Genomic DNA, 118,908 nt, shown 5'->3' with positions numbered 1-118,908 from the left:
AATACGTGTAAAAATATTTATATTTAATTTAATTTAATTGAATTAATATTCAAATTCTGTTATCCAAGCAGATTTGAAACGATTTTAAAAAAGACGAGGGGGAACGTTGTGAGTTGCTGCGGACACCGCAACTCTACAGTTATACCCGATACTTAGTCAGTATGGCTCTCCTCCGGCAGACGCCGCTAATATTAAACGACACGACAAAGGGTGCGTGCGAGAGAGACAGAAAATCAGTCTGAGCGTGACGTCGGGCGCTGCGTAGCCACTGCAAATTGATTTGTTCCTATTGGCTATAAAAATGATCTGATCTGATCCAGATTCAGCAATCTGATAGATATGGTCATTATCTATGATTCTGCGTTTTTAGTTTTCTCGAATGTGCAATATTGTGGATGCAACAGATTTTCGTCTTTTGTGTGGGCGGAAGGGGGTGGGGCGAAATTTTGAGATACACGTTTTATAGTAAGATCTAACAGGAGTGCGGATACCAAATTTGGTTACTCTAGCCTTAATAGTCTCTGAGATTTTTGAATATCCCCAGATTTTCGTCCTTTGCGGGGGCGGAAGGGGGTGTGGCGAAATTTTGAAACAAACTCGTCTCGGTCCGATATATTAGGAGTGTGGATACCAAATTTGGTTGCTCTAGCTTTTGTAGTCTCTGAGATCTAGGCGCTAATGTTTTACTCTAAGCAAAGCCGCCTATGCTACGTGTGTGTTAGAGAGAGACAGGGCGAGAAAAAATGAAATTGTTTTCTTGATGCTGGCTATAATAATAATACGATCCAATTCAGATTCCGCAGTCTTAAAGATATGGTCATTCTCTACAACTCTACGTTTTTGGTTTTCTCATATCTTTAAAATTGTGGATGCCACAGATTTTCGTCCTTTGTGGGGGCGGAAGTGGGCGGGGCGAAGTTTTGAAATATTTTTGTAGCAGTGACATATCACAGAAGTCTGGATCCAAAACATCGTTGCTCTAGCTCTTATAGTCTTTGAGCACTAGGCGCTGAAGGGGACGGACAGACGGACAGACGGACGGACGGACAGACAGACAGGGCTCAATCGACTCGGCTATTGATGCTGATCAAGAATATATATACTTTATGGGGTCGGAAACGATTCCTTCTGGACGTTACACACATCCACTTTTACCACAAATCTAATATACCCCAATACTCATTTTGAGTATCGGGTATAAAAATCGCGATGGGAAAGCTCTTCAAAGAGCGAGTGAGTCGCTAAAAGAGTGTGTCTCAATTACAAGAGGCACGAGATAAACGAAATCAACAAAGACAATTGGAACGGACACAGGCGCGCTGGTTTGTAATAGACACTCACAGAGAAAATGGCAGAAAACGCCAACAAGTACATCGAGCATTTACATAGCTTTACAAAGTGGGCTCAGTGCAACTATTTTACACCTATGTATACTTCATGGGTGGTGAGGACATCAAGTGTGTAGACCTCGAACGCACACGCGCCAATCACGTATATCACCGCAGCGCGCACACTACAATAACCTTTATTGGCGAGTTGGATGACCTATTGAAAGAGCACTGATTGAGATGGCAAGATTTTTTGACAATTTCTTTTCAAATTAACATTCAGGCAAGCTACGAATTGTAGTCGTATTTCTGGATTGAGAGAAGAAGATTTTAATTTCCACGGATTTACATGTGGTTCTAAACAACTCAGAGCGAAGACTGACTATTTCCAGTGGTCAGCCTGTTTTCTATTTTTCTCCATGGTAAGGCGCTAGTCTCTGACTTTTAGTTTCGGTCTTCGGTTGTTTCTCCCCTGATTGTATTGGGACCATATACAACCCAATTCGTCTGTATTTTCTTCCGCTGTGGATTATAATATAGTGAGAAGCAGTCAATCTGTCACTTCGTAATTGGATGTAACTTCTTATTGGTAAATTTCATTCAACCGATTCTTCTATCATATTTTGTTCTATTAAACTTTAGGGTCACGCAGATTTTTAAATCAGCCCGAAGTCTTGGATCGTTACCAAATATGGCAACTGCCTGCATTCCGAAGCAATATGCCATTAAAAACATTGGAATAAGTTCATCCCAATTTGTTTAATTTGTGTCGACTATCTTCCTAAGATTCGCCTCCAAGGTTCTGCCAAAGCGCTCCACAATACCATCACCATCGTGTTATCCGAATTCCTAATGAGACTCTAAATTGCGAATCTGGGCAGAGTGTAATTCCATTATAACTCAGAATCCGGTTACCCAATTACTGGTGAACACGCTCGCCACTGGTGACGCCTCCTGATTTAGGATCTGATATACCTCGGTCCACTTGCCCGAAAATAGTCAAATACCACGGGCACGAATGGACGCTGGACTGGGAAACGGTGTTCCTGAATTGAACTAACGCATTTTTCCGTGGCTTCTAGTAGATGGTCCACCATAGCACAACGGTCGTATAGGCGGATCCATTCAGTTGCTGACTCCTGGCAACCAATCCAATTGAATTGTTTTTAATCCTCGTGATTGGTCTTTTGATGACCTTGGCATTCGCCACTACATTCATTTTGGTACTCTTCAATGAGTGCTTTAACTCGTTTCTGTGGTATAGTCGGTATGGTTTTCGAATCCTCGCTTTCCATGATTGTTCTAGACTTCGCTTTTGAGGTAAAAATTTTGCCACTGAGTCCAGTTTAACTTCCGATAATCTTCGCACTACTGGAGAACTCCATGGGCTAATGGACGGTTATATTATTCCATTACGTTCTGTGTCCGATATTAATTTTCTTGCTTCTTCCTTCATGGACAGTGGAATCCTACGTGTTGACCTGTGTCACTTATATACCTAACCAAAGCTGTTCTTCCTGTTACTTTATACAATGCCAAAACTTTTCTAACAAGGAAGAAGCTTTTATCTTTTGATCGTAGATGAACCCAATTTTGTAACTGTAATCTTTCCAAAGGCTCAGGTTCCACACGCTGATTACTCATTTGTGATTCATTTCACTCGCAGTTTACAACCATAGAATCCTCTTGAAACTGTCCAATTTGTTCGAATAATTTTATTCGTTAAAGTGGGGTTTAGGAACATTACTGGTATCTGTCCATCTTCAGTAGCATGTACAAGAGTCTTTCCCAACAAAACGTTTTTAAATTTCTTTCCAACGGACTCGACAACCAATAACTTTTCATCTCCATCCTTTCGACATAACTTTATCCACACACATGCGTGAAAATTTCCCACATAGCCGTCGTCTCTACTTGCACTTATAGGCAGTTCTACACTTCCATAGCTCAGAATTTTTTTTGGTAAATTTAGTTTAAAGCCATTACTGATCATGAAATCTTCTGCAATAATATTATTGTCTACGAAATCAGAAACTATGTTTTAATCGCAAATCATTTGCAATTCCATGATTTTGTTAAATCAAGCCTATTAGAGGCGCGTCTTCACCTGCATCCGTTCGCAGTCGTATCCCACTCAAAGGTTCCCCATTTCCATTACCATTTCCACACTTCCATCCAAAGTCATTACCAACTCGGTTCCATCCATTATGTCTCTGATAGTAAGGTTCTTCGAGTTTTACACAAACTGGGAAACGAGAATTGTGACAGTCCAAAGTATGAGTCAGCCTAAATTTTGGATCTGTTACAGTAAAAAGACCGATATCTGCTCCGTTCAGTGCGTATTGGGCGAGCGATTCGATGTAATGAGAAAGCCGAGACGAAGCGAATACCGAGTCCCAACAAATCGATTCGTTGCTTGTTCATGCAGAGCTCTAGTACTATGTACCCTCCCTTTCGCATTCTAAGCCCGATACTCATATACTTTTCAATTGGTGCATACATAATGTATATATGCAACGCGGTAAGATCATAGACTTTTTTCTACATTTCAACCAGGAATTACTCATAAACGAGGGGGAATGTTGTGAGTTGCTGCGGACACCGCAACTCTACTGTTATACCCGATACTAAGTCAGTATGGCTCTCCTCCGGCAGACGCCGCTAATATTAAACGACACGACAAGGAGTGCGTGCGAGAGAGACAGAAAATCAGTCTGAGCGTGACGTCGGGTGCTGCGTAGCCAGTGCAAATTGATTTGTTCCTTTTGGCTATAAAAATGATCTGATCTGATCCAGATTCAGCAATCTGATATATATGATCATTATCTATGATTCTGCGTTTTTAGTTTTCTCGTATCCTCAATATTGTGGATGCAACAGATTTTCGTCCTTTGTGGGGGCGGAAGGGGGTGGGGCGAAATTTTGAGATATACGTTTTATAGTGAGATCTAACAGGAGTGCGGATACCAAATTTGGTTACTCTAGCCTTAATAGTCTCTGAGATTTGTGAATATCCCCAGATTTTCATCATTTGCGGGGGCGGAAGGGGGTGTGGCGAAATTTAGAAACAAACTCGTCTCGGTCCGATATATTAGGAGTGTGGATACCAAATTTGGTTGCTCTAGCTTTTATAGTCTCTGAGATCTAGGCGCTAATGTTTTACTCTAAGCAAAGCCGGCTATGCTACGTGTGTGTTAGAGAGAGACAGGGCGAGAAAAAATGAAATTGTTTTCTTGATTCTGGCTATAATAATTTGCACTCTAGAAGATATAGTCATCTTCTACGATTCTGCGTTTTTAGTTTTCTCGTATCGTCGAAATTGTGGATGCCACAGATTTTCGCCCTTTGTGGTGGCGGAAGTGGGCGGGGCAAAGTTTTGAAATATTCTTGTAGCAGTGACATATCACAGAAGTCTGGATCCAAAACATCGTTGCTCTCGCTCTTATAGTCTTTGAGCACTAGGCGCTGAAGGGGACGGACAGACGGACGGACGGACAGACGGACAGACAGACATGGCTCAATCGACTCGGCTATTGATGCTGATCAAGAATATATATACTTTATGGGGTCGGAAACGATTCCTTTTGGACGTTACACACATCCACTTTTACCACAAATCTAATATACCCCAATACTCATTTTGAGTATCGGGTATAAAAAGCTTTCCGTAAAACAAATAGGAAATATTTTTCCCATTCAGATATCAAAACAGGATACGAATGAAAGTTATTTTATATTTATTCTTGCATAAACATTTGAGCTATAAAGGATGTCATAGAACATCTACGAAAACTTTGTCATAACCATTGCATTCAATCCAAGAAAATTTTAAAATAGAATCATTTGTCCCCATTGTAAGTCAACTTTACTGCAGATACTTGGCAGTAATTAAACCAAGACGGAATGTATTTTATGAACAAAAACAAATATATTACATGCGCATACTGTATATATAGGGTGTTTTGTGGAAAGATTACAACATATTATTCAAATTATACTTCAATGACATCACGTAAGGGAATATTATACAATTAAAATAAAGGGTTTAACAAATATCTTCAACTGAACATTTCAATACTTTTCTTTTAGTGCAAGCTTTGATGAATACACCAGTACATTATATATTGACAACTGAGTACGAGAAGCAGTTGGAAATCTAAAATTGAAATATTTAATTAGCAGTTACTCTGCTGTTCATGTAGAATTGTTGTGCAGAAAGCAACAATGTCAAAACATAAATGCATGCTGCGATCCAGCAGTTGTAGGCGTTCTGAAAAAAAAACCAATAACTGTTACAACAACAAAAACATTACTGGTTGAACTCAAATATGCGTTACGTACATATGATATATATGTACATAGAAATCGTTAAATTCCATGTAAATATATATTTATGTGTGCATATAACGCTCTGGTCATGTACATAGTATGTACATACATATGTATGTAAATGTCAAGCATACCGATTTATCCCGTGATATAAACTAACCTGATTGTACGCTCTATTCGCAGCTGCATAAAAATCTTCCAGAGAATGGTACTCCTCATCTAGGGGCAAATCCTCAATAAGGGCAACACTATTAATGTAGAAAAACAGCCCCATCAGCACCTAAAACAAAAGTAATTTAAATTTGTAGATTAACTCATGACTATAAACTGAAACCTTGTGACTCTCAAGTGTGACCACAAACACAGACATTCGGCTGAAAGAAGCAACGTACTCACCAGTTGAACAATTCCCCAAACGGAGATAATCAAACCACAAAGGGATAATTTTGGACCACAGATTTTCATTTTGCCGACTTTTGGTTTAGTTGTACGTAAATTTTTGGCAAAACTCAGAAAATTCTCATCAAACACAGAAAAACTCGTCAGGTGAATATCATGTGACCTAATTTGAGTGTCACCGTACATAGAAAAATGTAAAATACTGCTGGTTATAGTTTTGGTATATTTTTTACGGATTCATTTTTTTAGGTTGTTTCCAGGGGTCAAAGATCATAAAATTTCTGGAGTTTTCAATTTCACCTTAAATATAGATATCACAGAAAGTTTCCAGAAAACTCAAGAATATGCATAAGAAGATAAATTGCAGATATACGTATATGTACAGATAATACATATAATACATATTACATGATTTAATTACATATTACATAAATAATTCAGGGAGTCGGTTGAATACCGATTATTTAAAATATGGAGATACAAAATGTTGAAGTGATGCAAATTTAAATGAAAACATCGATGTCGATGTCCATCAAGTTCAAAACTTTCCCATTTGATTATATTATTATTATTGCGTTATTATTATACAAAAAAATCTTAAAAATTAAAAATTAAACTTGAGCTTTCATAACAGTCTTTTACATTTAATAAGACTAAGCTAAAAAATATTTAACATAAAAGAAATAGCTTTCATTGCAGTCTTTTCCCTTCATTGTAGATCAAACTAAAATTTTAAAAAAGTATTTTTTTGTCTATGCTTTGCAAAAATTAATTAAATTAATTCTATTACTTTTTTGAGATAATAATTAGCAGCCGCTGACCTGTTCAGAGGGAACGGAAGAACGGCAAAAATTGCATAGCAATTTTGTATAGATTAGGATCGAACTGCACAGCAAATATACCGGAAATACGCAATGATATGAATTTAAACTACCGTTGTTTTCCAAAACATCGATGCATCGCTCAACATCGGTAGCAGCAAAAACATCGGAAAACATCGGCATCGGGACCGGGGTGATTGTTTACGGTATTTTTAATACTTTTCGGTATTTTTTGAGGTCAAAATTGAACCGACGGTATATTTACGGTATATCGGTATATAATGGTATTTTTCCCAGTTTCATCAATCTATTAAATTTCATTTTCAACGTTATATAGAAATCCAATAAAAGCTATTATTTAAATTAAGTCAATCAAGTAGAAAATTGATTCATCAATCATATAAAGTTATGATGGCATGGCCAAATGTTCTATATAGCTAGTAATATTCGACGGAATATCAAAAACGAGGAATATGTAAAATAGAACTTGAATTCGTCAGTATATTTACGGTATATTTTGAAAATTAGGCGGTATGTTTCGGTATATTTCTGAGGGTCGGACGGTATATTTTATCGATAAATCCGCGGTCACACTGATCGGAACATCATTAATTAAGACAACCATGCCAACAACTTTGAAGATTTATCATGAGAAGCAAACAAGGCAGTTATGTGCGCTCCACGCTCTTAACAATCTATTTCAAGGTATGATAGTTACCTTTTACTGTATTACGCTTTTAAAGGCATTCTGATACATGCAATTTTATTGCCAGAAAATATTTACCAAAAGGCAGAACTGGATAATATCTGCAGTAACTTAAGTCCGAACGCGTGGATAAATCCTCATCGATCTCTTCTGGGACTCGGAAATTATGATATCAATGTTATTATGACTGCCTTAGAGATAAGACATTGCGAAGCCTTTTGGTTTGATAAACGAAAAGACCCGTCTTGCATTGACTTGGATAAAATTGTGGGTTTCATACTTAATATTCCATTAGATTACAAAATCGGCGCAATAACATTACCATTACGAAAGAGACACTGGATAGCTGTACGTCGCATAGGTCAGCACTACTATAATCTGGATTCCAAACTACGACAGCCTGAATTGTTGGGCACTGAATCCGACGTGCTCCATTTTTTGCGGGAACAGCTTAAGGAAAAGGAACAGCAGCGTGAACTTTTTCTTGTAAGTTATCGCAGCGACTGTAATGAATCACCACAGCGATGGATAGAAGAATCGCACGACATAAATAAAACAACAGATTGAACATGATCTTTAACATCTAAGTTTTCTAGTCGACGAAGTGAACTTGGGCAGCCCCACATAATGCGTCGTGTTTAAATTGTAAAAAGATTAAGTTGTTGTTAGGCATGGACAGGAAACAATAGTACTTTAGTATAAATTAATTGTATAAGAAACATCTCTGTAAGTTTTTTTAAAGCTGCATCATAGTACTTGAGATTAAAATAAAACTTTAAGTTTGAAATGTTTGTATAATTTATTTCAAGTTCTGTTCTTAAAATATTTGTAGTAAAATTTGAAAAAGTAAGCATTAATGGACGGATATGTTTCAATAATGTATGATTACATCTAGCGACAATATAATTGCTGGAATTAATCGAGCTAATATTATTAATCGAGACACGGTACTAAAAATGTATTGATATGTTTAGATTAGTTGAGTCCTCTTTAACAGTTATATATCTGTTTGGATTCCTCCCTGTGGCTGGGTGTTTGGTGTACGTCCAGGCTGAGGACGACGTGGGCGGCTTGGCTCTGGTGCAAAGTAAGATTGAGACGGTGATGGAGCAGTGGGGGTTGTCGCGACGTTTGCCTGGTGCTGATAGTAGTCATCTCCATATTCGCTAACTTCTCGGTTACTTATTTCGTTGAGGCGCTTGTAGCGCTCGCGTCGAGCTTCAATCATGTAAAGTATTCCTCCAGGTAGCAACAACACAGCGCCAACCACGCCCAACGCGAAAGACCAGCCCATGTCATTGTTCTGCCATCCAGGCATCCAGTCACGAGAGTCTCCCTTGGCACCGAAAATGACCACGGCAATAAATCCGAAAATTGAGCCCAACACTTGGCAAGTTCCAATGGTCAGTAGCAGCACAACATATCTATCATCGTCGCGAGAAGTCCGTAAAAAGGCCAGTGTAAGGGGAAGGCCAATAAGGCACATGACGAAGCACAGCGTTGCAAATAGCTGCACCGCTATATAGAATCCCGGTAGTAGAAAATCATGAATGATGTAGTATTCCTCTTCAAAGACCCACATGCATCCATTGAAAGGGTTGTCGTAGAAACGGTGAATATCCTGAAAATCGTTGAAGCACACTTCCCATAGCCCTAGATTGGTAAAGCGTGGCTTTTCTAAACGACCATCTGTAACCAACCAATAGGGGGTTGAAAACGCAATAATAAAAAGCAGAAATGAAATCGCGGAAATGCAAAGAGCCACTTGCGTACTACGGTTTGACGCCCCCATTTTGGAACGCGGGATTTGTTTGACTATACAAACGAAAAACACCCAACCCAAGAAACCTTTGCGTCATAAAAAACAACACACGCCCTTTAGTGTAACCGTTCCAAAAAAAAAAAAATACCGCTTATCAAATCTTAAAATACTAATTAAATTACAATTAAAAAAAAATATTTTTAATGATTTTCCTTAACAGTATTTTTTATACATACTTTCTAAAATTAATTTTTATTTAATTTTCTCCCTTAGAATTCATTAAGATAAATTTTTGAACACAATATTAATCAAGTGCTGATAGTAGTCATCTCCGTATTCGCTAACTTCTCGGTTACTTATTTCGTTGAGGCGAAACCAACGGTATGTTTCCATTTCTTGATACCAGACGTCCAGGGAATTTTCGTTGTATAAACTGAATTGTGTGCTTTATAGTGGTGTATTGCGCATCTTCTTGTTGAAGCTTCATATGCCTATTGACTTAACACAACTGAACGATTATTTTCAATGCACAGCGCATTGTTTCGGTGTAAAGCGCATGAAGCAGACTCTGTTCTCGGACACAACACTACCATCGGAGGATTCGCTGTGTCCCATCTGCTGGGCCAAGCACGGCAGTATTCACGCCCTGCAGGCATTAGTTGTGCGACTTCATCGACTGCATCATGCAGCAGATGCTGAACTCCGAGGTGTGTTTCTATTGCAAGACCCCCATTCAGACGATTGAAACTTTGATGGCACACTCATATATTCCAACAACGAGGGCTTTCATTCGCCACTAACCGAGACAGCTTAAGACCCAGGCCCCAAACCCCACCGATGTCAAACCAAAGACACTCCTTTCGAAAACACCAACTAAGTCTAGACACTGTTATAGGACAACCTGTGGCGCTTAAACTGTAGATAGTTATACTATTTGTATATATGTATAGTCCCTAAATATATTCGTTCAGTAAACTATTATTTGGCTTGTATGCCGTCGAAAAATTAGTTAAGTGATATACCAAAGAGGCAATGTAAGAAGAAAATAAATAAACTAAGTAGCACAAAATATTACATTATAATCTCCGTTTTCCTGATTCCTTAGGCCATATAAAATACGTATATCTATACGTATTTCCAACTGGCAGATCTGCATTTTTAACAGAGAATATCCTTGGTCAAAGACTATTTAAAAATAATATTTAATGTCTATGCATATAAATAGAAAATATTTAATGACCTCACAATTTAAAAACGAAATCTATACAAAAAAAAATCTAACAAATTTATAAATGTTTAATGTGCAAAAGTAATCTATGCATTTCAAAATAAAATGTTCTTAATGTAAAAAATTAAATTTTACTTAATTGGCGTCTCCAAAGGGATCTACTCATGTCAATCGTATCACAAATGTCAAAGTCATTCGAAAAGTTTACATAGCGCAGTAAAAGATGGTGCACCGTGTTTAATTTCAATATCATATTAAATTAAATTTGCATTCATTTACTCTCATAAACTGATGACGAACCCGATTTTTAAGCATATTACGGGCCTCCCCATATTATTGTTGTTACTTGAAGTCGCGGTATTTATTTCGTTTAAATACCAAATTCGTAAGAAATCCGAATACCAAAAACGTATTGTTGCCACTTCGGGAAAATATTAATTTGTTTGTGTGTGTTCGTTCTGCGTCCCGTCCCTTTGTTTTGTACTTTAAAAAGTTGTTTGTACATACGAATACAATTGGGAAAAATGCGTGGTTTTTGCATTTAAATCAAACCAATTTTTTTAATGATTGCCGAAAGTTTGAGATAAATTATTTCATTTAATTCGCGATACTTAGTTTCTTTCTACTGGTCGAAGGCTCGCACGCCGACATCAACCGCATCAATATGGCTTCCGCTTCGGAAATTGAAAAAACATTGGTCGTAAACATTGGAAACTTTGAGAGAATCCAAAACTTTCTGAACGACAAGGAAAGGTATAAGGAGATACTAGAAAATAGCGAGAACTTCAACACGCGACTTTGTATCGAAAGACGTCTTCGAATGCCATTTCTTGACCCCCAGACCGGTGTTGCGCAGACACACTGTGCCCTCTTCATGAAAAAGAAACAGCGTATGCCAGGATTCCGCCATGGACAGATTTATACGTACCCATCAACTCGTTGGCGTAAGCCGAAGCGACAGTATTTACTAAACCCAAATCATAGCTACCGTGCCTATCAGTACCGCGAGCACCACCTTTCCCACTCCCACCACCAACAGCATCAACAACATCACCACCACCATGTACCAACATGTACAGTCAGTGTACGTGACCATCATCAGACTGAAAGTGCTGGTAAGGGACTATCTAAAGTCGTTTCAAAAATCAATAAAAATTTAGTTGTTCACGTTGTAAATATCATTAGGATGGTCACTTTATTTTGGTGAAATTTGTAAAATATACAAATCCAAATGCTATATATTTGAGCATTTGGCGGTTTCACAGGTTAAAGTGAATCAATAAATAATGCACTTTGTGTGGGCATGATTTAAAACTACGCTCGACTATTATATTAATTTTTTCTTTCAGCTATTGCTGCTACGGACGGCAATTCTATGGGTGCTTCGGGAGACAATGATAGTAAAGATTCACATGCAAATGCCGAAAAGGAGTGGTTCCACGACGAGATAGACTCTTCCCACTATCATCATGGCGGCGACGAATATGAAGATGACTTTGATTCTGATAACGATTTCGATGAGTCTTACAGTAATAGGGGAAAACGCAAGCGGAGCTCACGGCCACGGCGGTCCAATGCAAATGTAGAAGGTACACCTAAGCGTGGTCGCAAAGGCGGTGGTAAGTAACTAATTTCATGACCTTGGACTTTACGATCTCTGAATGTGATTATTTTTGCAGGCAGTCGTCGCAAAAACACTGCTGATGGGGAAACCGATCGGAGACGTCGAGGCGGTGGAAATAGCGGAAACACATCTGCAGCTGCAGCGGCCGCTGCAGCAGCAGTTGCCCACGCAGCTAACACGGCAGCTGCTGCAGCCACAGGACTCTATACATCGCATTCAAACTCAGCATCGCCCATTCCCATTAACGATGAAACCTCCCAATCGGCTCTGGTAATGCCGACCAACATTGCTTCATCTTACGACAAGACTTTAAGTGATGCAGGAGCTTCCAATGACTCGATTCCTTTGGCAACCATGGCTGGAATTGCAGGGATGGGCATAGCCGCAACATCCAACGTCTCTGCTGGACCTCCTAATTATGCTGCGGCTAACCCAACAGTACCAGCGCCAGTGGTGGCGTCTGTCGCTAGTCCTAAAAAACTCAAACAACGTGTTGAACGAGAAGTGGCGCAACCATCTCCATACTGTGACTTTTGCTTGGGCGATCAGCGCGAAAACAAAAAAACTAATATGCCGGAGGAGCTTGTTTCCTGTTCCGACTGTGGTCGTTCTGGTCATCCATCGTGCCTACAGTTCACAGCAAATATGATAATATCAGTTAAACGGTATCGCTGGCAATGCATAGAATGCAAGTACTGCTCTATTTGTGGGACATCTGATAATGACGATCAGCTTTTATTCTGCGACGATTGTGATCGCGGATATCACATGTATTGCCTATCACCACCTCTTGTTACTCCACCAGAAGGATCTTGGAGCTGCAAGCTTTGCATGGAAGAATTTCACAAGAACAAATAAACAACGATAATTACAGATTCCAATCACGAATGGAATAATGCAAATGCTCATAGTTTCCGAAAAATGCAAAACTGCGAGTCCTCATTCATTTAGTCGCGTCATAAATATCTAAGCCAGGATTTTAATTTAATTATTAAGTTAGGTATTTGTTTTACTTACGTGTATCAATTTTTATTTGTACAACTAACTATGCCTAAGTGAAGTCCTCAAGTATTTTACTAAGTATTCTGCGCAGCTTTGAAAATTTGTTTGTAAGTAACTTGTGTCCATTCATTGTCTCTAGTTTCTTTTTATTTAAAATGTATGCATATTTACAAGAAATAGTATAGAGTTCCATTTTTTACATAATCAATAAATTATGCAATTCTTCAGGCATATACATAAAACATTGTTCCATAGTTCTTAACAGTAACACTATAGTTGAGAATTTCAAAAATTGAATTTCTATGCAAATCGAAGAACGGCATGGGTGATTGCACAAACTTTCATACATGAACAATACTTGAATATTTACCGTTCACGTTCAATCGGAAAATATGTATGTACATACATATGTATGTATTTTTGTGCGTTGTTGATTTTAAATCATTAAAACTGTGCGTTTCATGAATGTGTTCTTTCCGATCAGTTTGTACAGTTGTTCAATAAGCTAGATTCAATTCGTATGATTTTATTCATGTGAAGAGTCGGTGAACAGTTGCTGACAGAGATGAAAAAGAAGGCGAAATAAAATAGAATCCACATTTATTATTAATTAATTAATATTAATAATAAAAAAAATAAATTATTTAAAATATATACTAGCGGGCCCAGCCACGCTACGCACATTGTGTTAGAACGGATATGAAATGAACAAAACCCTAAACCTTTCAAATGCAATACCTGTGGGTATAAAATATTTTTTTTATTTGCCGATATTGAGTTTCCCAATATCCCGCTTCCGTTGCCGAATTCCCCTTCAAATCCAGTGGATCCCGCTATTTCTCTGTGTTTTAAGTTTACTTCTCTCGCGTACGGATTCCCGTTCTTCCTCGGTCACATTCGTACGCTGTCTTCTCAGTTCTTTTCTGTTACTACCTAAAGAAGTTTTTATTGCGAGTCATTAACTTTTTCTGACCGAATCTGATCTTAGACTGACTTTATTTTGGTATTCATCGGTTCATTTTTGAACTTGGATGCATATTTTTACCGATTTTTCAAAATAAATGCTGCCCCACTCATTTTATTTAAACCTTTTTCACGTTGTCTGATTCGTGCTTTGTGGGGGCGGAACGAAATTTTGAAATACATATATAGCATGTATGTAACAGTGTGATATCAAAGGAGTCTGGATACAAAATTTGGTTGCTCTAGCTCGGACGGTCTGACAGACATAGCCATATCGATGCTGACCAAGAATATGCATGTTTATTTTATATACCACCACAAAACTAATATATCCCTAAGTTCTCGAGTACCGGGTATAAAAATTGTTCCACGAACTGCCATTTGTCATAATTGTCGTCTTCTTTAAGATTTATTTAAAAACGTTTTGTTTCAGAAATGTTATGTTTGGATGGATTATTATAATGAAAAGTAATTTTTATACCCGATACTCAAAATGAGTATTGGGGTATATTAGATTTGTGGTAAAAGTGGATGTGTGTAACGTCCAAAAGGAATCGTTTCCGACCCCATAAAGTATATATATTCTTGATCAGCATCAATAGCCGAGTCGATTGAGCCATGTCTGTCTGTCCGTCTGTCCGTCCCCTTCAGCGCCTAGTGCTCAAAGACTATAAGAGCGAGAGCAACGATGTTTTGGATCCAGACTTCTGTGATATGTCACTGCTACAAGAATATTTCAAAACTTTGCCCCGCCCACTTCCGCCCCCACAAAGGGCGAAAATCTGTGGCATCCACAATTTCGACGATACGAGAAAACTAAAAACGCAGAATCGTAGAAGATGATTATATCTTCTAGAGTGCAAAATCTGAACCAGATCGTATAATTATTATAGCCAGCATCAAGAAAACAATTTCATTTTTTCTCGCCCTGTCTCTCTCTAACACACACGTAGCATAGGCGGCTTTGCTTAGAGTAAAACATTAGCGCCTAGATCTCAGAGACTACAAAAGCTAGAGCAACCAAATTTGGTATCCACACTCCTAATATATCGGACCGAGACGAGTTTGTTTCAAAATTTCGCCACACCCCCTTCCGCCCACACACAAAAGACGAAAATCTGGGGATATTCAAAAATCTCAGAGACTATTAAGGCTAGAGTAACCAAATTTAGTATCCGCACTCCTGTTAGATCTTACTATAAAACGTGTATCTCAAAATTTCGCCCCACCCCCTTCCGCCCACACAAAGGACGAAAATCTGTTGCATCCACAATATTGCACATTCGAGAAAACTAAAAACGCAGAATCATAGATAATGACCAATATCTATCAGATTGCTGAATCTGGATCAGATCAGATCATTTTTATAGCCAATAGGAACAAATCAATTTGCAGTGGCTATGCAGCGCCCGACGTCACGCTCAGACTGATTTTCTGTCTCTCTCGCACGCACTCTTTGTCGTGTCGTTTAATATTAGCGGCGTCTGCCGGAGGAGAGCCATACTGACTTAGTATCGGGTATAACTGTAGAGTTGCGGTGTCCGCAGCAACTCACAACGTTCCCCCTCGTTAGTCATACATTTAACATTTGGTTCGTATAGATTCATTATGATTTATTGATCCGATCGGCTCAAATTCGAAGTAAAAAATATTCAGATAGATTCTGAGCTGAGAATAGTTTTAATAGAAAATATGACGAAATGATTATATTCTCTTCTTTTTCCGATCAAGACTATTTTCTTACTCCTTCTGAACATTGAAAACTTCTTTCCAATATTACAATAAATTATTTAGCACCTACATTGACCAATTGAACCAAAACCCTTCCGTAGTGCGCAAATTTTCCATAACTTGTGGGAAAATGGCAACCCCATACTACCTATGCCTCCAAATAGCATTTTCCGTTTTTTATACCCGATACTCAAAATGAGTATTGGGGTATATTAGATTTGTGGTAAAAGTGGATGTGTGTAACGTCCAAAAGGAATCGTTTCCGACCCCATAAAGTATATATATTCTTGATCAGCATCAATAGCCGAGTCGATTGAGCCATGTCTGTCTGTCCGTCTGTCCGTCCGTCCGTCTGTCCGTCTGTCCGGTGTCCACACTCCTGTGATATCGGACCTTGACCGTTTCGTGTCAATCTGGGGCATCCACAAATCTCAGAGACTATTAACGCTAGAGTAACCAAACTTAGTATCCGCACTCCTGTTAGATCTCACTATAAAACGTATATCTCAAAATTTCGCCCCAACCCCTTCCGCCCACACAAAGGACGAAAATCTGTTGCATCCACAATATTGCAGATTCGAGAAAACTAAAAACGCAGAATCATAGATAACGACCATATCTATCAGATTGTTGAATCTGGATCAGATCAGATAATTTTTATAGCCAAAAGGAACAAATCAATTTGCAGTGGCTACGCAGCGCCCGACGTCACGCTCAGACTGATTTTCTGACTCTCTCGCACGCACTCTTTGTCGTGTCGTTTAATATTAGCGGCGTCTGCCGGAGGAGAGCCATACTGACTTAGTATCGGGTATAACTGTAGAGTTGCGGTGTCCGCAGCAACTCACAACGTTCCCCCTCGTCCGTTTTTTTTGTGTGGACGTTGACATGCAATGACTGCATCTTTCAAGAGGCGATGCAGTTACTGCACCGTCAAGTGGCCCGTGTGACACCAGCAGAAGGCTGTTACGCGCGGATCCCAGGCAAAACGCAGCCCTCCTCCCGCCCAACCGACCGAGGGGCGCTGCCGCATGACGCGCGGTGCGTAGCCGAACCAAACGCGAACATGCAAGAAAGATAGCTATTAGACTAACATTCGAGGAAAATTAGTACTAAACTTACTAAGAAACTAAGCATGCAATCAAAGTACAAATACCACTACAGTTACTAATTAATAGAAAGGTGTGTAAGGATTAATAATTTAATAAGAGGAAGAGAATTAGTGGTGGATATAATATGGTAGAGGGAATTATAATCCGAGCATAAGACCCTAAACGGTTCATGCAAGGAATAATTCGATCTACAAAGTGGAAGGAACAACGGTATAAAATTTCTAGTCAGTCTAATAGGAATCGTGAAGTTTATGTGGCTCAACAGATCAGGGCTGTCTATGTCACCCCTGATCAAGTTGTGCATAAATATCACACCAAGCATTTTTCTACGGTTAACTAAGGATGGGAGGTTTACTAATAGTAGTCTACTAGAGTAAGATGGGAGTCTTACACCCGCATCCCAGTTAAGGCCCCGCAGAGCAAAGAGTAAAAAGTTTTTTTGTACTGATTCTATACGGTCCTGGTGTACTTTGTACTGAGGGCACCATACACAGGAGCCGTATTCTAAGATCGGACGAACAAGCGAGGTATAGAGAGTCTTTGTTATATAGGGGTCGTCAAATTCCTTTGACCACCTCTTTATAAACCCAAGCACGCTCATGGCCTTATTTACCATGGTAGAAATGTGTTCGGAAAACTTTAACTTGGGGTCTAACATAACACCCAGATCATCCACCAGGGTAATTCTCTCAAGAGAACCACCAAATAGGGTGTAAGGAGCCAACAAAGGGCTAGAACGATGAAATGTCATAACTTTGCATTTCGAGGCATTAAGGTGTAACAAGTTTGCACAACACCATGACTGAAAGTTATTGAGATCGGATTGCAAGCGAGAATGAAATGAAATGTCCTTGTACTGGACACAGAGTTTAACATCATCCGCATTCATAAGTACTCGAGAGTATGTTAATACTGAAGGTAAGTCATTAATAAAGAGTGTGAAGAGTAAGGGGCCTAGATGGCTGCCTTGTGGTACTCCCGAAGAAACCTTTACTGGGAAAGAGAGGGAGTTTTTGAAGAGGACTCTTTGAGACCTAGAACAAAGATAGCTAGAAATCCATCTCAGGAGGTTGGGCGGAAACCCTAAAAGGTCAAGTTTATGCGCTAAAAGGGAATGGTTTACAGAGTCGAATGCTTTACTAAAGTCGGTGTAAATAACATCCGTCTGTAAGTTACATTGAAAGCCTTTAATAATGAAAGAGGTAAACTCTAACAAGTTCGTGGTGGTTGATCGCCGCCTTATAAATCCATGCTGAGTTGGAGATGCAAAACTGCGAGTCCTCATTCATTTAGTCGCGTCATAAATATCTAAGCCAGGATTTTAATTTAATTATTAAGTTAGGTATTTGTTTTACTTACGTGTATCAATTTTTATTTGTACAACTAACTATGCCTAAGTGAAGTCCTCAAGTATTTTACTAAGTATTCTGCGCAGCTTTGAAAATTTGTTTGTAAGTAACTTGTGTCCATTCATTGTCTCTAGTTTCTTTTTATTTAAAATGTATGCATATTTACAAGAAATAGTATAGAGTTCCATTTTTTACATAATCAATAAATTATGCAATTCTTCAGGCATATACATAAAACATTGTTCCATAGTTCTTAACAGTAACACTATAGTTGAGAATTTCAAAAATTGAATTTCTATGCAAATCGAAGAACGGCATGGGTGATTGCACAAACTTTCATACATGAACAATACTTGAATATTTACCGTTCACGTTCAATCGGAAAATATGTATGTACATACATATGTATGTATTTTTGTGCGTTGTTGATTTTAAATCATTAAAACTGTGCGTTTCATGAATGTGTTCTTTCCGATCAGTTTGTACAGTTGTTCAATAAGCTAGATTCAATTCGTATGATTTTATTCATGTGAAGAGTCGGTGAACAGTTGCTGACAGAGATGAAAAAGAAGGCGAAATAAAATAGAATCCACATTTATTATTAATTAATTAATATTAATAATAAAAAAAATAAATTATTTAAAATATATACTAGCGGGCCCAGCCACGCTACGCACATTGTGTTAGAACGGATATGAAATGAACAAAACCCTAAACCTTTCAAATGCAATACCTGTGGGTATAAAATATTTTTTGATTTGCCGATATTGAGTTTCCCAATATCCCGCTTCCGTTGCCGAATTCCCCTTCAAATCCAGTGGATCCCGCTATTTCTCTGTGTTTTAAGTTTACTTCTCTCGCGTACGGATTCCCGTTCTTCCTCGGTCACATTCGTACGCTGTCTTCTCAGTTCTTTTCTGTTACTACCTAAAAGAAGTTTTTATTGCGAGTCATTAACTTTTTCTGACCGAATCTGATCTTAGACTGACTTTATTTTGGTATTCATCGGTTCATTTTTGAACTTGGATGCATATTTTTACCGATTTTTCAAAATTAATGCTGCCCCACTCATTTTATTTAAACCTTTTTCACGTTGTCTGATTCGTGCTTTGTGGGGGCGGAACGAAATTTTGAAATACATATATAGCATGTATGTAACAGTGTGATATCAAAGGAGTCTGGATACAAAATTTGGTTGCTCTAGCTCGGACGGTCTGACAGACATAGCCATATCGATGCTGACCAAGAATATGCATGTTTATTTTATATACCACCACAAAACTAATATATCCCTAAGTTCTCGAGTACCGGGTATAAAAATTGTTCCACGAACTGCCATTTGGCATAATTGTCGTCTTCTTTAAGATTTATTTAAAAACGTTTTGTTTCAGAAATGTTATGTTTGGATGGATTATTATAATGAAAAGTAATTTTTATACCCGATACTCAAAATGAGTATTGGGGTATATTAGATTTGTGGTAAAAGTGGATGTGTGTAACGTCCAAAAGGAATCGTTTCCGACCCCATAAAGTATATATATTCTTGATCAGCATCAATAGCCGAGTCGATTGAGCCATGTCTGTCTGTCCGTCCCCTTCAGCGCCTAGTGCTCAAAGACTATAAGAGCGAGAGCAACTCACAACGTTCCCCCTCGTCCGTTTTATTTATATGTATGATGCACAAATATTCATTTGCACATACATATGCATAGCTCGTTTTAAACCCATAATGGGTTATGGGTACCGTCGATTAAAATGCTTTTTTTCGTGCTCAATTTCCTATATCCGTTATACGTAACCTCTGTAGATGTTATATGCAGTTTTTGAAGCTCCGCGATCGTATTTTTGTATCATTTTCTTACACCTATTTTCTTTGACCGATGTTTAAATTGCTTGGCATCCAACGCGAAAAAAGCTATTACGCGCGGATCCCAGGCAATAGCGCAGCCCTTCTGCCGCCCAACCGACCGAGATGCGCTGCAGCATGACGTGCGACGCGATAACCGAACCGATCACGAACATTTAGGAAAGATAGCTATTAGAACTTAGAACTAAACTTAGCAAAAGAACTAAGCATGCATTCAAAATACAAATATAATTACTAATTACAAGAAAGGTGTGTGAGTATTAGTAGTTTAATAAGAGGAAGGGGATCAGTGGTGGATATGGTAGAGGGAATTATAATCCAAGCATAAGATCCTAATCGATTCATCTAAGAAATAATTCAATCCACAAAATGGAAGGAACAACGCTTTCTAGTTTATAATGGATCTAATTGGAATCGTAAAGTTTATGCGGCTTAACAAACCAGGGCTATCTACGTCACCATTGATCAAGTTGTGCACAAAAATAACACTAACCTTTTTTCTGCTATTATGAAAGATGAAAGGTATATTAATAGCAATCTATTAGGATGAGATGTCAATATCAAACTTGAATCCCCAAACTTCTGGGCGGTCCTGGTGTACTTTGTACTGAGGGCGCCATACACAAGAGCCGTGTATAGCCGAAATATAAAGAGTCTTTGTTATATAGGGGTCGTCAAATTCCTTTGACCACCTCTTTATAAACTCAAGCACGACCATTTCCTTATTTACCATGTTAGAAATGTGTTCAGAAAACTTTAGCTTGGCGTCTAATATAACACCGCGATCATCCACCAGGGTAATTCTCTCAAGAGAACCACCGCATATAGGGGCACCGGGTATAGGGGCTAGAACGATGAAATGTGTTTACTAGGCTTGCGCTTATTTGTTTCGGCGAAAAAAAATGTGTCGGAATCAAAATTCTCAGGGTCTAAAAATGTTCCTTTTGTTATAAAACAATAAAATATAAAGTTTCAGACTGATTTGACAACGTTTAGAAGTGCCGACTTGAGGTCAAAGTTCAAAAACACGCTATTTGGCCAATGGTTCCTATGGCAGTTATCCTACATATCGCTCTGATCAGATTGAACTTTTTTTTTATTTTGATTTAATATTTAAGCTAACAACAAATAGTTAACACTCAACTTTTCAGATTAATGTGCAATTACAAGTTTAGAGTATTAAACGAGGGGGAACGTTGTGAGTTGCTGCGTAGACCGCAACTCTACATTTATACCCGATACTTAGTCAGTATGGCTCTCCTCCTGCAGACGCCGCTAATATTACACGACACGACAAAGAGTGCGTGCGAGAGAGACAGAAAATCAGTCTGAGCGTGACGTCGGGCGCTGCGTAGCCACTGCAAATTGATTTGTTCTTTTTATACCCGATACTCAAAATGAGTATTGGGGTATATTAGATTTGTGGTAAAAGTGGATGTGTGTAACGTCCAGAAGGAATCGTTTCCGACCCCATAAAGTATATATATTCTTGATCAGCATCAATAGCCGAGTCGATTGGGCCCTGTCTGTCTGTCCGTCTGTCCGTCCGTCCGTCTGTCCGTCCCCTTCAGCGCCTAGTGCTCAAAGACTATAAGAGCTAGAGCAACGTTGTTTTGGATCCAGACTTCTGTGATATGTCACTGCTACAAAAATATTTCAAAACTTCGCCCCGCCCACTTCCGCCCCCACAAAGGACGAAAATCTGTGGCATCCCCATTTTTAAAAAAAATGATAATACGATAAAACCAAAAACGCAGAATCGTAGAGGATGACTATATGTTCTAGAGTGTAAAATCTCAACCAGATCGTATAATTATTATAGCCAGAATCAAGAAAACAATTTCATTTTTTCTCGCTCTGTCTCTCTCTAACACACAGGTTTCATGGTCTGTTTTGCCAATTGCAAAATATGAGTTCAAGGATCTCAGAACCTATAAGAGCCATAGCAACCAAATTTGGTATCCACACTCCTGTGATATCGGACCTTGACCGTTTCGTGTCCAAATTTCGCCACACCCCCTTCCGCCCCCGCAAAGGACGAAAATCTGGGGCATCCACAAATCTCAGAGACTATTAAGGCTAGAGTAACCAAATTTGGTATCCGCACTTCTGTTAGATCTCACTATAAAACGTATATCTCAAAATTTCGCCCCACCCCCTTCCGCCCACACAAAGGACGAAAATCTGTTGCATCCTTCCACTTTTACCACAAATCTAATATACCCCAATACTCATTTTGAGTATCGGGTATAAAAAGAACAAATCAATATGCAGTGGCTACGCAGCGCCCGACGTCACGCTCAGACTGATTTTCTGTCTCTCTCGCACGCACTCTTTGTCGTGTCGTGTAATATTAGCGGCGTCTGCCGGAGGATAGCTAAACCTAATATACCCCAACACTCATTTTGAGTATCGGGTATAAAATATCGAATTGCCACCCTCGTCTACCCAAAATGCATGTGTGAATGGGAACGGAACTGGGACTAGTTGATCAAATTAAAAACGCCTGTTTTGATACAACTGTGTCCAATTCTGGACAACTACAGGGCGCTACCTTCCGCCTAGAGAAACTATTATAATAAAGACTCTTATACCTCCCATGCTGACATCACAGCAGTGAAATTTACGGGCAGCATTTGAGTCATGTGCCGAAGCTACATCAGGTACAAACGTTTCACTCTTTGCCAGATTTAAAGATTCCTGGAAAACTATTGAAAAAATCAAGTTTAAGTTTGGTGCGACTGATCAGTACTTCTGTCAAGTTGAATTGAGAAAACTCATGCGCGTGCTTACGTTAAATCGTTAGAGTTAACTCGAATTTGTTTACGATTGGTTCCGAAAGGTAATTTTTCCGACTCCCTGAACCAATGCACCATCCACGCTGGATGTATACGGCGATTTATACCTTTAAAATATATAGTTTTCGAGAGAAGTTTAAGTTGACAACTCAAGAAGAAAAATATTTGAGCGACGTTTCTATTTTTATAGAGCTTTTATAAACTTTCAATTTATGCGCAAAATGTACAACTATAAAGAATTTGATCCAAAAATGGCAAACGTCGATCAAAAAAAAAAAATACTTGCAGCCTTTTGTTGAAGAATGACCATCTCTAGCAATGCACGCATGTATTGACAGACATATGAATATGTAGACGTACAATTGCATCATGGAGTGAGAGACGTAACGAAACGACGTTCTCTTATCTCTCTTTTTGTTCTCCCTTTCGTTCGGTCTCTATCTGCCTGCGAGCAGAGCATTTTTTAGTCACAAATAAACCTTACATATGAATGGTTGCGTTTTTACTTTTCGGTACAAGAACTTCCCTTGCAACGGCAGCGAAATTCTGTCCGACAACTTTTGTGTTATTTATCGGATGAAAATATCGCACTTGCATTGTTTGACGATAAAGTTACTTTCATGGAGAAGCGAAAAATGGCGATGCAACTCTTGGCACTTTGTGTTGACCATGATGATGTCAGAACTTCTGCAAAACGCCAAATTTTTAAATAAAATAATTTTCCAATGTTTATTACAAAGAGAGGGGTGAGTCACTTTTCAGCTTCATCCTTAACTCAAATCTATTTATTTGTAATCGGGGCAACGACCCCACTTTTATAATTAAAAATCGACAGGAGGTTATTGACATCACCCTAGTGTCTTCCAACCTGTTAGACATAGTCAAGAGTTGGCAAGTCCTTGATGACCACTCTTTCTCTGACCATAGATACATCGAGACCACACTATCCCTCGAGTGTCCGAAACCTAAGGACTATATTAATCCCAGGAAAGCCAACTGGGAAAAATATAGCTCAGCCCTGGAGGACTTACTCCCCTCCAAAGCACCATCATGCCCTGACACAAAAGACGACCTAGATCGCCTAGTGAACAGGTTCACAGAGGCATGCAACAAAGCCTTCGCGGCAGCGTGCCCCTCTAGCAAACCTAGGGGGAAAAAGAAACCCCCCTGGTGGTCAAAACAAATAGACATCCTACGTAAAAGCTGCAGGACTCTCTTCAACAGGGCCAAAAGCGCGAACGAGGAGAGCCACTGGGCAGACTACAAAATCAGTCTGTCACTATATAAAAAGGAAACAAGGAAAGCAAAAAGGGCCTCTTGGCAAAAATTTTGCTCGGAAATTGAGGAAACGTCAGAGGCCGCAAGGCTTCGCAAGATTCTCTCAAAAACTAACCCCTCGGTAGGGTATCTTAAAAGGAATGACGGCACGTGGACTAACTCCAGTGAGGAGTCCCTGCACATTCTACTAGACACACATTTTCCAGGGTGCACAACCATCGAGACGGCACATCTTCCAGGAGAGGGACCGGTAACCTCGATGGATCACATCCTCACAAAACGTAACATAAGCTGGGCAATAAACAGCTTCAACCCGTTGAAATCGCCAGGCCCAGACCAGGTAATCCCGGCCCAACTTCAGAAGGCCGGGGATACGGCCATCAACTGGCTACAAGGTATCTTCAGGAAGATACTGGCTGTGGGTACAATCCCGCGAACATGGCTTAAGGCAAAGATAGTCTTCATTCCCAAAGCTGGGAAAGCCTCGCACTCAGCTGCAAAAGACTTTAGACCAATCAGCCTATCGTCCTTCCTCCTCAAAACCTTTGAGAGACTCGTCGGGCTGCAACTGAGGACAACTATACACCCTCAGTTGCTGTCAGGCGCACAGCATGCCTACCGGAAAGGAAAATCCACGGAAACGGCTCTTCATGAAGTGATCTCAGCGGTAGAGAAATCTCTGCATCACAAAGAGTACTCACTCATAGCCTTTCTCGATATTGAGGGAGCTTTCAACAACGTTGTACCGGGCGCCATTACAGAAGCCCTGACTGACCTGGGGGTGGACCGTCACTTGGTGATGCTCATTGATCAATTGCTCACATGCAGGACGGTGACATCATCGATGGGATCGTCCGCCCAGTCAAGGTATGTCAACAGAGGCACCCCGCAAGGTGATGTCCTGTCTCCTCTTCTGTGGAACATAGCAGTCAACAAGATTCTATGTGACCTAGAAGGGGGGGGCTGCAAAGTCGTGGCCTATGCGGACGACGTTGCGATTATCTTCTCGGGGAAATACCCCCAAACACTGTGCGACTTAATGTCCACAAAGCTAGCGCAACTGTCGGATTGGACAGAATCGCGCGGTCTGGGAATAAATCCCTCAAAAACGGAACTCGTACTATTCACAAATAAATACAAGGTCCCGCGCCTCAACCCTCCAATACTACAAGGATGCAGGCTCTCCTTTAGCGACAGTGCCAGTTACTTAGGGTTGGTAATTGACAAGAAGCTTAGCTGGAACCTGAATGTCAAAGACAGAGCGAAGAAGGCAATGACTGCACTCTACACATGCAAAAAAGCTATTGGGCTAAGATGGGGTATGATCCCAAGCATAGTCCAATGGATATATCAAGCTATAGTTAGACCAATACTACTCTACGGAGTTACGGTGTGGTGGCCGGCCCTATCAAAAAGGGCGATCACCAAGCAACTGGGCAAAGTCCAGCGGACTGCCGCCCTATGCATCAGCGGAGCTCTTCGCACCACCCCAAATGATGCGCTAAATGCCATCCTATGCCTACAGAGCCTTGACCTCGCAGGAAAGGAACTGGCAGAAGCAGCAGCAATACGTCTAAGAGACTCAGATCAATAGGTGACATAGTGTATAGGTCACTCAGCCATATTAAATAATAGCAGTACCGTCCCCTCAAAAACAGACTACCAAGTTCCAAGAGAGTACACAGACACTCCCTTCGACACAATCATCCCTCACAGAGACGAATGGCTCGAGGGACTCCCAGGCCCAGATGGGGCCATAAACATCTTCACAGATGGATCAAAGCTGGACGACAGAGTCGGAGGGGGAATCTACTCTGAACAGCTAAGCATAAGGCATTCCTTCAGACTCCCAGATCATTGCAGTGTCTTTCAAGCGGAAGTCATAGCAATCAGGGAGGCTCTAGACTGCCTACAAGCGGCTGCCGTCACGGCAACCAAGCTAAACATTTATAGCGACAGCCAGGCTGCGATCAAATCGCTAAGCGCGATTTCCTCGAACTCGGCCACCGTGGCAGACTGCCGCAAATCTCTGCACGAGATGGCTCAGCAATTCGCTATTAGCCTGATTTGGGTCCCGGGCCACCGGGACATCGAGGGCAACTGTATAGCGGACGAGCTGGCCAGATCTGGCACTACAATCCCCCTTCTCCAAGACAAGGAGGATATCTGTATGCCAATGGCCACCTGTAAGCTCATTATAAGGGAGCAATACAAGCGACTAAAAAACGATATGTGGCAAACAGTGCCACGATGTCGCACAACTCGGCAAACATGGCCGACCATGGACATGAAGCGCACCTCCGAGCTCCTCAAGTTAAGCAGGAAAAGGTGCAGCGTAGTCACACGTTCCCTCACGGGACACTGGCTAATAGGCACCCACGCTAACAGGCTGGGGGCCCCACATAACGATTTTTGTCGCAGTTGTAGAGACGAGGAAGAGGAGGAGACAGTGGAACATCTGTTCTGCTCCTGCCCAGCTCTCAGCAGAAGAAGACTACAGCACCTGGGCTCAGCCTTTCTACACGACATCTCAGAGATGTCCAAACTATGTCCCAGGAGGATAGCGAACTTTGTGAGAGCATCTGGATGGGATAATTGCTGACAGGAAGTCTCACAACGCAGGAAGGAAATGATCCTATGCGGTATCAAAACGGGCCGAAACCGGCCTAAGTGTGACGGGTTCCGAGCGAGCCCGGCAGCCGCCTCAACCTAACCTAACCTTACAAAGAGACTATCTGGTTTTGTGATACCTATTTCTGCTTAATATTTTATGTTTATGATTTCCAAACGTGTTTTAACTGAAGATTCTTCAGAATGGCATAGTAATGAAGATTTTCAAAATGCTTTAGATATATTAAAACATTTAAAAGTGGTTAATGATATAGCCGAACGTGATGTTAAACTTATGCAAACTATAACCAAATACTAGGCAAAAAACGAGGGGGAACGTTGTGAGTTGCTGCGGACACCGCAACTCTACAGTTATACCCGATACTTAGTCAGTATGGCTCTCCTCCGGCAGACGCCGCTAATATTGAACGACACGACAAAGAGTGCGTGCGAGAGAGACAGAAAATCAGTCTGAGCGTGACGTCGGGCGCTGCGTAGCCACTGCAAATTGATTTGTTCCTTTTGGCTATAAAAATTATCTGATCTGATCCAGATTCAACAATCTGATAGATATGGTCGTTATCTATGATTCTGCGTTTTTAGTTTTCCCGAATCTGCAATATTGTGGATGCAACAGATTTTCGTCTTTTGTGGGGGCGGAAGGGGTTGGGGCGAAATTTTGAGATATACGTTTTATAGTGAGATCTAACAGGAGTGCGGATACTAAATTTGGTTACTCTAGCGTTAATAGTCTCTGAGATTTGTGGATGCCCCAGATTGACACGAAACGGTCAAGGTCCGATATCACAGGAGTGTGGACACCGGACAGACGGACAGACGGACGGACGGACAGACGGACAGACAGACATGGCTCAATCGACTCGGCTATTGATGCTGATCAAGAATATATATACTTTATGGGGTCGGAAACGATTCCTTCTGGACGTTACACACATCCACTTTTACCACAAATCTAATATACCCCAATACTCATTTTGAGTATCGGGTATAATAAATGAGTTTCAGAATTTTCTAAACGTCATAAAAGAATAGTCAATATCACCTGAATAATAATAATGCCTTAATATAATAACAAAGCTGTCGGTTAACTATTTATTGTTAGCTTAAATTTTAACCAATCAAGCTGAAATTTGGGATGGACTATATTTTAATATTCTAGATCAATCAATTCTAAACTCAATCCGATCAGAGCGATATATAGATGGCTGCCCTGTGCTACTCTTCAGTAACCTTGACTGGTGAAGAGAGGGAGTTTTTGAAGAGGACTCTTTGAGGGGTGGACTCTAATAAATTTGTGGTGGTCGATCCTCGCTTTATAAGTCTAAACTGAGCTGGAGGTATAAGTGATTTGCATATTGCAGATAACTTTCTCAGCCGGAACTTCAACAATCTCCTACTCTGAGTTCCAGGTCAGTTTGATTTTGTTGAAGGGTGTGGGAGGATCCGCGTTCGAAGGTCTGCCGCATTACTTTGCAGGGCGAAATCTGTTATTTCCGCTCAGCTTATCGTCTCCAATCGCCGACACCCAGTGCCATTCCCTGGACGGCCTTCAGTTGATGATGTTTTCGGCTGTTATAGCGGAACTCGCCGTGCGCGCCTCAATAGCTCGCTCCTTAAAGCATAGAGTGCAGATGAAGATTGCAGTTGTGGCAATATGGACACGTCTGCGTATTTTTCGCTCGAATATCTCCCCAGCATGCACAAGGAGCGATTGTTCGATAAATCGTTGGCTTTTTTAAATGGCTTTAGAATGATTCCCAGCCTCTGTCAGATCCAAATGCACGTGATTTTTACATAGACCCATGATGCGTTGGTCTAAACAGAGACGATTAGATGGGCTGCGATAATGGTTTCTTGGGTGTGATTTGGCCCTCTATCAATGCCAAGTCCCTTCTCTGCCTTGATCTTCGAAATTACTTGGACACTTCTTTCGAGGACACTTGGACACTTCTTTCGTGGGCACTTGGACACTTCTTCGCAATTACTTGGACACTTCTTTCGTGTTGGTGAGGTTCTCGCCTTCGCGGCTGTGAGGCGAGTGGACGGTAGCTTTCACTGGGCTCGTTGGTATTTTCTTGTGCATTGCCTCCCATCTCGTACGCCAAAGGGTTCGGCATCGAGAGCGTCGCATAGCTCTAGGAATTATTTAGCCTTACTCCTCTTGATAGTTTTCTTTAGAGCCTTAAGCTTCGATCTGAAGTCCTCTTAGCTGAGTCCGTGATCGGGATCCTCTAGATCTCTGGCATCTTCGTCACGCGGCACAGCAGTCGGCCCTGGCGATACCCGCGTTCCACTACGATGCCCCGCATTCCATTATTACATAGGCTGCTAGGCTCTCCGCGCAGCTATTAGCATCGCCAGATATGTATATATGTATGTACATCTGAAAGAGCCACTAGAGTTACAAATACTTACGAATTCTGACGACTTGTATTAACAACTGCAATAATACTGTAGCCTGGTTATTTCTTCACAGTTTTGCAGTATGCTAATTGTTAAAAAAAGTATGTATATTGACTTGAAATATCTTTCTGAGGTCAGTTATAGTACTGTCAGCGAAATGAATAGGTGTGTTTGGTCTATAGTCTTAACAATATGTCTAATTTTAACGTTTCAAACCCAAAAAATTGATATGCATGTACGAGCTAAACGTTTCCTAATATTCCCAAGGCAAGCACCAACTAGACATCAGGTAATGTATGTTAAAGACTTCACTTTAAGAATAAATATTTTTATCAAAATTGTTTTAGTTCATTGCTGGAATAGGCATACCAGCTAATCTCGACTATGAATCGCTCACCGTCGGCTACGTATTAAAAGCCGAGTTTCATCTACCCTATAATGCTACGGTTTTTCGCCAGAACCCTTTTTTGCCCGAATATAACCACAATAAGTTTATAAATGCTGGAAAAGAAAGGAAAATGTACCAAAAGCCCACACAGCTACGCTGGAATATATACGCTTTTATTGAGTATTTACTTAACGGGTATGTTGTAATAATCGTATGTACATGTGCTAAATCCGGTTTTATTATTAAAGTTACGGCTACAATGGGCATGAGTGTCTTTTACAAGCCATCTGTGATGCCAACAGAATTGGATTTTCCAAGGACTTCAGTGTTGGAGCTGAGCTGATTCATTTAGTTTTAAGGTGCGTTTTAGTTACTAAATTGATTCTTTAATACTGAAAATTATATTTATACTTACAGTCCCACATCTACTTTGAACTCTAAAAATGATATAGCGCATGATTTCATATTTGCGGAGAAAGCAAACTGCCGACGGTACGACTGCAAAATAGATCTGATTAATTGGGTCTCGCATGTCGCAAACTTGAAAATCTAAGTTCGCATGAAATGTTAATAAACTAATGTAATTATCCGAAATATTCAAAAGTAAACCAGGAAAAGAACAAAGACGTTCACATATGCATATGTACATATGGTAATACCTCTCTCTCTTTTTGACATTGCTGTTCACAAAAGTGACAGATGGATTTAATGGTTAATGGAGGGAGGGGAATTGTTGGATCAGCAAAACAGTCTGCGCATTTCTCACAATTGTTGTTTGGCTAAGAGATGTGGCATATGTGCGCAAAGAATTTTTAATTGTATACCAATTTTTTAGGTCTTCATTTAAAGTCTGTGTGCAAATCTGCTTCATTTCCATAATCATCATCTTCTTCCTGTTTACCCTGTTCCACACTCTCCGCCTGCATGTGTTCCTCTCCTCTCTCCTAATTATTTGCTATCTTGTTTCTATTACTCTGGTCTTCGGTCTTTTTATACACGATACTCAAAATGAGTATCAACATGGCTCAATCGACTCGGCTATTGATGCTGATCAAGAATATATATACTTTATGGGGTCGGAAACGATTCCTTCTGGACGTTACACACATCCATTTTCACCACAAATCTAATATACCCCAACACTCATTTTGAGTATCGGGTATAAAATACCGAATTGCCACCCTCGTCTACCCAAAATGCATGTGTGAATGGGAATGAAATTGGGAGTAGTTGATCAAATTAAAAACGCCTGTTTTGATACAACTGTGTCCAATTCTGGACAACTACAGGGCGCTACCTTCCGCCTAGAGAAACTATTATAATAAAGACAGCAGTGAAATTTGCGGGCAGCATTTGAGTCATGTGCCGAAGCTATGTACATCAGGTACAAACGTTTCACTCTTTGCCAGATTTAAAGATTCCTGGAAAACTATTGAAAAAATCAAGTTTAAGTTTGGTGCGACTGATCAGTACTTCTGTCAAGTTGAATTGAGAAAACTCATGCGCGTGCTTACGTTAAATCGTTAACGTTAACTCGAATTTGTTTACGATTGGTTCCGAAAGGTAATTTTTCCGACTCCCTGGACCAATGCCCCATCCACGCTGGATGTATACGGCGATTTATACCTTTAAAATATATAGTTTTCGAGAGAAGTTTAAGTTGACAACTCAAGAAGAAAACGAGGGGGAACGTTGTGAGTTGCTGCGGAGACCGCAACTCTACATTTATACCCGATAATTAGTCAGTATGGCTCTTCTCCGGCAGACGCCGCTAATATTAAGCGACACGACAAAGAGAGCGTGCGAGAGAGACAGAAAATCAGTTTGAACGTGTTGTCGGGCGCTGCGTAGCCACTGCAAATTGATTTGTTCTTTTTGGCTATAAAAATGACCCGATCTGATCCAGATTCGGCAATCTGGTAGATGTGGTCATAGGGAAAATAGTAGATACTCATTAACATATGTACATTGTCGTGCTGTCTGTTCTAGTGCTTCCTGTTTGCCAGAAAAATGTTTAAGCTTGCACCGTTCAATATTTTTTTAGAAAATTGAACACATGAATGTAACTAGGTTTTCTTTGGGCTTTCATACGAAAATTGTATTTTTAAAATATTAATACATTTATTGGTACTTAAAACTAATTCCTGATCTAGGTTCGCGTCATAGGCATACATAGACGTTTTAATTTTTTAACTAATTTTCAGTTTATTTTGGAAGGAATTTATTGGTTAAGGTTAAGTCTTTTCCATCGTAGTTAATTCCTTCGTAGAAAAACTTTCGATTAGCTCTACAGGTAGGACCGCACCTGGTAGAACCACAGCTTGGACATTCGTACCAGCATCCATCACACTCTTCGCTCATGCAGTCGCAAATGTCTAATCCATTGTAGCGAATAATTCCATACTCATCATAAGCACTATTTTTCCCGTAATTTTGACCTCTTTTCTTTCCTTTTCGCTTGTTCTTCTCGGATTCAATAGCCACATTGTCATCATTGGATGTCTTTGTTTGTCTTTGCCGTAAGTTACGGCGAGTGGAATAATCAGGGTCAATATCTGAACTCATTTTTCAAGTTCCGAAACAAAAACAAATTACACTACAATGTTATATCAGCAGCTGTAATTGTGAGTACAGACTGTATTATTTGAAAAAAATACCAAATGAAATAATGGAAAAAAATGTATGGGTATTCCTGAAATCAATTTAGTCTTGCTTTGGCTGCTCAGATGAGTTTCAAATACAGATGTACAAATGACCAGATGTACTTACGTGCACTAAAAATCCACAAGAGTTTATTTCTATATAAATTATAAACACTTGGTATGGAACAAACAATAGCAAATCAATTTCATCGTGAAAAAAAAGGTAATTTTATGTCGGTTCCATGCGAATTTCATCTCTGTTTACGCTGTATTTTTTTATGCCCGATACTCAAAATGAGTACAGGGGTATATTAGATATATATATATTTTTTTGATCAGCAATAGCCGAGTCGATTGAGCCCTGTCTGTCTGTCCGTCTGTGCGTCGCTATGTGCGCCTAGTGCTCAGAGACTATAAGAGATAGAGCAACGACATTTTGTATCCAGACTTCTGTGATATGTCACTGTTACAAATATATTTCAAAACTTCCCCCCGCCGACTTTCGCCCCCACAAAGGGCGAAAATCAGTTGCATCAACAATTTCAAAGATACGAAAAGACAAAAAACGCAGAATGGTAGAGGATGACTATATCTTTTAGACTGCAGAATGTGAGACAAATCGTATCATTATTACAGCCAGAATGATGAAAATAATTTCATTCTTTCTCTCTCTGTCTCTCTCTAGCACACATGTTTCATGGTCGACTTTACCTATCTCAGAAAGTGAGCGCATAGATCTCAGAGACTATAAGAGCTAGAGCAAACAAATTTGGTATCCACACTCCTTTGATATCGATCTTGCACAAGTGTATTTCAAAAATTCGTCGCAACACCTTCCGCCCCCGCAAAGGACGAAAGCTATTGATGATACGAGTAAACTAAAAACGCACAATTATAAGGAACCATATCTGATCATTTTTATACCTAAAATGAACAAATCAATTTGCAGTGGCTACGCAGCGCCATAATAATAATAAATAAATAATAAATAAATAATAATAATAAAAAATAATCTTATTCTTTATGGCCTTTAAAAGAAAAAACCTTGTTCGGAAAATGCTTGAAGACCCGAAGGAGCTGCAGAATTTACAGGATGAGCACTTCAAATACTTCATCAAATTGCGGGCGCCATATCTATATACGTATTGTTTTATTATAGCCAATTAGTTAGTCAATTTAATAATATAAAATTGTGAAAATTGCACAATTCAGATCAAAACTTTGTAATTTTATGCTCATAAGTTGCTTTTTGATGGATGGTGACAGTGTGAATCGAGGTTTCATATCTTTCAAAAAATCCTACCATTCCCTCCGGGATGTGCTAAGTGTGCTGAGCCGAAGTTGTAAATATAATCGGCTCAGAAAAAAATCTATATTGGAACAAGCAGCCTTTTGCTTATATTTTGCTCAAATCCAAATTATAAACTAAAATCAAATTTTGCATACTTTTTAACAGAAGAAGAATTAATTTGGCCTTGCTTACGTTTTTATTCTTTTGCTCATTCTTGGCGATATGTCGGCTATCGATATAAGCCAAAAGCATTGCATCATATCACTAACCAAACAGTATACTGTATGGTTAGTGATCATATGGAACGTACCATATGTACGCTATATCTGTTGCTCGAATGTATGCGTGAACGTCATTAATAATCGATACTATTGTATCATATTCATTACTGTTCCCTAAGGAAGTTCTGTTGGTTAACGCGCCCAACAATTTAGCTGTGCCTGTTGTAAGGTTATGTCATAGATACGAACATTATCAGATCTCCATGTTATTCGCTAGATTTTGAAATTTTTTATATACTTACATGATAAAACAATTAATTAGTAACTAAACCAATAATTCCGTACCCATACGGTTTACCGAGGTCGAACGGCATTTTCAGTCCCTTGTTAAATGAATGTTCCCTACTTCATGATCTTCGACTAGTTAAGCCGGTGTTTTCACCGGGTCCAGACGGGGTTCCAGGTTGTGTACTCAGGTACTGCGCCGAGGCTCTGTGTGGACCTTTGCTTAAACTATTCACCCTATCCATTGATTCTTCTTGCTTCCCCCCGATCTGGAAGGAATCGTTTATAATTCCTCTCCATAAAAAAGGTAGCAAGTCTGATGCAAAAAATTATAGAGGTATAGCAAAGTTATCCGCTATTCCTAAAATGTTTGAGAGTGTTTTAACTCCGCACTTGCAACATCTCTGCAAGTCACTTATATCTCCAACTCAGCATGGATTTATAAGGTGGCGATCAACCACCACGAACTTGTTAGAGTTTACCTCTTTCATTATTAAAGGCTTTCAATGTAACTTACAGACGGATGTTATTTACACCGACTTTAGTAAAGCATTCGACTCTGTAAACCATTCCCTTTTAGCGCATAAACTTGACCTTTTAGGGTTTCCGCCCAACCTCCTGAGATGGATTTCTAGCTATCTTTGTTCTAGGTCTCAAAGAGTCCTCTTCAAAAACTCCCTCTCTTTACCAGTAAAGGTTTCTTCGGGAGTACCACAAGGCAGCCATCTAGGCCCCTTACTCTTCACACTCTTTATTAATGACTTACCTTCAGTATTAACATACTCTCGAGTACTTATGAATGCGGATGATGTTAAACTCTGTGTCCAGTACAAGGACATTTCATTTCATTCTCGCTTGCAATCCGATCTCAATAACTTTCAGTCATGGTGTTGTGCAAACTTGTTACACCTTAATGCCTCGAAATGCAAAGTTATGACATTTCATCGTTCGAGCCCTTTGTTGGCTCCCTACACCCTATTTGGTGGTTCTCTTGAGAGAATTACCCTGGTGGATGATCTGGGTGTTATGTTAGACCCCAAGTTAAAGTTTTCCGAACACATTTCTACCATGGTAAATAAGGCCATGGGCGTGCTTGGGTTTATAAAGAGGTGGTCAAAGGAATTTGACGACCCCTATATAACAAAGACTCTCTATACCTCGCTTGTTCGTCCGATCTTAGAATACGGCTCCTGTGTATGGTGCCCTCAGTACAAAGTACACCAGGACCGTATAGAATCAGTACAGAAAAACTTTTTACTCTTTGCTCTGCGGGGCCTTAACTGGGATGCGGGTGTAAGACTCCCATCTTACTCTAGTAGACTGCTATTAGTAAACCTCCCATCCTTAGTTAACCGTAGAAAAATGCTTGGTGTGATATTTATGCACAACTTGATCAGGGGTGACATAGACAGCCCTGATCTGTTGAGCTGCATAAACTTCACGATTCCTATTAGACTGACTAGAAATTTTATACCGTTGTTCCTTGCACTTTGTAGATCGAATTATTCCTTGCATGAACCGTTTAGGGTCTTATGCTCGGATTATAATTCCCTCTACCATATTATATCCACCAATAATTCTCTTCCTCTTATTAAATTATTAATCCTTACACACCTTTCTATTAATTAGTAACTGTAGTGGTATTTGTACTTTGATTGCATGCTTAGTTTCTTAGTAAGTTTAGTACTAATTTTCCTCGAATGTTAGTCTAATAGCTATCTTTCTTGCATGTTCGCGTTTGGTTCGGCTACGCACCGCGCGTCATGCGGCAGCGCCCCTCGGTTGGTTGGGCGGGAGGAGGGCTGCGTTTTGCCTGGGATCCGCGCGTAACAGCCTTCTGCTGGTGTCACACGGGCCACTTGACGGTGCAGTAACTGCATCGCCTCTTGAAAGATGCAGTCATTGCATGTCAACGTCCACAATTAAAAAATAGCACTTAGATAAATATGCTAGATTTCACAAAAATACAAGCTAGAACAAGCTTAAAATTGTAAAAAAAACAGGCTAAAAAATAGGTTACGAATAAAGCAGCACATAGATATATACACTTTCAATTGTGTTATTATTTCATCCAATTCGCTATTAATCCAATCCGTATTTTTATCACTGGAATGTATTAAATTTAAATATTTCCTGGTAATTGGTAGTTGCGGCCACATGACGGCGCAACCCATACCCGCTTAATTGTAAAAGAATTTTAGTCGTATACATAACAAAATTAAATATTTCTAAAACAAACCTTATATTTAATATTTAACAGTAATTTTGTTCCTAAGTTTGGTCTTAACGATATTCATTTGACTGAATACCCGTTCAATCACAGCATTTGACCACGGTGCACTTAAAATTCCAATGCCAAATAAAGCGATTTCTCCAAAAGGTTGGTTTTTGCCAGCATCTTTATAAGTCAGTACTTCTGACCGAAGCTTTGTAGTTTCATCTGTATTCTGCCAAGGGACTAATCATTTCAGTTTTCCAATAAGTAGATCTAACCTTAAATAGGCTAAAATGGCAGCACTGATTCATATATATAAACAGCTGATACCGATAACTATAATCGTCTCCTTAAAAAGACTTGGTCACACATATTCTAGTCCAGAAAAATTTTGTTGAATTTATAAACTAAAAATAATCTTGTTTGTTTCATAGGTAAGTTAAATCAATTTAGTAACTCGATATGTGTATATTTATTTTTCTGAAAATATTGTCATCGGAACTCATTTATAACATAGAAAATAACAAATTTACATATGTGAATTCAATGGATTCCGGCTGATGTAACTGCAGCTCAATCGCGTGTTGCCATTTTAATTGTTTACTAGTTATTCTGTCTGATGGTTTCATCTGCGAATCATCTGAATTTTTATATTGTGTGTTTATCATTTGTAGCCAAATACAATGTTATCACGGTTGAAATTTTTGAAATTGGCTCCGCATAGAACGAATGTGTTGCGTGCTCAACGAAGAACAAATTGCAAATCGGTGTCCTCTTTTGATGACATGTTGAGCGGTGCAAAGCCAAAGGAAGCGAATGTAGCGTCCCCAGCTCAGCTTGAAGTCCCACATTTAATACAGCAGCATGAATACAAATTTAATGAAGGCAAGCTGTATCATGGGTTCCAATGTGAACGCGTCGAACGAATACCTGACTTTGATCTTACGTCCTATACACTGCGACATGAAGGAACTGGCACGGAACTATGGCATATCGATCGAAATGACGCAAACAATGTTTTCTCGATCAATTTTCGGACAACACCTTTTGACTCCACTGGTCTTCCGCATATTTTGGAACATCTAGCGTTATGTGGCTCAAAAAACTATCCCGTCCGTGACCCATTCTTCAAGATGCTTAATCGCTCTGTAGCCACGTTCATGAATGCCATGACAGGTCCAGATTACACACTCTATCCTTTTTCAACCATGAATGAAGTGGACTTTAGGAATTTACAGCGTATTTACTTGGATGCGGTTTTTAGGTAAGTCCACATACATATGTTAAAACATAAAAAAAATATTGAAAATTCTTTATTATAGCCCTAATCTTGCGTATTTGGATTTTCTTCAAGAGGGTTGGCGATTAGAGAACAAGGAATTACATAATCGGAAGTCTGAACTGGTCATCAAGGGTGTGGTTTATAATGAAATGAAAGGCGCGTTTTCGGAGAACTCTTTGGTTTTTGGACAGAATCTCCTAAATAATATTTTACCCGACCACACGTATGGACATGTATCCGGAGGAAATCCATTGGAGATACCCAAATTAACGCACACGGATTTAATTGAGTTCCATCGCAAATATTATCATCCAAGTAACGCCCGTGTATACTCTTATGGTTCTTTCGATTTGACAAAGACCCTCTCGCTTATTGATAAAGAATATTTATCTCTGCACACCAGAGTAGACAACTCTTATAGCCGTATCCCTCTACAACCGCGATGGTCACAGCCACGGCATGTACACATTTCCAGCAGACTGGACAATATGGGCGCTGCTTTTGATCGACAGAACCAAATTGCCATTGCTGTGCTTATGTGCGACATGACCAACATACAGGAAACCTTTGAATTAAAGGTCCTATCCGAAATATTGATCCGTGGACCTAACTCTGCCTTTTACAAGAGCCTAATAGAACCAAACTTTTCCGGGGGCTACAACCAGAGTACAGGGTATTCTTCAGACACCAAGGATACGGCATTCGTTGTGGGGTTGCAAGACCTGCGTGTTGAAGAATTCAAAAAATTCAACGACATCTTTAGCCAAACTATATGCAAAGCTATGAAAGAGGGATTTGAGTCCCAACATGTAGAAAGTATTCTCCATAATCTTGAATTGTCACTAAAACATCAAAGTCCACATTTTGGCAATGCTTTGTTATTTAACTCAACAGCACTTTGGAACCATGATGGCGATGTAGTTAGCAACCTTCGAGTTTCGGATATGATAGCAAGGCTGCGAACATGTTTAAGGCAGAATAAGAATTATTTCCAAGAAAAAATGAACACATATTTTGTAAATAATTCGCACAAACTTACACTTACGATGTCGCCTGACGAGTTGTACGAGGAAAACTTTAAACAGGCTGAATTGGAAATGCTAAAGCAGAAAACTAGTGCGCTCGATAATGAAAAGTTGGAAAAAATATATCAGAATGGGTTGAAATTGGACGCCTCTCAAAAGGCTGCACCGAATACTGAACTTTTGCCCTGTCTTACGCTTAGCGATGTGAAGAAGTCACCGAATTGGCCAAAGTTAAGCATCCAAACTATTGAAGAAGTTCAAACTCAAATTTGCAAAGTTCCGACCAACGAGATTACTTATTTTAAATGTCTATTTAATATAACTGGTCTGAGTGAAGATGAAGTAAAGCTCGTACCATTATTTTGCAATATTATCAATGACATGGGAACCACCCAGCATGATTTCCGTGAATTTGACAAACTCGTACTCTCTAAGACTGCTGGAATTGACTTCAAGTTAAATTTCGTCGAAAATGTTGAAGACGCCAAAAGCTACCGGCTGAGCTTGATGATGACAACACATGCACTAGATAAAAATGTGCCTGATATGTTTTTACTGTGCCAAGATTTGCTGCGAAACTTTAAGCTTGAAGACACGGACCGTCTGAAAATGCTTATTGAAAACTACATATCCAATATATCAATAGGCATCGCTAGCTCTGGTCACTTATACGCTATGTTAGGAGCGGCAGCGTTAGTTAGTAATGCAAGTAAATTGAAGTCTCTGTTATCAGGAGTTGATCACATAGATTTCATGAAGAATTTTGTGCAGAAAAACAACACTGCGGACATTCGGGACCAGTTAAAGTCAATAGGCACAAAGGTTTTTAATAAGAGCAATATGCGTGTAGCCATCAACAGCTCAGAATCATACCTACCAACGGCCTTAGAACATTTGAAGAATTTTTTGGGGACATTGTCCACTCTAGAAAAAACGAATGAGAGTAGCGAAATTACACTCTTACCTCCAAGCTGTCAACAATACCTCATGAACATACCAGTCAACTACTGTGCAAAAGCATTCTTTGCAGTACCATATTTGCATAAAGATCATCCCACATTGCGCGTTCTTGCCAAGCTTGTGTCGGCTAAGTATCTTCTGCCTGTGGTTCGCGAACAGAATGGGGCCTACGGAGCGGGCGCTAAGATAAGTTCAGATGGAATTTTTAGCTTCTATAGCTATCGTGACCCCCATTCCACAAAAACGCTAGATGCGTTTGAAAAAACATATGAGTGGTTGCATTCGGAGAGTAAGATTGATCAGCAGGCCTTATTTGAGGCGAAACTCGGAGTACTACAGCAGCTGGACTCGCCAATTGCACCCGGAAATATTGGGATTGATTATTTCTTGTATGAAGTATCGCAAGAGATGTTTGTGAAATATCGCTCTCGAATGCTATCTATAACTATTGACGAACTCCACGACGTGATTGAACGTTACTTTAAGGAGAAATCAAAAAATTATGGAAAATGCATTTTGGGACCAGCCAATGAAAGTTTGGAACTGGAAACTAGTCAGAAATGGAAAATCATAGCCTAGATATTCGTATTTAAAATTTCGACTGTTCTCAAAAATATCCGTAGGAAGACTTTTTCATACTTTTTCAGCCACCCATCATAAATCCATTGTTGTTATTTCGATGTATTTCCTTAATGGAAGTTTAAGACGATGTGTTTCACTTTTGTTAAATATTAATATGTATAGTACATGTACTATGTAAAAATATTAGTAGCTAAATAAAGTGGAAAAATAATATTACATTTTTCTATCTTTTTTATCCCTTAGAAATGGCCATGCCCAACACGTTTTCCAATCCTGAGAAGTATTTCGAATCAGTAGTCGATTTTTTGAGTTCCTACTCCTGGGTTTATCGCAAAGCCAACACAGAATGTCTTGTTTCAATAGAATCAATGCCGCTGGATATGAAAAACTATTTTCTTGCAGTATCAAACGAAAAGCTTAATGAATTTCCATTTATTCACGAGAACTTGGACGCTTTCCCCACATCATTATTAAGCTTCCGGAAAAATCTGGCTTCTCTGACACCAAAAGAAACTTTCGACCACAGCTTTTTCGAAGTAACGGGACGCCAAACCACCAGTAAGCGCAGGATATCGACAAAAAAACAGCATGAAATCAAACATTTTGCCACTCACATTTACACTCATTGCCTAAACGAGCAAATTTTGGTTGACTTGGGTTCAGGATTGGGCTATCTAAGTCAAGCATTATACGAACTGGACCCAAATTGCTCTATACTTGGATTGGAAGCAGATGAAACACGAGTGGAGGCGGCACGTAGCCGGTGTCGTCAGTGGTTACCATCGGCAGCCACAAAGTCAATTAGCTACCAGCAAAAATATGTTGACGCTGACTCAGGGGCTTATATCGACACACACTCACTGGCTCTAGCGAAAAATAACGGCTTCTTGGAGGTGAAATCTATGATGATAATAGGCTTGCATGCTTGTGCGGATTTGAGTATTAACGCAATGCGATTATTTTTGAAAATGGATCGTGTGCGAAGTCTTCACATTATGCCCTGTTGTTACCACAAATTAGCTTTGCAGTCTGTTGACGGGGGAGTTAATAGCACTGATCAGCCTAATTTCGTAAATTTTCCGCTTAGCATTGCCATGCGCAAGGCGGTAGAAGCATGTAAAACAGAATTATATCTTAATCGTCCATTTCTTAGACTAGCATGCCAACAAACGCGTGCTCGCTGGCGGCGAACAAGTTACGAAGAACACGCTGAGCACGGAGATCAGATGTACACGCGTGCACTGGCGGATTCCGTTCGACACTCAAATGAATTGGTAAAACCAAAAAAGTGTATCCTTCCGTCTCATGAAAATCAGGATGCATTTTGGGAGATAGTGAGAAAATTTCAGTTGTTCTCAAAGGAGACAGGCGCTCCGCTAGAGTGGCAACCTACACACAAAACGCGTTTTATAGCAATAAGCGACAAATACACCGATAAACAGGGTCCCCGTCTAGCTGAAGCTTTGCAATGCTTGCAGACAGCCATGCAGGTAATGGATTTGCGATTTTACTTAACTTATTCATAAAATGATTAGCGGCTTGTTTTTGAATTATTTAGAAGCTCTGTGAGAACGTGATATTATTTGACCGGTTGTGTTATCTTCAGGAAGCTGCTGCCGAACATAAAGTGCATGTCAGGGTGCGATATGAAAAATTGCTTGATGAGGAGGTATCGCCTCGATGCCACGTTCTGGTTGCTGAAAAGTTGTCCTAATGCGGGCCAAAACTTCTGGAAGCTTGCGTGTCCTTTTGGCCGTATGTCAGAAATTTAGATGGCTGTGCTGCCTGCGCACAAACACTAATACAATTAGCAGGCACTCTGTTTTTTGTTGTTTAAATTTTGAGTTTAAGCAATGCTGTAGGTGGATGGCCCTTATATAAAAATACCACTGTCTGTTGTCATCAATTAAAATCAATGTGAGCTGCGGAAGATGGTGTATGGTGTACAGCTCTGAGCATGTACTTTTTTTTTTATTTTGCATTTATTGTTTAAGGAAGCATTTTACGAGTAAGTGCTCAGTCTTTTTGCTCATTACGCAGCCAGAGCGGTGCGGGTGAGTCTATGGTAATTAAATTTCTTGTGACTCTAGGTATACATGACCCACATACACATGGAAGTATGTTCATAGGGGAACTGATTCGTGAGGGAATTGCATCATCCAAATGTAATTGCTTTAGTTATACAATGACAGAGTTTTATATGAATGCGCAGCCTTTGTTTCGATACCTACAGAAATACATAGGTCTCAGAGAAATACCCATAAGCTAAAATTTCCAAAAAGACATCTGGTTTTTTCAACTGCATTTATTGAATATTATTATAAATGTTTGTTGCATGTACTGTACCTTTTCATAAATAAAACGTATTATGTATATATATACTATATGTATATTTTTACAGTGAGCGTGTGCGCGCCTTAATTCGGATTTCAACATATTAAAATATTTTAATTCGGTAAATACTAAATAATGTAGCTGCCCATAATTTAATGGCACATCGACATTGGGTATCTATCAATTTGTTAAATATTAAAACTTTTTCCAGCCCCTTTGAAAAGTTTTAATACCTTTTTGCTTGTAGGTTTAGTAAATCGCAGAAAAGCAATTGGATAGCAAGAATCGTATTAAATGTCATAGAAGCATGTGCCACTACAAGCTCTGAATGTTTGTCAATGAATCGCCAGCATTTTTCTTTTTCTTTGTTCTTTATGATTTCCTTCCTCAGTTGATGACGTTGTTTGTATCACCATCACTTTCTGCCATGCTTGTGGAATCGAGAATTTCATCAACTGCAGAGTGATGGTCACTGCTGTGTTTAATAAATATAATATCCATGTTCAGTGAAATGCCAAATCCCTGTACATTTATTTCTATAGATAAACTTACCCTTTACAACGATAGTAATTGCTGATGCCTGTGTAGACGCACGACATAAGGGATGGCCGTAACCTGCTGTTGGTGTTTGATGTCTGTTGCTCCACATCCTGTGACGAGTCTTTGCTGAGGGCCAGGCTTAGGCTGTTTTGTTCGTATGGGGACAAATACTCTCCGTTCCGTTTTCCATATCGAGAGCCAAGAAAAAAACGATCATTTCGTGGTACAATTATGAGACGTCGCGTTTTCGAGCTACCAACACTAGTTGCCCCACCGCCGGTGACAGTGTTGCCGCTGGACCGCCCGTAGCGACTTCCCACAAAGAAGGCGGGCCTTTTTTGCAATGCTTGCATACCTGTAAGGTTAAACAATTACAAATATAATATATGAAGCTATTGGATATGGGGGTACAGACCTCCGCCGTCTTGCCCATGCGTGTTTTCAACATACGATTGATCGGTGGGCACTGCACATACGTCCTCGGACAGCACCGCGCAAATCGTAATCAATAAGAGCCCCAAATAAAATTGTCGCGGCTGTGTAGGGAGCTGATTCGCATTCCACATTTTGATGTCCTTTTACCTATATCTCTGCAATAGAATAAGTTCATTGCGAGTCAGCATAAATACTGCAGAGTTAGATTGTATCTATTCATAATATTTGTTTCCCGAGAAGAAATTGACTACCAAATGCGCTATGCTAAATAAATAAAAATGGAAATCATTAAATACAATATTCCCCAGATAATGACTCCTCAGAATTAATTCGATGCTGTTGCTTGCATTAATGGTAATTAAAGTGGGTAGAATGAACGGCAAACATTTTGCAATGGCAGCTGAACAGAAAAGGTTTAAGTTTGTCCTTCCATGCACAGGTGTTTGACAGAATAATACCTTTTTGGTCACGTACATTCATGGCGCCGCTGATATAATTACCTTTTCACAATAAAAATACTTTACAAAGGCAGCTTTATTTCAGCCATGAGTCGACAGCTCATCAGCAGGTCCAGTACGCAGAACAGACAAATTCATTTTGTAGACGTCTTACGTAACAGTGAAAAACTTTATGGCGATTCACTTTTTGACCAATTTGAAAACTGGTCTGAAATAATAAGGATTATTAAAGCACCCTTTCATTTCCGGCAAATGTAAGTAAGGTACTTGCCAAAAAGCACCAAAAAAATTTGAAAGAGCGAAAGCTTACAAATTATTACTAAACGTTCAAATAACGCCGCTCCTACGTGAGTAATTGTTGATACTTTTCCCGATTGCAGAGGAGGCCAAGCTATGTATAAATAGTAATGCTAACAGCTCAAAGCTCAGCATAACTCAGTTGTCCTCAAAAGAATGCATTTCACAAAGACACGAAGCTGCCGGTCCACTATGCCATTGATGCTTCTACTAATTGTTCTAACTGCTGGTGCCTGGTGTGCTTCCAGCTCCAAGCCGTTAGAAAAGCGGAGTCTCGCTTTGGACGAAGCCAGCATTCCATGGGCTATAACGAGTGGCCCGCGAGCTTTGAGCGGAGGGCCTTGGAACCTTGGTTGGCCCACTTGGAGTGGGGGACACACCTCGCTGGGAATCGGGCCGACACCCAACGAAGTTGCACACGCTATTTCGGTAGCTAAGCAGGCCTCAGCCAATGTTCTTATAGCGCAGCAGCATTTACAAGCGGCTAAGGAAAACGTGTTAAATCAGCAACGCATCGCCACGGAAAGACAAACTCAGGCAGTAATACTGAAGCAAAAGTCTCAGGCGGCGGCTGCGATTCAACGTTCTGAGGCGATACAGCAGCGTCTTGCTGCCTCAAAGGCAGCTGTGGCACATGCTGCTGCTCATGCAGCTGCTGCGGAAATCCAGAAAACCGAACATGAGGCGGCCAAGCTTGGTCACTTCACAAGAAACGCGCACCCGGGAGTTGGTAATCCACTCTCTACTATTGGATCGGGAAACAATAATTTTTCGCCCTCCAATGTAGAAACGATTGGATTTGGGCATTGGCTCTCTGGCAGTACCGCAGGGAAATCTGTCAATAATTGGTACTGAAGAATAAAAAGAAATCGCTAAATGATAAAGTGCTTTGTGGGCTCAGCTGTAAGCAATTTTTGTTAAAAAATATATTTAATTATATACCCAGAAATTAGGGCAATGAGTAAATTTTCATACATAATAGGAATAACAAATTTTCTTGTGATCTATGTATACATATATATTATGTGATATATAATGATCATAATACACGTTTTGGTTTGCTTCATGTGTGACTAAAAGAAGTCACATTTATTCCGATTTATGAAATATATCACATTTCTTGTAAAAGGAAATATTAATGCTGTCTGATAGCACCGATATATTAATTTAAATTTATGGTTAAATTATGCAAATAAATAATGCATAATTTTCACCTCTAAAGATCAAAACGTTGACCCACTCCGGTACGGGTGTGCTTAAACTTTTGCTGTATTTTAGTCAGATTACCCACAAACCACACCACCCCCACAGTGTCTGCAGTCATATGTCACACGTCCACATGTTTTGTTGAAACGCCCTTGGACTCCCAGAGGCGGGAGGTCTTGCTGACCCTTAGAGTTGTCGGCATTATTACAGAGGTGGTCTGCGGACGAACCACGTAAATACTATCGCATCGTTCTATTTTCCTGAGACTGCTACACCTGCTTCACTGAAATTTGTGGTCCTTGGGCATGCTTTCTACTCATTTTAACCTTTTTTTTTTGGGGAGTCTGCTGTTTACTGAGGTTTGCTGGTGTAATTTGTAACCGGACCAACGCTGATGTTGGTCGTCTGTGCTCCCAACGAACAGTCATGTTCCTAATTCAGGTGTAGTTTAACTTTGTTTTGCTCTGTAATTTCTTTATGTGGAGCACAGAATGCAAAAATGTACTTTTATGTCAGCTAATGAGTCATATTTACTTTTCATTAGTACGTCCCCAATTGATGGTTAGCTCTGATTAGACGGAACTTAAAATACCCTTGCAGTTTCACCTAAAAGCTCGTCAAATCCACATTTTCAAAATCACAAAAGGAAGCATATAAAAGTATATTCCCCATAAAGTATATACTAGTGTACATATGTACATATGTGGATCAGCGAAATCAGCCACTAGCAATATATCCATATTCTAGTCGGTAGTGTATAAATAAATGATAGCTAAAATAATCGCCTTTAGTTTTTAGCACTACCCTTTTTACATACACAAATTAGAAAGTATTGGTCAGTGCAAGGAACCAAAAATAACTAGAAAAGACAAAGGTTTTGCGTTAACGGCTCACTGGCGAAGGAAATGAATACATACATTCTTTTATAAGCGGGAACTTTCTTAAGTGTCAACAATCACAAAGACAAACAAATAAATTTTAATAGACGTCTCTAGGTAACAAACGCCGCATTAACTCGCCCTAAATTGCAATTAGCGAATATATTTGGCAATTTGGTAATTGTCGGGCCAGCCTTTACGCAGCTGTGGGAACTTGTTGACAGAACAAAGAACAATAAGAAGAAAATGCAAAATCGTATTGAACTCAACCAAAAGGACTTGACTTGGTGGTGTAGCGTAAAGCTCAGGCTTAAAACGACTCGTGGCAATTTAAAACGAGGGGGAACGTTGTGAGTTGCTGCGGATACCGCAACTCTACAGTTATACCCGATACTTAGTCAGTATGGCTCTCCTCCGGCAGACGCCGCTAATATTAAACGACACGACAAAGAGTGCGTGCGAGAGAGACAGAAAATCAGTCTGAGCGTGACGTCGGGCGCTGCGTAGCCAGTGCAAATTGATTTGTTCCTTTTGGCTGTACAAATTATCTGATCTGATCCAGATTCAGCAGTCTGATAGATATGGTCATTATCTATGATTCTGCGTTTTTAGTTTTCTCGAATCTGCAATATTGTGGATGCAACAGATTTTCGTCTTTTGTGGGGGCGGAAGGGGGTGGGGCGAGATTCTGAGATATACGTTTTATAGTGAGATTTAACAGAAGTGCGGATACCAAATTTGGTTACTCTAGCCTTAATAGTCTCTGAGATTTGTGGATGCCCCAGATTTTCGTCCTTTGCGGGGGCGGAAGGGGGTGTGGCGAAATTTAGACACGAAACGGTCAAGGTTCGATATCACAGGAGTGTTGATACCAAATTTATTTAGGTTCTGAGATCATTGAACTCATATTTTGCAATTGGCAAAACCGACCATGAAACCTGTGTGTTAGAGAGAGACAGAGCGAGAAAGAATGAAATTGTTTTCTTGATTCTGGCTATAATAATTATACGATCTGGTTGAGATTTTACATTCTAGAACATATAGTCATCCTCTACGATTCTGCGTTTTTGGTTTTATCGTATCTTTAAAAATGTGGATGCCACAGATTTTCGTCCTTTGTGGGGGCGGAAGTGGGCGGGGCGAAGTTTTGAAATATTTTTGTAGCAGTGACATATCACAGAAGTCTGGATCCAAAACAACGTTGCTCTAGCTCTTATAGTCTTTGAGCACTAGGCGCTGAAGGGGACGGACAGACGGACGGACGGACAGACGGACAGACAGACAGGGCTCAATCGACTCGGCTATTGATGCTGATCAAGAATAGATATACTTTATGGGGTCGGAAACGATTCCTTCTGGACGTTACACACATCCACTTTTACCACAAATCTAATATACCCCAATACTCATTTTGAGTATCGGGTATAAAAAACAACAGATCTTTCAATCACCTTCGCCAGAAAATGTATCTGCCGTTAGCGTTACCAATGGGCCAAACTGACTGCTAAGATATGGCGTACAAAATTTGTGTACGTACATATGTATGTACATATATCTCATCATATGAGTAAACCATATTTTGACACTGATGATACGCCTTATTCCAGATACCCGGCAATAAATTTATTGATTAATTTCTCAATATGTATACAGCATAATTTTTTAAATAATCTCAAATTATACTGTTGCAATGTTTTAATGCCTTTATCAATTTCTGAGAGAGCTTGTCAAGAAACGCACCTGTAGCATATGTGGAGAGTTCACGTACTCGGAGAATGGCAATTTAATTGCATCAATCATAAATTTGGTTCAATTTTGGGTTATCGGGCGCAATAATTTGATTTCCATCAGGGCGTAACGAAGCGAATGTGAATGTTCTTAAATCAAAATTTATGGGTTGGGGTCGGTCGTGCATCGTAAATACTGTTATCTACCTCTGAGTCCCCATGCTCAACCACAAAGCAAGTATGCTGAAATGGTGGCTTGTCCAGAGTAAAGGTAACATTCGATTTTACTGTAAACACAATCGTTTAACAACCTAAACAAGGTGGAAGGTGTCTTAAAAAGGGCAAATGGCCGTATACACGTACGAAATCTTTATTTCGTCAGTTTTGTGCGTCAGCGATGCCTGAATGCCAATACCAGCCTGGGTATCTCTTGGAAAAACTTTATCGGGCCTCAAAAAAGCAAACCTTTCACGAGCAGATGCCATGCTTCCTTAATAAAGCAATGTCCGAAATGACCGGTTTTCGCTAAATAAACTTCCTAATACATCTGTAAAACTTTAATAGAATTTATAACTGAATTTAGCCCAATCCCAACACCGAGAAGGGAAATGATGCCCCTCTACCTGGGATTGGGTAATTAAAAAACCCTATTTAATTAATGCTCTAATGAGCTTTCCTGTGTAGTGATTCATCTTTAAACTTTTTCACCGACTTTACGCATTTTCCCAACGGATAAGCCGGTGTTACATATTCAGCAGTTAAGTTAAGTGTGCATCGTCATTAAAAATATTTTGCCAAGCATACTAGAATTTAAGGAGCAGGTCAAGTACAAATTCAAACGTAGGACCATTAAAATGATTGTACAAGTGGGTACATGTACAAAACGAATTGGTAAACTTTATTTAGGTTGTACGTCCTTAAGAAATGAAATTGTTTTAAAACTAAAAACTACAATCTAACATTTTTTACAAGTATTAAGTTTTGCATATTTTAATTTTCCTTTAAATAACCTTTATTTTAAACTTTTTTATATGTAGCAGTATAGATTAAAGAAACCTTTCTCTAAACTCGATGAGGAGTATACAGTGAAGTTAACAAAACTGCTAGCTAAGAGCTTTTAGCTAATAGTTATAAAAAAAGTAGAATATTTGTTGAAGGAAACTGATACTGCTACAGTCACATATGTATGTACATAAGTCAGTACATATGTATATCCACATTATGACAATACAACAATAAAAACCGTTGCTCAAATTCCATTTTTGTTTGCATAGGTGTAAGTACACATTCATACATATTTACTATACATTCGCTTGAATAAATATTAAAGGATAGACATACATATACACATAAACACACAGGTGCATTGATAGAAAATCTCGTTCTGAACGTACGGGTATGTATGAAACCATGTTGTAATTTTGGGTTGGTGGGGTTAATCGATTGAAAATAAAGTCAATCAAAGTTTTAGACTTTTATGAATGTTTACCCTTGAATTCGGTCAAATATAAATTATTTGCATTCTTTTCAATATGCTGTGATTTAATTAAAACCCATTTATTTAATGGAATAATGAAAATTAACATAATTAAAAAGTTTTCAAAATACCAGTCGAATTAATGATCGAATTTAACTGTTTCAAAATTTGTTCATAGCTTTTAATCAATATACATAGAATATTCGATAATGCACAGACTTTCTTTAGCACAATTATTGCGAGTTTATTCTCAGCACCCGTACACCGGGCTCTGAAGGTTGCCAGTGGAGGCTATTGCAGATTTTGATAATAATACAAATCCGTTCGTTTTTGACAACACGCTTCTATTGCAGCTGCCATGTCCTGCCAGACAAAATGAAATAAACACAACCAACAGAAAAGAAAACAATGTTCAGCCGCATTTTAAAACTTCCATCATTAGTTAATCATAGTAAAATTCTTGGTGTGATTTTTGTGCACAACTTGTTCAAGGGGGACGTAGATGGGTTTGTTGAGCCGCATAAACTTCACGATTCCTATTAGATACACTATCAAACTATGTACCGCTGTCCCATCCGTTTTGTAGATCGAATTATTCGTTTATGGTTTTAATTCCCTTCCTCTTATTAAATTACTAATACTCACAAACCTTTCTCGTAATTAGTAATTGTAGTGGTATTTTTATTTTGAATGCATGCTTAGTTCTCCTAGTAATGTTTAGTTCTCATTTGCTTTGCATATTAGTCTAACAGCTATCTTTCCTGCATGTTCGCGTTCGATTCGGTTAATCATTGCAATCATTGCATATCAATGTCCAAATATCATAACATTAAAATTATGTACATAAGAACTAGTTGTTAGTGAGTCCTTCGCAAGTCGATCCGCAAGTGGAATCTCTAGACCGATAGATAGTGCAAGAAATTACTTGCCAAGCTGGTTGTATCATTTTTCAGAAAACTGTAAAACAAAACTATTTTAAGGGCCTGCGGTGTCGGGACAAAAGTTGGCACTGGTGCAGTAAGCCACAATCAACGGGGCGGACTTTATTTCCCCGCTAAGAAGCGGATGCCACTCAACTCATGAATATTGATTGAACGAACCTGTGTCGACCTTTTGTTGCGTAAAGTTTTTCGCTCGCCTCGCTGTTTATTAGTAATTTGTAACCAACATAATAATTGGACTATTCATTATTACATAGTTAATATCTACATATTGACTAAGTTCCATTTACAGGTTGTTTTTATGTATATTTACACAATTTCCCATTTAATAGTATACATATATTTATGCAGCTGGAATTATGCTGATTGGATACGTTGTTAATTATTAAGCACTAAGTGGAATTATCGAGGATATTGATTTGCCAAAGATTGAGCATTCAGAAAGTACGAAATTTGAGACAATTGGAACGCCATAGTTGGGATTTAAACTAAGGAGATGAGATACGATATTCTGAATTTTCTTTTTGTAACAACCTGAAACAGTTGCAAAAATTTAGCCTGAAAAATTGTATTTTAATTCTAAATTAAAATTTTCACGAACCACACTTCTCTGAATCGAATCCATACAATACTATTTTCCAGTCCCTTTACCATATAAGTGGCATAGAATCACTCGATTTGCTTTGCCGACGGAAGCAACAACTTTTGTGTATCTTAATAAAAGAAATAATTATACTGTGTACTAGCTGAAGATATACCAACCAAATGTTAAATTTGTGTTACTGTACCATTTTTTTCGAATGTTAAAGTAAGTTTGTAAATGTTGGTGAAAAGTGAAAAAATCCTTCTGTTTGCTGCTGTTTTTTTATAGAACTTCTTGGTAACAAGAAGATTAATTTAATATTTTTTATCACAAGTAATTGCGAAAATTATATTTTTTAATTTAAAGTGAACATATTTTAGTTGTACTCAAATGTTTTTCCGTTAATTAATATGGATTCAATTTCTTAGAAGAACCTCATCATATTTGTATATTTTCTGTCGATTCCGTGATGTGAGAAAAACGTATTTAATGTTATCTAAGGCTTCAAATTGTTGCCTATTTGTATGAAGTTTGATTGGCAGTATGGCCAAAAGCTTAAAAAAGTTGTAGGTAATAGCAACTCAAATTCAGATATGTTTCTGGACGATAAATATTATATATTTTCCAGAATGCACATAGCCCTATATCCTTCTATTAATTAGGAGCGCAACTTAATTTCGTTAACATTTTAAGGAATTCTTAATAAATCAAAAAAAAAGGAAATAAGACAAATCGAAAATTAGAAGCACTTTATAAAAATGTTAATGTATTAGAACTAAGAATTTTAAGAAATAGATTTAAGTAGCTTTCAACATAAACTATAGATTTAATGTGACTAGCGAAATAAATATAAGTTGAACCTGGTAGCGGTAGAATATATAATGAAATAAATAACTAACTACAAAATAAAACAACCGAAATCATGAGGATCAGGATTAGAACAGCGTTTACTTTGATAACGAAGTATATCAAGTTTATCAATAGTGAGATTGATAATTCTATAAGGTAGCTGCCTTGGAAATCATCGTTCGAAATTCATATTTTTCTGAAGATTTCTGCCAAATATTCAAATTTTGTGAACATAGAATCATATTATTTAAATATATTGTTAATAGTGGAAGTTCGAAAAAATTAGCAGTAAAAAAGTAGAATTTCTTGTGCCCCATCTTTGTATTTATGTGATTATTTAACTGATGTTATCATTAGCACTTGAAATTAAGTAAATAAATACTAGTCGTCAAACATAGCTTTTGTGGATTTATTTTCTAACTTATTTCCAGATTAATCAACAGACCAACTTGTAGTTTGAAAAAAGGTACTGGGGGACCTTCGTATACCTTAGGTATTTAACGACATTAGTGATAAATTGGTTATGGATAATACGTTGTTTCTTTTCATGTATTTACGTATGCAGTATTCATTTTATTTATATAAATTGTTTTATTTATTTAATTATTTATGTATCTAGTACTCGTTTAATGATGACATAAACATCTTTAATCGGAGACTGTAAATTTTTTTATTTCTGAGCTTCTGAAATGATTTTCCTTCTATGATTTTCTAATGAGAGCTGTTTAATTTTTGAGAATCTAAGGAATATTTGATGACACACAGTATAACTCATAACAAAAATTGCAGGAAGATGTAGTTTTTAAATAAAGTATCAATTCCAACGGCTACTCACAAAACTTTCACAGTAGCTCTGCTATCACAATAGCCAGTGCCCCAGGTAGCGTTGGCTTCGCTTGGTAGAATCACCGCGAACGTTTGCACAGAACTCAACCGAACTGAATGAGCGCACATCCTTTAGCTGCCTTTGCTTTTATATCTAGAAGAACGCGCGGTGTCGAAGCAACACAACAGTATCCCCAACATGCTGGTGATTGTATGTGTGTGTCTGTGTGTGTCGGTGTTGGCTTGCCAAGTATACATAAGTGTGAGATAGCCCTGTATATGACAAGAGCTTCGCTTCACCCCTGTGTCGGCAGGTGACTTTTGCTGTATGAGTTTATGTATTGCGGTCGCTTTCGTTTCCGTTGGTCACAGCCCACTTAGGATGGACATGGACAGCAACATGTTGCTTCTGCAAGTGCGAAAAATACTATTTTAAGAGCTTTGCCAAAGATCTCATGAAAAATGTATAAATGAATTTTAAAATATTCTCTACAGTGTGTTCAGTTGTAACGATAAAGTTATTTAGTACCTGCATAGTATCCTATATAGATCTCATGACGAAATACTTCTCAAAAAAAGCTTGTGCAGGTGTTGGATTATCCATTCAATGGTATTCGTATCTAATCTGAAATTTGGTCAGTTTAGGATGAAATAAATTAGGGAACACATAAATCTAATGTGACACATTCAAGTACCAATTAGATAAAAAAAACTACAAAAACCCATTGTAGCCCATGCGTACTAATGCAATTGATAATATTTCCGCATTGAAATATGCTTTGCCAGTAATAACACATATGGGTAAATAATTTGGCGGAGAAATGCTTTCGTCATGCGTCGTAGGCGAAAGTTCGTTGCGACCATCCTCACTCAATGGGCAACCATTACAATGTTTGTTGTGGACAAAGTTATTGTAATAATTATTAAGCAATCAACAGCCACGCTCAGATTGAAAAATATGTGTACATATAAAATAAATACATACATATAAGTATATGTGTACACATATGTATGTGGATACGAGCGGATCCATCCCGTGCTGATGCATGATTTCATATTTACATATCACTGTTGTGTAAATACAAATTTAGTCTAGAGGTCTATTAGTGGAGTTGAGGTTGATTTTCTTCGTCATCGCTCAACAGTGAAACTGGTCTTATAAAGTCGTTGCATGTCGACTACACCATTTTTTCTTTCATTTCAAAAATTTGTGTTTCTTTGTCACTGTCACTGCCTCTATCCGTCTTCAGAATAACGGTGTTCTCTCAATAACAAGTAAGTACTCTTGCTTAAGTCGGTCGTGTTTTTATCTCGCTCTTGCATTTTCAACCTTTACTCGAAAATCATACAACATTAATTTCTATTTGTACATTTTCGAACACCTTATTATTAAACATTAATTGTGTTGATCACCAGTGATTCGGTAATCAATCTTTGATTTCTTCTTGGACGTTGACATAAGAACATGAATCAAGCAACGCTCTACCGATGGACTCCAACGAGCTTAAGATAGAGGATGCCTTATCCACTAGGCTGGGAAGCTGCTGACTGTTTGACTTTTCCACAGGTTGTAGTGCAAACAATGCCCAATACCTTCTAAAAATATAAGAGTAGGATTATCAAAACGGCTTTTGAGTTTTTCTAGGGCCTTCGGATAGTTTTCGCTTGTAGCCTGGAATGCCTGAATTGTATCTAATGCCGGCCCCGTGAGGCAGGTCAGCAAATAATTAAACTTTTATATTTTGGACAATCCAGACTCACGCACAACAATTTGCTCAAACGAGTGAATAAAATTCTTATAGTTTGCATATGTTCCGTCGAAAGTGGGCATCGACAACCTTGGTGACGATGACTTCACTGACGGTGGTTGGTAGTCCGGCGCAACAGGTCTCCTCCCATTTTTATACCCGATACTCAAAACGAGTATTGGGATATATTAGATTTGTGGTAAAAGTGGATGTGTGTAACGCCCAGAAGGAATCGTTTCCGACCCCATAAAGTATATACATATATTCTTGATCAGCATCAATAGCCAAGTCGACTGAGCCCTGTCTGTCTGTCCGTCCGTCCGTCTATCCGTCCGTCCGTCTGTCCGTCCTATTAGCGCCTAGTGCTCAAAGACTATAAGAGCTAGAGCAACGATGTTTTGGATCCAGACGAAAATCTGTGGCATCCACAATTTTAAAGATACGAGAAATCTAAAAACGCAGAATCGTAGAGAATGAGCATATCTTTTAGACTGCAGAATCTGAATTGGTTCGTATCATTATTATAGTCAGAATAAAGAAAACAACTTCATTTTTTCTCTCCCTGTCTCTCTCTAACACACACGTAGCATAGCCGGCTTTGCTTAGCGTAAATCATTAGCGCCGAGATCTCAGAGACTATAAAAGCTAGAGTAACCAAATTTTTGATCCCCTTAGATATCGGACCTTGACGAGTTTGTTTCAAAATTTCACCACACCGCGAAATTCCGAGATATACGTTTTATAGTGAGATCTAACAGGTGTGGGGATACCAAATTTGGTTTCTCTAGCCTTAATAGTCTCTGAGATTTGGGGATGCTGCAGATTTTCGTCCTTTGCGGGGGCGGAAGGGGGTGGGGCGAAATTTTGACACAAAACGGTCAAGGTCCGATATCACAGGAGTGTGGATACCAAATTTGGTTGCTCTGGCTCTTATAGGTTCTGAGATCCTTGAACTCATATTTTGCAATTGGCAAAACCGACCATGAAACCTGTGTGTTAGAGAGAGACAGAGCGAGAAAGAATGAAATTGTTTTCTTGATTCTGGCTATAATAATTATACGATCTGGTTCAGATTTTGCACTTTAGAAGATATAGCCATCCTCTACGATTCTGCGTTTTTAGTTTTCTCGTATCTTTGAAATTGTGGATGCCACAGATTTTCGCCCTTTGTGGGGGCGGAAGTGGGCGGTGCAAAGTTTTGGAAATATTCTTGTAGCAGTGACATATCACAGAAGTCTGGATCCAAAACATCGTTGCTCTCGCTCTTATAGTCTTTGAGCACTAGGCGCTGAAGGGGACGGACAGACGGACGGACGGACGGACGGACGGACAGACGGACAGACAGACATGGCTCAATCGACTCGGCTATTGATGCTGATCAAGAATATATATACTTTATGGGGTCGGAAACGATTCCTTCTGGACGTTACACACATCCACTTTTACCACAAATCTAATATACCCCAATACTCATTTTGAGTATCGGGTATAAAAAGTGAACGTAGGCTCTCTACTTTACGAGGATCATTTAAGTACTTTGCTCTTTAAGGGAGTTTGACCGAACAGGTGGAGTGGATAAAGAATTGGCCAATAAGGAAGAACGCTCTCAAACAAGGCGTTTGAAAGAAGAAACCAGCCAAAGAAAGCATGATTCTTTATTGAGTGCGCCTTCTTCGAATTTTGATCTTCACACACAGTTAATTTATATGAAATTATTCTTAATGATTTTTAGAACTTTACTATGTAACTTTGTAGGATGATTCACTGTCAAGCTTGGAACATATAGCTGAAAGCTCTCATAACTCCATGATAACCGAAAGTGGTCAGCCTCAAAACATAAAAAGACGTGGAAGCAAAAACCCATCTTACTTAAAAAGCAAGAAGAGTCTTTCATTACTTAAGGCAGTAAATAATACAGCAGAAAGAGCTGTGAAATTGATGCAAGACTTTCACGGGCGTTTAACAGTGGATGAGGAACAAAAACAGTTTTTGTTACGTTGCGTTCAGGAACATAGAAAAATGTACCCGGATTGTAAAAAGGAATTAAATTAAAAAGAAAATATTCCCAATAAAATGTTAGAACTGCGTTCATTGATTAAAATTGCACCTATAATTTATTTTATATAAAAAAATCGGTTACAAAATTTTCAAATAATATTTAAAACACATATACTTTAAGGCAAAAGGAAAAAAATAAGAGGGTATGCGTGATTAAATTCGCTTGACGGCTCTCTTTTACGACCGCTCTCGCGCTCTACTGATATGCTCTCTGCTCTCTCGCTATCGAGATGATGGGGGACGCGAGTGTACCGACAGCACAGCCTTCTTACATTCGGCCGACCTGAGTCTCGTCATCCGTCTCGGATGACAACAGATCCTCGTTTTTCTTCGACAAATTTCCATAGCTTGAGACTGTCACAGCTAGTTGCGTTTGACGTTGATGATCTCATACGGACCAAGGTATGAACTCGCCAGCTTACGACCTGCAACAAACTGTGTTCGCTTAACAGCGACGAGATCGCCCAAACTATAGCCATGCTCGACACGTCGTTTTTTGTCGAAGTTGGCCTTGTAGGTCTTCTGCGCCTCCTCTATGTTATGCTTGACTGCGTTTCGCAGCATAAGACAATCGTCGTTAAACTTCTCTACTAGATCCTGATTTAGCAATTTCATTAGTCGGTCTTCGCCCTTGGAATTCATCTTTGTGCCGAACAAAACTTCGAACGGTGATACTTCCGTCGACATGTGAATGTGAGAGTTAATCGCTTTTTGCACAGACGATACATACTTGAACCATTTTTACGGCTCTCTTGCTGACAGCTTTGATATGATCGAAAGGATTGAGCGGTGGACCCTTTCGACTTTACCATTACCTCTGGCAACACCAGTAGTTGACCACACATGCTCTACCATGTAGGCACTGAGGAACTCAGTAAATGCATTGGCCGTGAATGCAACGCCTCTGTCGCTTATCACACGCCTCGGAAATCCAAATATTCGCCTTTGTCGATGCCATGCAACAGCCCTTCTTGCTTGCCGGCTTTTTACTGTGAATTATACAACTTATGCAATTAGATATACAATTCTTTACCTTCCCTTCTAAGTGGGGGATGTAAAACTGCTGCTGAATATTGTGCATCGTTTTTCGTGTTGCGAAGTAACCAGTAACAGCTCCATCTGTTTGGGGATGACAAGCACTTCATTTCCGTCAACTTCTTTACAGAGTAGTCCACCTTTCAGCTTGTAGTTTTTATAGGCACCGTCTTGTAGAACTCGAACAATTGCTTTGATACCATCGTCGCTCTGCTGTGCCTTCTTTAACCGTGATAATAGTTCGGATGTAACGACGTAGACTTGGGGATAAAGGCTTAGAGAGTTCACATGCTTCACTTTGTGTGCCGATCGATGTTTCAGTTCGAAGTCGAAGTCCTGCAAATGGAGTACCCACTGCGCCACTTCCCTTGGTATATCCAGCTTACTCGCCGTCTGTTTAAACGCCATAAAGTCTGTGACCAGCTTAAACCTTATTCCCAGCAGCAAAGTAAGCACTTTGACTTGGCAATTTCCACCTTCAAAAGGCGGGCGACCACTCCGCGCAAGAGTGGTCACTGCTGCCGGTGTCCACTTCGGGACTTAGGGACCACACATCAGAGCTACTGTTATTAAATTCTAAAATTAACTTAAAAAGTTGCATTGGCTCATCAACTCAAAAAGTAAGCAATGATAATTCCTATACGGACATACGGCACTCAAGTCTGGGGATGTGCACTGAAGACGCTTCTTACAGGTGCCCCGTGGTTTGTTCGGACCACAATGCTTGAAAAAGATCTCCACATCCCAAATATTGGAGATCAAATTAACCATCATAGATGTCGATACAATGATAGGCATTTCATTTCACCATTCAAATGAAGCACCTAGAGGATTGATGCATACTCAAATCTCACATAGACTCAAACGTCTTCACCCATCTTGCGTCAAAAATAGAAATATTTGGTAAATATCATATAAACATCACTATTAAACTCTTAAAATATGTAGGAGGCCAGTGTATATATTATTAATATTAGATCATAATTTATGTAAAACTGATTTCTACTAAAAAAAAAAACAGATTGAAAAAAAAACGAGGGGAAACTCTGCGCTAACATTGAACAACAAAGAGAGGGACAGAAAATAAGTGCGAACGTATTGGGCGCTGTGAGACCACTGCAAATTGATTTGTTCCTTTTGTTTATAATAATGATGCGATCCCATGATTTCCCATGATTTGACTCATTAATTTTGGTTTGTAGCGAAAACAATGCATGCATCTCCTAACTATCCGAGTGCATTCCCGACATGCATTTACAAGCCAATTCTCTTGTCTCAGCAGACTGACCAGTGTCTTTGCATTGGCATGAAAATTTTTTAAGTGCAAATTCATCAAGAACAATTTGACTCTTCGACTAAGTGACTCATGGCGGGCAGTAGAACTGGAAACTTGGCCTCAAGTGGCACAGGCGCATGCAAAAACCTGCCTCCCACCCTGATAAGCGAAAACGTTCTCCCTTTTTGGGACATCTTTTGGACAAACAGGGCCATCATTTGCAGGCTTGGCGGCAGAGCTTGTCCCTTTTCTACTGTTTAAACTCCTGCGGAAAGACACTTCGTTGAACCAGCTCAATCAATTTGAGGGACTATTGCTGCAACTCTTTTACAGCCAAATCCGTGGAGCGCTTTTTTTGCCTGTTGGTGTTTAAAAAACGGTACACATACACAAATACTCGAACTAATTTTGTGTACGACGAAAAACGAGCAAATATCTGATTGGGAAATGAGTCCTCAACACCAATTAAAACTTGGTCGGACTTTTTTACCTCCGAATCCTTTACATCGGCTGGGATGTTAAAATGCGAATTCTCTGGCCAACAATGATCAGGCTCACATACAAATTTAGGACCTTATAACCAAATTGACTCAAGGAATTCAGAGACGTCGCATCCACGAGAGCCTAAGTCCGCTGGATTTGATAGCGAAAGCACATGACGCCATATAATATCTTCTGACAGCTCCTGAATTGTGGCTACAAATTGACAGAAAAACAGCAAGCGATGATGGCAGAGCTCCCAAAGTTTTTGGAGGAGAATTTTGGACGTTATGCCAATGGGGCACAGCAATCCCAACGGATCGAATAATTGTGCACTCACTGAGAGAAGTGTGCGTTTTGTAGGGGTCACTTCCTTTAAAATTTCATCCAAATGAAAGCGGAATGTGTCTGCACTTCGACTCCATCGCATACCTAAGGCTTTGGTCGAATCGGTATCATTGAAATTAAGAAATGTTTCCATATTGATTCCTCCAGCTAGCTGTGGATGGTTTGAAAACCATTTAGACACTTAATTACACAATACATTCAACGTTTCAATCTTATCGGCTCCAGTAAGCATGTCGTCCACATAAAAATCGTTGCAAATTGTACAAAACCGATCTCATGTGTGTCTCTATGACGAACTCCAAGTTCTTGCACGCAACGGTCGACCTACATATGGGTAAGCAGATTGGCCTAAAAGTACGGGTAGGTCTAGATGGAACGGCCAAGTCAATCTGAACCAAAAGAGTTTGGGAGTCAAAAATCCCGAGAAGGAGCTTGGGCACGAACATTACCCCATTACACTTTCTGCGATGGTGCAACGACTGCAGGTCAATTAGATTTACCCTGACCGGTAGGGTGGCAAGATTCTACCCGAGTCCAGTTAAAGTTCCGAAGGGCAAAAATTCAAAATTGCTTTTGCACGGATTTAATAACAACCTGCTGCTCTTTATACTGCGGGCTCCACACACAAGAACAATACTCCAATATAGGACGTACTAACGAGATATACAGTTGTTTCGGAACATACGGGTCGTCAAACTCCTTGGACCAACGCTTGATGAACACCCTTAGCTTTATTTACTGTTGCAACATCTTATGATCAAAAAGGACTCCGAGGTCATTTGAGCTCGAAATTCGCTCGAGGACATGATTTCCTAGAACATATGAGACAAAATGTGGAGCGCAACGATAAAATGTCAAAAGTTTGCATTTAGAAAGGTTCAGAAAAAGAAGATTAGTTGAACACCACAATAGTAGTTCACTTAATTCCAGTTGAAGGCGTGTGTGCAAGTACCAATCAGAGTAAGGCATACAGATTTGAACATCATTAGCATACATTAGTGTAGTAGAGTATGTTATAACTTGAGCAAGGTCATTCACAAATAAAATAAACAGAAGCGGGTCCAAATGACTTCCCTGTGGCACTCCTGAAGTAACATGAACAATATTTGGCTACACATAAGAAAAAAAAACGCGTTGAGTACGGTAAGAGAGAAAGGACAAAATAAAATCCGGAAGCTTCGTTGGGAACCCTAATAAAGAGAGCTTGTGAATAAGCAGAGCATGGTTCACAGAATCGAATGCCTTGCTGAAGTCCGTAAAAACTACATCCGTCTGCAAACCAATTTGAAAACCACGGTGGATTAGGTTAGAAACCTCAAGAAGGTTAGTCGATGTTGAACGATGCCTGAAAAAACCGTGTTGCGACGGAGATATCAAGCTGCAACAAAGATATTGCAGTTGCCGGGTGACCAGGAACTCAAGAAGCTTCGGTATGGCGGAAAGCTTAGCGATACCACGATAGTTTTCAATGTTTGATCTTGAACCTTTTTTGTGAAGCGGAATGATGTAGGAATCATTCCAAATTACTGGGAGATAAAACTGTTCCAAGCAGAGGTTGAAGAGAAAGGTCAAGGGTTTGCAAAGGGATTGGGCACAGTGTTTTAAAGTGCAACTTGGTGTCTCATCTGGACCCGCAGAAAACGATATGTCCATAGATGACAAACCTTTCAGAACAACTCATTCCTCGAAAATAGACAGACGAGTAAGTTGTTTGGAAAAAGGTAGCGAATAAATTTTCAATATCAACAAAAAAAGCTTCTGTTTTGTTCTGGTAATGAAGGAAAGGAGGAAAACGTTTGACTTAGAATAGAATCAAATAGAATCGAATTTTTTAGGATCACTACGAAAGTTTCTACTACATTGTGATTATATCTCTGACTATTAACGGCAAGGAACAGAGAGCGAGCGGAGGAGTATAGGCGAAGCGATTCAATCGAAATCTGACGAGATATTAAAACAATTCCCTCTAAATAGTGGGCCCCACCATTACAATGTTGAGGTACTATCAGGCTTCAAGGCGCATTGATGTGGTATGAAATAGTGCGGTCCTGGTGGAATAATATTGGCTGTTGGAGACATATGACCGAGCTCGAGGTACTCCTTCATTAAAGCAACGTACATTTCGCGAAGTGAACTGTTTTTCAGACTTCTACGCTCTAACGATTAAAATCGACGCTTAGCCATTTCAACCGAAGGTTTAAAGGGCAGGCGAACTTCAAAACGCTCTGAATTCAAATTGGAAACGTTTTTCACAAAGTGGTCCTCACAAGCAATTTGTTCTGCTGAATATTTTGTTAATTTCTTATTCTAAGAAGGCCTCCCAACTCCATGTCTTCCTTTGACGAAGCTGCGACACAACAAGCAGCTCCTTGTTGTTGTTGCTTGCATCGTCTAGAAACTACCCATCCCAGGAGAGTTTTTTGTATTAACGGACCTCCATTATCGAGTCTGAGTTTCCCGGTGCAAGCAACATGTCTACCCTTTGAGGCCAATGGTACGCTGGATCTGCCAACTCCACGTTCGCCAGAACTTTCCACTGCTTGATGGGAAGACTAATATGCGGCTGCTGGTTCGAAATGCTGCTGAGAACCCAAAAATCAGCGACGAAACAATGATTATTTAACCTCGAATATATTTTACTCGACACTTTACTCCACGAGACCGAGCTTTCCATCATGAAATTGACCTGCGAGCCTGAGTCCAATAGTGCTCTTGCAAACTGAACTTAGCCAAACCTATCTCGAACTCGAACCATTGCTGTCCAGGATGACGTGATGAAACTGAGGCTTTGTTGGCCATACCTTGCGAGTCTGAACTCTGATTTGCATTCGAAGCGCCATATCTGTGCAATAGTGTGCGGTGTCGCTGTGAACAAACTCTACACTTGGAGGATGTGCACTGGGATACCCTATGCCCACATACAATCGAATGGTTGGAGCCGCAATATATGCACTTTGGATCGATAGATTTTTTTCCCCCTGCGCAAAAAAACGAAAACGCCCTTGCTGGTCGAAGACGTGTCGAATTTTAGTCTTCCTCTTTTGATAGAGGATTCCTCTGATGAACGGTTCTGGTATCACCTATGTAAAGTTTTCGCACAATCGGACCAGCGGGGCAGCACATCATAATCTAGCTGCTCCTTATATTTCGATTTTTTATATGAATCTACCTTCGACAACGCCTGATGTATGATCATGGCGTTAGCAACCTGTCGCTCGTCTCCTAATGATAAAAGCAACTCGAAAATTGCTGAAACGGAATCTATAACTGATCGCAGAGAAGAGGCGGGAGGCTTAGTCATGGCCGGGACATCAAACAACTTGGCAAGTGTATCGAAATATATTAAGCACCTGTTGCCATACAGCCCCTTCAAACTAACTAGAGCCTTTGAATAGTTTGCATCTGAAACTTGTAATTCCTGTATAGGCTTCATCGAACAACCACGAAATGAGATGGTTGAAATATCTCTATGTTGGCTATTCTCATTCGATTTATATCGTAGCTAATCTTTTCGAGCCGTATATACAATTTTGTATGCATAGCGCTCAAGGTTGCCTTCTCTTCACCAGTATTTTGAGCCATTTTGCTCTAAGGTTTTAATTATTTTAAAGAACAAAACAAAAAGTTGGCTGGATTTAAGTTCTAGAGTACAATTGAAGAGAGCAGACGTCATCAAGAGACTTAAGCGGCAATAAAATGCTGAAATTAAATGTAGTGCGTTCCAGCCGTACAGTATTCGAGCCAAGCGCGCATAAATTCGATAAAATACGAAACGCCTGAACGAAAGGACTTCGAACCGTTCTAAGCGCACGCTAGAAACAGCCAAGCTTTGGCTCGACGTATTAAGTTCGAACAATGCGAACTATGCGCGAAACGGTAAGTGAATTACGTAAGTTAAAACAACGTTTGACCCGAAGACGAAGCGGCAAGCAATTCCACAATTTCACTTAATTCCACAAATGTAAGCTAATGACGTTTAAGAAGCCTTCCACACAAACGAACTGGGAAAGCAAACAGACGAACGATGCTCCAATGTTATAGTTAACTTCCCAAGTATAAGAGACTTCTTAACATTGAAACGCATGTGGTGCATTAAAGAGACGAATTTTTTAAGAGCACGGCAATGCGCATTAGCTTACCACTGCAAGGGTCAATGTTTTCTAGAAACGAAAGACGAAATATTGCAACCCAAGAACCGAAATAAACGGTCAACTTTGGCGTTGGAGCCTTCTGATACATTTCCTGTTTTTACAAAGCGACACACGAATATTCAAACGTTTTGGGCTTATGTACATTTGTACTGATCTATGCCAAGCCATTTGGTATTTTCCCTATTATTTTAGCCTGTATTGCTTTGGCATTGTTACCTGATCGTCGGATGAATCCCAGGGTCCCTGACCAGATACTTCAATAGCACCAGCAGGGCTCGAGACCATGTTGGTTATTGTTTCATTACTTTGATGTTGCAGCGTCTCTTGGGATGGATTGATTAATTGGTTGATGTCTTAGTTGTCGACGGCTTGAAAGGTGTGTTTTACCACTAACCATAGAGTATGTGAAATTTTATACACCGAGCATTTCTTAGAGAGAACATTCAAAATTAGATCCCAGGGTGTCAACGGACGATAGTTGACCGTGGTATTCGATTTAGTATTTAATGTATATCGATAAAAGGTGAATTTCTAGCCACGAATGAACGGGCATACTTTTCGGCCACCATAAGTTGCCGCCATAGTTTAAGCTTTACTTTTTACTGTCGGGTTTTTAAATAAAATAGACAGCCAGTCCAAAGCATCGTACCAACTTACGCGCACAGCTTGCGACAACAACTGCTCTTGCGGCAATTAATCTGTGCTGTTGAAGCCAACTAAACGGGACCACCCTCTGGCGTTCGCCTACCGCCGCGTTATCATGACGCCCGCGCGTCAGCCGGAGCAGCAACGTCTAGACGACATGTACATAGATGACATTCGTCATTGCTTACTCCTGGTACTGCAGGGTACAGTTGAAAAGAAATAGTGAAGACATAATGAAAAGGCAATATATGTCAATTATACAATATAATGGTTATAAACAGAAGGAAATGTGGGAAGCAAAGGGAACAGAACGTACCCTTTAAAATGGAGCAACAGAAGGCTGCTCTAGAAAAGAAACAACAGAAGGTTTCTAATCAATATGACTTCCGATGGCACTCAGTTGCTTGACCCCGATGATTTAGTGTGCATATGACTTTCCTGTGTTTCCAAATTGGCTTCATTAATGAATTTGGCCAAGTCCATATAAGTCCTCCATACCTGGAGGCCCCGGAGACTCCGAGCCTGGAGATCAAGCCTGCGGTATCGGACGTAGCATCATCAGTGGTGTCGGATGACATCTGGGATGGCTATGTGTCCGACAGGAGCGACCTTGCTAGGGGTCTCAAGCACATCGGTGTCGGGGAGGAGCTGGACTCTTTGGAAAGTGACCACGACAAAACAATGGTGGAGGTGAAACTCAGGAATGTCGCTGATACTCCTGAAGATAAACTTCCACCATTGTAAGGCAGCATGCGCTGCTCTCTTGCTCCACCAGGGGTGGAGCTGACACAGTCCTCACCAAGTCAGTGTCGAGGGGTAGTTTGGATGCTATAGAAATGGCCTCTTTGATTGCCGCAACCTCCGCTTGAAACACAGTGATCTGGGAGCCTGAAGCAATGACTGATGTTTAGCTCGTTACAGTAGACTCCGCCACCCACGTGGCCGTCTAGCTTTGAGCCATCAGTGTAGAAGTGGATCGCATTTGCAGGTCCCGGTTCGCCCATCTCCCAGTCCTCCCTAGGTGGGATACCTGGAATGTGATACATGGAAAGGCAAAGAGAGGTGATAACTAGGGATACAGTAATCTGTCCTCTCTGGTAATTGCGGGAGTCTCGTCAGGATTCCCGAGTGCCCAAGCGCGGACGCTTTCCATAGTTTGGCTTCCCTAATTCTGAGGGCGGAAAGGATTGCAAACTTCTTTCCCATGAGGTCTATGGGAAGGAGGTCCAGCATGGTATCGAGGGCTTCACTTGGGATAGTGCGTAGCCCATCAGTTATGCATAGCTCTGCCATGCGTTGAACTCTGCTGAGTTTATTGAGGCATGTTCTTTTCTCTGAGGCTGGCCACCATACCACCACTCCATAGAGCATGATTGGTCATATGATAGCTGTGTAAAGCCACCGAAATATATAGAGGGTCATTCCCCATTTTAGTCCGATGGTTTTTCTGCAAGCGCTTCCCACATAGTTTTGGGGGAATCAGTGCCGGAACTTTGTACTTCCTAGTGAAAAGCACCAGTTCCGTTTTAGATGGATTGACACCTAGACCGCATTTGTCTGCCCTTTTTGACATCTTCATGAGTGTGCTTGTCAAGCACTCACACAGCGTCTGCAGAAATTTACCGAAGAATGCTATGGCAAAATCATACGCATACGCCACTATCGCACTCTATCTCCCACAGCAGTACGTTCACTGCCACGTTCCATAGGAGGGACGAGAGTACTCCGCCCTGCGGTATGCCTCTGCTGACAAATCTGGTGGACGTTGACGTCCCCAGTGATGCCTCAACCGTCCTGCATTGTAGCATCTGATCGATCAGGCTCACCGTCCGGGAGTCAACCCCCAGGTCCGTCAGTGCACCCGTGATGGCGGTCGGGAGGATGCTATTAAAGGCGCCTGCTATGTCGTAAAGTATGTAAAGTTAAGAGACGCTTCGATGATCGATGTGATCGAGTGTGGGGCCGTTTCGGTGGATCTTCCCTTCCGATAGGCATACTGAGAGTCTGAGATTAGACTCAGAGAGGCGGAATACTCGCCGCGAGATGCATCCCCAGAAGCCGTTCAATCGTCTTCAAAAGGAAAGACGATAGCCTTATGAGTCTGACATCTTTGGGGGCAGTATGCGAGGGCTTGCCTGCTTTGGGAATGAAGCCGACTTTGGTATGAAGCCAGGTTTCCGGGATGAATCCATGGGAGAAGATTCCCTCGAACATCCTTTTTGAGCCATTAAGGCTTTTTGTCCAGCGTGAATCAGTTGGGCAGGGATAATGCCATCTGACCCCGCAGACATGTAAAGTTTAAGGCTTTTGATTTCCCAGGAAATGTTCTCCTGGCTTAGCAAGTTCGTGATATCACTTGAGGCAACGGAAGGAGCCTCGAAGTAGTGTGGTCTTTTTGTCATCGCAGCAGGGGAATTGGTTGTTAAGGAGAAGATGTAGCGACTCATTGCTGGACGTTGTCCAAGATTAGTTGTCCAAATTCGCTTCTAGCTCTTGCTTAAGCCGGTTGTGTTTTTTTCTTGCTCCTGCATTCTCCGCCCTTTGCTTAAATATCATACAACATTGTTGTGACTTTGTTTTGATATATCATCGCATCTCTTTAATTTGATTTTACTTTGTGTTAATCACCAGTGTTTTGTTTGTAAACAAGTGTTTAATATAAATTCAATTTTCGCAACGTAACGCATCGGACTCGTGCAGGCAATTTGTTATTGTTTTTTGCCCAGTCTGCTTTTCGTTATCGCTTCTTCGGTGTGCACTGTTCTCGCGCATCAACGTTTGCATCGCCCACACTCTCTCGTGAGCATAAGCGGGCCTGCTGCTCGCATTTTTGCTCTCACTCTCTCTGGATTGCCTATACTCTCCCTCTTTGTGGACTTTTCTTTTGTGTCTCTGCTTTGGTGAGTTTACTGCTCGTTTCCCGCACGTCGTTGGATTATCTGCTTTGAATTATTGCCGCTGCAGCTGATTGTCGGGCTCGCTCTTCTGTCTGCTCTCCCATTTTACCTGCGCTCTCACTCCGTTCTTTTATTATTCGTGCACAGTGATTCTACTGCTGTCAATAATGGCAATCGTTTGTAGTGCAAAGAAATGTGAATTCGGTGGTGTAATCATTGGTGATTCAATCCTTAGCTGCTGGCTGTGCGACAATTTTGCCCACATAAAATGTGCTGGTGGCGGAAATTTTGGCCGGCTAAATGATCTGATCTCGAAACGCATGGGCCTGTCTTGGTCATGTCTGGCTTGTCGGGAGATTGAGGCCGAAATGCGAACATTTATGAGACAGACTCGAACTGGGTTTCTGGATGTCCGGAAACAATTTGTGGCTCTCAACGAGAAATTTCTTACCCTTGAATCACAGTTTCTTGGGCTCAAACTCTTGAGCGAATCGCCCAGACGGAAAATTCCGCATAATGATACCAATCTCTTGCAACCTAATCCGATTGGTACGCCTGCCTCCCACCTTCATCAATCGGAAGCATTTGTTACTCCGTGTGGTCATGCCTCGCCGTTATCTGTAAGTCCGCCAGCGGTGGCTCCGGTGTTCTTTACACCGAGCAATGTGCTTCCTTCGAGCATCCAAGTTCCCAACAGCATCAATCCCATCCCTGCAGTTTCTGCTGCCGTCACTTCTGACGTGGTGAGTGCTCCTAGTGCGGGTGTGTTGGTTGCTGGTGATGTCTTGCCAATTCCTGCTCCAGCCGTTGCTGCCAATTTTACTGCCCCAGGACCGAGATCTCTGTTAGGAGTGGCTCCACCATCTCGATCTCGCTCGGGACTTCAACTTAGAGCAGTGGTCCCTCGGAAGCAATATTTTTTTCTCGTCTTATTCCTGAGGCTACAACGGATGATGTTAAACAACATCTTTCCTCTAAACTTAACACTTCGCCTGATGATATAGTTGTGACTAAATTTACATTTTAACATAAGCGCAACATATCATCCTTTAAAATTCTTCTCCCTGATTCTTTACTATCCAGTTCTCTAAAACCGTCAATATGGCCTGAGCATACAATTATGCATGAGTTCATTCTCAAAGATTCGAACTCGAATCCAAGAATTACCGTACCTGCTCCAAAAAACTGATGTACCATTTTTCCATGCACTATCAAAACGTTCGCAGTTGGTTGGGCAAATTGCGTCAAATTCATACTAATAGTGCGTCCTTTGATTTCGATGCCATCGCGTTTACCGAAACCTGGCTTAACTCCTCTGTCAATGATCATGAAATTTTCATTGATAGTTACACTATTTATAGAATGGACCGGCCATCTTTTGCAGGTGGGGTTCTGATTGTAGTTAAATCTGTTTTCTCATCTGAGTTATTCCCATTCAATAACATCCATGGCTTTGTTGGCCATACCTTGCGAGTCTGAACTCTGATTTGCATTCGAAGCGCCATATCTGTGCAATAGTGTGCGGTGTCGCTGTGAACAAACTCTACACTTGGAGGATGTGCACTGGGATACCCTATGCCCACATACAATCGAATGGTTGGAGCCGCAATATATGCACTTTGGATCGATAGATTTTTTTCCCCCTGCGCAAAAAAACGAAAACGCCCTTGCTGGTCGAAGACGTGTCGAATTTTAGTCTTCCTCTTTTGATAGGGATTCCTCTGATGAACGGTTCTGGTATCACCTATGTAAAGTTTTCGCACAATCGGACCAGCGGGGCAGCACATCATAATCTAGCTGCTCCTTATATTTCGATTTTTTATATGAATCTACCTTCGACAACGCCTGATGTATGATCATGGCGTTAGCAACCTGTCGCTCGTCTCCTAATGATAAAAGCAACTCGAAAATTGCTGAAACGGAATCTATAACTGATCGCAGAGAAGAGGCGGGAGGCTTAGTCATGGCCGGGACATCAAACAACTTGGCAAGTGTATCGAAATATATTAAGCACCTGTTGCCATACAGCCCCTTCAAACTAACTAGAGCCTTTGAATAGTTTGCATCTGAAACTTGTAATTCCTGTATAGGCTTCATCGAACAACCACGAAATGAGATGGTTGAAATATCTCTATGTTGGCTATTCTCATTCGATTTATATCGTAGCTAATCTTTTCGAGCCGTATATACAATTTTGTATGCATAGCGCTCAAGGTTGCCTTCTCTTCACCAGTATTTTGAGCCATTTTGCTCTAAGGTTTTAATTATTTTAAAGAACAAAACAAAAAGTTGGCTGGATTTAAGTTCTAGAGTACAATTGAAGAGAGCAGACGTCATCAAGAGACTTAAGCGGCAATAAAATGCTGAAATTAAATGTAGTGCGTTCCAGCCGTACAGTATTCGAGCCAAGCGCGCATAAATTCGATAAAATACGAAACGCCTGAACGAAAGGACTTCGAACCGTTCTAAGCGCACGCTAGAAACAGCCAAGCTTTGGCTCGACGTATTAAGTTCGAACAATGCGAACTATGCGCGAAACGGTAAGTGAATTACGTAAGTTAAAACAACGTTTGACCCGAAGACGAAGCGGCAAGCAATTCCACAATTTCACTTAATTCCACAAATGTAAGCTAATGACGTTTAAGAAGCCTTCCACACAAACGAACTGGGAAAGCAAACAGACGAACGATGCTCCAATGTTATAGTTAACTTCCCAAGTATAAGAGACTTCTTAACATTGAAACGCATGTGGTGCATTAAAGAGACGAATTTTTTAAGAGCACGGCAATGCGCATTAGCTTACCACTGCAAGGGTCAATGTTTTCTAGAAACGAAAGACGAAATATTGCAACCCAAGAACCGAAATAAACGGTCAACTTTGGCGTTGGAGCCTTCTGATACATTTCCTGTTTTTACAAAGCGACACACGAATATTCAAACGTTTTGGGCTTATGTACATTTGTACTGATCTATGCCAAGCCATTTGGTATTTTCCCTATTATTTTAGCCTGTATTGCTTTGGCATTGTTACCTGATCGTCGGATGAATCCCAGGGTCCCTGACCAGATACTTCAATAGCACCAGCAGGGCTCGAGTCCATGTTGGTTATTGTTTCATTACTTTGATGTTGCAGCGTCTCTTGGGATGGATTGATTAATTGGTTGATGTCTTAGTTGTCGACGGCTTGAAAGGTGTGTTTTACCACTAACCATAGAGTATGTGAAATTTTATACACCGAGCATTTCTTAGAGAGAACATTCAAAATTAGATCCCAGGGTGTCAACGGACGATAGTTGACCGTGGTATTCGATTTAGTATTTAATGTATATCGATAAAAGGTGAATTTCTAGCCACGAATGAACGGGCATACTTTTCGGCCACCATAAGTTGCCGCCATAGTTTAAGCTTTACTTTTTACTGTCGGGTTTTTAAATAAAATAGACAGCCAGTCCAAAGCATCGTACCAACTTACGCGCACAGCTTGCGACAACAACTGCTCTTGCGGCAATTAATCTGTGCTGTTGAAGCCAACTAAACGGGACCACCCTCTGGCGTTCGCCTACCGCCGCGTTATCATGACGCCCGCGCGTCAGCCGGAGCAGCAACGTCTAGACGACATGTACATAGATGACATTCGTCATTGCTTACTCCTGGTACTGCAGGGTACAGTTGAAAAGAAATAGTGAAGACATAATGAAAAGGCAATATATGTCAATTATACAATATAATGGTTATAAACAGAAGGAAATGTGGGAAGCAAAGGGAACAGAACGTACCCTTTAAAATGGAGCAACAGAAGGCTGCTCTAGAAAAGAAACAACAGAAGGTTTCTAATCAATATGACTTCCGATGGCACTCAGTTGCTTGACCCCGATGATTTAGTGTGCATATGACTTTCCTGTGTTTCCAAATTGGCTTCATTAATGAATTTGGCCAAGTCCATATAAGTCCTCCATACCTGGAGGCCCCGGAGACTCCGAGCCTGGAGATCAAGCCTGCGGTATCGGACGTAGCATCATCAGTGGTGTCGGATGACATCTGGGATGGCTATGTGTCCGACAGGAGCGACCTTGCTAGGGGTCTCAAGCACATCGGTGTCGGGGAGGAGCTGGACTCTTTGGAAAGTGACCACGACAAAACAATGGTGGAGGTGAAACTCAGGAATGTCGCTGATACTCCTGAAGATAAACTTCCACCATTGTAAGGCAGCATGCGCTGCTCTCTTGCTCCACCAGGGGTGGAGCTGACACAGTCCTCACCAAGTCAGTGTCGAGGGGTAGTTTGGATGCTATAGAAATGGCCTCTTTGATTGCCGCAACCTCCGCTTGAAACACAGTGATCTGGGAGCCTGAAGCAATGACTGATGTTTAGCTCGTTACAGTAGACTCCGCCACCCACGTGGCCGTCTAGCTTTGAGCCATCAGTGTAGAAGTGGATCGCATTTGCAGGTCCCGGTTCGCCCATCTCCCAGTCCTCCCTAGGTGGGATACCTGGAATGTGATACATGGAAAGGCAAAGAGAGGTGATAACTAGGTGCCGCCGTCGACGCTGGATTCGTGCCCAACGATCTGCAGATTGGACAGACGGGCAAAATCGTGGCTCCGGACCTATACATTGCCGTTGGCATTTCTGGTGCCATCCAGCATTTGGCCGGCATGAAGGACTCGAAGACCATTGTGGCCATCAACAAGGATCCCGAGGCACCCATCTTCCAGGTGGCCGACATCGGCATCGTTGCGGATCTCTTCAAGGCCGTGCCCGAGCTGACGGGCAAGTTGTAACCGCGCCACGTGTTGTAGCATAAATACCCGATCAGATTCTATGATCAAGAATTGAGAAATGTTTGTTGCATTTATTGAATTTTAATGTTAGTCCGCAGAAGCTTCGTCTCCCCCTTCCCTCTCCATTTGTATAATAATAAACGATTGTAAGTTCTATCTATCTCTGAGCCCGCCCATCTGTCAAATTGTATTAAGTGGATTATAATCGAAACGTTTGTTATCAGTCCTGATGGATTGTGCAACAAGACAACAACCCAGCAGACATTCTGTGGATGGATATTTCCTAAGATTTTATATATATATATATGTATATGTGTCATTCTTAAGATAATGTCACGTCTGATAATTCCCAGGCATTTAAGATCAGAAGATCGCACGATTTGAAAGCTTTTATCGAAAGCTTCAAAGCTTTCTACACTTTCTGGGCGGAAAATTCAAATCTCCTTCGCATTCAGTTCGTAAATCGTTGATATATTTTCGGTATTATCGTGCTTACTATAAAACGTAAGAACATAAAAAGCAGAATTAGGCCAAAAACCACACCTATCACCAGCGTCGTCCACTCGAGCGGATTCAAGCTGTTGGTCGTGGGCAGAACATGGGTATTGATGCCGCTCTGAAAAGGCAAACCACAAGGAAATATAATCTTCAGTGAATGTGAATGCAGTGAGTGCAGCGATGAGCCTACCCAGCCACCGTTCTCATTGATCCAGGGCACCAGCTCATCCTCAATCACCTCCGAGACGCTCTCCATCAGCTTGGGCAGGTACTCGGGATGCCCCTGCCGCACACAGTCCACCGACAGGCCGCCGGCAATGGCAAACAGCGAGATCACCTTGCTCCAGGTGATGTCCGCCCGGAAAAGATCCCGACCCACCGCCCCTAGGAGCAGGCTGACAGCATCGGGTGTGTGGAAGTCGCCCCCAGGATTGCGACAAATCTGACGAGCGACGCCGTTATAGGCACGTGGATGCATCCGTTCCAGTTCGTCGCCAAGCTGCAAAGCGAATGGGATCAGTAGAGCACAATCTACTTAGAGGATACGCACCACCTGAACCGCTGGAAAGACATCCCGCCACAATGCCCATGGAGGTGGAGCCCAGGATACTCCGTATTCGCTGCAGGCCCAACTTCTTGTTGAACAAACCAGATCGTCTCAGGCGTCGCTTGATGTAGTGCCCGCACAGACAGCGGCCCTGGAAGAAGACACCAAGTGTCTAGGGACACCAAGATCTGTCCTCTCTGGTAATTGCGGGAGTCTCGTCAGGATTCCCGAGTGCCCAAGCGCGGACGCTTTCCATAGTTTGGCTTCCCTAATTCTGAGGGCGGAAAGGATTGCAAACTTCTTTCCCATGAGGTCTATGGGAAGGAGGTCCAGCATGGTATCGAGGGCTTCACTTGGGATAGTGCGTAGCCCACCAGTTATGCATAGCTCTGCCATGCGTTGAACTCTGCTGAGTTTATTGAGGAATGTTCTTTTCTCTGAGGCTGGCCACCATACCACCACTCCATAGAGCATGATTGGTCATATGATAGCTGTGTAAAGCCACCGAAATATATAGAGGGTCATTCCCCATTTTAGTCCGATGGTTTTTCTGCAAGCGCTTCCCACATAGTTTTGGGGGAATCAGTGCCGGAACTTTGTACTTCCTAGTGAAAAGCACCAGTTCCGTTTTAGATGGATTGACACCTAGACCGCATTTGTCTGCCCTTTTTGACATCTTCATGAGTGTGCTTGTCAAGCACTCACACAGCGTCTGCAGAAATTTACCGAAGAATGCTATGGCAAAATCATACGCATACGCCACTATCGCACTCTATCTCCCACAGCAGTACGTTCACTGCCACGTTCCATAGGAGGGACGAGAGTACTCCGCCCTGCGGTATGCCTCTGCTTTCAAATCTGGTGGACGTTGACGTCCCCAGTGATGCCTCAACCGTCCTGCATTGTAGCATCTGATCGATCAGGCTCACCGTCCGGGAGTCAACCCCCAGGTCCGTCAGTGCACCCGTGATGGCGGTCGGGAGGATGCTATTAAAGGCGCCTGCTATGTCGTAAAGTATGTAAAGTTAAGAGACGCTTCGATGATCGATGTGATCGAGTGTGGGGCCGTTTCGGTGGATCTTCCCTTCCGATAGGCATGCTGAGAGTCTGAGATTAGACTCAGAGAGGCGGAATACTCGCCGCGAGATGCATCCCCAGAAGCCGTTCCATCGTCTTCAAAAGGAAAGACGATAGCCTTATGAGTCTGACATCTTTGGGGGCAGTATGCGAGGGCTTGCCTGCTTTGGGAATGAAGCCGACTTTGGTATGAAGCCAGGTTTCCGGGATGAATCCATGGGAGAAGATTCCCTCGAACATCCTTTTTGAGCCATTAAGGCTTTTTGTCCAGCGTGAATCAGTTGGGCAGGGATAATGCCATCTGACCCCGCAGACATGTAAAGTTTAAGGCTTTTGATTTCCCAGGAAATGTTCTCCTGGCTTAGCAAGTTCGTGATATCACTTGAGGCAACGGAAGCCTCGAAGTAGTGTGGTCTTTTTGTCATCGCAGCAGGGGAATTGGTTGTTAAGGAGAAGATGTAGCGACTCATTGCTGGACGTTGTCCAAGATTAGTTGTCCAAATTCGCTTCTAGCTCTTGCTTAAGCCGGTTGTGTTTTTTTCTTGCTCCTGCATTCTCCGCCCTTTGCTTAAATATCATACAACATTGTTGTGACTTTGTTTTGATATATCATCGCATCTCTTTAATTTGATTTTACTTTGTGTTAATCACCAGTGTTTTGTTTGTAAACAAGTGTTTAATATAAATTCAATATTCGCAACGTAACGCATCGGACTCGTGCAGGCAATTTGTTATTGTTTTTTGCCCAGTCTGCTTTTCGTTATCGCTTCTTCGGTGTGCACTGTTCTCGCGCATCAACGTTTGCATCGCCCACACTCTCTCGTGAGCATAAGCGGGCCTGCTGCTCGCATTTTTGCTCTCACTCTCTCTGGATTGCCTATACTCTCCCTCTTTGTGGACTTTTCTTTTGTGTCTCTGCTTTGGTGAGTTTACTGCTCGTTTCCCGCACGTCGTTGGATTATCTGCTTTGAATTATTGCCGCTGCAGCTGATTGTCGGGCTCGCTCTTCTGTCTGCTCTCCCATTTTACCTGCGCTCTCACTCCGTTCTTTTATTATTCGTGCACAGTGATTCTACTGCTGTCAATAATGGCAATCGTTTGTAGTGCAAAGAAATGTGAATTCGGTGGTGTAATCATTGGTGATTCAATCCTTAGCTGCTGGCTGTGCGACAATTTTGCCCACATAAAATGTGCTGGTGGCGGAAATTTTGGCCGGCTAAATGATCTGATCTCGAAACGCATGGGCCTGTCTTGGTCATGTCTGGCTTGTCGGAAGATTGAGGCCGAAATGCGAACATTTATGAGACAGACTCGAACTGGGTTTCTGGATGTCCGGAAACAATTTGTGGCTCTCAACGAGAAATTTCTTACCCTTGAATCACAGTTTCTTGGGCTCAAACTCTTGAGCGAATCGCCCAGACGGAAAATTCCGCATAATGATACCAATCTCTTGCAACCTAATCCGATTGGTACGCCTGCCTCCCACCTTCATCAATCGGAAGCATTTGTTACTCCGTGTGGTCATGCCTCGCCGTTATCTGTAAGTCCGCCAGCGGTGGCTCCGGTGTTCTTTACACCGAGCAATGTGCTTCCTTCGAGCATCCAAGTTCCCAACAGCATCAATCCCATCCCTGCAGTTTCTGCTGCCGTCACTTCTGACGTGGTGAGTGCTCCTAGTGCGGGTGTGTTGGTTGCTGGTGATGTCTTGCCAATTCCTGCTCCAGCCGTTGCTGCCAATTTTACTGCCCCAGGACCGAGATCTCTGTTAGGAGTGGCTCCACCATCTCGATCTCGCTCGGGACTTCAACTTAGAGCAGTGGTCCCTCGGAAGCAATATTTTTTTCTCGTCTTATTCCTGAGGCTACAACGGATGATGTTAAACAACATCTTTCCTCTAAACTTAACACTTCGCCTGATGATATAGTTGTGACTAAATTTACATTTAAACATAAGCGCAACATATCATCCTTTAAAATTCTTCTCCCTGATTCTTTACTATCCAGTTCTCTAGAACCGTCAATATGGCCTGAGCATACAATTATGCATGAATTCATTCTCAAAGATTCGAACTCGAATCCAAGAATTACCGTACCTGCTCCAAAAAACTGATGTACCATTTTTCCATGCACTATCAAAACGTTCGCAGTTGGTTGGGCAAATTGCGTCAAATTCATACTAATAGTGCGTCCTTTGATTTCGATGCCATCGCGTTTACCGAAACCTGGCTTAACTCCTCTGTCAATGATCATGAAATTTTCATTGATAGTTACACTATTTATAGAATGGACCGGCCATCTTTTGCAGGTGGGGTTCTGATTGCAGTTAAATCTGTTTTCTCATCTGAGTTATTCACATTCAATAACATCCATGGAATTGAATTTGTTGCAGTCAAAGTTCGTGTTGGCGCGGCATTTTTCTATTTAACCTGCTCTTACATTCCTCCCAGGTCTGATGCTGAGCTTTACTTACACCACCTCTCAGCAATTAATACTGTCGTATCTGCATTAGGGTGCAATGATCGAATTATTGTCATGGGGGACTTTAACCTCCCATTTCTTTCTTGGCTGCCTTGTGATGACGCTAACCTGTTGTTTCCCAATTGCCATAAGGACTTTATCAATGAGCGAACGGATATTTCCCTTGTCCAAATTAATGCCGTTAAAAACATTTGGGACAGACTTCTTGACCTCGTGTTTGTTAACGATGCTTCTCTTGCTACGGTATCTAGAGCAAGCCCAATATCACTCCCTGAGGATCCTTACCATCCAACTTTGTCGATATCCCTGGAGTGTACACGATCTGGTGCTGCTGACAGTTCCATGGCTCCTTGTCACATAAAGTGTTTTCGCAAAAAAAACTTTATCGATTTAGATCTACATCTCTCGCGTGTTGATTGGTCGTTTCTTTATTCATTACCGAACATAGATGCAACTGTTAGCTCGTTTTATAGCTCTATTTACTCCGCCCTTAATACATTTGTTCCAGATATCACTGTACCCGTATCGTCCAAGCCTCCCTGGTTCTCCAAGTATTTGTCATACTTAAAAAACAATAAATCCCGACTCTATAAAAAGTACCAGAAGTCGGGCTCCACGTCGGCCTTAGCTCTATACTCCTCCGCTCGCTCTCTGTTCCTTGCCGTTAATAGTCAGTGTTATAATCATTACCTTTCACAATGTAGTAGTAACTTTCGTATTGATCCTAAAAAATTCTATTCGTTCGTTAACTCTAAGCGTAAGTCAAACGCTTTTCCTCCGTCCCTTCATTACCAGGACAAAACAGAAGCTTCTGCTGTTGGTATTGCAAATTTATTCGCTACCTTTTTCCAAACAACGTACTCGTCTCATATTTACAACGCATCCACTCCGTATCCGTACCAGCTACCTCAAGCTAACAGCATTTTTCTGCCCTTTTTCGAGGAAAGCGTTGTTCTGAAAGGTTTGTCATCTATGGACATATCGTTTTCTGCAGGTCCAGATAAGACAGCAAGTTGCACTTTAAAACACTGTGCCCAATCCCTTTGGAAACCCTTTACCTTTCTCTTCAACCTCTCCTTGGAACAGTCTTGTCTCCCAGTAATTTGGAATGAGTCCTACATCATTCCGCTTCACAAAAAAGGTTCAAGATCAAACATTGAAAACTATCGTGGTATCACAAAGCTTTCCGCCATCCCGAAGCTACTTGAGTTCCTGGTCACCCGGCAACTGCAATATCTTTGTTGCAGCTTGATATCTCCGTCGCAACACGGTTTTTTCAGACATCGTTCAACATCGACTAACCTTCTTGAGTTTTCTAACCTAATCCACCGTGGTTTTCAAATTGGTTTGCAGACGGATGTAGTTTTTACGGACTTCAGCAATGCATTCGATTCTGTGAACCATGCTCTGCTTATTCACAAGCTCAATTAATTAGGGTTCCCAACGAATCTTTTAGATTGGATTTTGTCCTATCTCTCTAACCGTACTCAACGTGTTTTGTTTTCTAACGTGTTGTCCAGGTGTGCCACAGGGAAGTCATCTGGGCCCGCTTCTGTTTATTTTATTTGTGAATGACCTCCTTCAAGTTATAATATAGTCTACTACACTAATGTATGCTGATGATGTTCAAATCTGTATGCCTTACTCTGATTGGTACTTGCACACACGCCTTCAACTGGAATTAAGTGAACTACTATTGTGGTGTTCAACTAATCTTCTTTTTCTGAACCTTTCTAAATGCAAACTTTTGACATTTTATCGTTGCGCTCCACATTTTGTCTCATATGTTCTAGGAAATCATGTCCTTGAGCGAATTTCGAGTTCAAATGACCTCGGAGTCCTTTTTGATCATAAGATGTGTTTAAACAGCCATATAGCTGCAACTGTAAATAAAGCTAAGGGTGTTTTAGCGTTCATCAAGCGTTGGTCCAAGGAGTTTGACGACCCCTATGTTCCGAAACAACTGTACATCTCGTTAGTACGTCCTTTATTGGAGTATTGTTCTTGTGTGTGGAGCCCGCAGTATAAAGAGCAGCAGGCTGTTATTGAATCCGTGCAAAGGAATTTTCAATTTTTGCCCTTCGGAACTTTAACTGGGACTCGGGTAGAATCTTGCCACCCTACCGGTCTAGGCTAAATCTTATTGACCTGCCGTCGTTGCACCATCGCAGAATATGCAATGGCGTAATGTTCGTGCACGAGCTCCTTCTTGGGACTGTTGACTCCCAAACTCTCTTGGGTCTGATTGACTTGTCCGTTCCATCTACACCTACCCGTACATTTAGGCCTATCCGTTTACCCATATGTAGGTCTAATTATGCTGATCATGAACCTTTTAGGGTTTTATGCCATAAATATAACTCCTTCTGCCAAACCCTATCCCCTGAACTGTCTCTTAAACTAATGGCATGCAATATTTATAATCACTTAAATTTAGCTAACTTTTAACTTCTCTTTTTCCGCCTTTAGTAATTAAGTACCATTATTAACAGATAATTTGGTAATTTAATAAATAAATATTCAGGTAGCCAAGAGAGGATGTGGTCTTCGAGAGAACTTTGCGCAAGCGAGAGGCTTCTGAGCTATTCTACAGAACTTACGCCATGAGGAGTGCTTTGCTTTTTATACCCGATACTCAAAATGAGTATTGGGGTATATTAGATTTGTGGTAAAAGTGGATGTGTGTAACGTCCAGAAGGAATTGTTTCCCACCCCATAAAGTATATATATTCTCTATCAGCATCAATAGCCGAGTCGATTGAGTCTGTCTGTCCGTCCGTCCGTCCGTCTGTCCGACCTATTAGCGCCTAGTGCTCAAAGACTATAAGAGCTAGAGCAACGATGTTTTGGAACCAGACTTCTGTGATATGTCACTGCTACAAAAATATTTCAAAACTTCGTCCCGCCCACTTCCGCCCCCACAAAGGACGAAAATCTGTGGCATCCACAATTGGATTGTATCATTATTATAGCCAGCATCAAGAAAACAATTTTATTTTTTCTCGCCCTGTCTCTCTCTAACACACACGTAGCATAGCCGGCTTTGCTTAGCGTAAAACATTAGCGCCTAGATCTCAGAGATTATAAGAGCTATAGCAACCAAATTTTTGATCCATACTCCTGAGATATCGAACCTTGACAAGTTTGTTTCAAAATTTCGCCACACCCCCTTCCGCCCCCGCAAAGGACGAAAATCTGGGGCAATCCACAAATCTCAGAGACTATTAACGCTAGAGTAACCAAATTTTGTATCCGCACTCCTGTAAGATCTCACTATAAAACGTATATCTCAGAATTTCGCCACACCCCCTTCCGCCCCCACAAAGGACGAAAATCTGTTGCATCCACAATATTGCAGATCCGAGAAAACTAAAAACGCACAATCATAGATAATGACCATATCAGATTGCTGAATCTGGATCAGATCAGATCAGATCCCAAAAGGAACAAATCAATTTTCAGTGGCAATACGCAGCGCCCGACGTCACGCTCAGACTGATTTTCTGTCTCTCTCGCACGCACTCTTTGTCGTGTCGTTTAATATTAGCGGCGTCTGCCAGAGGAGAGCCATACTGACTAAGTATCGGGTATAACGTTCCCCCTCGTTTAAGTTCATTTTTTTTAAGTTGACAGACTGACCTTGTATTCGGCCCAGTACCGCTCAACGTTCTCAGCCTTAGCTTTGTTAAAGAGTCTCCGGGAGGGAGGCTTTCCGGAGTTCCCTCAGTTTAGTAGTCCACCATTCAGGTTTCTTCCTGCCTCTGCTCTTGCCAGAGAGCAGGATTTATCGAGCGCCTCATTGCAGGCGTCGGTGAATTTTTTAACGAGAGGAGACGTGGCCTCCCTGGAAATCTCCTCCTCAAGTGGAATCTCAGGGAGAACACGACTGAGGTGGTCTGAGTACCGAGTCCAGTTCTCCTGCCTGCGTTTCACGTGGCAATCCGATGACTTACACTTTCCTGCCTGCGCTCAGTGTTCGGTTTTCGGGTCAATGGAACTTTTCCGAAAGAGAGTCGCTTCGTTGCTTTGGTTCGCTACGGATCTCACGGTGTGGCCGGCCGAGCGGTGTTCTCTCTCCCTTTTCGTGGGCTGCCGCTTCTTCTTCGGTGTGGGTGAGCTGGCCGTCTGGCGGGTTTTTGGCTATGTCTATGCAAAATAAAAACTTGCTTATTGGGCTCCTAAAAGTATTATAATTGTGACTTCAGTACCGGATACTAAAGGTTTGCTTAACTGCGAGATACTGCGGCTTAGAGTGACTTAATATTATATGCCTTATACTAATTATAAGTGAAATGGCTTATAAATGTGAGGCTCCCAATATGGATCCTGACAATGACAACCATTCCGCAGAATTGGAAGCATACGTAAGAGTAGATACGGATTTCCGTACTACGGAACGAAGAGGTAGTCAACAGTCTGACTTTCTTGATTTGTCAGCCAGTAGTTCGTCAGAGTTAAATATAATCACATAAAATATACATATATTCCACATTAAACTCACTATATTTTAACATATCAAAATTTCCTGCTTGTGGTACGGTTTTTTTTATAATCCTTTACACTAATTCGTGTTAACAGCTAGGAATCACACTGTGCACAGTATTAAAACATGATTCATGTCTCCTTTTCACTCTATCTTTCAATTCATTTTCTTTCCCTCATTTGCTGACTCATTGACTCAAGGCATAATTGTCGAGTGACTCCCTGTCAATTCGTAAGACTCGCACTCACACTGTTACGAAAAACGTTGTGACAGAGAGAGAGTGTGTGTGGTGTCTCTCGAATCGAAAGAAATTAAAACTTCAAAAAGCTAACGAGAAGGACATTTGCATTGAATTTTGTGTCGGTGCTTGTACTGTTTGCTAATTACTGAAAATGTAATATTCGATTGTTGGTTCTTTTGATTATGTATGTTTAGTAGAAAAATGTGTGCGTATGTTTCTATTCGAATATTATATGCACATTTGATTCACAGTCCTTGTCACCATCTGTCGTCGAATTACCAGCCGATATAAAAGCATAAATAATGGGTGGCCAATACAAAAGCGTGGTAAAAGCATGGTGTGGAAAGTTTTTGGTCATGTCATGTAATTCAAATTTACTGTTGCCAGGCTACCAAATCTGAAGAAAATGGTAACGTTTTTGAACCTGTTGTAGATGCCGAAACGACAAAGGTCGTGACGAAGTGGGTCGTTCAAAATTGTCGACCATTTAGTATTATCAGCAATTCAGGACGTTATATCAGTAGCCCTTGATATTGGAGGTCGTTTTGGAATAAAACATAAACGTTAGCAAACTGCTATCTCATCCAACAAGGATATCGCGTAACGTCACAGACATATACAATAAGGAACTTCAAGCTGTCACAGAAGAAATAGCCTTAATGAAAGGTAATGGCTACACTATTACGTCGGACGCGTGGACAGACACCTCTTCGCAGAAGTCCTATTTATATGTAACTTTACACTATACATTTAAAAGACGCTTGAAAAACCGTTTGTTGGAAATGATCTGCATTAAAGGTGAATCTGCAACAGGTACGTGCTTATACCCTTGCAGAGTGTATTAAATTGTTCACGTAATGTGAGGCAAATGAGGAAAACAATTGTTCTTTCTTGCTTTTATTTATTTGCAGGCACATTAATTCGTACTATGCACAGTGTGCATAGTGTCATTTGCTGGGAATCGCACACACACTTGCTTTTTTTGACATTTCAACTGAATCATGACTCTAGCTCATACATGAGAATGTTGTCAATGTGTTTTTATAGACAGTATGAAATATTGATAGTGTTCGAGTAGCACACGATTCAGTTAACCGAGATGGGATAATTTTTTGATTACTGTGGGGTAACATTGGGGCAAGGCCGGCTAGCCCATCCCAGGGCTGAGTGTTTCCCAAGCCCTCAGGTCGCACAATATACCAACTGATTGGACATCTCGAACAATTGAAACAACAAAAATAATCGACAAAAAAATTAGAAACGGATTCTACTCGACAAACAATATCCCATGTACTTCCCCTAACATAGACGTGGACCAGGTTGAGGTATTACCTCTGACGTACCCACCCTACCTGAAATCTAGATCATAATGTTCTGAATCTCCCTGCCATGTGCAGCAGTATTAACAATATCCCATGTACTTCCCCTAACATAGACGTGGACCAGGTTGAGGTATTACCTCTGACGTACCCACCCTACCTGAAATCTAGATCATAATGTTCTGAATCTCCCTGCCATGTGCAGCAGTCTTCTCACCCTCTCGCTGTTGTGGCTCCTCCTCCTCCCATTCGAAAAAATTAGCAATTTATTATTTTCCTTATAATTTCCATCTAAATTTCATAATTTTACATATGGATACCTTTACTAACCTACGCCTGCCTATTCATGCCTTTCTCAACTTATTTTACAGGTAGTTATATAAATAAACTGATAACTAATATAATAAATATAAATAATTACATATATGTATATAAGGAAGAATATATAAATAAATATGGACGGACTTAAATTAGGATTTTAACAATTACATAAAAAAAACGAGGGGGAACGTTGTGAGTTGCTGCGGACACCGGAACTCTACATTTATACCCGATACTTAGTCAGTGTGGCTCTCCTCCGGCAGACGCCGCGAATATTAAACGAAACGACAAAGAGTGCGTGCGATAGAGACAGAAAATCAGTCTGAACGTGACGTCGGGCGCTGCAAATTGATTTGTTCCTTTTGGATATAAAAATGATCTGATCTAATCCAGACTCAGCAACCGGATAGATATGGTCATTATCTATGATTCTGCGTTTTTAGTTTTCTCGTATCCTCAATATTGTGGATGCAACAGATTTTCGCCTTTGTGGGGGCGGAAGGGGGTAGGGCGAAATTTTGAAATATTCTTGCAGCAGTGACATATCACAGAAGTCAGGATCCAAAACGTCGTTGCTCAAGCTCTTATAGTCTTTGAGCATTAGGCGCTGATAGGGACGGACAGACGGACTGACAGACAGGGCTCAATCGACTCGGCTATTGATGCTGATAAAGAATATATATACTTTATGGGGTCGGAAACGATTCCTTCTGGACGTTACACACATCCACTTTTACCACAAATCTAATATACCCCAATACTCATTTTGAGTATCGGAAAGAATTTATGTAAATAAGTTAACTAATGATATTCTCTCGCTCCCTAGCAGGGCGAGGGACCCAAACTACGTAGCCAGGATAGTTCAGCGAGACCAGAAAAAAGCAAGCCAGGATGGCAGAACTGTGCCCAATTCCCTATGGACTTGCAAAAAATATTAAGTTTGGGGTTTCTTTTCTCCCCATTTGGAGCAGACTCAGAGTCTTCCCGTCCCGCTGGTCAGCTCTAAAGGTTCTGGTGTTTAACTGATCCTGGTCTCCTGGAATCACAGATTTTTTTTTCTTTTTATAGAGTGATGGCCACTATTCCATCCTCCTCCCAATCACAATTTTTTTATTTTTTGAAACTTCACGACACTTTTTTAGTCAACCGGCGCGCATTCACATGCTCCTCTGTTGCGGATTTTTTTTAATCTGACCCCCTCTTGACTTAGCTGCTCTATGTAGTTCTCCCGGGCCCCTGATCCCCATCGTTCTCTTCTTTTGCCCTTGAACTGGCGGATATCTCTTCTCTGGGTGTGGGTGAGTTGGCTCCGGGACTCCGCTATGAGAAGAGATCGAAAATCTTTTCTCGTAACGGAGTCAAAAAGCCCATGCATAAGTTCATCTTATTCGTTCTTTTTCAACGAGCTGGTATGGCAACACTTTTTCACATTTTCTTGTGGCGGACACTAGCAAGAAAGTTTAAAGGAAAAAAAAAAAACTGTTTTAAAATGTCGCTTAAACGTAAATTTAGTGATTTATATAATCAGATCGACGCTCTAGATAAGAAAAAAGGCAAAGTGCAAGTACTGCAAGTCGGAGTTGAGTATGGCCGGAGGTTCTCAGAGCAAATTGTCAAGGCATTGAAGTTGAAAAACCCAGCTTCTCTCGATACAATTGAACGACAAGGAAGTGGAAGCACTGAGGCCACTTATGCTGCCACCACAACATCGTAGCAAAAAATAACTGCATTTGTTCAGAAGCCCCCGACACAGCTAGTGCGAATGATTTCCAAAGGCCAACCTGACCGTTCTCTTTCGTAGTGACCAGACGTGTTTTTGTTTTGCACTCCGCTTCTTTTCCATTTATTTTGCAAATACAGCCGGTGTTTTTCAAAATAAACCTTGATAAAATCCCCACTTAACCTACAGTAAAAAATCTGTTCTTTAACGCAAGTGCATGCCTATTGTTTTCATACAAACTTAATTTTTATACCCGATACTCAAAATGAGTGTTGGGGTATATTAGATTTGTGGTAAAAGTGGATGTGTGTAACGTCCCGAAGGAATCGTTTCCGACCCCATAAAGTATATATATTCTTGATCTGCATCAATAGCCGAGTCGATAGAGCCCTGTCTGTCTGTCCGTCACGTCCACTTCCGCCCCCACAAAGGGCGAAAATCTGTGGCGTCCACAATTTCAAAGATACAAGAAAAGATACAGAATCGTAGAGGATGACTATATGTTCCAGAGTGTAAAATCTGAGCCAGATTGTATAATTATTATAGCCAGAAGCAAGAAAACAATTTCATTCTTTCTCGCTCTGTCTCTCTCTAACACACAGGTTTCATGGTCGGTTTTGTCAATTGCAAAACGTGAGTTCAAGGATCTCAGAACCTATAAGAGCCAGAGCAACCAAATTTGGTATCCACACTCCTGTGATATCGGACCTTGACCGTTTTGTGTCAAAATTTCGCCACACCCCCTTCCGCCCCCGCAAAGAACGAAAATCTGGGGCATCCACAAATCTCAGAGACTATTAAGGCTAGAGTAATCAAATTTGGTATCCGCACTTCTGTTAGATCTCACTATAAAACGTATATCTCGGAATTTCGCCCCACCCCCTTCCGCCACCACAAAGGACGAAAATCTGTTGCATCCACAATATTGCAGATTCGAGAAAACTAAAAACGCAGAATCATATATAATGACCATATCTATCCGGCTGCTGAATCTGGATCAGATCAGATCATTTTTATAGCCTCGTGAGTGATGCTATAGCCAAACGTAATGGGTTGGATTACAGTTGCGAGGCATGCCGTGCAGTGGAGAATGATATCGTGGCTTTTATGAGGCAGACGCGGAAGGGCTTTAAGGAGCTGACCGTTGGCTTTAAAAAGCAATACGATCGGCTCCTAGCCATGGAGTCTCAACTTGGCAGTCTACAACTGCTGAATGAGTCTCCGAGACGTAAAAGGGTCACTCCGCGGGATCTTCAAGTGCTAACCGTCACTCAGCCGTTCGCCGCCGAAAAACTGACTCCGACCACTCCAAGTGTGCAGCAGTTGATCTCGTTTGCCACTTCAAGGGCAACGACAGCTGCTGGCGATGCAGATCCGGTAGCCGAATTCATAGCTTCGGAGAACGTGCAGCCAAGTATGTCTGCAGCGTCCGTTTCCGTTATGTCCGCAAGCTCGCTAGCTGTCCCGTCTATTCCGATCCCACCTCCGGATATTGCCACCACAACACTAGGCCTGTGGTGCCTAAACCACTGGTGGGAGTCCCACCAAAACGACAAGTATTTGTTTCACGGCTGGCCCCTGACCTCACATCTAATGATGTAATTGCTTTTATTCAAAGCAAAATAAAAGCCGTGGGTTTAAAGGTGGAGAAATTTAACTTCTCTTATGCCAGGGAGATAGCCTCGTTTAAGATAAGCATCTCCCCAATAAAATTTGACACCATTTGCTCCGCCCAATTTTGGCCGGAGTAAAACTGATTCTTCCCGCTTTCGCTATATTCATTACTTGCTCGTATATTCCACCTTCTTCGGATATCTCTATTTATGAGCAGCACTTGTCCGTTTTAACAGCTGTTTCTTCCTCGCTATCAGATAAAGATCATATGATAGTTCTTGGTGACATCAACTTGCCAAGAACTGTTAGGTCTTCGGTAAACGAGTCTAGTAACCTACTGTCCATGTCACGACATGACTTTGTTGACGGCTTGCTTGACCTGTCCCTGTCTCAAGTCAACCATGTGACAAATTCCTTGGGTCGATTGCTTGATCTGTGCTTTGTATCGGATCCGACCATAGTATTGTTAACCCGAGCCCTTCCACTCACTATACCTGAAGACGCCTACCATCCTCCTTTCGAAGTGTCGCTAGATATAGGACCAACTGTATTGGATCGGTCGAGTAGGCTACCTGAACGTGTCCGCTGCTTTCGTAAAGCCGAGTTTCCGAAACTTAATAACCTCATTAGGTATTTTTATTGGTCTGCTTTGTACTTGTGCACTGATATCATAAAAGGCAAAAACATTTTTTACAATGCTTGGCACATTTTTTTATTCTTGTGTCCCGCTTTCTTGTCCGATTAAATCTGGAAAACCCCCTTGGTTTACCAAAGAGTTATCCAGCCTAAAAAACTTAAAATCAAGACTTTATAAAAAATTTCAAGAGGTGGGTTCTCCTACTTCTCACTCTCGCTATGTAATGGCTCGGTCAAACTTTTCAGTTCTTAATGCTCAATGCTATAAGAACTACCTATCTCGATGCAGGATACGTTTTTCTCAGGACCCTAAACAGTTTTACTGCTTCGTAAACAGTAAGCGTAGAACGTCCGCACACCCATCCTCGCTATCATTTTGTAATACGTCGGCAAATAATGATCAGGCAATTGCCGATCTTTTTGCCCAATTTTTCCAAACCACCTATTCTGAGGAAAGCTATTCTGGTCATCCGTACCCATACGGTTTACCGAGGTCTAACGGCATTTTCAGTCCCTTGATAAATGAATGTTCTTTACTTCATGATCTTCGACTAGTTAAGCCGGTGTTTTCACCGGGTCCAGACGGGGTTCCAGGTTGTGTACTCAGGTACTGCGTGGACCTGTGGACCCTTGCTTAAGCTATTCACCCTGCCCATCGATTCTTCTTGCTTCCCCCCGATATAATTCCTCTCCATAAAAAAGGTAGCAAGTCTGACGCAAAAAATTATTGAGGTATAGCAAAGTTATCCGCTATTCCCAAAATGTTTGAGAATGTATTAACTCCGCACTTGCAACATCTCTGCAAGTCACTTATATCTCCGACTCAGCATGGATTTATAAGGCGGCTATCAACCACCACGAACTTGTTAGAGTTTACGTCTTTCATCATTAAATGCTTTCAAGGTAGCTTACAGACGGATGCTATTTACATCGACTTTAGTAAAGCATTCGACTCTGCAAACCATTCCATTCTAGCACATAGACCTTTTAGCATATCCGCCCAACCTCCTGAGATGGATTTCTAGCTATCTTTGTTCCAGGTCTCAAAGAGTCCTCTTCAAAAACTCCCTCTCTTTACCAGTAAAGGTTTCTTCGGGAGTACCACAAGGCAGCCATCTAGGCCCCTTACTCTTCACACTCTTTATTAATGACTTGGCTTCGGTATTAACATACTCTCGAGTACTTATGTATGCGGATGATGTTAAACTCTGTGTCCAGTATAAGGACATTTCATTTCATTCTCGCTTGCAATCCGATCTCAATAACTTTCAGTCATGGTGTTGTGCAAACTTGTTACACCTTAATGCCTCGAAATGCAAAGTTATGACATTTCATCGTTCTAGCCCCTTGTTGGCTCCCTACACCCTATTTGGTGGTTCTCTTGAGAGAATTACCCTGGTGTATGATCTGGGTGTTATGTTGGTCGTTGCTCTGCGGGGCCTTAACTGGGATGAAGGTGTGAGACTCCCATCTTACTCTAGTAGACTGCTATTAGTAAACCTCCCAGCCTTAGTTAACCGTAGAAAACTGCTTGGTGTGATTTTTATGCACAACTTGATCAAGGGTGACATAGACAGCCCTGATCTGTTGAGCCGCATAAACTTCACGATTCCTATTAGACTGACTAGAAATTGTATACAGTTGTTCCTTCCACTTTGTAGATCGAATTATTCCTTGCATTAACCGTTTAGGGTCTTATGCTCGGATTATAATTCCCTCTACCATATTATATCCACCACTAATTCTCTTCCTCTTATTAAATCACTAATCCTTATACACCTTTCTAGTAATTACTAATTGTAGTGGTATTGTATTTTTAATGCATGCCTAGTTCCCTCAGTGACTTCAATGCTAATTTTCATCGAATATTAGTCTAACAGCTATCTTTCCTGCATGCTCGCGTAACAGCCTTCTGCTGGTTTCAGACGGGCCACTTGACGGTGCAGTAATTGCATCGCCTCTTGCAAGATGCAGTCATTGCATGTCAACGTCCAGAATGCTCTCTGGATCGTGGAGGAGCCGGATTTTAAGAAGCTGATAGAGGACGTTTCAAATTGCCCTGGTTATAAGTTGCCCACACGTAAAACGGTGTCTCATGTGCTACTTCCAAACTCACAGTGAGTTAATTGCCAATGTGAAAGAGAAGATTGGTTCTGAATCTGGAGTTTGTCTCACAACTGATGGATGGACATCGCTCACCAATGAGAGATACATACAGTCAAGGAAAAACGTCAACATACAGCATCAATTTAACCCCATCGAACATCTTTGGGATATTTTAGAAAGATTGGTACGGAAGTATGACATTTGGTGCATTTGGTGGCATCGATGCCCCGAAGACTACAGGCTGTAATAATTAATAATAAGTATTAATATTAAAATGACTTTGAAACTATAATTCAAAAGCATAGAGGCTGTATGCAGACTTTTTTCCCATGAATTTGTTATGTTTTTGTTCTTATTGTTGTAAAAAGAATTCTAAACTCAATTTATTTTGTAATAAACTTATCTATTAAGATATCAAATAATGGCATACCACCTTTTTTGATTTTCATTGCGAAACCCCGAAATATCGCAAAATTGGTGCTGTATGTTGACTTTCTTCCTTGACTGTAACCGCACACTTCATAGGCAAGACGAATATGGAACTATCTTCGCATATGATAGCTTCTGAAGCGCTCGGTGGGAGGCACACAAGCTCTTTGCTCTTTTCCCCAGAAGGTTGCACCTGATTGGAAAATTAAAGACAAAATTACTGCAATTGCATCAGACAATGCTGCCAACATCGTATCAGCGATCAAATTGGGAAATTGGCGCCATATTGCATGCTTTGCCCACTCTTTAAACATCAAACTAGGACCAATTGACAGTGTGAGGGTCAAAGCAAAGGCAATTGTAGAATTTTTCAATCGCAGCTCATCCGGGTTGAAGAAGCTCAAAAAAATTAAAAGCCAGTTAAAACTTCCCAACCTTAAAATGACACAAGATGTGCCTACACGTTGAAACTCAACATACAAAATGTTTCAGCGCTTGTCTATTTTAAAAGATTAACAGCTGAAATTTCAGCAGAGTATAATGTCACCTTATCAAAGGCCACTTTGCTGCAGTAATCCATAGCCAATGTTATTTCAAACGATGATTTTCTACGGGCAGTCGTATACGAATATGCGTTGAAACTTCTTTGCTTGGTGGCCACGTCGGTGCCATGTGAGGCCTATTTTCTGCAGCAGGAGAAATAGTCCGGAAAAGACGAACGCTTTTAACGCCCAATAAGGTGGAAAGCCATATGTTTTTACATAATATTATGTGAAATACTTAAGAAAGGTGTGTATTTAATAGGTTTTAAAATTGCAATGGACAACATAAGTAAAATTGATTATTGTTTTTCAGCATCGACTTCTTATACATAAAAAAAATGGAAGATGAGATAATTGAAACTATTGGTTGTCTATCGATAACGATATCAAGTAGTAAGTTCAAATTAAAATCCATTTAAGAAGTTAAAACGTCAATGAATTGTAGTGCATTATTTACATATAAGCTTAAAACTAGATTTTAGACTTTAAAATTGAACTAAGAACAAAAAGACCGATATACAAAATAGACCAATGAACAAAAATGAACGATTAACAAAATAGAAATATTAAGTTGAACCACTATATAGTATATATAACACAGTATATAACCTGTATCCAACCATACATATATACTGTATGGTTAGTGGATGAACAAAAAGGAGCGAACGTATTCGAAACGAAAAGAACGAATTAGTTCAATGTATCAAAATGAACGAACGAACTTATTCAGTAAATTGAACGATGTTTACCCAGCACTAACCTCACGATTCTATGGATTTTTGCCTATCGATATCTTTCGGATGCAACATCCCTAAAAAATAATATTATTTACCTCATCATCCTTTATTGATAATTATGTGAACTAATAGTCTGTAACCTAGGGTTGCGTTAATGCGGTTTTCCGTAAACGCATTTTTTGTTGACATAGGAGAACCATATGTGCATGCTTAGCAGTGCACACTGGGCGGAATTCCCAAATAAGTGGAATTCCCAGTAGTGCAGTGGCAAAAATATCCGATTATTTATGCCTTAGAGACAACAAAAAACAGCTGATCCAAAAATAAAATGTTTGCGGGTAAACATGTATAGCTGAGAGAGAAACAAATATTTTAGATCAATCGTAGCATTTTAATAGAGATTTGGGTGAATCCCTGTGGCCATACAGACGCTTCTGAATTTGTGTTAGGAGAACATCGATAGATTTTTTGTTGCGAGAAAAAACTCACACATATACACAAACATCGGGAAAATAAAATTATGAATACGCATCTAGTCGCTTTAGTCCATTTTCCTTTATTTTTTCAGTAATAACGCACATTACGTTAATGGAAGCGCATATTCTCCTGTATTATGTTAATACGATAGAAAATATGCGGCAGTATGCTGTTCACATGGCATGAGTGAAACGGGGGCTTACTTTTGCGTATTAGGCTGTCAACAAAATCGGTACAATGACAAATTTTCTAACCAAAATTTTTCTTGCTCTGATCAATTAATCTAAGCCCCAAAAGCGAAGCTTTTAGTTACGCTTCAAACTAAACCGACCTCTTCTGATAGATCTGGGGTTAGGTAAAAAACATACATTATGAAAGAAAGTTTTTGAGGAAGTGAAAACCGAAACTCACCCGAAGATTTTTTTCTATTCAACTAAAAGTTATATTGTACCTAAGGCGCGTTCAGGATATCTACAAATACTATTAAACATATATATATTAATTTTAATATTTGAAAATGTACAAAACTGGAAGCATGTTATCGAATTATTGTTGGTAAATCTTGCGGATTGTGGTTTACCTATTGGTATAGACATTTGACATTCTTTTTTGGTTTGTATTTTCATAACTTTGCAGCGAAGAGATAGCATGAGACACAAAACGCAAAATTAGTGTTCTTAGCCGTCTCCAGACACGTCATCAGACGGCTATCATTCATTTATTATTATTTCATTTATTTTCATTTATTATAAACCTTATTAGAAAATGAGAAAATAAAACGTATTTTAAAATTTTGAGTTTCAAACCGTGTTATTTCAAAACCGTGTAAAAACAGACTTAGGTGCCCATCGAAAACATCGATGCCTACCAGCAGCTCTACCAAAAATATGAAAGGTATCAATGTATTAAATTTTTCCACTCAATACTATCGATGTTGAACCGAATCAATCGATGGTTGGCTAGTTTTGCAACCATCGATAGCGTTATCGATTTGTTCGCAACCCTAGCTAGACTACTACAGGACAAATATTGCAATTTGCAAAAGTAGCATACATATACATAGCATCATTTTGTAAGAATTGGAAAAAGATTTGTTTGTGTTAATAAAAAAATCAAACAATTAGAAAGATTATCTGAATTAAGTGTTAAATTTAGAAAAAAGCGGCAAAAAAAAAACACGAGCATAGCACATAAAATTAAACCATTTCTTTCCATTTAAAAACAGTTAAATTATGAGATTTACAAAGAAATATATTTCCCAACTTCATTAAAAACAAAACAAATATCGTGAATTCTACTCAGTTAAATTTTTTTTACCGGCGGCGCGAAAAATAATATTTAGACAAAGCACGCGTGCTCTGGCTACGCATCGATTTTCCGCATAGCGCATTAGGCATATGAAATAGCTCAGGAGATATCCGACTCGCCTTTCTTTGCGCCTCGTAAACCAATTCTAACATTCTTTTTTCATTTTGTAAGCAGAAAAAAATATTTGATTACACAAAATGGGTGCTTACTTGTCGCATCCGAAGACGGAAAAATCGTCTACGGATGAATTGAACGATTTGCTGGTAGTAGGTGCCAGCTCGATGCAGGGCTGGCGCAACAGTCAAGAGGTAAGGGTGTGAGACATTTATGAATTTATTAAGTGCTAAGAATTTGACAATTACTGATATTACAGGATGCTCACAATTGTATTTTAAATTTTGATATCAATACGTCATTTTTTGCTGTTTATGATGGCCACGGTGGAGCCGAGGTGGCCCAGTACTGTGCAGACAAGTTGCCAGAATTCCTTAAAAACCTAGATGCGTACAAAAAAGGTCAGTTCGGACTGGCGCTGAAAGATGCTTTTTTGGGATTCGACAAAACATTGCTAGATCCACCAGTAGTAACCATACTAAAAATACTGGCCGGCGAGCATAATTTTGTTGATGGGGAAGATGCCGAAGTGTACGAGGAAGATGAGGACGAAGATTTAGCTGAGTTACACGAGGAGAGCAATTTACCATTGAACGAAGTACTAGAAAAATACAAAGGACTTCCGCAAACACACAAAATGGACAGGCTAAAAAGCGAGGCGGAGGAACATTTTAAATTGCAAGCGCCTTGTTTGCGTGGTCGTCGCGCTGCAGCAGTGGCTGCCGAAGCTGCTAATAAGGCTGTAATGGATCCAACAGCTAAGCCAGAAGGCTCTTCAACCTCAGCTGCAGCAGCAGCTGCTGCATTTTCGGAGATCCCCGGTCCGAGCTCCAGCCATTCCAAGGCAGCAAAACCTGAAGATGAATCAGCAGTGACTAGTAGTAGCAGTTCCAGCGCCAACAAGAATAAAAATGATTTAATAAACAGTGAAACAGTCACTGATACAACTGATAAAACTAATGGGAGCGGTTCAACTATAAAGCTTCCAACTGATCAGAATGGAAGAGTAACTTCATCTGAGGTTATAGAGGCTGGCGACGCTGTATCCGAAGAATCTATAGTGTCTGGGTCTACAGACATCGGTGACGCGAAAAAAAATGGTAGTTTGGTCAGTTCAACAGGAACAAAACTTGACGGCTCCTTTATTTCATCGACCAGCAAGGAATCTGAAAAAAATGCAAAGAAACTTAATACTGCACAAGACGATGAATCCACGGACGATGACGCTGACTACGATGAAAATGGTATAATCGAGGAACCGGAAGTAGCCACTGCGGATAGCTCTGAAGAAGACATAGACGATGGGGCTGAAAACGACGACGACGATGATGACGATGACGACGTAAGTTCTTAATTATTCTTTTTTTTTACCTGTACCTAACTAACATATCCATAGGACGACGATATAAGTGACGAAGAGGAAGCAGATGAGGATCAGCTAGCCAATGATCAGTTTTGCGCGAATATGATTGAAGAGCCTGGCAAAGATAGTGGATGTACTGCTGTTGTCTGTTTGTTGCATGGCCGTGATCTGTATGTGGCGAACGCCGGCGACTCACGTTGTGTTATATCCCGCAATGGTAAAACTATTGAAATGAGTCTTGACCACAAGCCTGAAGACGATGAGGAGGCCACGCGGATCGTTAAAGCAGGTGGACGTGTAACCCTTGATGGTCGTGTCAATGGTGGCCTAAATCTATCTCGAGCCCTTGGCGATCATGCTTATAAAACAAATTTGGAACTTCCAGCTGAGGCACAAATGATATCCGCTCTACCAGACGTAAAGAAATTAATTATTACGCCTGCCGACGAGTTTATGGTCCTGGCATGCGATGGTATTTGGAACTATATGTCTAGTGAGGAAGTCGTGGATTTTGTCCGACTTCGACTAAAAGATGAAAATAAGAAGCTATCTAACATCTGCGAAGAGGTAACATAATAAAATATTTATACTGTCCTTGCATTATCAATAACAATCTGAACCTTTAGCTTTTTGACAACTGTTTGGCGCCAAATACTATGGGCGACGGAACTGGTTGTGATAACATGACCGCCGTAATTGTCAAATTTCAGTCTAAACTTCAACAACTGCCGACTACTATTAATCCAGCCGAAACGGAAGATGTGTTATATAACACCAGCAAAGCAAATGAACAATCTGCAAATGTCAAAAATTATGAAAACGTGCTCAAACGCAGTGCTTCGCCAGATACCGCGCAAGAAGTTGATCTGGATAAAACAGCCAATAAATCGAAACGTTTAAAGACTGAAAGTGAATTGGATTCGGTGGAATCTCCCGCCGACAAAATTAGTGGCCCACCATCAGTTATGGAACAGAAGGAATGCGTCAGCATCAAGGGGGACAGCGAATCGAATGTCGTCTCATCGTCGTAAACACTATTATTGGATTCAAGCAGTAGAAAGTTCACGTAAATTATGATTATAAATAAAAAATAATAACTTTTTAATTTTTTTTCACTCAAACCCAAGCTCTTAGAGCTAGAGCTAAATACCACGTGTGGAGCAACATTTAAAGATTTTTAACTGCAGATGTATACAAAGAAATTATTTATTTGTACACATATGTACGTATATTTTACTTACACTTAACGATCAACCTTGTAATTTTTTTGTATCCTGCAACTTAACATCATACACAAATTCATTAATTTCCTTAAAATGAACCATCCAATATTAATTCATATTCATAAATATATTCATAAAAACAAACAACCATTTTTCAAATTCTTTCTTTCGTTCGGTCTAAATCCTCGTTCTCAGATCAGACCAATTTTTGCCAGCGTTTCGTAATGAAATCTTGCAGTACTCAGGCAGATAAATAAAATAACTAAGAATTCGTAAATATTCAAATTGGCAGAAACCAAAAAGGGAGGAAAGCAAGCCAGCCGGCCAGTAAAATTCAATAATGAAGATAAATTTAAACTTGTCCGAGTAATAGGCTTTAATGCCAATGAGCAGAAAAAATGAAAGCTGAGAAATGCAATATGATCCTCCCTCCGTAAAAGATGTGCAACTTTTCATCATCCTCATCATGCCGATTTGCAAGGCTTTTTGCCTTGTTGTTTTGTCGGCTTCGAGTCTCTACAAGATAATGAAATAATATAAACTTTCGACGAATATCTTTCAAAACCATAATCAAATTAGTTCCATATGGATTATGTATGTATTTCAGCTGAGAATTGCATGCAGGCAATCTTGAGCGACAAACAGAAAAACCTTTTTTCGTTACAAATTTATGTATGTAACAATACCAAAAGATGTAAGAAATCAAGAAGTTTTTGTGATCAAACACAAAAATATGACAATTAAGTAAAGTAAATGCGAAAATAAAATGGCCTATTTAAATATGTACACAATTTATTAAGTAAAAACAAAAATACAAAAAATGTATTATTTAATATATAAAATTCTCGTGTCACAAGCTTTTTTGCTAAATTCCTCCGAAATGGCTCGACCAATTTTCGTGAAATTTTGTGTGCTTATCGATTGGGTGTTCGCATCGGCCAACATATATTTTTTATCACGGTCAGACCACTCTTTGGGTACCTGTGTCCTTTTTTTTTTTTTTTTTTGAGGTACCCGACGAATTGGTCTGATCTATGATTTCCAATAGCCAATAGCAAATGTAAATGTGGCGTCATAAAACTAAAAAAAAAAATATGAATTTGAATAAAAATATTTCTTACACATATGAAATACCAGTAGGTCGAAACAAAAATTCGGTCCTGGGGTTTGAATATTGGAAGCGAAATTGTATCTGTGATTTGTTCCTTTTCGCTATAAAACTGATCCGATCTGATCCAGATTCGGAAATCTGGTAGATGTGGTCACTCTTTATTATTGTGCGTTTTTAGTTTTCTCGTAATTTCAATATTGTCGATGCCACAGATTTTCGTCATTTGTGGGGGCGGAAGGGGGTGGATCGAAATTTTGAAATAAACATGTAATAATGAGATCTAACATGAGTATGGATACAAAATTTGGTTGATTTTCGGCATAAAGAGTTGGGGCTAAATTTTAAAATAAACTTGTGCAGGTTCGATATCACAGGAGTGCGGCTTTCAAATTTGGTTGCTCTAGCTCTTATAGGGAACGTATGACTGCGCTGCACCTCATTTAGCCTAGTTTGCAGAGCTTCCTATCCATGGTCGGTCATATTTGCCGAGTTATGCGACATCGTGGCACTAATTGCCAAATAATCTTCTGTTAATCTTTGCTCTTTTATGATAAGCTTACAGGTGGCAATTGGCATATGAATATCCTCCTTGTCTTGGAGAAGGGGGATTGTGGTTGCCCTCAATATCCCGGTAGCCCGGGACACATATAAGGTTAATAGCAAATCGCTGAGAAATTTAGCGATTCGATCGCATCTGAGCTGTCGCTATAAATGTTTATCCGAGCTGTTATCTGCTTAGAGGCAGTTCAGCGCTTCCTGATTGATATGACTTTCCCTTAGAAGACGGTACGGCCCCATCTGGGCCTGGAAGTCAGTCGAGCCATTCGTCTCTGTGAGGACTGAATGTATTGAAGGGGGTATCTGTGTACTCTCTTGGAACTCAGTAGAATGTTTTTAAACGGACGATATTGCTATTAATTAAAATGGACGGTTGGTCGGAGTCTCTCAGAAGTACTGCTGCCATGCCTGCCCGCTCCTTTCCTGCAAGTTCAAGGCTCTGGGGGCATAAGATAGCATTTAGCGCATCATTTGGGGTGGAGTTCTACTGATGCATAGGCGGCAATTCGCTGAGCTTTGCACAGTTTTTTGGTGGTCCTTTTCAATTGCTCCGGTCACCACGCAGTAACTCCGTAGTGTAGTATTGGCCTAACAATTGCTAGATGCATCCATTGGACTATACTTGGGTTGGTGCCCCTTTTTACAAAAATGGATTTTGTACATGTATAGAGCGCTGTCGTGGCCTTCGTCACTTTATTTTTGACGTTCAGGTTTATGTTTAATGTTTAGAGTTCAACTATGGACAGTTAAGCTGTGTAAAAATAAGAATGTACAAATCATAAAATTAAATGAAATAATTATTCATTAAAGAAGATTTTACTTTGGAAGCACAAGTATCAAAGGAAAAAAAGATAAACAAATTTATTGTAGTCGCGGCAAAGGCTACGGAAAGATTCATGGTCAGAGTAGTTCGAAGGACAGGAAGACGCAGAGGATAGTAATGCCTAGTTGGGCGGGATGGGACAGCAATATTGATAAGGCTAATGAGGGCCGAGGATTCAACGTCGCCTAGGAGAAGTTTGTGGAGAAACAGAATTCCATGGAAACTCCTACGACTTTCAGGAGACTGCAAGTTCATGAGACGCAGCCGACTCTCATAAGAAGGAAGATGACGAGAGGGGTCCCAATTAAGTCCGCGCAGGGCAAAGATAAGGAATTGTTTTTGAACGGACTCGAGCATATCTTGATATTTTTGGTAATGGGGAGACCAGATACAGGAACCATATTCCAAGATAGGTGTAGAATAGTTTAGTGGTTAGGGGTCAGAAAATTCCTTCGAACATCTTTTGATAAAGACAAGGACTCCTTTGGCTTTATTCGAAATAGCGGATATATGAGAACTAAAACATAAGTTATGTACGAAAATAATGCCTAAGTCATTAACTTTGTATAGGCGTTCCAAGGAAATTTTATGAATTGTGAAGTTAAAAAGGTAAGACTTGTTGCGATGGAGGGTCATGGCGTTAAATTTGGAAATGTTAAGAGGAAGAGCGCTAATAATGTACCAATTTTTGAGAGCGTCGAGATCTGATTGAAGAAATAACGAGGTTACCAGATCGCTGTAGGAAAAACATAGCTTGACATCATCATTGATAAGGAGGTTAAATAGTTCCAATTCAACTTTTTGCCAATTACCAACCATAAGTAAATGCCACTGTTGCTGAAGGATATCCTGCATCAATTTAATATGGGGGTGTTAGGAGAGGGATCTTGTATTTATTTGTGAATACTGTCAGTCCGCTCGATACTGTCCATTCGAGAGTCCCGCAAGCTTTGCGGTCATTAAGTAGTGGAGTGTTTGGAGGTATTTCCCCAAGAAAATAATTGCAACTTTGCATGTGGATGTGATCCATCGAAGTTACCGCTCCCTCTCTAGGGAGCTATGCCGGTTCGATGGTTGTACACCCGGGGGAAATGCGTGTCTAATAAAATGGTTAGGGACTCCTCACTGGAGTTAGTGGGTAGTTTTCGCGGGGATCTTGCGTAGCCTTGCGGGCTCTGATGTTTCCTCTATTTCTGATTTTATAGCATGTATGTGGCCCCGGGTTTTCCGTAGTGATATTTTAGTTCAGGACGCCAGATCTTATTATAATTAGGAGCTTGTGGATGAACATAACGCCATTGCATATTTTGCGATGGTGTGACGACGGCAGGTCAATAAGATTTAGCATAGACCGATAGGGTGACAAGATTCTACCCGAGTCCCAGTTAAAGTTACGAAGGGCAAAAATTAAAATTGCTTTTGCACATATTCAATAACAACCTGCTGCTCTTTATACTGCGGGCTCCACACAAAGGAACAATACTCCAATATCGGACGTACTAACAAGATATACAGTTGTTTCGTCACGTACGGGTCGTCAAACTTCTTAAACCAAAGCTTGATGATCGCTAAAACACTCTTAGCTTTATTTAATGTTGCGGCTATATGGCTGTTAAAACACAACTTATGATCAAGTAGGACTCCGCGGTCATTTAAACAACCAGGGTATGATTTCCTAGAACTTATGAGACAAAATGTGGAGCGCGACGGTAAAATGTCATGGTTGCTGGACTAGGACAACGTCCGCTCCACTCTCGTCTAAGCAGAGTATTAGTATGGTTCATAATAATAATACATATACGTAATAATACGAACAAAAAGCACAAAAAGCGCATCTAATTGATACGGTAGCTGATATCAAACTATTTTATTCATTTGTTTACTTAACTTCCGTTTGATAGCCCTGGAAAGGTTTATATTGAAAATCGCGTTGCTGATTTTATATATATGTTGCCTAAAACCATTCGGTATGACTGGGTGATATGTCAACATTTTTTTGTAAAATACAAACCAAGAGAGCATTTTTACATATATTTTTATTTTATGTTTCGATAATTCGAATTCCTGAGGAAAAGAGACGGCGAGATATTTTCCACTATTTAGGAAGGCTTTGTATTCGAAAGAATTTGCGAATTGTTCCAAACACCTTTGAGCGCGGACTGACTATTTCTAATCAATTAGGCGTGACGTCCCACCCATTGGTGCTCCCGTTTTCACATTCCGCAAGGTTGCTACGTTTTCTAAACGAAAACATTTTCATTACGACAAAATGAAAAGTAAACGCCTGTTTATACAACAAATTGAATCTTAATTGCAAAAAAAAAAAAAATATGATTTCTTGATGTATTAAAATAAGTTTGACACCATTACCAGGGGAATTTATATTGTGCCTTCTTTATAAATATATTTTTTTTTAAATAACCTCAAATTTGGCTCTTGGCAACAATACTTTTCGTTTTTGTGCTAGCAGCTGATGTAGCCGATTTTGTTATCGGAGTTTCTCTGGTGTCTCTGTGAAGGTCAATTACTTATCTGCGCGCTAGTTTTCGTTCAAATTACGATTGATAGTTAGGCAATTGCGACATGCTCCCACGAAAATTTTAGCTATCTTCTTGGCTATTTTCGTCTGTTCTTTTTACTCTGCTATTTCGCATATTTGTCGCCGGCCGTTTTTTTTTCGACGTCCAAAATCAGGTACCTTGAGCACAAATTGACAAAATTGCCGTTCTTACGGAGGAAAACCTTTCAAAGTCCCAAAACAAGCAACACATAAAAAAAAATATATCAAAGCATACTTGATTATGTTAATATTGTGTATGGGATATTTAGAAATAGTTCAGACAGAGAACCAAACCGACTTTTTTAAGGTTTTAATTTTGTTGTAATAAAATTTGCAATTATGAAAAAGCGGACAAGATCTTACCAGAACACTTTGTAGCTTAAGCTAATCTTAACAGTTACAGTTCATGGTGTTTTTCTATTTAAAATTAATTTTTTCTTCACTTTATTCAAAATGAACGAAGAAGCTTAACAAACTTGATATTTAGAAAAAAATGTTGTTTCTTCGTAAATGACTGTGATAAAAACAAATGAGTATGTACTTTTGTTTAAAAATAAAATTGATTTAGCAACAAAAACAAATTTTTTAAATTAGACAAATAGATGAACATTTGTGAAAACTAGAGAAGTCACAAATGCATGACATTTTAGAGTGCGCCTTTTTTCCCCCGGCGTATATATGGCCAACTGTCAAATAAAATATATAATTAAATTATTCAAAATTCATAACAGGAACTTCGCTATAGTGCCCTAGACAAAATATTCCGATGCCAGGGATGAAAATAAAGAAACTATCGGAAATATAACTTTTTATCGATATATAGTTTTATTGACTGTCCGTTTTGATGTAGAGATAATTTTGCAAACTGATTTTCTTTGTAACCAAATTGGATTTAGTTTTTCATCGAGGGCCGAGGATTCAACGTCGCCTAGGAGAAGTTTGTGGAGAAACAGAATTCCATGGAAACTCCTACGACTTTCAGGAGAGTGCAAGTTCATGAGACGCAGCCGACTCTCATAAGAAGGAAGATGACGAGAGGGGTCCCAATTAAGTCCGCGCAGGGCAAAGATAAGGAATTGTTTTTGAACGGACTCGAGCATATCTTGATATTTTTGGTAATGGGGAGACCAGATACAGGAACCATATTCCAAGATAGGTGTAGAATAGTTTAGTGGTTAGGGGTCAGAAAATTCCTTCGAACATCTTTTGATAAAGACAAGGACTCCTTTGGCTTTATTCGAAATAGCGGATATATGAGAACTAAAACATAAGTTATGTACGAAAATAATGCCTAAGTCATTAACTTTGTATAGGCGTTCCAAGGAAATTTTATGAATTGTGAAGTTAAAAAGGTAAGACTTGTTGCGATGGAGGGTCATGGCGTTAAATTTGGAAATGTTAAGAGGAAGAGCGCTAATAATGTACCAATTTTTGAGAGCGTCGAGATCTGATTGAAGAAATAACGAGGTTACCAGATCGCTGTAGGAAAAACATAGCTTGACATCATCATTGATAAGGAGGTTAAATAGTTCCAATTCAACTTTTTGCCAATTACCAACCATAAGTAAATGCCACTGTTGCTGAAGGATATCCTGCATCAATTTAATATGGGGGTGTTAGGAGAGGGATCTTGTATTTATTTGTGAATACTGTCAGTCCGCTCGATACTGTCCATTCGAGAGTCCCGCAAGCTTTGCGGTCATTAAGTAGTGGAGTGTTTGGAGGTATTTCCCCAAGAAAATAATTGCAACTTTGCATGTGGATGTGATCCATCGAAGTTACCGCTCCCTCTCTAGGGAGCTATGCCGGTTCGATGGTTGTACACCCGGGGAAATGCGTGTCTAATAAAATGGTTAGGGACTCCTCACTGGAGTTAGTGGGTAGTTTTCGCGGGGATCTTGCGTAGCCTTGCGGGCTCTGATGTTTCCTCTATTTCTGATTTTATAGCATGTATGTGGCCCCGGGTTTTCCGTAGTGATATTTTAGTTCAGGACGCCAGATCTTATTATAATTAGGAGCTTGTGGATGAACATAACGCCATTGCATATTTTGCGATGGTGTGACGACGGCAGGTCAATAAGATTTAGCATAGACCGATAGGGTGACAAGATTCTACCCGAGTCCCAGTTAAAGTTACGAAGGGCAAAAATTAAAATTGCTTTTGCACATATTCAATAACAACCTGCTGCTCTTTATACTGCGGGCTCCACACAAAGGAACAATACTCCAATATCGGACGTACTAACAAGATATACAGTTGTTTCGTCACGTACGGGTCGTCAAACTTCTTAAACCAAAGCTTGATGATCGCTAAAACACTCTTAGCTTTATTTAATGTTGCGGCTATATGGCTGTTAAAACACAACTTATGATCAAGTAGGACTCCGCGGTCATTTAAACAACCAGGGTATGATTTCCTAGAACTTATGAGACAAAATGTGGAGCGCGACGGTAAAATGTCATGGTTGCTGGACTAGGACAACGTCCGCTCCACTCTCGTCTAAGCAGAGTATTAGTATGGTTCATAATAATAATACATATACGTAATAATACGAACAAAAAGCACAAAAAGCGCATCTAATTGATACGGTAGCTGATATCAAACTATTTTATTCATTTGTTTACTTAACTTCCGTTTGATAGCCCTGGAAAGGTTTATATTGAAAATCGCGTTGCTGATTTTATATATATGTTGCCTAAAACCATTCGGTATGACTGGGTGATATGTCAACATTTTTTTGTAAAATACAAACCAAGAGAGCATTTTTACATATATTTTTATTTTATGTTTCGATAATTCGAATTCCTGAGGAAAAGAGACGGCGAGATATTTTCCACTATTTAGGAAGGCTTTGTATTCGAAAGAATTTGCGAATTGTTCCAAACACCTTTGAGCGCGGACTGACTATTTCTAATCAATTAGGCGTGACGTCCCACCCATTGGTGCTCCCGTTTTCACATTCCGCAAGGTTGCTACGTTTTCTAAACGAAAACATTTTCATTACGACAAAATGAAAAGTAAACGCCTGTTTATACAACAAATTGAATCTTAATTGCAAAAAAAAAAAAAATATGATTTCTTGATGTATTAAAATAAGTTTGACACCATTACCAGGGGAATTTATATTGTGCCTTCTTTATAAATATATTTTTTTTTAAATAACCTCAAATTTGGCTCTTGGCAACAATACTTTTCGTTTTTGTGCTAGCAGCTGATGTAGCCGATTTTGTTATCGGAGTTTCTCTGGTGTCTCTGTGAAGGTCAATTACTTATCTGCGCGCTAGTTTTCGTTCAAATTACGATTGATAGTTAGGCAATTGCGACATGCTCCCACGAAAATTTTAGCTATCTTCTTGGCTATTTTCGTCTGTTCTTTTTACTCTGCTATTTCGCATATTTGTCGCCGGCCGTTTTTTTTTCGACGTCCAAAATCAGGTACCTTGAGCACAAATTGACAAAATTGCCGTTCTTACGGAGGAAAACCTTTCAAAGTCCCAAAACAAGCAACACATAAAAAAAAATATATCAAAGCATACTTGATTATGTTAATATTGTGTATGGGATATTTAGAAATAGTTCAGACAGAGAACCAAACCGACTTTTTTAAGGTTTTAATTTTGTTGTAATAAAATTTGCAATTATGAAAAAGCGGACAAGATCTTACCAGAACACTTTGTAGCTTAAGCTAATCTTAACAGTTACAGTTCATGGTGTTTTTCTATTTAAAATTAATTTTTTCTTCACTTTATTCAAAATGAACGAAGAAGCTTAACAAACTTGATATTTAGAAAAAAATGTTGTTTCTTCGTAAATGACTGTGATAAAAACAAATGAGTATGTACTTTTGTTTAAAAATAAAATTGATTTAGCAACAAAAACAAATTTTTTAAATTAGACAAATAGATGAACATTTGTGAAAACTAGAGAAGTCACAAATGCATGACATTTTAGAGTGCGCCTTTTTTCCCCCGGCGTATATATGGCCAACTGTCAAATAAAATATATAATTAAATTATTCAAAATTCATAACAGGAACTTCGCTATAGTGCCCTAGACAAAATATTCCGATGCCAGGGATGAAAATAAAGAAACTATCGGAAATATAACTTTTTATCGATATATAGTTTTATTGACTGTCCGTTTTGATGTAGAGATAATTTTGCAAACTGATTTTCTTTGTAACCAAATTGGATTTAGTTTTTCATCGTGGCTAATACATTCGTCAAAATTGATCCCTTAGCGCTTGAGGATTGTGCGAGCGTAAGCAACGCAAAAGATAGCGTTTGCCAAAGCTCCAAACAAAAGGGCGTTGGTGTCATAGGTGCACCAAAAGAAATAGCTTGCTGTATTGAAGACCTGGGTTCCGCTCTACAAGACAAAGTGATTTTGGCACCTGCAGAAAGTAGCCACCAACTTGTGCTTCATGCCAAGCAGTCTGAAGCCATGTCCGGTGATCAGAAAGTGCTGTTAAAAGGGCATTCGTCTCAGTATGTCAAGCTGAATGTTGGTGGTCGCTTATATTATACTACAATCGGAACACTGACGAAGCATAATGATACAATGCTAAGCGCTATGTTTAGTGGTCGCATGGAGGTGCTAACTGATTCAGAAGGTAATTAATTTACATTGAAATTATTCTGTAATATGTATACAAAAATTCACGTTGCAGGTTGGATACTAATAGATCGCTGTGGAAACCATTTTGGAATCATACTCAACTTTTTGCGCGATGGCAGTGTCCCATTACCCGAAACTAACAAAGAAATAGCTGAGCTACTTGCAGAATCAAAATACTACTGCATTACCGAGCTTGCATTGTCATGTGAACGGGCACTATATGCACACATTGAGCCAAAACCTATTTGCCGCATTCCATTGATAACTTCGCAAAAAGAGGAACAACTTCTAATCAGCGCGTCTTCGAAACCGGCTGTTATTTTAGTGGTGCAGCGACAAAACAACAAGTATTCATACACAAGCACATCCGATGACAATTTATTAAAAAATATTGAACTTTTTGACAAGCTCTCTCTGCGTTTCAACGAACGCATTTTATTCATCAAAGATGTTATAGGACCAAGTGAAATATGTTGCTGGTCCTTTTATGGGCACGGAAAAAAGGTTGCTGAAGTGTGTTGTACTTCTATAGTTTATGCAACTGATCGAAAACATACTAAAGTGGAATTTCCTGAGGCACGTATTTACGAAGAGACACTTCAAGTGTTGCTATACGAGAATCGAAACGCCCCTGACCAAGATCTAATGCAGGCCACATCTTCTGTACGTGTGGGGGGTGTTAGTGGAACAAGCATGCATCAGTATACAAGCGACGAGGAGGAAGAGCGAACTGGACTAGCGCGGTTGCGATCAAACAAACGGAACAACCCCACATGACACGCATAGGTTTTTTATAAACGTAGTTTTGATGGCGTTGCCTATCTACAAGTTCAGCTCGTTGCTGACTTCTAGCGTCAGTAAATGTATAAAACGCGATCGGATGTATAGTTCATTAATATAATTTTTTAAATAAAAATTAACCCTATCTGAAACTGTTTACAAATGAAATTAAAAGAACCGTCGAATAACCTTGCAAATATTTATGGATACATATATACATATGTATATGATTCGCTTTCCAGTATAAATATACATACATATGTATGTAGAAACCAACACTGATATGAAATCTTAGCAAGCAAACAAAATAATGTTAAAAAAACGTTTGCTCATTTTTATAAAACGATCTTCAAGAGTCTAAAAATGATAAGTTAAATAATAGCTTTCTACATCTACCAACCTTCAAACTTCCGAAAATGTTGGTGTCTTGATTATATTGATTAAAAAAATGACATCCAAATAAATTAATGACAGACCAAAAAGAAAATATATACCTCCAAACGGAGGGTGACCCCATAAAGAAATGGGTCAGCTATCGCAGCCACCAAGTCATCTAAATACGTGCGGATCCACCTGGACAACCACACTAACTTGGAATAACTACATAACTAGCAAAGCGACATAAACTTCAGAAAACAATACTGGCTACTGGAAAAAACTGTACCAGCACGGAAGATACCTTTTAGTGTTTAAAACAAAGTTATATCCTGTAGCTGTAAAATGATTCTGTCGCCTTTGATCAAAAACCGCACCCCAAGCAAAGCTGTAAGCTACAGCTTTATAGTGTAAATATATATAAATTTTGGTAAATATTTATTTTTTTATTCCTATCTTTGGTAGGAATCTCTTCATATTCATTTGACCTCAAAATACTACTTATCACGCTTTATCAAAGCTAGCTAATGTATTTATGTACGAGGGTGGTCTGATAAGTACTTAGCCTCACCGCCCGATGGTGCCAAAGGAGATTTACTATCGTGTAGCTCAATCTTTTAGACGGCTACTGTCAAAATTTCAGCCGAATCAGACTCGTACTTTTTTTTTGTGACCACGCGTGAAAGCGGGCTTGTCCGCCGATTTTATACAAATGGAAAATAAGTAATATCGGGCTGTGATTCGATTCTCATTTTTGGATGGGAAATCGCGGAGCGAAATTAAAGAGCGCTTGGATGCTGTGGCGACCGTCAAAAATTGGTTTCGCCCGTGTGCCCCGAAAATTGCTTCAACGGAGGACAACATAACAAAAACCCTCGATCTCGTATTGGCAAATCGCCGATTAAAGGTGCGTGAGATAGCTTAATCAGTAAGCATCTCAAAAGAACACGTGGGTCAAATCCTGCATGTGATTTTTGGCATGAGAAAGCTGTCGGCGTGATGGGTGCAGCGTTTGCTCACTCCGGACAAAAAGCGCAACAGTAAAACCACTTCAGAGCAGTGTTTTGACGCTGTTTAAGAGCAATCCGAAGGAGTTTCTGTGTCGTTTTGTGACTGGCGCTGAAACATAGATCCAATGGTAGACACCAGAGATCAAGGAACAGGCGAAAAAGTCGACTTTACCCGGCGAACATGCTCCGAAGAAGGCGAAGACTGTAATCGGCTCACACCACCGCCGTCGCCACGGCCAAATTGGTCGAATTGCACTGCGTACTGCCCCATCCGCCGAATTCTCCAGTCTTGGCCCTGATTGAAAAAAGTCACTTACCGGACATACATTTGAGAATGAGAAGGGCGTCGCCGCCACGACGGCCTACGTTACAGACCTCGAGAAAACGTATTTTTCAGATGAGTTAAGGAACTTGGAGCATCGGTGGGTCAAGTATATCGACCTAAAAGGAGACTATATTGAGAAATAAATCGCCACTTTTCAAAAATTTTGGTTTTTTGTTTTGTAGGCCAAGTACTTATCAGACCACCCTCGTACATTCATTTAACGAAACCTTATTTTCAAGAACCAACTAGAAACATAATATCCCCTCAATCCCTTATAAGGCTTCCAGGACACAGCGAAAGTAAAAGTTACAGTTAAATTACAGGGAATGAACACATCAAATATTTTCCTTCTGACTTTTGCAGACTTTCCTTTAATAAATGAGAGAAATTCTAAGTCCGCAGACTACACGAAAAACGAGCCGGAATTGTGAGTCGCAGCTACGGCCGCGGCTATACATTTACACCCGATACTCAGTCAGTATGGCACTCCTCCGCCACATTGAACGACAAATAGGTTGTGAGAGAGAGACAGAAAATGAGTAAGCGCGTGACTACGCTACCGAAAACAATGTAATATCATTTGTTCCTTCTGGCTATCTATCCGATCTGATTTCGCATCCTGGAAGGTATGGGCATTCTATACGATTCTGCGTTTTCGGCTTTAGCAAATTTTTCAAAATTGTGGGTGCCACATATTTTTGTCCTTGGTGAAATTTTGAAATACACTTGTACCAGCACAGGAGTCTGGGATACAACAATTGGATTCTCTAAGAGCTAGAGCTGGAGTCTCTGAGATCTGAGATCGAGACGGACAGAAAGACATTCTGTATCGACTCTGCTATTGAAGCTGATCAAGAATATATATACTACTTCATGGAGTCGGAAACTTCCTTCCAAAAATATAATATAAAAATGAATCGCTGCATGTTTTACAAAGTAAAAATCTAGGGAGCAGCTGAACCAATTGCGCTAATTCTTTTTTTTTAATATTCCTTGATGTACAAAAATGTTTCTTACGGAGAGAAAATTTCAAAAAATTCAAATCTTAATTTACAAAAAGGTGAAAAAATTTATAATCAGGCATTGATTTCCATTGAGGATATGTGCTTGATGATGTCAAACAAGCTATTATGCCAATTGGGGATGGCCGCGCCTAATCGCCCAATGCAGGATGCTTTTAATTAAGAGTTACAACAACAAAAAGTCGTATGATCTCAGTACTTTGAAAGAACCGATTCAAATAAATCTTCCACTATTAAACAAAGAATAAAAATAATGTATTTGATAGTCTTATGAAAGTAATAAATGATGGAACTGGAGGGATTTACTTCTTCGACTTCTAATTCGCTCAAAAAATGAAATTGCTCTAGTTCTTGCTTCATTCTACCCCATTCAGCTCTAAAATTGCCATTGAATATGCAATGCAACGAAATTCCAACCTGTAACATTTCCAAAAATTCGGCAATGGCAAAGCTTTTGCAGAAATGTTCACTAATAGTATGGGATGAATGCACGATGGCGCAAAAAAAGTCTTTAGGGGCTTTAGATCGAACCATAAAGATCTACGGAACGAACAGAATCAACTTGCTGTCGCAGGAGTACCGGAAGGCAGCGTGTTTGGGCCGACACTGTATTGCTTATTCACCCACGACATGCCAAATCCCTTTACGGTCCGAAGGCAAACAGGGCAGGCCCTCAAGGTGGTAACATTTGCTGACGACACAGTAGTACAGAGTACTTTAAGAATTGACTAGCCCTGGTGTCTTCTTGGTTGGGAAACTCGTGGAGCTGCATACGAAGCACACATACCTCAGAGTTACACTGGATGCACGTGTAACTTTCGACAGTCACATCCGTAGCGTGAGGAGCAAGGTGGTGGGTAAGGCCCAGAAAATGTTCTAGCTACTTAAACAAAGCAACAAGCTCAATTTTAATAACAAAGTCATGATCTACAATGCCATACCTGCCCCTGCCTGGAAGTACGGCATTCAGTTGTATGGGATTGCCGCCAAGACTAACCTCCGCTCTCCGGAGCTGAGTGGAATATCCGTAACTGGGACATCGCCAAGGACCTTAACGTACAATCAAGCGAAGAGCCATATTTTTAAGCTCAGAAGCCACCCTAATGTACTGGCGAGGCGTCTTGCGATATCCAGATACCGGCGTAGGCTGGCCAGAAAACACCCAGTCGACCAGCGCAACAGGATGATCTATGAGGAGCTCTATCCTAGAAACTTGGACCTCCAAATTCTTCGACCTTGAGGACACGCATGTTTTTCTTTTTTTTTTTTGACTTTTTTAACAGTAACAGCAAACAACATAATTTGAATAATTCATATTAGAGAGAGAGATTAGAGGTGCCTGGCGGCCAGGTGCCAAATAACTAACGAATAACAAAGCTTACAAATTTAAAATTGAGAATTTTTCGCGGTGTATTTTTCTAACATTTTTGCTTTGAAAACTCAGCAAAAGTCGAAAAAATTAATTTCTTATGTTGGTTGTTTGTTTTTTACTGACATCCAATTAATGTATCTATGCAACAAAAACACAAGGAATGCATTGACTTCGCCTTTTCTAGAGTTTTCAAAGTCGAAATTTTTGAAAAATATACCACAAAAATGATACATTTTGAATGTTAAATATTTTTCAGCTTAAGCTAGGTTAGGATTTAAAGCTGCATTTATCTGCTTTTTAGAATTGCAAAGTTCAATACAACCAGATGTAATATACTTAAGTTATGTGAAAAAAGGACTACCTCTGGCAAAAATAGTAAAAAAAAAATAAATATCAAACTAAAAAACTACACCCAGAAAAAACTTATTAAACAGTTTTAAGACCCCAAATCCTTAAAAAAAGTCGGTTTGGTTCACACCGGAAATGTGTTGCATAGTGTCATCTGCGTAGCTGTAACAAATATGTACATACATATGTATGACTGTTCGTTGTCTGTGACAACGAAGGCTTGCCATAACAGGAAATGTTTACATGCCAGAGTGCTTGGATGTGGGGTTATACTCAAACAAAAATCGATTGTTTTTGTTTATATTTCCTACAATAGTCGAAATGGAGGAATTGAAAAAATTTGGATTGTTCATAGACGATATCTACAGACTGCGAGTTCAGGATCCCAGCATTGCCACTCAAAAAATAGAGCTGAGACATGAATGCCTGGAGTATTCAAGAAACCTTCAACAGTTCAAAAGATTAATTCATGACTTCTATAAAATATCAAATACTTTTGCTAAAGACGTCGAAGTGGAAAAGCTCCGTGCAATTGGGACACAAAACCAACTTAAATCAATGTCGCAGCAGCGACAAGCTGAGCAGCAAGTCTGTCAGAGCAAGATTTTGGAACAGACAGTCAAACTAGAGCGTTTGAAAAGCGAGTACCAGTACTTGCAACGTACAGAAACGGAGCAGCAGGAAATCATAAATAATTTTTTATTGAATCAATAAAAACAGGTGTATAAAAACTTTTAAACAATACGGTTTGGATTTTTTTGTTCTAGTTTTGCGGCTGTTAGATGCTTACGGTAGCAAACTAGACTACAAAGGGGAACATTGGTTTTGGAGCAGGAATATGCCTTACGATTTTTGCAATCACTAATGCAGCAAAACTGAGCTGGTAGCGGAGGGCGTGATACTTTTGCTTCCATGGGAAACTCATGACCTGGAGGTACCAAGATGTAGGAACCTTCAATAGTATTCATATATGTAAGTTTTGGGTGCGAAGGCTTTTGTGCTTGTTTGTTACGAACGCCAGAGCGTTGTTTACTGCTATCCTGTTTCTTCAGCAAGCGATCCATGGTTTTTTGTTTATCTTTTTCGCGACGCTCGTCCGCCTGTTGCTTACGTTTTTGCGACTTTAGAGCTGCTTTTTGGATTTCTTCCGCAGTTTGAGGTTTTTCCTTTTCCTTATATCCACTGGGTAGTGCAATCAGTTCTTCGACAAATCCAATCATATTAGTATCAGCATCTTGTGTCCGTTCATACATAGCTCGTTGACGAGCTGTCATTAATTTGGGGTCTTTAATTTTTTTTAACTCTTCATCGACATCGTCTAGCTTCCCAGTTTCAATGGCATTAAGCCAGCGTTCTTCATCACTAGAAGTATCACTGTTTCGTCGCCGTTTAATCTTCTTCATTGCATTAATAGGCGATGTTGAGGCCTGCACCGTTTTTTTTGTGTTCGCCGGTCTTGTGCGTATATTTACAAAATCAATGATATTCACATTTCGAGTTTGGTCCTCTCTTTTTATAGAATGTTCCACAGGCGGGAAAGATTTTTGAATCTCTTGAGCGAGGTTTGGCGTTGGCTCGTTATTGGTTGCCACAGATGAATCTGTAGGAGAAGCAAATCTGGCTGGCTTTTGGCGTTTTGAGCGTTTTGAGCGTCGATCTTAAAGTATTAAAATTTATAATAGCTACATAATGAAATATAAAATTATTACTATTACCTTCAACTTTCCCCATAATTTCAAGATAATTTCGGCTTTCAAAAATCATAAACATTAATCATATTTTAGAGAAATTGCGGATGGAAGATAATTGCGATACCATAAACTGCACGATAGTTGAGAAATCATTCGACATCGGTGTAGAAAATAATCATTTTGATACTTTTGCGTTCGAGTAAGGGCACTCCCATAAATGTTCAGACACTGAGCTAATTCAATAATGTTTCCACTAGACTATTTGAAACAATTGGTAGGCTGGTGCTACCAGCAATAACAAGCGGGAGGAATGTGAACCGTGGCTGGGGCCGCAACTCTACATTTATACCCGATAGGAGGAATGAGTAAGAGCGTGAAAGGCGTTGCGTAGCCACTGTAATTTCATTTTATTCCTGCTGGCTACACTATTAATCTGATCTGTGTTTTTGGTTTTCTCGTATCTTTAAAATGATGGACGCAACAAATTTTTGTCCCTGATGGTGGCGGGGTCCGGGGCTAAATTTTTAAATACACTTGTAAAAGTGTGATATCACAGGAGTCTGCATACGAACGGACAGACAGAAATGGCTACATCGACTAGGCTGTTGGTGCTGATTAATAATATATATAGTTTACGGGGTCAATATCGGGCAGAGCTCGCAAGAAGTCCCTCTTTGCAGGAAGACATACAAAAGTCATAAAAAAAGCGAAAAGACACTTCAACTTCGTTTGTTCTCAACGCGATCTTTGCTCAACCAACGAGAGTATTTTGTTGCGCTCTCTCTGTATTCGTTCGTTCGCATGAGATATTTCATTGAGAAAAAAGGGTCTTTGCAACTGTATGTCTGTGTGTACGTATTTTTACCTTCGTCTTACGTGCTTTTTCTGCGATCAAATACAAAAGCAATATCAAAAACCTATGGCAACTACAACAAAAAATACAATTTTTAGCATAATGCTCAGCTGTTGAGCACCGAACGACAGTCTCTTCTTCAACGTGTTTTCATAAGAAAGCTGCATGCGTTTCTCTCGCAGATCAGCATAAAAGAGAAACCACGAGAGTAAAATAATACGCTGTCTGTTGAGAGAGTGATCGATTTTACTTGATTCTTCTCAGTCCTTTCGGCAAGCAGACAGCATAGAAAAAATTGCTTGAGCATATTTTCGAGCTCTGGTATTAGTTATATAAACTAGTAGGTGAGAGCAAGATATACATATGGTAGCAGCGGTCTATTCCCATAGCGACCATATACCATCCTTTTCTGGGATTTCTAAGCCGCACGGTTCTATGCGATATTTAGGCGATGCTTTTGAAGTGCAACCCTAATAGCGTTTTCCCCACACAGCGCATCTACGGGGAACGGGGGATTTTTGACAGATGTTAAACCTCGATTCCCACTGGCATCATCCACCCTCTACAATCCATCAAAAAACAATCCATCGAAAACATTAAAGAAGTATTTGCATGAATTGTGATATTTCTCAATTTAATTGGTTATAATAAAACTGTACCTATAAGTGGATCTGTCCTGTCAAATGTTTATGACAAAATTTTCCATCTCCGCAATCCACAGCAATCCACAGCAATCTGCGTGTATTTGTTTTTGAATTAAAATGAAAACAAATGCATACATACATATGTACATATATTGATTAAACTCACCACCACCAGTTTCAGCACTCTCCATTCTGTATTGTTTCCGATGAATTATTTTTTAATTTTTTTGGTCTTTAGCGATTTGATATTTAAAATTTAACTTAAAATATGTCTAGGTGCTAAATATTTTTTATTGTCATGCATTGTTTTTTAGTGTTGCTATTGATAACCATCGTTTAAAGGCGCTGCACACTAAGCACATACTGGGGGAATTTTTGACAGAGGTGAAATCCCGATACACAATGACAACATCCACCATATACCATCCGTCAAAAAGCAAGCTGAAGATCATAAAATTACCAAGTTTTGGTCGGAATTGTGAAATTTTCACAATTTTTAGTTAGTAAATTGTCTATTTTCTTGGCTATAATAAAAGAATCCGTAAATTGCGCTCGCAATTTGCTGAAGTATCTGTCGCATTGTTTCCTGGTGCTCATTCAAGCAAAAATATTCTTAATAAAGTTTCAAATATCCAATTGCGTAAGTTCATTCAAACTAGCCGAGGCACCGAGGACTAAAGACCCACGGCCTCTAGAGATCCGGGAAAAATAACGCCAAGAAAACCCAGACCTCGCACAATTTCCAGCGGTGCAAGTTGCGCAACGAGCCAACAAACGCGAGCAATAAACGAAGCAATTGAATCCCACACAGAGGAACAGCCCAGTGAGTACTACCCTGGAGAATTTGTTGCCAACCCAGGGGTGAGTACCGGCTGGATACATAACCGCCGCCGAGAGGAGCTGGAATCCTTCGCGGAGGAATTCGGATTCAGCCGCGAGGGTAACGTGGAAGATTTGCGGAGAAATTTCGCCGAACTAGTCGCCGGGCTCTCGAACACGACGCCTGGGTCAGACTGGCGGAGATCGAGCGACAGTACGCCAGTTCACCAGGACGGGCCAGATCACCACAGCCCGGCACCTCGGCACAAGCGGAGAAAACAGACCCCGAGCTCAGCCTACGAGTCCCTGGAACCACGGGGGGCAAAACCAGCGTCCCGCTGATGGCAGAACGGATTCGGAAGTGGGGAATCCAGTTCGACGGGCAGGACGACCCACTGTCTTTCGTTAAGCTACTGGAAGAGCGTGCCCTCTCGTACGAGGTAGACATGAACTACCTGCCGCGAGCCATGGCGGAGCTCCTCGTCGACCGAGCCAACCGATGGTTCCGCACCAGCCGACTACAGAGCTCCTCATGGTCTGAGTTCCGTCAGGAATTCCTACCCTTCTTCCTGCCTCCCCGGTACTTCGAGCAACTGGATGTCCAGATCAAGGACCGCAAACAAGCCGTAGACGGACCGTTCAAGGACTTCGTCATCGAACTCCGGTTGCTTAAGCACCACGCCAGAAACGACGCGGCTAAAGAGCTCAACCGGATCTATGACAACACCCTCCCATCGGACCAGCTATACGTGGGAAGACACGAACTTCGAAGCCTAACACAACTCACGATTTTGGCCACGGTATACGAAAGCATACAGGAGCGGAATATCCTGGCAACGTTCATTCCCCTCGACAGATCCTCAGGTACGCGCGGTCAACGGCGGTGAATCGGAATCCCTTCCGAAAACCCCACTGGAACACCCCGGAACCCACAAGGAGGCCACACCACGCCGGCGCTCCAGCCCGGGAAGCTACGCATCGAATGATCACCACCCCTGTCGCTAACCCACACGCGGCCTGCCGCCGTTTCGGAGAAGCTGGACATGCCGCCCCCGACTGCACCAACCCATTGATCCTCTTCTGTTGGGAATGCGGCGAGCGCGGAACGCGCACCGTGGACTGTTGTCGCCGGGACCCGTCGGGAAACGACTCGCGTCCCCAGCTGACACGGGAACAGCCGGGCACGACGCTTCCTCTGACACGCAACTAAAGAACCCGCTACAAGTACGTGAAGGCCGGATAGGGGCGAGAGTGACCATCGGAGGACGGCGCACGGAAGCCACGGTCGACACCGGGACATCGCGAAGCTTCATCAATGCCAGCCTCGCCCGCCAACTCGACCACAACAACGACCTGCGGGAGGCGTGCATCCAGATCCGCCTAGCCGACGGCTCAGCACGCGAGATAACCCGGGTTTTACCGCTCTTAGTACTTCCAAATATGCTAGAGCAAGTCATCGTGGGGATGGATTTCCTATGCGCCATCAACACGACGATACTGTGTGGCGCCACCCGCCGCCATCTCTAAGGTCACCAATGCTCCGCCCCAAACGCCGGTGATCACAGCCAGCCAAATACACGCCCCAGGACCCACGATCTCAGGACCTCCGGTGCCAACGAATCCCCCGAAACGAAACGAGACACAAATACAAGAGACAAGGAACACAAAACCCACGACCGCAACGAGGCACACTAGGCCCAGGCCCACTCCAAGAAACCCAAAACCAAGCAACGCAACGAAGAAAGCAAGCCGGTCCTCCGAGGGCACCGACGCGGTTCCACCAACGAAGGGAAAGGAACCCAGGACGCCCCTCCGGCAACAGCCGCCACGCAGCAGCCAGACGCTCGAGGTACCAGGCCTGGCCCAGGACTGCAGCGACAGCGCCATCGATACAAGACAGAGACCGACCAGCTACTCCCGCGTCCTCTCAAGTAGGAACCGGGAAAGGCGACCACCGCCACACGTGCCAATCGGAACCCCGATGCACCTGGAGCCATCATGCCAGCGATCGTCACCGACGTCATGGAACGCCTCCCGGGCAATCCCACGCCTGGCATCGACATGCGGCCCAGCAACACGCCTGGAGCCATGTCGGTAATTTTCTTCGCCCAAGCTAGTCGCTGGTCCAACGCCAGGACCGTCATCGAGACCCGCACGTTCGTACATCACGTCGAGTACAACGCTGCACAAACATCCCCCAAGGAACACACGAGCACCCCACCCACGATCGACGAACCCGCTGTCGTCGCCAGCATAAGCGAATACGCTCGCGAAATCGAGCCAACAAGCGCATTGGACACAACGATTCTCCCCGCAAACCCCGACCATACTTGCGACCCGATTAATCGAAGAACCGTCCGAGGACGATTCAGAACGAATTTCCGACCCATGCCCCCCCGACATTGCGCCAAAAATACAGGAAAATACAGATCTAACGGAACATACCATCGTCATGAGACACAACCGTCCCATAAAACAGCGGTACTACCCGAAAAACCCAGCCATGCGGCGGATCATCGACGAACAGGTCGACCAACTGATAGCCTGATCGACAGCTCAATGAAATTTCCATCCCGGACGCATATCCGCTGCCCAGGATAAACTACATACTAGAACGACTCCGAAACGCGCATTTCATCACGACCCTAGACCTGAAAAACGGATACTGGCAGATACCCATGGCCCACGACAGCCGGGAAGCCACGGCATTCCCGATACCCGGCAGAGGACTATACCAATGGAAAGTGATGCCTTTCGGTCTACACTCCGCGGGAGCCACGTTTCAACCGACCCTTGACGCCGTCATCGGCGCGGATATGGTCGGGAAAAACTTCACGGAACACCTGAACAACGTGAAGGAAGTTTTCGCACGACTACGCAAGGCGACTACGCAAGAACTACGTCAATGCGTCGGCGTGGCCGGTTGGTACCGCAGATTTGTCCCAAACTTTGCCACAGTGGTCCAACCGATGTCACTGCTGCTGAAGAAGGGAAGAGCATGGACATGGGGCCAAGAACAACAAGACGCATTCGACGAGCTGAAAACACTGCTCACCACCGCACCAGTACTCGCCTGCCCGGACTTCAATGTCAAATTCTCCCTGCAGATGGACGCGATCTACCTTGGAGTGGGCGCAGTCCTCACCCAAGAGATCGAAGAGTAAGAGCGGGTCATCGCATACGTCAGTCGGCGCCTCAACAAAGCTGAGGAAAACTACGTCGCCACCGACAAAGAATGCCTAGCCGTCATCTGGGCGATCCGAAATCTGCGATGCTACCTCGAAGGCTACCGGTTCGATGTGATCACCGACCACCTCGTACTAAAGTGGCTGAATACCCTCGAGAGCCCGTATGGTAGAGTAGCAAGATGGGCGCTCGAGCTGCAGCAATTCCCTCCTGCAAGGAAGGGAACCCCGGCGCCCTATACGACGAAGTCACGCCCGGGACAGGAAGCACTCCAGAGACGGCCACCAACAAAGCAGCGAGGCTCAAAGAAGTATTCGCCATCGTCCGGAACAACATCCAGAGAGCCAGCAAAGAGCAAGGGATACATTATAACCTCCGCCGGCGACTATGGCTCCCCGCCATCGGGTCGCTAGTACTATTACGCAAACACCACCCTCGAACGCCGCTGAGGGCTTCGCAGCAAAACTAGCCCCAAAGTTCGACGGCCTCTACCGAGTCAAAGCTTCCCGTCAACCAATATCGCCAAGTTGCAATATTGCGAAAGCCGGATGCAGAAAGTCGCGAATACCAACGACCTGAGGGAATTCCACGATCATGAGTCCGAAGAACCCGCTGAGAATGCAGACATCGACGAGGAAAGCAACGAGACATTAACCCGACGTCCCAACCACGGCACCGCAAAGTCAGCAAAACCCGGGATACCCGGCCAAAAAGACAGCATCGGCAAAAAGCGAGCCCGATGCCATAATACAAGCGCAGCGAACCGCGTGGCCACCAATTAATCGAACAGCGCTGACGCCACCAAGAGAAGTAACGTAACGCTCACGACCGCGCGCCCCACAAATCCGCTGATGAAGCGAAGAGAACGCGGAAACCCCAACGCAGACCACAGAAGAAAACACGACGCCGAGCCACAACCGGCGACACCGCTGAAGAGGGGTCTCCCACACAACAACAAGAAAGGGCACACGGGCGACCCAAAATGCATCCCCGGTGCAACACGGAAAACCAAAGAAGAGCGGGCTCCGCAAAAATAAGTAGCCCCAACTCGAGCCTCCATCGATCAGTACGCCCTCGCTAGGAGAAGACGAAGCCACCTAAACCCACAACCAGAGCCAGAGACTCGCCCGGCACCGCCAAATCAATCACCCGACCGAAACACTCGGCTCCCGTCCAACGTAAGAAAACATACAAGCTGGTGACTTTTCTCGTCCTCGCGGCCTCCACACACGTGTCGGTCAAACTAAAGGGTTCAACAACTCCTCTGCCGAGTACGCCGACAGGACCGAACGATCAATCGAGACACTCAGGGCAAGCCGAATGACCCAGGTGATGCACATGGACCTGGAATGCATCAGGGACCTGATAACCACCATAAAGATCCAACCCA

The 118,908-nt window shown here is 40.9% G+C and overlaps 14 protein-coding genes, 1 long non-coding RNA gene and 1 pseudogene across 18 annotated transcripts; 9 read left to right on the top strand and 7 right to left on the bottom strand.

The window, feature by feature from the left end:
- Positions 1–5,187: 5,187 nt before the first annotated feature.
- On the bottom strand, positions 5,188–6,236 carry LOC108160766 (ribonuclease kappa). Its single transcript, XM_017294967.2, has 3 exons — positions 6,054–6,236; positions 5,818–5,937; positions 5,188–5,598 (listed from the first exon to the last, which is right to left on the bottom strand). The coding sequence occupies exons 1-3, from the start codon at positions 6,120–6,122 to the stop codon at positions 5,500–5,502; spliced, it is 288 nt and encodes a 95-aa protein (XP_017150456.1). The 5' UTR covers positions 6,123–6,236; the 3' UTR covers positions 5,188–5,499.
- A 1,227-nt stretch (positions 6,237–7,463) lies between these two features.
- LOC117185783 (josephin-like protein) lies at positions 7,464–8,370 on the top strand. Its single transcript, XM_017294606.2, has 2 exons — positions 7,464–7,582; positions 7,879–8,370. The coding sequence occupies exons 1-2, from the start codon at positions 7,501–7,503 to the stop codon at positions 8,148–8,150; spliced, it is 354 nt and encodes a 117-aa protein (XP_017150095.1). The 5' UTR covers positions 7,464–7,500; the 3' UTR covers positions 8,151–8,370.
- Positions 8,371–8,489: 119 nt separating this feature from the next.
- Positions 8,490–9,458, bottom strand: LOC108160540. Its single transcript, XM_017294604.2, has one exon. The coding sequence runs from the start codon at positions 9,373–9,375 to the stop codon at positions 8,581–8,583; it is 795 nt and encodes a 264-aa protein (XP_017150093.1). The 5' UTR covers positions 9,376–9,458; the 3' UTR covers positions 8,490–8,580.
- Positions 9,459–11,006: 1,548 nt separating this feature from the next.
- LOC108160435 (zinc finger protein DPF3) lies at positions 11,007–13,444 on the top strand. The gene is made up of 3 exons (XM_017294443.1): positions 11,007–11,688; positions 11,923–12,192; positions 12,253–13,444. The coding sequence occupies exons 1-3, from the start codon at positions 11,238–11,240 to the stop codon at positions 13,053–13,055; spliced, it is 1,524 nt and encodes a 507-aa protein (XP_017149932.1). The 5' UTR covers positions 11,007–11,237; the 3' UTR covers positions 13,056–13,444.
- Positions 13,445–22,838: 9,394 nt separating this feature from the next.
- Positions 22,839–30,359, top strand: LOC108160663. Of its 2 annotated transcripts, none has more exons than XM_033392168.1 (5): positions 22,839–22,884; positions 29,599–29,620; positions 29,679–29,914; positions 29,968–30,078; positions 30,137–30,359. In XM_033392168.1, the coding sequence occupies exons 1-5, from the start codon at positions 22,865–22,867 to the stop codon at positions 30,270–30,272; spliced, it is 525 nt and encodes a 174-aa protein (XP_033248059.1). In that variant the 5' UTR covers positions 22,839–22,864; the 3' UTR covers positions 30,273–30,359. The 2 variants fall into 2 exon arrangements, with proteins under 2 accessions (XP_033248059.1, XP_017150295.1); XM_017294806.1 differs by lacking the exon at positions 22,839–22,884 and adding an exon at positions 29,474–29,496.
- On the bottom strand, positions 29,872–31,435 carry LOC108160666. Its single transcript, XR_004472560.1, has 3 exons — positions 31,346–31,435; positions 30,135–30,217; positions 29,872–30,058 (listed from the first exon to the last, which is right to left on the bottom strand). It is a non-coding gene; the product is annotated as an uncharacterized LOC108160666 (long non-coding RNA).
- Positions 31,436–31,786: 351 nt separating this feature from the next.
- LOC108160664 (ARL14 effector protein) lies at positions 31,787–32,345 on the bottom strand. Its single transcript, XM_017294807.2, has one exon. It carries the CDS (start codon positions 32,282–32,284, stop codon positions 31,925–31,927), a length of 360 nt encoding a protein of 119 aa, XP_017150296.1. The 5' UTR covers positions 32,285–32,345; the 3' UTR covers positions 31,787–31,924.
- A 4,354-nt stretch (positions 32,346–36,699) lies between these two features.
- Positions 36,700–40,440, top strand: LOC108160062 (presequence protease, mitochondrial). Its single transcript, XM_017293809.2, has 3 exons — positions 36,700–36,807; positions 37,048–37,637; positions 37,696–40,440. Exons 2-3 carry the CDS (start codon positions 37,057–37,059, stop codon positions 40,217–40,219), a joined length of 3,105 nt encoding a protein of 1,034 aa, XP_017149298.1. The 5' UTR covers positions 36,700–36,807; positions 37,048–37,056; the 3' UTR covers positions 40,220–40,440.
- A 2,069-nt stretch (positions 40,441–42,509) lies between these two features.
- LOC108160063 lies at positions 42,510–113,898 on the bottom strand. 3 transcript variants are annotated; one of them, XM_033391946.1, is made up of 5 exons: positions 113,680–113,898; positions 113,529–113,604; positions 43,512–43,686; positions 43,109–43,451; positions 42,510–43,028 (listed from the first exon to the last, which is right to left on the bottom strand). In XM_033391946.1, the coding sequence occupies exons 3-5, from the start codon at positions 43,660–43,662 to the stop codon at positions 42,944–42,946; spliced, it is 579 nt and encodes a 192-aa protein (XP_033247837.1). In that variant the 5' UTR covers positions 43,663–43,686; positions 113,529–113,604; positions 113,680–113,898; the 3' UTR covers positions 42,510–42,943. The 3 variants fall into 3 exon arrangements, with proteins under 3 accessions (XP_033247837.1, XP_033247835.1, XP_017149299.1); XM_033391944.1 differs by having other exon boundaries at positions 42,510–43,031; positions 113,680–113,897; XM_017293810.2 differs by lacking the exons at positions 113,529–113,604; positions 113,680–113,898 and adding an exon at positions 52,783–53,062 and having other exon boundaries at positions 42,510–43,031.
- Positions 44,383–45,177, top strand: LOC117188307. Its single transcript, XM_033391943.1, has one exon. It carries the CDS (start codon positions 44,443–44,445, stop codon positions 45,139–45,141), a length of 699 nt encoding a protein of 232 aa, XP_033247834.1. The 5' UTR covers positions 44,383–44,442; the 3' UTR covers positions 45,142–45,177.
- LOC117187748 (electron transfer flavoprotein subunit alpha, mitochondrial-like) lies at positions 70,986–72,347 on the top strand. Its single transcript, XM_033390550.1, has 2 exons — positions 70,986–71,073; positions 71,944–72,347. Exons 1-2 carry the CDS (start codon positions 70,986–70,988, stop codon positions 72,189–72,191), a joined length of 336 nt encoding a protein of 111 aa, XP_033246441.1. The 3' UTR covers positions 72,192–72,347.
- Positions 72,642–90,239, bottom strand: LOC117187747 (annotated as a pseudogene).
- On the top strand, positions 92,392–95,301 carry LOC108160274 (probable protein phosphatase CG10417). Its single transcript, XM_017294156.2, has 5 exons — positions 92,392–92,487; positions 92,898–93,031; positions 93,097–94,179; positions 94,234–94,767; positions 94,827–95,301. Exons 2-5 carry the CDS (start codon positions 92,921–92,923, stop codon positions 95,229–95,231), a joined length of 2,133 nt encoding a protein of 710 aa, XP_017149645.1. The 5' UTR covers positions 92,392–92,487; positions 92,898–92,920; the 3' UTR covers positions 95,232–95,301.
- LOC117187746 (BTB/POZ domain-containing adapter for CUL3-mediated RhoA degradation protein 3) lies at positions 104,288–106,070 on the top strand. Its single transcript, XM_033390549.1, has 3 exons — positions 104,288–104,293; positions 104,674–105,088; positions 105,146–106,070. Exons 1-3 carry the CDS (start codon positions 104,288–104,290, stop codon positions 105,868–105,870), a joined length of 1,146 nt encoding a protein of 381 aa, XP_033246440.1. The 3' UTR covers positions 105,871–106,070.
- LOC117188308 (intraflagellar transport protein 20 homolog) lies at positions 106,519–111,064 on the top strand. The gene has a single exon (XM_033391947.1). The coding sequence runs from the start codon at positions 110,569–110,571 to the stop codon at positions 111,037–111,039; it is 471 nt and encodes a 156-aa protein (XP_033247838.1). The 5' UTR covers positions 106,519–110,568; the 3' UTR covers positions 111,040–111,064.
- Positions 111,008–112,164, bottom strand: LOC117188306 (INO80 complex subunit B). The gene is made up of 2 exons (XM_033391942.1): positions 112,041–112,164; positions 111,008–111,982 (listed from the first exon to the last, which is right to left on the bottom strand). The coding sequence occupies exons 1-2, from the start codon at positions 112,093–112,095 to the stop codon at positions 111,060–111,062; spliced, it is 978 nt and encodes a 325-aa protein (XP_033247833.1). The 5' UTR covers positions 112,096–112,164; the 3' UTR covers positions 111,008–111,059.
- Positions 113,899–118,908: the final 5,010 nt, after the last annotated feature.

Source organism: Drosophila miranda, chromosome 3 (assembly GCF_003369915.1).
Source record: "Drosophila miranda strain MSH22 chromosome 3, D.miranda_PacBio2.1, whole genome shotgun sequence".
Classification (NCBI taxonomy): Eukaryota; Metazoa; Arthropoda; class Insecta; order Diptera; family Drosophilidae; genus Drosophila; species Drosophila miranda.
This window is presented reverse-complemented; position numbering and strand designations above follow the sequence as displayed.

What these genes read in the sequence shown, in the direction of transcription:
- LOC108160766 (XM_017294967.2), bottom strand. Translation starts at nt 6,122, where the DNA reads ATGAAAATCTGTGGTCCAAAATTATCCCTTTGTGGTTTGATTATCTCC. An exon ending in TTTGGGGAATTGTTCAACTG is followed by an intron (nt 5,938 to 6,053) that starts GTGAGTACGTTG and finishes CTTTTGTTTTAG; the next exon opens with GTGCTGATGGGGCTGTTTTT. An exon ending in CGAATAGAGCGTACAATCAG is followed by an intron (nt 5,599 to 5,817) that starts GTTAGTTTATAT and finishes TTTTTTTTTCAG; the next exon opens with AACGCCTACAACTGCTGGAT.
- LOC117185783 (XM_017294606.2), top strand. Translation starts at nt 7,501, where the DNA reads ATGCCAACAACTTTGAAGATTTATCATGAGAAGCAAACAAGGCAGTTA. An exon ending in TCTTAACAATCTATTTCAAG is followed by an intron (nt 7,583 to 7,878) that starts GTATGATAGTTA and finishes ATATTCCATTAG; the next exon opens with ATTACAAAATCGGCGCAATA.
- LOC108160540 (XM_017294604.2), bottom strand. Translation starts at nt 9,375, where the DNA reads ATGGGGGCGTCAAACCGTAGTACGCAAGTGGCTCTTTGCATTTCCGCG.
- LOC108160435 (XM_017294443.1), top strand. Translation starts at nt 11,238, where the DNA reads ATGGCTTCCGCTTCGGAAATTGAAAAAACATTGGTCGTAAACATTGGA. An exon ending in TCATCAGACTGAAAGTGCTG is followed by an intron (nt 11,689 to 11,922) that starts GTAAGGGACTAT and finishes TTTTTCTTTCAG; the next exon opens with CTATTGCTGCTACGGACGGC. An exon ending in GCGTGGTCGCAAAGGCGGTG is followed by an intron (nt 12,193 to 12,252) that starts GTAAGTAACTAA and finishes TTATTTTTGCAG; the next exon opens with GCAGTCGTCGCAAAAACACT.
- LOC108160663 (XM_033392168.1), top strand. Translation starts at nt 22,865, where the DNA reads ATGTGCCGAAGCTACATCAG. An exon ending in ATGTGCCGAAGCTACATCAG is followed by an intron (nt 22,885 to 29,598) that starts GTACAAACGTTT and finishes AATATTCCCAAG; the next exon opens with GCAAGCACCAACTAGACATC. An exon ending in AAGCACCAACTAGACATCAG is followed by an intron (nt 29,621 to 29,678) that starts GTAATGTATGTT and finishes AAATTGTTTTAG; the next exon opens with TTCATTGCTGGAATAGGCAT.
- LOC108160664 (XM_017294807.2), bottom strand. Translation starts at nt 32,284, where the DNA reads ATGAGTTCAGATATTGACCCTGATTATTCCACTCGCCGTAACTTACGG.
- LOC108160062 (XM_017293809.2), top strand. Translation starts at nt 37,057, where the DNA reads ATGTTATCACGGTTGAAATTTTTGAAATTGGCTCCGCATAGAACGAAT. An exon ending in TACTTGGATGCGGTTTTTAG is followed by an intron (nt 37,638 to 37,695) that starts GTAAGTCCACAT and finishes TCTTTATTATAG; the next exon opens with CCCTAATCTTGCGTATTTGG.
- LOC108160063 (XM_033391944.1), bottom strand. Translation starts at nt 43,662, where the DNA reads ATGTGGAATGCGAATCAGCTCCCTACACAGCCGCGACAATTTTATTTG. An exon ending in GCATGGGCAAGACGGCGGAG is followed by an intron (nt 43,452 to 43,511) that starts GTCTGTACCCCC and finishes TTAACCTTACAG; the next exon opens with GTATGCAAGCATTGCAAAAA. An exon ending in AATTACTATCGTTGTAAAGG is followed by an intron (nt 43,032 to 43,108) that starts GTAAGTTTATCT and finishes TATTAAACACAG; the next exon opens with CAGTGACCATCACTCTGCAG.
- LOC117188307 (XM_033391943.1), top strand. Translation starts at nt 44,443, where the DNA reads ATGCATTTCACAAAGACACGAAGCTGCCGGTCCACTATGCCATTGATG.
- LOC117187748 (XM_033390550.1), top strand. Translation starts at nt 70,986, where the DNA reads ATGACGCCCGCGCGTCAGCCGGAGCAGCAACGTCTAGACGACATGTAC. An exon ending in CTTACTCCTGGTACTGCAGG is followed by an intron (nt 71,074 to 71,943) that starts GTACAGTTGAAA and finishes GGTGATAACTAG; the next exon opens with GTGCCGCCGTCGACGCTGGA.
- LOC108160274 (XM_017294156.2), top strand. Translation starts at nt 92,921, where the DNA reads ATGGGTGCTTACTTGTCGCATCCGAAGACGGAAAAATCGTCTACGGAT. An exon ending in GCTGGCGCAACAGTCAAGAG is followed by an intron (nt 93,032 to 93,096) that starts GTAAGGGTGTGA and finishes CTGATATTACAG; the next exon opens with GATGCTCACAATTGTATTTT. An exon ending in ACGATGATGACGATGACGAC is followed by an intron (nt 94,180 to 94,233) that starts GTAAGTTCTTAA and finishes ACATATCCATAG; the next exon opens with GACGACGATATAAGTGACGA.
- LOC117187746 (XM_033390549.1), top strand. An exon ending in GGTGCTAACTGATTCAGAAG is followed by an intron (nt 105,089 to 105,145) that starts GTAATTAATTTA and finishes TTCACGTTGCAG; the next exon opens with GTTGGATACTAATAGATCGC.
- LOC117188308 (XM_033391947.1), top strand. Translation starts at nt 110,569, where the DNA reads ATGCCAGAGTGCTTGGATGTGGGGTTATACTCAAACAAAAATCGATTG.
- LOC117188306 (XM_033391942.1), bottom strand. Translation starts at nt 112,095, where the DNA reads ATGTTTATGATTTTTGAAAGCCGAAATTATCTTGAAATTATGGGGAAA. An exon ending in AATTATGGGGAAAGTTGAAG is followed by an intron (nt 111,983 to 112,040) that starts GTAATAGTAATA and finishes TAATACTTTAAG; the next exon opens with ATCGACGCTCAAAACGCTCA.